The 144,179-nt window shown below is 32.7% G+C and overlaps 1 pseudogene across 1 annotated transcript; it reads left to right on the top strand.

Annotated features, from left to right (window-relative positions):
• Positions 1 to 46,113: 46,113 nt before the first annotated feature.
• On the top strand, positions 46,114 to 108,328 carry LOC143251642 (tachykinin-like peptides receptor 99D; annotated as a pseudogene). The gene is made up of 6 exons (XR_013028633.1): positions 46,114 to 47,080; positions 77,049 to 77,149; positions 88,910 to 89,000; positions 90,552 to 90,590; positions 105,641 to 105,787; positions 108,099 to 108,328. The product of XR_013028633.1 is annotated as a tachykinin-like peptides receptor 99D (transcript).
• Positions 108,329 to 144,179: the final 35,851 nt, after the last annotated feature.

Genomic DNA, 144,179 nt, shown 5'->3' with positions numbered 1-144,179 from the left:
ATCTTAAAGATTTAATAAGTCAAAGAACACTTTTATTTTATTAATTAAAATTATTATTTTTACGTTTTTCATTCTTGTATATTATCTGTTGTTACTGGAAACCTTAATGTTAATCTACAATGATTTCTGAGCTATCAATAACACGATAAAAATCTTAATTAAAATTGAAATGATAATTTTTACTATTGCTATTGTTTTAAAAGTACTTTTATAAGTTGAATGCAAGACAACACAGCTGTCTATTTGCACTGAGTCCTCTATGAGTATTGAACTCCGACTTTTAGTTAATAGGATCTCAAGCTTACCGCTATGCCACTGGAAGATTTTGAAAGTAATGTTTAAGCTGATTTGATTTTTCTTCACTTGTTTTTGCTATTTATTATTGTCATTAAAAATAATTGTGATTATGTTCGTTCTTATAATCACTCATAGATTCCCACAATTTTTTTCTTTATTTGATATTTGAAGCCTGGCATGGCCTAGCGCGTTAAGGCGTGCGCTTCGCAATCCGAGGGTCGCGGGTTCGCGCCCGAGTCGCGCCAAACATGCTCGCCCTCCCAGCCGTGGGGGCGTTATAATGTGACGGTCAATCCCACTATTCGTTGGTAAAAAAGTAGCCCAAGAGTTGGCGGTGGGTGGTGATGACTAGCTGCCTTTCTTCTAGTCTTACACTGCTAAATTAGGGACGGCTAGCACAGATAGCCCTCGAGTAGCTTTGTGCGAAATTCCAAAAACAAACAAACAAAACTTGACATTTGAAAATAATATTATAATAAACTTGTTTCGTTATAGCAATTATCTTTCAAATTCAATAACGAAACAAGTTTTATATTTTACTTAAGTGTAAAGCTACAAAATCTATTATCTGTGCTGTGCTTATCCCAGGCACAGTGTCCTGAAGTTTGACATTATAACATTATAAGCTCTTAAGTTTACCGTTGAGCTACCATGGGGAAATTGAAAAAAAAAAAGGTCACGAGTTCTTATACGACCAATTATTGCTTATTTTTTTAGATGTTAATTAATTATTTTTGTAGGCTTTCATTTACAGTTAGAAATATGCAATAATAGTTGAACTATTTACTTTATTAAAACAATAATTTTGAAACCTTTTGGACAATTTATGAAGGTTTAAGCTTTAACCTTCTAGGCTGTTTTTAAAATTATCATCTTGAATTAAACTAAATTGAAAATTCATAATAATAATTTTCTAAACCACAACCAATGTAACTTGATGTGCAATGATTTTAGATTTTGTTTAAGCTGATAGTCTATTCAAACTGATAATTTCAGGATGTCTGTTGGTATTATCATTCTTGTTATTATCTTAGCCTCTGAAACATATCTGTTATTCCTTTGCTAATTTTAATTTCATGATATACCACTGGTATTTCATCAATGATTATGAATATATTTTCTCCTAACTTACTTCAAATTTCTTTGTAGTATTTTACGTTTCTTGAATTATTTGATTTTCAATTCATTGAAAACGTAAGGATTGTTGTTCTCTGCGTATTTTATGATATTGTTCACCAGTTATATCACAGTTCGATTCCCAATTACACATGTATTGTTTTTCTCGTAATTTTGGTCTATTATTACATATTAAATTTGTAAAAGTTTACTCTTTTTCTTACTTTAAAATTATTTAGGCGATTCTTGATTTTATGTTACTTATGCTTTGGTTTTCTGTCTTACCTTTTCTCATATTATTCTTATTTTTTTTTCTAAATTATTTTACTTTAGGCACATCTGTTTCATTTATAATATACTCTGTCGTCGCAGGAATTGTTACTTGAGTTGTTGTTTACTTATATTTATATTTACTTATTCAAAGTTCGGAAGCTTCAATATACACATATTTGAAGTAGAATAAATATTTAGCAATTATGTTTTAAGAATACGGCAGCATGATTTAACGTTTTAATTACATAAAAAAAGTCCAGCTACAAGAAGATACAGTATTATAGTACTCTTTTTAATTATCTTTCTGGTATTCACAAAAAACAACGAAATAAAGAGTATATCTGTGCCATCACGGTTTTAGATTGGCAAAAGTTAATCATAGTTGACAAAAACCTATCGAGGAAAGAATAATTTGTTGATCTTGGATTGGAAAACTCGTGTAAACCAGATCAAAGACCTGATAGTTGATAATAAATATTTTTATACAATTCTGGCTCAAAATTTGAAACTTTTATTGTGCGAAAGATCTTTGCTTTACAATATTCAATCAATTTACAATTCATCAATTATTGCGTAATTGCACTTAAGTGATTTAAGAGCTTCGAGCAACGAATATGTTAAATGTATGTATTCACAAGCTGTTTTTCATAAAATATAAATATTTCCAACATGAAATAAGATTTTCAGTCTTTTCTCATATGTTTGTTTGTTTTTAAATTTCGCGCAAAGCTAGCCGTCCCTAATTTAGCAGTGTAAGATTAGAGGAAAGACAGTTAGTCATTATCACCCACTGCCAACTCTTGGGCTACTCTTTTACCAACGAACAGTGGGATTGACCGTCCCGTTATGACGCCCCCACGGCTAAAAGGGAGAGCATGTTTGGTGTGACGGGGATTTTAACCCAAGCCCCTCAAATTGCGAGTCGAGTGCCTTAACCACCTGACCATGCCTGGCCGTTTTCTGATATGTGTTTGAAGCTTGTGAAAATCAAAGAATCTTCGCGCATACAGATCTGTCTCGCTGTCATCACAACCTTTCATTTGTCAATAACTAATAAAAACAAACAAGAACCAAATTGTTTTGTTTGTGTATCTTTCTTATGAATTAGTAACAACTGTCATAAACTTATAGAAAATAAAGAAAAGATCATCATGAATATCTTTCAGTATCATTGAAACGTTAGTTAAATATTGTTTGTAAAACAGAGATGATAAGAAAAACTAAGAGAAAGTTTATATATTAAATAAATAAATGTACAGATACAGAAAAAACAAGATATACAACAATTAAGTAGTTTAAGTTAATCTATAAATTTCAGTAACCGGTACTACTTTACCACCAAGGCTTGACATGGCCAAGTGTGTTGTAGCGTTCTCTCAGGGTCGCGGGTTCGAATCCCGTCGCATCTAACATGCTCACCCTTTCAGCCGTGAGGTCGTTATAATGTTACGGTCAATCTCACTATTCGTTGGTAAAAGAGTAGCCCAAGAGTTGGCGGTGGGTGGTGATGACTATCTGACTTCCATCTACTCTTACATGGCTAAATTATGGACGGCTAGCGCAGATAGTCCTCGAGTAGCTTTGCGCGAAATTCAAAAACAAACAAACATTAGCAACATGTTTAAAACAAACGTTTTGCGCCTATTTTTACCTTTCATAACCAGATCAGTATAAGCCAACCAAAAATAAAATTATTTAATATGAGCACAGGGTCAAAAACTAAAAAACAAGCAAACTCCAAATTGTATGAAAATAGAATGCAGTAACAATAATCACTTTCATCTAAATTAGATTAAATTACATGAAAGATAAATAATAATACATCAAGAAAACAAGTTCTACAGTAGTTACAAAATTAGGGTTTTTGCACATTAAGAATCGAAGCATATTAGAATACTGAGTATTATTACAAGAAAAAATAATATTTAAATAAGATATAATATTTCTCATAAAAACTATTTAACCCGCAAATAGTTTTCTACAGATCCTTCTCAATTTGTACATGTCGAATTTGATAGATTAATTTATAAATTAAGAAGAATATAAAAACATAATTGCAATCTAAGTTATTTTTAGCACAAATATTAAGCCTATTGGATTTTAATGCTTTACTAGATTTCAGCGTTTAAATCCTAATTTTAAAATTTAGTAAATAGTCAAGAATAAATTGATAACTGCTAATACTCGTGTAAGTAATTTATATTATATGATATTGAATATATAATATTTGAATATCTCCTCATAGCCATCCATGATCGTTTGAGAGTACTCGATTGGTATTTTCTTTCATTCTTGTTTACAGAAGGCCTCCAACTCTTGCAAGTTTTTCGGATGACGCTGATGAACCCTGGTCTTTTAACTCATGCCAAACGTTTTCAATTTGTTTGAAATCGGGTGACTGCGATGGCCACTCCAGAACGCTTACATGGTTCCTCTGCAACCAGGATTGCACATATTTCGATGTGTGCTTCGGGTCATTGTCGTGCTGGAAGATCCAACAACGCCCAAGCCGCAAGTTCCAACCATCATTCTTGATATAAGTGCCTAATATATCAACGTACTCTTCTTTTTTCATGATTCCGTTGACGCGGTGAAGGCTGCCTACACCAGAAGAGCTGAAGGAACCCCATAGCATGATCGAGTCACCTTTGTGTTTAACTGTAGGGACGGTGTTTTTTGAGAGATTTCGTTCCCCCTTTATACGGAAAATATAGCGAACATAATTGTGGCCGAAAAGCTTGATTTTAGTCACGTCTGACCAAAGAATACTCTTCCAATAGGTAAAGAGTTTATCCACATGCTTTCTTGCATACCTCAATCGTGCTTCTAAATGAACAGGCTTTAAATATGGAGTTCTACGAGGAAGGCATGCTTTGAACCCAAAAGAGGGTAACATGTTCGTAACTGTAGAGGTGTTTACTTCAACCCCAGTTTCCCTTACCAGTTTCTGTATGTCATTACGTGTTAAACGAGGGTTCCTACTAACTTCTCTGAGAACCTTCCTCTTGGTTCTCTCTGGAATTTTGGTGGGCGTTCGGAACGAGGGAGGTTAGCAGTTGATCCTGTTAGCTTAAACTTGGCAATTATGCTTTGAACAGTAGATTTCGGCACACGAGACTTGTATTTTACAATAATTCGGTATTTTTAAATCACTGAACAGTTGTTTCCTGTTCGCCATGATGACCAAGCAGATAATGACGGAGACGGTGCTAAATTGCCGGAAGTACATTTTTGCTGACTAAATTACAATAATTATGAACCCAGTGTCTAGTTATGGAATGGTATAATGTAGTCTATTCGCCAAACTAAACAAAATATTTACGGGAATAACACTTTTTTCACACGTTCTGAAGTGTACAAACACTTTCTGCTCCTTCTATTTTTGGTTATTTGTTTATAAACAGTTTAGTTGTCATTTAATTTACATAAAACTTTATATAGATGTGTGTTAGTATAATATTTATAGTATAACATACTTCTATTAGCCTAATCGTGATACTTTTTAAGTTATGAACAAAAAATCACTCGGGACGCAGGGGTACGAACACTTTCTGTTGCAACTGTATATATTAGATGCACTTTCGCAGGGTCCCCGAAAGAGTTCTGTTTCAAAAATAAATAAAGCGAAAATTAAGAGTAATAAATATTCTTATTTATTGCTTTTGAAGATAATATACCATGCTGTGTCGTAGCCTACGAAATGTATAATTCTTCTCGGGATTCATGGTATGCACACGTCTTTCTGGTGTCACGATAGTACAGATTTGCAACGTTAATCGTTCTCTATGTGACGTCATTTACATGTGACTGATAGATAACAAACTACTGCTCTTGTATATTAATACGAAGTGTTAAAACAGGTGATCCCTCGAGGCAGCCTACCGCTTCATTTCGGAGAAAGTATCGATATATAAATAAGATAGCTACATTTTTGGCATATCGTTATTCAAAAATTGTGTATAAGTAATCTCTGGGCAAGAGATACCTGGTATGATTGAACGTCATTAAGCATCTTCATACTCAAACGAATCAGTGCCAATCTTAAAAGATATAATAGCTGCGCATTATTATTTTCAAATTACGATATTAACGAGATGATATTTTTACGTATAATTCTCAATGATTTTTGATTCTGAAAAAGATTAACCCTAAATTTTCGAAAAATTGCAAGATAAACAGAAGTTACAAAAATAGTTCATAAAATGTTTGTGCTATTTATCCACCTCTATAAATGGCCTCGCATGGCCAGGTGGTTAAGGAACACGTCTAGTAATCCGAGGGTGGCGGGATTGAATCCTCGTCCCACCAAGTATGCTCGTAATTTTAGCCGTGAGGGCGTTATAATGTGACGGTCAATCCCACTATTCATTGGTACAAGAGTAGCCCAACAGTTGGCAGTGGATAATAACGACTAGCTGCCTTTCCTCTAATCTTATACTGTTAAATTAGGGACGACTAGCGCAGATAGTCCTCGTGTAGGAAACAAACAAACATACTCTATACCTACCTCTCTCCCTTCACCCTAAGTGGTACAACTTTGGAATAATATCGCTGGAATCAATATTTCGATAACTGTTGTGGGAAGAGCACAGATAGCCCTTTTTGTAATTTTGTGCTTAACTACGTAGATGCAAACATACTTTTTGGATAATATATAATTTAAAAAGATTTTTTTACTGTATTATAATAGCATGTAAATCAAAAGATAAAAAATGTCTTTTCTTTTCAAATTCTTATATATGATCAATTTTTGTAATATATTTTTCCTTATCTGACACAGAATTTTGGTGGTGATTAAACACACGATGCATGCTTATGTAAAAAGCATTTAAAACATTTCATTTTTATATTTATTCGTTTTCGTTCGCCGAATTCCTCTAAGTAGTTAGCTTATAGAATACTTTGTAAACACATCTAGAATGAAAAACAATTTCTTTTTTTTATAAAAATGTTAATCTAAGTTTATGTTAACTTATTACAAAAACAATACCTTTCATTTAAGTTATTTTCCTTTCCTGGACGAAACGCTATATTTGGATATTAATTTTTGTCTTTTAATTGTAATGTAATTCACTTTCAAAATATCTGTGTATGTAATTCATTAATACCACAAATATTATACAACTTTATTCTTATTCTAATTTTATAAGTATTATTTAATGTATGACAAAAGAAATGTCAACTTATTTTCTCAAAGACGTAAAAATGAAAATTTTATGTGATATTACCGAAAAATTTTAAAGTTTTATTATGAAATTGTATATTTGTTATTTCAGCGAGAAAGGTTTCTACCAATCCATGTTGTTAGTTAACAATAAAACGTGATAAATCCGTATATTTTAGGGTTTTCTGCATATAACAATTCAAAGTACATATAGTAGATAAAAGAAGTTTATTATTAGGCATTTATTACGCCATTCATTGTCTTAAATGTTTTAATAAATATTATTTTTGATGAAAATGTCAAATACATTCCATATTTGTTGCCCGTGATTTGAATTCCATGCTGGACAAATAATAAATAATCCATTGTGATTATCATTACGTCTGAAATATTTAATTTTGTAAACTCAAAAGAAACCGAAAAACGTTTGTATGTTTTCTTTCTGAAAGTCAAGTGGACTAGCCTTATTGATTTATTAAGTTTTCTGTAATACACTTATTATATGTAATTCCAATTATCTCTTGCAGGCTCGGCATGACCAGGTGGTTAGGGCACTTGACTCGTAATCTGAGGATCGAGGGTTCGAATCCCCGTCACGCCAAATATGCTTGCTCTTTCAGCTATAAGGGCGTTATAATGTTACGGTCAGTCCCACTATTCGTTGGTAAAAGAGTAGCCCAAGAGGTGGCGGTGGGTTGTGATGACTAGCTGCCTTCTCTCTAGCCTTACACTACTAAATTAGGGACGGCCAGTGTAGATAGCCCTTTAGTAGCTTTTCGCGAAATTATAAAACAAACAAACTTACTACTTCATTATATTATCATTTAATCAAATCATGTTACAGCTTAGTCATATAGAAATGTGATATCAAAAAGAGCTACAATATTTTTACGTCATTTGATAGGTACTGCACGTATTTATATGATACAATTTGTAAATATATATACAGTATTTAACATAAAACCTGTTCGACTCTCTGACTCATTTAAGGGTTTGTTTGTTTGTTTGAAATTAAACACAAAGCTACATAATGGATTATCTGTGCTCTGGTTTGTAGCGGTACGAGTCGGTAGACATACCTCTGTGCCACTGGGAGCGGAGGCTCATTTGAATGAAATTACAAGACAATCTAGAGACTGTTTAATTTACAGACTCAATTCCTCTTTATCCTGTAAAACTCACTACACAATTAAAGTCCGAAAAGGTTGAAACGAAAAGGGTAATATAATTAAACAGATTATGTTGAGATCTTTTAAAGCCTAATATTTTGTTAGATCCTTATACTTAGATATATCTGGCAGAGTCGCTAAATTATTAATTATTATGCATAAGCAAATAGGTTGTTTAAAAGTTTAACTTACTACAGACTACCAAACTTCGCCCTGCGATAGTACAGTGATAAATTTACGGATTTACAACGCTAAAATCAGGGGTTCAGCAGATGGCCTGATGTGGCTTTGCTATAAGAAAACATACACACACATCAAAGTGTATATATAGTCACGAAAGTCTGTAATAAGTCGTGTCATCAATAATAACAAAAACTTATCAAAATAACTTGAGAAGCCAATGGAAAAGTAATTCACTTCATTCGACAAGCCTATAGAGCCGTAAAATCTTCCAAAGAAACAGAAGCCCAAACAAAGGATCCAGGATCGCAATTACATGTATTTATAAAGTAATTCATGGCATCCAAATTTGTTTGTAATAATTTGGTATGCTAATCCGATTTACTCGCAGAGACATTTTAACCGAAAAAAATTGTTAATAGTGTCTGTGATGAGGTTCGTACATAAAAGTGCAAGTAAACACAGTCAGACACTCAGAATAATACCTCAATAAATGAATGAAAATACATTGTTCTTTTAATGAAATCCATCTCAAAAATTAAAATATTAAAGATTAAGGGATTAAAAAATGAGCACTCAAGAACAATAGAACCACCAGAGAAACAATTTTTGTAACCATACAAATAATTTCCTTTTACCACAATAGACTTAACGTCAACATACAGAAGTAAAATCACAGTTAGGCTCAGTTATTATAAAATACGCATGGTTAAAAAATTAGTTTATAAACAGGAATATACAATATAATGATCAAGGTTTACTTAAGTTATAGCAGAAAGATAATAGCAGAATAGGTTGAAAGTAAAAACTAAGTTAAAATTAATTTACTTATGATTTGTTTGTTTAACTGTGAGCTAAAGCTATTCGAGGGCTATCTGCGCTAGCCGTATCAAATTTAGAAGTGATAAACTAGTTAATAGAGCCAAAGGTAATTCATTTGCTTATGATGACCAAGTGTGTTGTTTTCTTATAGAAAGACAAAGCCACATCGGGCTATCTGGTGAGCCCATCAAGAGGAATTAAGCCCTTGATTCGAGCGTTGTAAATCCGTAGACATACCGCTGTACTAGCGGAAAGCATGACCATGTGTCTGGTTTGTATTTTTTATTATACATTATTTTAGGCTACTCAAACATTAAGGTTCACATTGGTTGACTGGAACACAGTGGCCGGTTAACTGTTGGATGGTAAATTTGGCAAGTGAGAGTAGAAAAATATTATTTATTTCTCACATACTTTATTTTTCAGAATTAATATGGTATTAAATGAAAAGTTATGATGAGATCATTATCATTTTATGGTGAAATCAATCAGAATAAACAATCTGACTCCAAATTTATAATATTCTTAATAATTTTTAGCTATATACCCACATAACTTTTGTATACCTCACAATATATATAGCTTAAAAATTTATATCTGTAAAGATATTCCTATGAAAATATATTCGCATCTACAGATTTAGTCAGTGTTTAGCTCAACTAAATGTTGCTATTTGTATGCATAAGGATACCACTGAGAGAGGAAGTAAACTATCATTTATTGTACTATATTTACCATGTTTGTTTCATGTTAAACAAACTCAACATTCAGGTTTGAAAAAAAAAATCATGCATTGTCTTTTTTCAATTCTGTTTCAGCTTTTAACCTATTACGCAAATATTCAGTAGATACTTCGATTCAAATGCTCGCTCTTTAAGCCGTGTGGGCGTTATAATGGTACGATCAATCCCTCTATTCGCTGGTAAAAAAGTTGGTGGTGGGTGGTGATGACTAGTTGCCTTCCCTCTAATCTTACACTGCAAAATTAGGGACGGCCATATAGACTATAAATTGTCAATAAGTTCCGTTTTTTGCTTGTATTTTGAAGTAAGATGAGCTGGTAATTGATTCCTTTATACCATAGAAGAGGCCCATATCACATTCAAGATATGTATGCTTTTATTAAATACAAGTATGAATTTGAAAATTTTTTCATTCAGTAAATTATTTATGTTAGAAGCATTTCATAGTTTCATGAATATATTATGTAACAAAAATGTTTTTAGTTAGAAATGAAGCATTTTCCTTCTGGAAAAGGCCCAACATAGTCAAGTGGTTAAGGTACTCGTGTCGTAATCCGAGAGTCGAGGGTTTGAATCCCCGTTACACCAAACATGCTCGCCCTTTCAGCCGTGGGGATGTTATAATGTGACAGTTAATCCTACTATTCGTTGGTAAAAGTGTATCCTAAGAGTTGACTGTTGGTGGTGATGACTAGCTGCTTTCCCTGTCGTCTTACACTATTAAATTAGGAACGAATAGCGCAGATAGCTCTTGTGTAGCTTTGCGAGAAATTCAAAAACAAACAAACAGTGCTTTCACCCGCACAAAGTCAAGGTGATGATTGATTATGTATGGTACAGTAAAATGCTTCCGTATTAATCAATTGGAAGCTCATAACGTCATATTTAGCTGATATTTAAAACTTATTTGTTTGAATATATATATATATATCGGAAAGCACTTTTTACATTACTTTCATGGACCACACGCCTTTGACATATATGCATTATTTATTTTCTGAACAGTAGTGATGCAAACAAAATATCATAAATGATAGTCGCTATTTCGAATAATTAAATAAACGTGGCTAAATTTTGTATGCTTTTAATAACTTGCTATGGGTAAGTAAACAAAATTGACTAAATGTTGCTTACTTTTTCCGAATTGTAGTAGGTATGTAAACAACAGTTGTTAAAGTTTGTTTACTTTTATAACGAACTATCAATATATATATATATATTTAAATAACACTTCAAATTAGAAAGGCTTTATAACAAAGCCATATCGGGCTATCTACTGAGTCCACTGAGGGGAATAGAACGGCTACTTTTAGCGTTGTAAAGCTGTAGACTTGCCACTATACAAGCGGAAGACAATTGGAAAGTATTCTATTTCTAAAACAAACAGCATATATCTGGTTGCTATGATTTTTATTACAGAGCTTTTATAAGTTCATATTCACAAAATGGAAAAGCGTATTATGAATAAATACAAGAGTTTTTATCTTAGAACATTACATTAAGATATTTTACTATTTTATGACTTTGAAGAAATTGGAGCAAAATTTAAAAAAACAAAAAACAACATAATGTACGAATATAACAAAGTGTTTAAATAAATCTTACAATATGTTCCAACTATTGACAACAATACTATTTACGTTAGCAACATGCATTGTCGAATTCATTTGAGGATCCTTTTAAAAATCCACAAATAGTTAATAAACTTTGTAAGTTTGTGGACCATTTCATCTAATAATTCAGAGTGTTGTCTTCTGTTTGATAAGCTGAATATGAACATTTTTAATACTTTGAAATGGCAGTAAAATATACCTCCTCGGTGATTCGTAAACATTGTAAAATTAGTTTATTCAACTGATTGATTCAATAAAGACAGGATTATTAGTTTAATTATTCTCTTGCTGTTAAACAGTAAATGCTAGATTATTAAAATTGTACATTTAAACATGTTATATAATAGATTTTTACTGTTTGTTGATAAGCCTAAAGCTACAAAATGTTTTTCTTTCCATTGCAGCTATCGTGATATGCCATCAGATATATTGATAAGCTACTTAAAAGTGGTGAAGGGGGTAGAGCATTATTAGCAATTCATCAAAACTGGGTTGGTTAATAGAATAACATTCTTTAAGTTCTTTAATTATTACGTTTTCTGTCCAGTCTTCTCAAGCGCGAATGATGAATAAGTTAAACAATGGTACTATTAACTGCCTATTTACAAATAGGAATACGTTATTCTAATGCAAATTATAAAGTAAATTAGTAATAAACAAGAACTTACAGTAGTATTTCTTATTAATTAGTACAGAAGTATTTTTGTGGTCTTTCAATCAAAATATTAACGAATGATTGTTCGTTTCCTGTCTTTATACAAGTTAGCGGCAAAAGAAATTGCACCTAACCACAAAACTGTCAATGCTAATATAAGAGCAAACGTTTTAAAATTAGGCAGGATGTTTACTTAAATAAATGAAAAGCAGCTTGTGGAATAACAATTTTTTTGTTAACATCACTCAACACAGCAGCCAAAATCAGTGCCTCATTCTAATTCTAGCAATAACGAGCAATTAGAGTAAATGAAGAACGAGACGGCTTAATGCAATGATGTTAAAAAATAAATTTCATTCTGTTTCACTCGTGTGTAAAATATGCACCGTTGCTTGACTTTGTCAAATCTGAGTTTTTAAACATTAAAAATATGATTTAAAAAAAGAAAGGAAGAACTTTCCTTTGAATTTGTAATTGAAATATTACTGAAATGCTCAAGTCAGCCGGTTTATGAAACACAATCACATTAGGAAGTATTTCAGATAGTATATATATGAATAAAAGAAGCTTGTTTCATTTGAAGTTGCTGATAGATATTTTAAAAAATGTGATTTAACAATAGACTACACACAATATCAAAAACAATCATAGTTTAGTTGTTTTTATATTATAAATACATATGTTTACCAATGTTAATGTAGAAACACAGTAATATAATTGGTAGAAATGTTTAGACTGCAAAATACAGTTACAAATTACTTAATCATTCTCCAACCTTGTAGTTGAGAAGAAATATCTTATGCAGTTTAACATACTAGAATAACTATACCAGATTAATAAAGAAAAATTAAATCAACTCAGAACTTCTGTAACATAGTACAGTTATACAGGCCAGTAAAAAAAAACAAACCCTGTAAGTTATGAAAAAAATTAAAAGAAGGAATGAAAATACATTACAGATGCGTGGAAATTTACTGGATACTTACTTCTGAAAGCTTTTTGTGGAAAAGTACAGCCATTATCATGAGAAATCTTGAAAGATTGATGTATTTTTGTTTGTATCCCCTCTATGAGGGTGGATTAATAAAGAAAAAAAAAGATAGTTTTTAGTTTGTTGAAGATGTTTCAAACCATGAGTTAATGGATCATGAAAAAGGACAGATGACGTTGGATGGACTTTTACCTCAGTTGAGTTCCAATCACTTCGGGTTGTTACATTTGTATACAGGTATAGCTAAGTTTGTGATTTATTCTGCCCATAATAATGCTATATCATGTGGTGTTGATGTTTATTTTGTGAATATCATTAAAGCACAATAAGCTAAATTTTATTTCGACTTCTTACGGTTTCTGTTACGATACAAAATGTCATATTTATATTGCATTTATTGCGACTCTGGGTATATGTTAAGTGAGGATGTACAGGGTTATATAATATGTAGAAATTTAGAAATATAGTTTCGTTTGCTTTTTAATGATTTTCAGTTTATTTTAGTTCATCGCATTATTAATTTGTTTGGTAATCATTTTAATATTTTGTTACTTCTAAGTATCTCAAATAATTACCCTTAACTAATATTTCTTTACTATTCAGATACGTACAGTCATTTCCATGAGATGTATTGAATCATTGATGTATTTTGTATATCCCCTTTATGAGGGAGGATTAATAAAGAAAAAAAGTAGAGTGGATGTATAGTCATTTTCAAGAGATGTTTTTCATTAATGATGTACAGAGTGTTCGGAAAGTCACTGTGCACTTATATATTTATTAACAAACAAAACTGCACAGTGACTTTCCGAACACCCTGTACATCATTAATTAAAAACATCTCTTGAAAATGACTATACATATATTACATCTCCTCTATGAGGATGGATTAATAAAGTGGTTTGGGGTGGTAAAAGCATCGGTGTAGAAGAGTGCGAACTTTCGTTGTTAGTGTATGTTATGAAATTAGTGCAAGTTATATCAGTGTTTGCAGTGTTGTTGGAGATTTGTTTTTAAACTTACGCCATAGAAATGTCGGGTTGGATCCCGATACGTCTATAAATTTACAGAACGTGTTCCAGTTGTGTTGCTGCTAGATTTTTAGTAGTCTTTTTACATGATTGTTTCTATTGGTTATAAGGTTTTTTAAGTGACATGTCATTGTTTCTGATGAATCGGAGGCGGAATTTTCTTCTTTCGTGGATTAATTTATTTATTTCTGCTCACAATCGCAGGTAGGTGTGATTATCTATTTTTTGGGCGTTTGAGGCTGATATTATAATTTTGGTTAGATTTTCTTCAGTTAAATATTGAGAAATCTAAATATGAGATATCCTGCGTTGTTTGAGTAGGATTGGAGGAGTTACAGAAATTGTGAAAAAAATGGGATCGAGCGCCCCTGTAGATGTTGTATATCTGAAAGTTACTGGCGTGAGGTATGAGGGAAAAGTTACTGTTGCCCAGTCTAATATATCTTGTGTCCTGGGCCCGGCATGGCCAAGTGTGTTAAGGCGTGCGACTTGTAATCTGAGGGTCGTATCCCCGTCGCGCCAAACATGCTCGCCCTTTCAGCCGCGAGGGCGTTATAACGTGACGGTCAATCCCACTGTTCGTTGGTAAAAGAGTAGCCCAAGAGTTGGCGGTGGGTGGTGATGACTAGCTGCCTTCCCTCTAGTCTTACACTACTAAATTAGGGACGGCTAGCACAGATAGCCTTCGAGTAGCTTTGTGCGAAATTCAAAAACAAACTTGTGTCCTGTTTGAGTTGGTGTGTGTCATGATATTATTATTAAAAGGTAATTGTTGTCTATTTATAGGTGATGCAATGCTCTTTCATTTCTGTTCGTGGAAATGCAGTTGAAATCAGTGTGTTTTGGATTAAAATAGCCTGTTATTATGACGTTCGGATAGTTATTAATATGCTGTCAGATAAAGATGTTGAGGAAACGCAGATGAGAACTAGCGATGTGGTAGCTCGGTTAGGTAAGTGTAATTGCCATAAAGTGGGCAACTTTAATCAGGATATTGTGGGAATGTTATATTTAAGTCTTTTCGTTTTTGTATAGTAAGGGGTCTCGCTCATAGAAATAGACGTCATCCTTAAAACACTCAATGGTTCGGCATGGCCAGAGAGTTAATACGCTCGACTCGCTGTCTGAGTGTCGCGTGCCCGAATCCGGTCACGCCAAACATCTCGCCTTTTCAGCAGTGGGGACGTTATAATTTGACGGTCAATCCCGCTATTCATTAGTAAAAGAAGAGATCAAAAGTTGGTTGTGAATGGTGATGACTAGCTGCCTTCCCTCTAGTCTTACACTGCTAAATTTGAGACGGCTAGCTCTTGTGTAGCTTCGCGCAAAATTCAAAACAAACAAAACACTTAAACGTACGGCTGTAGGTGAAGACGGTATCAGCAACACAATCATAAAAATTCTTGTATGATAACATACTACAACACCTTGACTACCTTACTACAATACTATCTTATTTTCTAGGTACTGTCCGTTTATTTTGAAGCCCAAGATTATAAAAAGTAATCTTCAAAAAAAGACACGAGCCCTACCTTAGCAAAGAGATATAGACGTATAAACTTACTGAACATATTAGGTAGCTTATGGAAGAAATCATATCCAACAAACTGCTAGATTACTAGATTAAATCTCCTGGACCTCATTGTTAGGTGTGACATGATGAGCTCCGTTTCTCAGTTCTTGGAGTATTACAAATATATTTATATGCCATTACATATGATGTGGGAGGAAAACGGAAGTTCCCTGAGAAAAACCCACTTTCACTACCAGGCCGCCATTAAGTGACATATCGCACCGCAGCTGACATATACCCTCTTGCCTCAAAATGCCAATGACACTGTCGTCTGCAGAACGTAACGCTATCCACCTATAGAATTCAGGGGCCAGGACCTATTAACTAAGTGGAGAGTATTTCTCAATTCAGTCAAGGCACAAGCAATATAATTTTACTGGAAAATATAAAGACAACGAAAACATTAGACAAATCGAACTTACGTGATACACTCCATCAATTTTAAAATAACAACAGTCACATTTTTAAAAATCACAATTAAATCTCGCCTCTCGTGACCAGCTCACTTCAACAATATTCTAAAAATGAAATGGACACTATAGTGACATTCCTCCTCCCAATCGGGATTTAAACATAGGTTGTGACAGCGACTCGATCATTACAATTTACCAAGCCTACATATTAATATGGATACCCCATTACATGTGATAACTCGACACATTATACAAAAAGATTCAGCAACAACAACTCACTGTTACCAAATTAGCTTTTCTTCTCCCAGAATAAATCCACACAGATACATGTCAAAAACATCACTGAATTACCTCTCATTATCATCACGTTAACACTGTAGCTCAATAACACCACAGCATAGTCCAAAATAGAAACAGTCAAACAAGTACCTTCCCAACGTAGCAGCTACACCTTCTACATGACAAACGTGTATTTCTCCTTTTAATTATATTAATAATGCTTAGTATACATGCATCAACTAACTGTTTCCTTTTCAGTTGCATATCTGGGGCATGGGTTAGGTAAATTTTTTTATGGATACTCCCTCTTCCCCAAATTTCTCAAGGTACAGAATTACTTTATCCCATCTCCTCTGAAAAGAGATGTTAATCTAACAAGTCCATGAGTTTCATGTTAATAACTTAACCATGATATCTCTTTAACTTAAGAAGGTTTTCTTTAAATTGATCAATCTCTCGGGAATCTATTGAAACAGGATCGTGCCGAGGCAGTCTGCATCTCTTTGCTCCAATCCTCGTCCAATTTTTCTTCGACTGACGTCATCGGCAAGTGAACAAACAACTCCACGTGTTCCGCTCCTACAATAGAACGACAGTCCCTTCACTGTTATTTTCGTGTGCTTGGGTTGGCATCTTACTCGTCTCTCAATAATCCAATATACGTGGCTCTGTGAAAACCTTTTTGGCGTTAACCATTTCACCGTGCAAAGTGATGAGAAATATAAACTTCTGACAACCTGCTGTTGTCTTTCAGGTACCAAAATATCTTTCGAGCCTTGAAAGATTTTTCAACCAAAATTCCTATCACGAACTTAGTTTTTAGTACTTTGTCTATTATGTCTCTTGTAACCAAATTTGCATGATGAGCCGTGGTTGAAAAATGATATAGAAGAATTAAAGTGGTTAACATATTCTCCCTTCTCCGATGTTATTACTCATAGGTTCTTAGAATTAGTATGGGTTATGTAGTTTGTAAGAAGGTCTCATCTTTAGCAAAGAAATGCGAATACACTAAATTAAAACTTAAGACTTCTAGCTATGTTTTCTTTGAAGTTAATAACACGTAAATATTACTAGACTGGTTGTCTAAGAAGCATTACAATAATGTTGTTTTCTCTTCAGTTTATTTGAATTTTATAACCGCCACCCGCTAGTACAGCGGTAAATCTAAGGATTTGCAACGCTAAACTCAGGCGTTCGATTCCCATCGGTTGGCTCGGCAGATAGCCCGATATGGCTTTGCTATGAGATAATACACACACACACACACACACACTTTTATAACTGAGTGAAAAGGAATTTACACAAAGCCTAATTTTGAAATTAAATGAAATACTTCAAATATACAAAGTCTGATAAAGGAAACACAATCACGCATATGTTGCTAACTGCTTTTTGCCTACTGTTACAAGAATCTCACTCACCACAGAGTTGATTGTCATATACAAATGATATACGTATATATATATATATATAGGCGTTTCGTATGTACGGCCACATCTTTCAAGCTACAGCCTTGAAACTTTCAAGGTATGGATAAAACTTTGAGCGGGAAATAACATAGGCTATGTGGCTGCATCTCAGAGGCCGTTTTGAGGACACAAACTGAGGCCAAATTGATCAATAAATCAATATTTGATAAAAACCAAAAACGTGTCTAATTGGTCTTAAACTGAAAATACCGGATTTTTAATTTTAATGTGTGATCAAGCGATCTATTATTTACGTTTCTTCTCTGTGTGAAAACTTCGTCAGTCTTTCATTTGCTTCTCTGCCCATAATATCTCCTTCTTTGCTCCTGACAGCAAGAAAAGAAATACTGTGCACAAAGAAGCTTTACAATAGATCAGTTTGTTTGTTTTTGAAATTTGCGCAAAACTACACGAGGGCTATCTGTGCTAGCCGTCCCTAATTTAGCAGTGTAAGGCTAGATGGAAGGCAGCTAGTCATCACCACCCACCACTAACTCTTTTACCAACGAATAGTGTGATTGACTGTTACATTATAATGCCCCCAAGTCTGAAACTGCGAGCATATTTGATATGACGGGGATTCAAACCTGCGACTCTCGGATTACGAGTCGAGTGCCTAAGCCACCTGGCCATGTCGGGTAAACAGATCAGTAAATGAGCGTATAAATAAAGAACTAAATCAGTTAAAACTATTGCATCCAAGCAACACTGGATACTTTGCTATTGTCAAATAAAACTAAATAAAATTAAATTCGAATTTGTCATCACTTCCGCTAGCGTATCTATTGTAACTAATTGTGTTTCTAATTATTATTCACGGCTTTTCTCCATCTTACACCGAAGCTCCATTACTTTCAAAATTTTCTTTTAAATCATTTTTTAAAATTTATTCTTTAATATACAACTTTCTAACTGTCTTTTGTAACATGTAATTCACTTCAATATCAACGAAATCCCATTTCAAAAACAATATAATTACTACTATGTTTCTGGATGAGTTTTGACGTACAAAATACAGCTCTTAAATAACTTTCACACTTCACACTTTCTGTTCATTTTCATCTCATCTCTAAAACATAAATTTACACTTTTTTATAGTACTCTTATTATCAGGTAACTTGAAAAAACATTAATTGTCTGACATATTAAATGTAAAGACACTTATATTAAACATATTTGTTGTATTGTGTTATGAATCGATTTTGACCTGAATAATTTCTCAGTTGTCATAAATAATAATCTTCCTAGAAAGTATGATTTCAGAGCTTTTATTTATTTTATGAACTCGGCATCTAGGTGATAATATCAATCCGATAATTGCTGTACCAACAAGTATTTTGTTTTTTAATTCTCTTTGGTAAAATTAACACATTATCGAGATGTCAAATTACCATGATTATTCTTCCTACAGTATACTTATTTGGTGATCAAATAGTTTTGCTTAAAGTGATATTAAATTTAATAAAAATATTCATATTCTTGCTTCCTTAACTAATATGCTACTGTGCTGCCCTCAGATACATTGTTTTCACTGATTGTAAATACGTAGGAGGTGCCTAATAACAAGAATTTGCCAAGAACTGTATTACTATAAAGACCTGACTTTCCTTGGCCTTGATTGAGTCTGGCACAAACTGCTAACAAATTTGCAAACTGTAACATTATTTATTTACACTGAACAATCGAAGACAAAGTGAAAAAATTAAGCGTTTGTCATAATTTTTCCTTTTTACTGGATAAAGCTGTACTTATCTTTTATTTACAGTTTCTCAGTTTCAGTTAAAGTTGAGTAAAGCTCAAAATGTATGGCCTAGCATGGCCAAGAGCGTAAGGCGTGCGACTCGTAATCTGAGGGTCGCGGGTTCGCGCCTGCGTCGCGATAAACATGCTCGCCCTACCAGCCGTGGGGGTGTATAATGTGACGGTCAATCCCACTATTCGTTGGTAAAAGAGTAGCCCAAGAGTTGGCGGTGGGTGGTGATGACTAGCTGCCTTCCCTCTAGTCTTACACTGCTAAATTAGGGACGGCTAGCACAGATAGCCCTCGAGTAGCTTTGTGCGAAATTCCAAAACAAACAAACAAACAAATCAAAATGTATAACTTAAGTTGGATAAATTGCATTTGTAATTAAGATGAATTGTTGAAATCTTTGTTAGTCTTAAGAAGTTCCCCCCAGTGGCACACATTGTTAAAACCGGGTTTCGATAGTTCATTGTGTAGCTTTGCGTTTAATTCCAAACAAACCAAATCTTAAGAAATTTGGCAAAATTTGGCCTTATAAAACAAACAAAATTACCAGACTGCTCACGGTTGGAACGTAAATCAAAGGACCCAGTTTCATTTGAATTTAGCCTAAAGGCAGATCACACCCATAGGGCATTGTTTGACTCGCTGGCAGGAAAGACTTTTGTATATTTTAATACAAGTAAAGATTCAATTTTCTTTCTTGTGAAAGAGTACTTTTGTAACCTACTACAGTGATCTCATTTCGCGGGTTGCTAGGATATAAATTATTTAGCTTTTCCGTTTTCCGAACAAAACTTGAAGTAAATAGAAATTGAAAACATTATCTAGTAAATTTTATTTATTAAATGATATCGTAGAAAACATATGGCAAACAATGCATACCACACTTCGGTTAGCAGTTGTGTTTCTTAAAATCACACATAACAAATATCTTCATATAATCCCCCAAATCATCAACTCTTCTATTAGAGTTCCTAGTGTCGGTGCGTTTCTTGAAACACAGAAATGTCCAGTGTCCCATATGTAGGCTTACCCAAGCCTCAGTCATAGAAGTAAAACTTATTTAGGTACTAATTGTAGGGTAATACATATATTGCTTTACGTATTTCACAGGTGATTGTAGAAAGTAAATTTTCAAAACGTGCTAGAACAATAACATTATATGAAAGAGAGATCAGTTATCAAGATTTCTATTGTATTTTGTTGTTGTACATTAACATTCTACGCAGAAAACGTTTAATACGTAGGCCAAAAATCTCAGCTATATAATAAAGGATTTTTTATATTTGTAAGTAATATAATTAGTTTTTCTTCGAAAGTATATATGATAATCATATATGTATTTGGCATTGAAGTAACTAAAGCTGGAATTAAAGGTTTCCATGAATTTTTAACATTGATTATGAAATGTTTTGTCTTGTATTCAATGCTTCTTGTCATTTAAAATCAAGTAAGTAAATTTTGCATTCGATGCATACTCAATTAAGTTAAAATTCTGTAAAGTAATATGACTTAAGAGTTTTTTTCTCTAACGCGTTTTATTAAAGAACTCAAATGTTTTTTTCTCTCACGTGTAGGCTGTATTCAGTGGCGTAGGTTGGACTGGAATGGGGACTAAAAGGCCTCACATACTTAAGGACGACTTCAAGTATTTAAGGTAAGTTTTTCATTTAATATTTTTTTGTGTTACAAACCCGTGTTGGTCAAAATCTTTCCCCATTTATTATAGATTTTTGAGTCAGTGGAATATTCTTAATCATATTTTTTTTACATATAAATATGCCTTCCCAGTTATTTATGGTGCTAACATGGTCAACATCTTGCATTAATTCTTTAAGCAAATTGCATTATGGGTAGCATAAAACGTATTTTATAAAATCTTTAAACTATTAGACAAATTTACATGAACTATCTCTAATTTTAAGTAAAAGTATTTATATGGTTAATTGTTTTCTGGGCTTGATTATTCCTTTGATATATTTCTTACAACACTTTAAATTAATTAATTAATTTAACTAGTAATTCAATGGACATTTTCTATCTTGATTTCTTGTCGTCTATAGCAGGTTATTATTTTTCTATACTATTTATGCTCGTGAAAATTTAATTTCAACATTCTAAATCACTATAATATTTTTATTTCTGTAGTCATCATATATAAACCACGAATTTGTTTATTAAAGTCGTTCTCTTAAGCATAATTTACCATCATTGGAGAATAAACAGTGTATGTTATTTTTCATTTGTTTTCTTCTTTGAAAGGCTGTCTTCTATAGAAACCATATTGTTCGCAATACTTGTTCAACGTTGTGAACAAGTGCCTTAACCACCTGGCCATGCCATGCCGTACGGAGAAGTAATCGCACTTTATAACGAACGATTTATGTATGCCAATACCGTAGCACCAAAAATAAGATTAGAACTTATAGATTAGATTAAGCTATAGGCTAGATTTTACAGAAATCTTGATCACTCGAAAGTGTAGTGTCGGTAATGATGATAGATTTATGACTGGACGAATATTTAGATAACAAAGTAACACAAGTATATGAAGCCAAAGCATGATAGTGTGAAAAAAATGATCATATATATATATATATATGGCTGTTGAATGGCTTCGTAAATAAAAACAGCACATCTGTACGAAGATCTATAAACCACTTAAACAGCGTCTCAACAAATACAGGATTGCCTATATGTTTGTCTCCCGTTGTCCGAAGATGTTTGCTGTTAAGTGCAAATATTACAATAAATTGTGGTACAATAAAGCAGATGTTACAGTTGCGATAAAGTACTTTGTAAAACCTTGAAAAGATACATAGCACTATATATCTCTTCCACTCTTTTTCAGATCGTATGTCTGTTTACGACGAAATGTATTGATGTACATAGATATAAAGTAATATATTTACTACAAATATGAATATTGTGTATCAATGTAAGTATATAAAATGTTCGATTTATTGTAGTGCGTTATATCATGTCCAAGAAAAAGGGTTTAGTGTTTTGACAGAATTGTAATAAATCGTTTTAAAAACGATAAAATTATAACGCTTTCGACAGATAGAATTGTCTTCTTCATGGGTAAAGAAAGGAGACATTTACCTGTAAAACGCGCTAGAATTCTATTGAATATTAAATATAATTTACAAAATAGAACCGAAGGAAGAGTATGACATACACAAAGATATAAAGTTAATACATTCTCAATGGAATAGAAAAACGCCACCATGTCTGGATTTGTTTTTTTATAGAAATTATGATTTTTATTTAGGAATTCGAAGCATTGTATAATAAGAAATGCCAGAACAAACGGGTGATGTTTGCATTTGTTAATGAACAAAATGTGGATAGTTCTAGTTTGTAAAATATTTACTTCCAATCAGCCGAACATGGTCTAAAGATAAGTGTGCTCGAATTGTGAATATATTGTTTGTTTGTTTCGAATTTCGAGTAAAGCTACATGAGGGCTATCTACGTTAGCAGTCTCTAATTTTGCAGTGAAAGACATTATCCAGCGCCAACTCTTGGGCTACTCTTTTACCAACAAATAGTGGTATTGGCTGAACGTTATAATTCTAATGTCCCCACAGCTGAAAGGGCGAGCATGTTTGGTGTGATGGGGATTCGAACCCGCCACCCACAGATTGCGAGACGAGCGCCCTAGCTACCTGACTATGTCGGGCCTGATATGAAACACATGGTTACAAAGTTTCTTTCTATATATTGCTGTTCAAAATATTGCTTGAACAAAGCTGTTCAAGTTTTAATGAATCTGTAAGTAGAATGTTTGTAACATGTTATTTCCAAATTGTAGGGCTGTGTATGTTCTGTGATAATGACAGTCAAATACCATTATTCGGTCAGACAAGGTGTTGGGTACCGCTGACTAACTGTCTTCAGCTAAAGATCAGGGATGGCTTTGCACAGATGGCCCTTTTCGCTAAAATTCTAAAACAAAAAGGAAATCTAATAGAATGTTAATACCTAAAATAAAATAAACTCATAATTTTCCAAAGCACAAAAAGGCAACAAAAGATTAGCATCGGAAAAAAAAACGTAATAACCTGAGTGGACTTTCCTTTATTGGTGGTGCATAGAAAATGCCATGGACTTTTCTTTATGGTGGTAAGAATAAAATGTCATTTCTAAAAGCGCCCTGGCTGTTGTTTATAATGTCTTAAGATAAATAAATGTAGCTAAATGTTGAGACAAAAAATATAGAGCAAGGAAGATAGGGAGCAAAATAAAATGTTAATGGTCTGACCGTTAGGGGTCGGCATGGCCAAGTGGTTAAGGCACTCGACTTGTTGTCTCGTTTGGTGGTCCTTTCAGTCGTGGGGTCGTTACAATGTGATGGCCAATCCCACTATTTGTTGGTACTAGCGCAGATAGCCCTCGAGTAGTTTTGCGCAAAATTCAAAACAAACAATCGTTCGTAAAAGAGTAGTCCAAGAGTTGGCGGTGGGTGGTATTGAATAACTGCCTTCCCTCTAGTCTTGCACTGCAAAATTAGGGATGGCTAGCGCAAATAGCCCTCGGGTAGCTTTGCGCGAAATTAAAAACAAACCAAACTGACCGTTAGAGAATTTACACTGACAATTACATGAAGTGTTTATAATTGTTCGTTTTTTATTTTGATTATAAATACAAATTTTACTGATTAGTTCAAACCGTTCAAAGCATATTTAAAGTGTCTTTCAAGACTTGTCACTCCGCTGAAAAATGTATACATTTTGTTGTCATCTGAGTTTAAAATTATGAATCGTTTCAATGGGACTTTATATTTTGAACCTACACAATCTACTTCAAACTGAGAAAGATAAAAAAATCATATTTTCAAAGTAGATTAGTATATTATCTGTTGCATAAGTAACCCTAAATCAGTTCCTGTGCAAAAGATTAGTTTCAAAGGTCACGACATTAGTGCAACGATCTTTGTTTGTGTGTAATTAAAGTGGCTTAACTTGACAACTTAACTTTAAAGCAAATGCATATGTTCAAGCCACAATTCATATAATAATACGACAAACCAATCATGGAGACCAAGGAACTTTCCAAACAAGTCAGGAATAAAGTGGTAAAGAAGCACAGATGATAAGGTTACAAGAACATTTTAAAGTTGATAAATGTCCCTTTGAGTACGATAAAGTGCATAATTAAGAAGAGTAGTGTTCTTTTTACCACCCAGTCACTACCCAGATCAAGTCGCACTTCCAAACTAAATAACCGCTTCAGCATAAAACTCGTTAAAGATACTACTGTTAAATCAAGAGTGACTCTGAAAGATTTGCAAAGTTCCATGTCTGAGATAGATGTCAATGTTCCCAAGTGGACAATATCCTGGTCTCTACAGCTGATCTGCATGGGCGAGCGGCAAGAAAGAAGCCATCACTTAAAAAGAATCATTTTAATTTTCGTATGAAGTTTGCGACAAAGCATGTAAATGATGCTGCAGACACGTAGTTTTGCATTCATAAGAAACAAAAATTGAATGTTTTGGTCTAAATGCAAAGCGTTGCGGCTGGTGCAAACCCAACACAGCACATCACCCTGTTAACACCATTCCAACTGTCAAGCATGGTGGTGGCAGTATCTCCAGCTTAGCTTATAATTCAAATTATATATACCGTTCTGTAAGAGTTATTCTGTTTTTGATCTCTTATTTCAAAGCTTCAAAGTCTATTTAATAAAAAAGGTTTACTATTACAGAATTCTGAATTTAAACACCATTACGAACTTTGATCTCTAGTTATGTAAAATTCCTCCATAAACTTTGATCCAGAATGGAATAGTAATTCCATGTAATACTATCTTCAGATAATCCTTCTGAAGCAGCTTTCCGCTTACTTCAAGTATGTAACTTAATGCAATGGTTTGAAAAGGGGTAAAACACAAAACAATAGTCTTGTAATACGTAGTTATTCCTTTTCAGTATCTTTGTATCTTTCATTTCTGTCATACATAAACGTACTTAGAATCAACTTTTTCCAAATTGAAACCAAATTATATTTCTGGAAATTACTTTTCCGCAATAATTCAGCAGTAAGTTTAGAAACTTTCAATGCAATATTCTAGGGATAGAATTTTCCTGGTTGATAGAGCGAAAAAACTGATTGTGTAGCTTTGCGCTCAAACAGAACAAATCCACTTTCTAAACAAACAAATTAAAGTCACTTTTCAACATCAATTATATCAAGGAAAGTTGTTTAGCAATTATACATTCTTATTCACTTTGGATCTGATCTGTGTGTCGTCGATTCAAATCTAATCACTGAACATGTTCGTCCTTTCAACCTTTGGAGCTTCATAATGTGACGGAAAATTCCACTATTCTTTCAGAAAAGCAATGGGTGGTGTTGACCAGCTGCCTTTCCCCTAGTCTATCACTTTTAAATTGGGAAGACCTAACGCAGATAACCCTCTGGTAATTTTGAACGAATTCAATATACTAACAAAATTTTGATCGAATTTCTGATCATGGTTTTTCGTCAACCGGACACGAATATCGAATCCCTGGATTTACAATCCGGCATGCTACTCATTAGGTCACGTCTGACATTAAAGGTGTATAAAAGGTTTCATTGCATTGATAAATTATGTTAATACCAACAGTTGTAATTATGCTCTGTTGTAAAACATTACTTGCATAAAATACATAAATAGATAACCTATTAGATGAACAGCAACTAAGAATAAGATAAATATATATTACTTTTGTTTGGAAGTATTATAATCTTAAGAAATGCTAATGGTTAAATTCGGAGTTTAATCCTTGTGGTGAGCACAGTACAATAAACCCAATTTTGCTGTTTTGAGTTGTAAGAGAATTAATAAAAGCTGAAACTGCAAACATGTTATGTGGTCAGAGTGTTATTAAAACTCACCACAATGTTCACGATAATAACTTGTTGTTATTAAACATAAAAAAATAAATAAAGTGTAATATGTGAGAAAGTACTAAATACTTGCAGATTATTCAAATTAATATAGTCAGAGATTATGTTATAAAACGTTCAATGACTACATTATACAAAATCTAAGTCCTATCCTATCTTCAACCACATTTTTCGTGTCTTTTGATCTATCTGCTTCAGGTATCTTTAAATGTTGTCTTTTGAAAAAGATTGCTGCAATTCCAGTTTCTTTAGCTACCTGTGTGATTAAAATATGTTAGTTATTAGTGCGGCATAAATAATTCGTTAAGCACAATGCGTCTTTAAGTGAGCACTTCATTTTCTTTAGTGACAAACTTATAAATTCAAAACCAACAGAAATTACATTACTTGTAGTTATTCAAGTCATCTTACCGGAATATTTACAATGAAGTGAGCTCACATTAAGAAACTCAGTTCATAATATTAGTGACACTCGTAGACATAAAGAAGCATCAAATAAGTAGAAATAAAATTAAAAGCAAGAATGCTAATTATTTGTACCTTTTGTGGATGTTGTAGCCCAAAGACAAATGAAGGCACTTTTAAACTATTATGTTCAGTCTTGGCCAAACTATCTGCATATTATAGTAACAAATAAAATCAACATTATTAAGATGGAATATAGATGCATTTATCGCTAATAAATTGAGATATATAATTTGTATAATGACTATTGAGACAGGTTTTATAGACATTGTGAACAACCCTATCAAACACCCGTAAAAAATATTTTAACTTATCGTTTCTCTTATCACAACAAAACACATATAATGGCAAAATATAAAATTATTATAATAGTGTCTGTAACCTTCTATCATTTCATATTAAACATTTATTATTTGGTTGGTCCTCCCCTTACTCCACAATGTGTCATTGCATGCTGTCGTTGAGGTTACTAATTTAATACACCGTGATTTTATTCCAGCCTGTCCCTAAAAGGCGCTACAACTCAGGTACAGTAGCGGGTTTAGAATCAGTTCTGCCCAACAAATCTTAGTAGAATTACAATCGGAAGAAGGTGCTAGTCATGTCAATCTTGTAAAGCCAGTATATAAGATTCAGACATTATACAACTTCAGTTGTGAAAAATTCACGTGTAATCAGCTAAAAGCTAGCTCGCTCCCTGTTAAGTGAATTGTGCTTATATGAATTCGAAATTCGCTTGTCGTAATCCCTCGATAGGATATCAAGGAAGTTCGGAATTGTTTGTAAAAGCTGTTATTATAAATTGTTTTACTATTTGTATTTCAAAATACATTTGTGTTAAGAAAGAAAGCTATGTGCATATGTCAATCTTGTGGGCAAATATTATACATTTGATATATATCGATATTTAATTAGTTTCTAAACCCAACTTACAATTTAACTCAGTTTTAAGCTACTTGAAATCGTAATACGTAACACCATATGTCATTTATAAATGCCTTATCCTGTTGCGACAAGTTTATATAATCAGCTGTTTGTTTAGCTGAAATTACTTTTTTGTTATGATACCATCTTCAATTAATATGAAAGACCGTACTGCATATCAACTGTTCTTTTATCTTAATTTGAATGCAAATGCATATGTTACTACATATATCATAAGATGACATAGCTCTGATACATAATTGCACCTCTATAAAGGTCTGGAGATTTTCTAGAGAAATGATTGTCTAGTATTATAATGTGGTAAGTTTGTCAATTTGTTTAATCTATTATTTTTAGTTGTAACGTGGATATCTTTTTTAACTATCAGTTTGTGCAGTTTTACATCAGCTTAAGATAAGTGTTACCTAAATATCTTAAGTTTCGTTCTACTATAATAAGGCAACAGAAAGGATAGTTGTATATTTCCTTGTAGTGATACAAAACCTGCGTAAGATCTATCTCTTTAAAATTCTGTATTAATGATAAACCAGCTAATACCCTACTTTAGGAAGTCACCATACCATCTTTCCAGTTTATTAGTTATACAAATGTAGGAAATTCTGTGTTACTGTGCTTTTCCTAACTGGCCGTTAATTGTGAAGCTAAATGTGTTTATTCAACCAGTCACAAGACGTAGGTATTAAATAATTGTAATGTATAACTGCTGTTATGTGAGTCATAAAACTAAACATATTATAACTGTGCAAAAAATGTCAATTATTCCAAAGCTGGAAAAGATCTACGATCACATTTCTGAAATGACAACGTCCTCAAACTTTAACATTCAGAGAGAAATACCACATTTTATTGTCGTTGATTTGTGTTTCTTGTGCATTAACAAGACTTTTTTTTTAATCAAAATAAATCACAACTATTTGTAATTTACTTTCATTTTTATATTCGGCCCGGCATGGCCAGGTGGTTAAGGCGCTCGACTCGTAATGTGAGGGTTACGGATTCGAATCCCCGTCACATCAAACATGCTCGCCTTGTCAGGTGTAGGGGCGTTATAATGTGACAGTCAATTCCACTATTCGTTGGTAAAAGAATAGCACAAGTGTTACAGTGGGTGGTTGTTGACTAGCTGCCTTCCCTCTGGTCTTCCACTGCAAAATTAGGGACGGCTAGCACAGATAGCCCTCGTGTAGCTTTGCGCGAAGTTCAAGAACAAACAAACCATTTTTACATTATTTTTCTTGTGAAAATATTTACAGTTTTGTAATTTGATGTTGAGCACAAAGCTTTACCATAAGCTAGCTGTTCTGTGCCCACTACATGTATCGAAATCAAATTTCTAGCGTTCAAAATCTGTAGACATAATGCTGTGCCACTGGGATGCAATATTTAAAATATAAGGATTTTAAAGACGTATGTCGTAACATCTCACAAAACATTGTAATATATATCACAGGGAATCAAACTATATATCTTTCTGCAAAAACAATAGGAGTAACAGCTCATATAGGATTTTTTATGGAAATTGGAAGACTGGTAGAAAACGACGTCAGATATCCAAACACCTGCGAATAGAACAGTCAGCAGACTCAAGCGTTCAATTAAAACTAATCTCGATTAACAGCCTCCATTCAAGTAGATCATTACGTTATTTATCTTAACGATTAAGTGACATGGTTACAACTTCAGGTGTTATAACAGATTTATCAAGCTCAGATAAAAAAACGATTTGTTTTAGTTGAGAATTTTAAGCAATTAAAGCATGTCCCACCCTTTTGGTGTTTTATGTTATAATTCGTTAGATATCCTGCTACATTTTCAGCGAGTTCTTGTTAACATACATCATATTCTCTGTTTCAGTGTTGTAACTATTACAATGTTCTTGTATGCCTGATTTTTTATAGTTACAGTTAGATAAAAAAATAAACATCACTATATTATTTATATCGCTAAATAAAACATGTACTTTAAGGTTCTGCATAAATATTTAGAACCATCTACAGTTTGTGCATACAAATACTTCTAACAATTAATTTGTAATAGTTTTTATTCATACTAGCAAAGTACATACCTGCTAATAGTACTTAATCAAAGCAAATAATTTAGTAACTTACTTTTTTATACCATTTAATGAAATTAGGCTTAAATTTGAATTAATAACTCAAACAAATGTATAAAGTGAAACAAATTTTGTTTTGTGGAAGTATATTTACAACGTTATAGCGTTTTTAAGTGCAGAGCAGACACAGTCTCAAGACCTTTGACGTTTATGTTTTGTATTTTTGTTTTCGGTTTCAAGTATTCAAAGTAATCATAAGTATGTTGTTTCGTAGCACTTTTTTCCTGCTGTAAGGGCCCCAACCAGTGGCACAGCGGTATGTCTGCGGACTTACACCATTAGAAACAGGGTTTCATTATCCGTGTTGGGCAGAACACAGATAGCCATTGTGTAGCTTTGTGCTTAACTACAAACAAACAAACTGTAGGGTGGCCAAGAGGCTAGAGCGCTTGCTTCGTACATAAATCATTCTATATATAGAAAACGTTCGATAAAGAAAAGAGCATGAAAACACTGTGTTCCTATCTTGAGGAGAAGACCAAAGGACCAGAAAATGTTGAATGAATTAAGGTTTTGTAAGAACAAATAGAAGGAACTAAATATGAGAAGACTGGGTGCATGTTTAAGAGCAAAGATCACATGGGTGGAAGAAAGTGAAAAGAGCTCTAAGTATTGTTTTAGAGTGGAAGATCAAAGACGGTGAAAAAAATATAAATGAGTTAGTAGATGAGGAATGTCATGTCTTCAATGAGCAACAAAATCTCCAGGAATATTACTATACAGATCTATACAAGACGGAATCATTGTCAGAAGATGATATGGATAATCTATCTCAGGTTCATCCACTAGGTTAACTGACCTACAAAGGTCACATTGTGATTGTCCTATTACTATCGTAAAGATACAGGAAACATTAACTTCCTTCAAGACAGATACATCCCCAGGAAGCGATGGTTTAACTGTTGAGTTTTAACAAACATTTATGACGAAGTTTATCAAAGAGTTTCACCTAGTCATATCTGAAATTCATAGAGCTGGTGTTTTAACAGAATGTATAAAACTAAAATTAATTACTATGTGTTCTAAAGATGGGGATCGTAACTGTTTAAAAAAAATGGCGTCCAATAATAGTGTTGAATGTTGATTATAAGATTGTTAGTAAAATATTGGCTAAACTGTTATCAAGCACAATGGATTAGATAGCCTCACCTCATCAGTTTGGTGGAGTAAAGAAGAGAGAAATATCAGATATCGCCATGGTTATCAGAGATGTAATTCGTTATGCTAAAGTAGTTGAAGATTGATCGGTCCAAGGCATTTGATCAGCCTAACCATAAATATTTATTCAATGTGTTACATATATATGGATATTTTATACATTTAGAATACGCTACTTTGACATAATTAGTCGCGTCAAATCTAATGGATTTCTCATGTTCAAAATACAAATTGGTAGAAGCTGTTCATTGCCAGCCCTGTGGTATATTTTGTCAGTGGAACGGTTACATGTTAACTTATTGTATCATAAATGTGTTCATGATATTCCTGTTACAAACAATGAGTTTTGCCTTCACTTACAGCATGTGGATGATCTTAGTTCATTAACGTATGCACGAAAGATGTTTGAACTTTATGGAAGAGCGTTAGGTTCAAAGGTTAATTGGGACAAATAAAAGGGATTATGGTTGGGTACCTTTGGCAATTGCGGTTCAACCGAGATGGCTGTGTTCTCAATTTCAAAGAGCCTGTTAACAGTGTTGTTAATTATTTTCAGTGATGTGAGAAAGACGGGACTGAGTTAAATTGTAATAAGTGTTTGAATAAACTTAGGTTGTCGATAGTTGGTTATGTATTAAATTATCTTTTAAAGGAAAGATATTAATTAGTAATTCATTAATATTGTCGATTCTATGGTACGTTCTTGTCGTTATACCTATGCCTGATAAATACATACAAAGATATAAAACGACAATATTACGACTGTTTTGGAAAACAGCATTTAGTCGATTCCTTATGATATGTTAATCAAAACTATAGCTAACAATGGGTTAAATTTAAACGATATTAAAATGAAGCGAAAAGCATTACAACTTAAAGGTATAAGTAGTTATCTAAATACTGACAACATGTTTGTAGTTTATCATTAATGAAATATTATCTAAATTTATAACTATAGACTTAAAACTAGAATGGATTGTATGTAAATGTCATATCCAACCAAAATATATGAAAAAATTGCCATTGTTTTACAGAGAGTTATTGTTGTATTGATAAGCTATTAGTAATTCAGTTTCTATTTTACCAGAAAGCTTGCAAGGCGTTATGGAAGAATCATTATTTTTAAACCCTCACATAAGAAACTGGTAACGTTAATTACTTCTATGGTATCCCTATTAAGTTGGTTAAGAGTGATATTACGTGTATTAAAGATTTGTGTTATGAGATAATGCTAGAGTGTTTTTAAGTCATTCATATTAACGAACTGTTTATGGGGAAAAAAAATTCCTACCTTGACAGCAATAACTATTAATAGCTTTTAACGATACTTTCAAGCACTGCAGGGTGCTATGGCAGAATGTTGGAGAGAAGCGATTCAGAATTCTACATATTCACTGTGGTAAAATCCCAAACCGTGTTCCACCACACAGAATTAATGTCCACCTTAACAATAAATTATTTGATGTTTATAGTATCTTTGTTAATTTATTTATGCGTCCCTTTAAAATAAACTGAGTAACAACAGAGTGGAAACTGATTGATATTTTCTTTTCAATCCTTTTGCTGCTTCACAGTGGCGACATGTGTGGCGAAATTTATTTTTAAAGCAAACATAATATCTGATGTAAATTATATGTTACTATATAACTCTGTAGTATCTGTTTGTTTTTAAATTTCGCGCAAAGCTACACGAGGGCTATCTGCGCTAGCCGTCCCTAATTTAGCAGTGTAAGACTAGAAGAAACGCAGCTAGTCATCACTACCTACCGCCAACTCTTGGGCTACTCTTTTTCAACTTATAATGGAATTGACTGTTACATTATAACGCCCCCACGGTTTAAAGAGTAAGCACATTTGGTGCGACGGGGATTTGAGCCCACAACCCTCAGATTATGAGTCCAGCGCCTTAACTACCCGGCCATGCCGGACCTAAATATTTAGTGACTAATACCAAGCTCAAAACTATGAATCTAACTGATAATCATGTCGGTTGTATTTGTGGTAAATTTAGTGAAACAATTGAACACCTTTATTTTGAATCTAAAGATACAACGATTTTTTTGGAATTACGTTAAGCATTTGTTTGAACTTCTAAAAAAGAACCCTGTCTGTATTACACAACACAAGTTAACCATAGCATCTGGATGTTTCAACATATAAAAATCACTACCACTGATTATGTTTTATGCCATTTTGCTGGTAAAATGTGGTGTTCATAACCAGAAAATTACTAAGAAATGGTAAAGCTAAGTCTAACGTTCTTGCCTATTATAGAGTTAAGCTTAAGAATAAAAATTATTTTGATTGGTTGCAACTTAAGTATAAGGACCAGATACAGACGTTTATTTAATGTTACGTTGAAATTGGCGTGGCTGAACAGCAAGGATATAAGCTACACATTAAATTACCTTAATTCAAAATAAAAGATTCATATATAATAGTATAATGTCTCTATAATCTGATAAGTTGATTGTGCTTGTTTCGTAATGTGAGGGTCGCGGGTTCAAATACCCCTTCCACCAAACATGCTCATCCTTTCTGCTGTGAGGGATGTAACGGATTTACTAATGTATATTTATTTTAATGTCAATGTTTGTTTTAGTTAAATGCACACAGCTTATATTGCTAAATGTGTAATGAGAAAGTACTGCTTTTTCTCTAAATTTGTAGAATATTCTCGAGCGTAAGAATGAACAATGTATTCTGTGTGTATGTAAAATACCAGTATTGTTGCCTTAGCTGAATTCTCTAGAAAAAACCCTCTGAAGCTTATTAAAGGTATCTAACGCAACATGCGGAGCGACAATTTAATATTGTTAGTTGCTACAGTCAGTAATCGGAAAAGTATAAATATTTGACCGGGAACGCTTATAGATTTCGAACATCACAAACCGTTTAACTTCAATGAGTTAACTTCGGACGCTAGTATTTCATTGGTACAAAAGCCGGCTTTGGTGGTGATGACTAGCTGCAGTCGTTCTAGTCTTACACCACTAAATTAGGGACGGCTAGTAGAAATAACCCTCATGTAACGCTGCGTAAAATTGTTACCTAACCTAAAAAATATAAGATTCGATACAACACTATACAGTTATGTTCTGAATTTTTTTCCTTTCAATTTGCTGATGATACTTATCGGCTCCTATCTTAGAGATGTTTTATATGTTGGTCGATTTGACTGATTATTTAAATTTCACACGAAGCTATTCGAGTGCTATATGCTCTAGTTGCTCCTAATTTTGAAACGATAGACTGCACCAACACTTGATCTATTCTTTAGCAACAAGCCCACCAATGACATAAGGAAATGTGTGTGGACTCACACCGCTAGAAAATGGTTTCGATACGCGTAACGGACAGAGCACGGGTAGTCCATTGTGTAGTTTTGTACTCAATTCCAAACAAACAAATTTTAGCAGGAAATAATAGGACTGACTGCCACATTATATGCCCACAAGGCTGAACGAGATAGCAATCCTGCGAAGGGTTTTGATCCCAAGACCCGAATATTACATGTCGTGAGTGTCGGATTAACTTGTATAGCTTCTTGTAATTTATCGTTTTGCCAGGAGATACTTATTAGAGACCTATTTCATCATTTATGTTTTCAAAACTATTCCTTGTAAAAAAACGACAAGAACAAACAAAAACGATGTAATATTCTGTGACACAGTAGTTGTGATGATAAAGTTGTATTTGTTTGACATTAGTATATCGTATACACGGACTTATCAAGTTGTTCAAACAGGAACGTATATTCCCTAGGTATAAACGACAATATTATTGAAGTTATTTCTTATAAAAAAATAAAACACTATCGAGTTGATTTATAAAACTTTAGTTATCAGATTAGATTGGCAATATATAAAAGATAATTATTTCCTAGAAAAAACAGTCATTGTTTGTTTTTAGTTAACCGTAAAGCTGTGCCAATGACTGGCATCAAAACCAAGTTTTATATTTTATGAGCCCACAGGATTATTGCTGAGCCATTTGGAGATGAAGCTGTAGAAGAATATATACTGAAGTAAAGAAATACAGTTAAAACAGGTGAGTCTACTATTAAAATATTTAATATGTTGATGAAACATATTTAAAACAACGAGACTCAAATTCAGAGAGTAAATAAGTGATCAATTTTTATATTTAACTGCTACTGAGAAACTAAAACATGTTTTCAGTAAGTGTTTCAGCTTCTTTCCAAATTTGAAAATATTTACAGTGCTATAAAAAGAATATGATGGGTTGCAAGATATTATCATTCACTATCTGTATGATACATACAGCAGTTATGACTTGAAACAACTGTTTTTTGAATAAATATTACTTCATCAGATTATCATTGTATCAATTTTTTGTTTTTTACCACTTTCATAATTTGACAGAAAATTCAAGGAAATGTATATTTACTCCATTGGGAAGTTATGAAGCGAAAACAACTCCTAAAAACATCAGGAGCACCAAACTGTGAACTTTCTGTATTATTTCTAAGGATATAAACAACTAAACCAGTATCGTTGGCAGCTGTATTTAACTCTCCTAATCTCATTCGCACAAATAAATTGAAAAGTTTGAAACTTGTATATTCTAAACTATGAATTCTAAGTAATCTGAATATTTCAGATACTCACAGTTTCAAATCTGAAAAATGGTCTTTCAGATATAAAACACTGAAAACATATAACACTACAGACGTAGGTAGTTTTTTTCTTATAGCAAAGTCATATCGGACTGTCAGCTGTGTCCACCGAGGGGAATCGAACACCTGATTTTAGCATTGTAAACCCGGGGACTTATCGCAGTTCCAGCAGAGGGCTATTCCATTATAAATCATGGCTTGATATGCATGGTGAGCACAACGTATGCAAACAAAAAGAAAACAAATAAAACTAACGTATGCTTGGTTTAAATAAACTTTTGAAGTAAGGATTTGTTGGTAACTTCAAACTGCTAAATTAACTTAACGAGTCGCCAATTACAAACGTGCGTTCACGTGACTAGAAAATCCCCGCACTCTAAAAAAAAACTCTGAGCTTAAAGGCTTATAATGCTACAATTTTGTATTATATGGAAAACAAATGGAAAATAAAGTAATGACCAACAAAAAGGAATTAAAACTGAAAATTTTAACCATCAGAATCACCGAAGTATAAATTATTGGTGACAGAAATTTATTATCTCAAAATAGCAACTAAAATGACATAGAATAACCTGCATTTTTAACTTTTGTTATGCTTTTATATATGTATATATATTACTTTTACAGAATTTTTGTATATTATTGTAAATTTTCATAGAACATGTTGGTGTCTTTTTGGTTTCTTAATATTTTTTGTATTTTATATTTGCATTTTATGTGTCTCTTGCATAATATTTAACCATTACTTAAATTTTGTGTATTTTTAATTTCCTGATTTGAAAAATGCCAGAGTGATCAGTCATATCGTTAAGTCATATTATCAACTTTTAAGAACAGGTACGTTTATTCTTTATTGCTTCTATTCCGTATTATAGTTTATCTTGGATGAACCTCCTATTTATTATGTTACATACCATGATTTAATAAGCGGAAATTTTAATTTTAATTTGAAAGTTAATTGAATATTGATGTGCATCAATTTTATGATATTTATAGACAAGATTGATAACCACAATTTTCTTTCTTAACACCAATATATTCTAATACACAAACTGGTATAAATCTACAATTTATAATAAAGATTATTACAAATAATGATTTATATACAAAAGTTTTACAAACTTACAAACAATACTGAGTTTTCTATCTAGTATTGAACTGAAAATTTTATCGACGGTTCATCATGGCGGAATTGATTCTATGTTGATACGCAGGTATAATATACTTAACAGGGAAGCTAGCTAGCTCTATTCTTACCTGGTCTCATACGGATTACAAGCTAACTTTTCAACGAGGAAGATATCTAATGTCCTCGCAGAAATACGAACGTCCGAAGTTAATTCTATGAAGTTGAATGGTTTGTGATGTTCGAAATCTATAAACGTTCCTCGTCAAATATCTGTAGTTTTCTGATTAACAAGCGTTTATCACAGTTATAGCTTCTAAGGTATATAGTATGTTAACTGTAGTAAACCAACAGTATTCTGAAAATTGTCTCTTTTCATGTCACTTTATAAAAATTTAGACAAGGTTCTCGAATATTAAGCTGGCAAAAATATTTTACTTACACACATAGTATATTGTTAATTCTTACACTCGAGAATCTTCTACAAGTTTAAAGAATAGGCGGGTGGGAATTTTGTATCATATGTTTAACACTATAAGTTATATTAATTTCGAAATATATATTAAACTTAAACAAATATAGATATTAAAATAAATACATAATATTAAATCAATTGCACTTCTGAATGGACTAAATTTCATTAATATCTTTTGTTTTAATAATGCACTTGATGTTTTTTATTCCTCTCCGGATACCAATATTTACCACAACTGATCGAAATAGAAGAACAAACAATAATGTGTGTGTTTAGTTTTTATCCAAGTTTAGAAATTCATTAATTTCTCTCTTATAAAATTATTCAAACATATCTTATTGATGCATCGGATAAATAAATAATTGAAACATAAAACTAAATGTTTCTATATGTTACAGGCGCTTTTTGCAATAAATCAATAACAGTTCATAAGGCTAGGAGCGGTTCGCGGATTATGAATGGGCCTTAATCATTGTACTACTCACTACACATCAAATTATTCATTCTACAGTTGTTTGATGTTGTTGTTGTATTTTAAGCGCAAAGTAATCCAACTTGCCATCCTTGCTCTGTTCGTCGAGGGAAATTGAGCCTCATATCTTACTGTTGTAAGTCCAGAGCGGCCTGGCATGGCCTAGCGCGTAAGGCGTGCGACTCGTAATCCGAAAGTCGCGGGTTCGCGCCCGCGTCGCGCCAAACATGCTCGCCCTCCCAGCCGTGGGGCGTTATAATGTGACGGTTAATCCCACTATTTGTTGGTAAAAGAGTAGCCCAAGAGTTGGCGGTGGGTGGTGATAACTAGCTACCTTCCCTCTAGTCTTACACTGCTTAATTAGGGACGGCTAGCACAGATAGCCCTCGAGTAGCTTTGTGCGAAATTCCAAAAAACAAACAAACAAACAAGTCCAGAGCCTTAAGGCTGAGCTACCAGAGAGTAATTGTTTAAAAACATAAATTCTGGCTATACCTTATTTTTAAGACTGTTCGTAAAGTCTTTTAAATTAACAAGTCTATTATGGTAATTTAGGTTGGACAAATACTTTAATATTATCCATCAATGCGAAATAGATGCGTTGTAATATATTTAGGTAATACGAATTAAAATATTAACAGAAATATGATTTTTCTCTGTCAACTCTTATGTAATTTTCCTCAGCTAGTACAGCGGTATGTCTACGGATCTACAACGCTAAAATCAGGGGCTCGATTTCCCTCGGTGGGCTCAGCAGATAGCCCGGTGTGGCTTTGCTATAAAAAAAAAAAAAAAACACACACACACACTTATGTAATTTCGGGTTTTTACTAACAGATGTAGAAAAAAATATAATAGATTACGTAGCTACCGAACTTACGTCCTGTATGTAGAATATTCACAATCAATTTATTATGTCCAGACTTTCGTTGCTTGCAACAATTTAAACTTGATCTTGATATTCGCATTGTTTGGAAACAACAGAATCTTGAAACTTATGATAAACCTACATTCTGCTTTAATGCTAAAACTAAATGCAAGGAATTTGGCTCGCAAACAGGCAACAATTAATTGCTAGTCAATTCTTTGTATTCGAATATAACAGTTTCATATAGCTATATATAACGCTACTATATATGATCATTTGTTAACAAGTTTCAATTCATTAATGCATATTATATTTAAACAAAAACTGAATATTTGTTATAATGGTGGAATGAATATTTGCTTTAAGCACGATGAAAATTAAAAATTGTTGAAAAGATAAAAAAAAGTTTCAAAGCGTTTCTCTCATGGTGTGAGTTTATAAACACATGTCTAATGTATGTATACTTGTTTGTTTATATTTATCGACAGTTTAATATGCCCGGCATGGCCAGGTGCTTATGGCACTCGATTTTTAATCTGAAGGTCGCGAGTTCAAATCCCCGTCACACCAAACATGCCGTGAGAGCGTTATAATGTCCCGGTCAATCCCACTATTCGTTGGTAAAAGTGTAGCCCAAGAGTTGGCAGTGGGTGGTGATGACTTTCTGCGTTCCCTCTAGTCTTACACTGCTAACGCAGATAGCTCTCATGTAGCTTTGTGCGAATTTCAACAACAAATAAACAGTTTCATTAATGAATTAGATTACCATTAATTTCAAATATTTCTCCTAGTGGCACAGTGGTATGTCTCCGGGTTTCCATACTCGTGATAGTCAAAGAATCGATAGCCTATGGTGGAGCTTTGTAATTAACTGCAAATACGTTTCCAGGTAATAGCATACAGTTTATTAACTTTCAAAACAGATTTCATCAATAGCCTAATAGACTAGAAGAAACTGTAGTTTTTATCTAAAATACTATATTTTATATCGATTACAACCAATTTTAGATATATTTATTATAAGTAACACTTAATTAATGTTAAAACACATATAATCTAATTATCTGAAATATCAAAAGAGTTACCTTTGTATTTAAATGTTTCTAGTAATTCCGAACCAGGAGTTAAATGTACGAAAGAGAACTATAATTTATTTTTCGAAAATTGCCAAGATATATTTCGAGAAAATTATAGAACGTGATTTGCTCTTTTATTGAATTACTTTGAATCAGAATGCACATAAATATCATACATGAGTCTCCATACTTGTTATTGCTTTGAAATAACTATTACGACACACTAAAAATATCTTTATGACTGAAAATTCTCAGGATATTTTGTTTATGTAGTTGAGTTAGCCTTATACTTATAGCCTTATATACATATAGAAACAGATAACAAAACTTCCTAGAAACATCAGATAGCAAGAGAAATTTAGGGTTAACGCTAACCAAGTCTTGAACGGGCATTCAAATATTACACATTTTATCTTTTGTCTTGTAGCGAATCTGCATAATTGGTTATCTCTAAGGTGTTTGTTGCGAGAATGGAAATGAGAATTCTAGCATTAAAAGCTTCAAGCTTACAGTCGAGTCATCTGATGACACATAATAGGCTTCAATAGTCATCAATGTTACGCTTCGCAGATGTAATAATTCGTAACTAATTAAAATGTAGATTCAAAACATTTGTACTGTAAACAAAGATACATTTTCTTAATTAAACTTTATGAGTAATACACTTACAGTTAGAAATAATTGTATAATTAAAGGTAAAAGACGTTGATATTAAAGTTACTTAGAAGTATTTTAAAAAGCCGTTGCAATGAAAGTTGATTAAGTTTACAAAGTTAGAAATAAAGACGTTATATTTTGTTTGTTTGTTTGAAGTTAAACACAAAGCAACACATTGGGTATCAAAACCCAGATTCCAGCGTTGGAAGTCTGCAGGTATGTTGTTGTGCTACCGAGGGTCACGTTATGTATTAACTGACCTTTTATATTCAGAAGTAAAAATTATTGGTAAATTTGCAGTTTTCAACCTGGACAGGAACTAAACTGCCACGTTTGTTTTAAAAAAAAAGTCTTAATATTACATCATATTTAAGTGTCTCGGTACATCATATTCTAAACTCAGTACTTTTTAAAGCTGGAACAGTATAATTATTTATTTAACAGTTATTCAAGACCAAACATAAGATGTGTTTATATTTGACTTTCGTAAAACTTTGGTTGTTGATATGATTTACATATTTTAATATATAAGCGTAAGCGCCAAAATAAAGGATTTAAGATTGTATATACAATTTAAAATAAACAAAAATGAAATAATGGAAACGTTTTTATTTTCATTAAAAGTGCTTAATGAAAATTAAAATTATGCCGTATAGTCTTATATCAGTCTATACTTCTAAGTACCACCTTTTAAAATAACAGAATTTTAATAATGCACAATACGATAAAATGGCATGGCCAGGTGGGTTACGGCTTTCGACTCGTAATCGGAGGGTCGCGGGTTCGAATCGCCGTCATATCATACGTGTTCGCCCTTTCAGCCGTAAGGGTGTTATAAAGTAACGGTCAATCCCACTATTCGTTGGTAAAAGAGTATCCCAAGAGTTAGCGGTGGGTGGTGATGACTAACTGCCTTCCCTCTAATCTTACACTGCAAAATTAGGACGACTAGCGCAAATATCCCTCATGTAGCTTTGCGCGAAATTCAAAATAAACCGAAACCAAACAAACCGTAACACCGTCTCATAATATTCAAGGACTCTCATTTATCATAATTTTAAAGTGTAGATAGGAGACATATCACATTCATATAATGTAGAAACAGCAGGAATTGTAATGTCCCCTGATGATTCAGCGGTAAGATAATGGACTTTCAACGCTAAAATTCAAGGATCGATCCGTGGCAGAAATAAGATAGCTCAATGGGGCTGAGTGCTAAACCTTAAACAGTTAAACAATAAAGTTTTCATATTTGAATTAAAGCACAACTAAATGTGTTGAATGCTCGCAGCCTACTGTAATTTTATAGAGTTTGGCATACTAATCATTAGAGCACGTTGGGTGCCGAGGGAATATATGGTAGAAAACTCGGACTAATCACACAGAAAGTAATTTCTCATTCATTATAGATCAGAAATTACTTTTAAAAGACATAAATCAGAAAATAATTCCAATAAACTGTTTGTCTGAAGCTAAGCACAAAGCTGCACAATAGACTATCTGTGCTATGCCCACCACAGGTATCGAAATCCGGTTTCTAGCAGTACAAGTCCGCAGACAAACCATTGTTTCACAGATGGGCTCGGGAGATTATAGAACAGCAGTCATTATCTGACTAGTCATACAACAAAGTCATGACTTTACTGACTATAAAACAAAACGATTATCTACTTATACAACAAAAACCCTGTTTGATTGACAGTGTCAGAATATGAGGTTACGAAACCCGTGCAGTTGCATGAGAACTTGAGCCCTAAAGAAGGGGGATTCAATTCAACACTAGGAATAGAGAATATTAATGGTAAAAATACGCAAGGACCAGCGATAAAACCACATGAAAGTTTAAGGTTTGCATATACATTAAAGCAAAGCTATTCATTTAAAGATAAAATAAGATAATCAAATATGATAGCAGCAACGTCTTCAATCAAAATTAACATTTCCCGCGCCCGGTGAAAACACTCAAATATTATAAGATCAATATTGGGACAACTGTTCTTATATCCCAAATGCAATTCAACCTTCTTATCTTTCAAACCGAAAAAAAGTAATTTTTTTATTACTTTTGAGAACTTAAGCCTATAAAATGCTCAGTTCAAGCCTTTCCGGCGTTAAAGGCAAGGATAGGGGGATAACAGACTGTGAAGTGGAGAGTGTGTTTTCTTGCTGCAAAGCCACATCAAACTATCTGCTATGTCCACCGAGGGGAATCGAACACCTAATTTTAGCGTTGTAAATCCGAAGACTTAGTGCTGTCCCAACAGGGGACAACGTGTAGAATAAGAGACGGAAGTGAAACTTTTCCCTGGTCTCGGCTGCTTGTGGTAACCAAAATTGATTTTTTTTTTTTGAAAATGTGATATATCAATCGCAGTATGCATTTCCTTTGTTAAAATTATGGACACACTTAGAAATAAGTATGCCTTTTGCCCATATTTGTGCTCACCAATTCAATTTATAACAAGCGTCATGGTAAATATAATATGATCACAAATATAACTGAATCTTTTATATATATCGGAAGTATGAAACCGATGAAAATACTTTCTATATTTCTCCAAACATCTCATGTGAAATTTCTTATTATGTTTATAAACTTCTAGAGCAATTACACTGGGTTATTACGGAAAATAAAATATAAATCTACTACTTATCAATGACATTCTCATTCTTTGTTATCCATATTAGGTATTAAATTTGACGTGGTATAAGGATAGCGATTTAAATTATTTTAATACTGTTATATAATTACTGAATAAGTTCATTATGTTACTGAAAAATAATTTAAATCTTTACATTTTAATTCTCTGACATTAAATTGCAATAGATTTTTTGATATTTTCATTCTTTTATATTCCTTTGAGATTAAGTGTCGTTTTAAATGTGAATGTTTATGTTTTGAAATCGTATTAAAATATGTAGCAAAATAAATTATTTTATGTACTAATACGAATATAATGAAATAATTCTAACAATAATTTCCTTAAGTAGCCTAGTTCCTGTTTTGCATATTTAATTTTTATAATAATGTGTGCATGGTTTTAAAATATAATCTTTTACATATAAGAATACGACTGAAAATATATTAAGGCATTATATTAGTCTTAGTTTTTTCAGTGGGAAATCGAAGCGAGTGGAAAGTGGTGCCCTGAAGTGGAAGAAATCAGCATAACAAAAAGATGAAACATTAAAATTACTCAAAATATTTTCAAACTACAGCAGGTGCACAACACTTTTTATGAGAAAATGTGACTAAAATCTTGAAGAGTTCAGATGTTTATGAAAGACAGTGTTAAATTTAAGATTTGAGATGATATTTGAACATTCTCGCCGAGTGCGTTTTAAAAGCATATAGTTTTGAATATTTTTTATGTTATCTAATAAAAGATATAACATATTAAAAACATTTTCAAGTGGGGGCTACATATTTTGTATACTTCCTGTTTAGAAGCATGACGTGCAATTAAAGCATTAACGTGCAGCGTTTCCTCACCACGAAAGAATGTTAACTGTATTATAAAGAAAATGCAGTAAAATTGTATCCAAATTTGACTGTTGTTTTGCGTTGATTATTGACTTTATCTGTAGCAGATGAAGCTAAAAGACAAACAATTTAACATCTAACATGTCCCAGATTTCCAACGAGCATAAGGTTGCGAAAAAGGTGTCATATATCGGCATTATCAACGACTTTCCATCCTCAAAATAGTGCAGAGTAAATTTATGAATTTGTCTTCTAGTAAGGTAAAGTTTCATTCATGGTGAGATGATATTTAATTGAGGGAAAGGCAATTGATTCAAATGTTGATATGTTCAAATGTTATGCTGGAATTTCTAACTTAATGGTTTTTGACCTAATACTTGCAAGAGCAACTTTTGGCGGAGTTCATCGCAATTTAACTGTTTATCAACTTCTATCAGGGGTTTAGATCACCATAGGAAGAGGGCCTTCACAATCATTGTATTGCATGGTTTTGTTTGTTTGTTTTTTAAATTTCGTACAAAACTATACGAAAACTGTTTATGCTAGCCATCCCTAATTTAGTAGTGGGAAGACTAGAGGGAAGACAGCTAAACATAAACCAACCACCACCAGTTCTTGAGTTACTCTTTTACCAACAAATAGTGGGATTGACCGAAACATTATAACATCTCTACGGATGAAAGAACGAGCATGTTTGGTGTTAAGGGGATTCAAACCCGCGAATCACGGATTCGCGTGTTATATCGGACCGTTATAACATTCGTCATAAGTTATTGAAAACAATAACTCGAGCGTCATAACCACCTGGTTCAGCTCTGACAGGCCGGGAATTTCAATGAGTTTAAATCTGCTTTTATCGTTTGATTGTACAAAAATATTATTTAACTGAATGTACAACAGAAAACATTATTTATCTGAGTAATAACATAAATTATTATTTAAGTGATAATAAAACTGAAAGAATTATCGAAACTGATTTTGCAGCTAAAAACTTTATATGATTTATTGCTTACTTTAGATATTTGCGCAGTGCTCCACAAGGGCTAACTGCGCTAGCTGCCTAAATTTTAAATTGATAGAATCAAGAAAAGATAGATAGTCAAGAGTACCTACTGCCTATTCTTCGGCTACTTTTATCGAATAATGAGAGTTGATTGTCACTCTTATAACGCACCTACGGACTAATTGCATAAATAGCGCAACTGTGTGCATCTGAACGCAAATTCTAGATCTTAGATTTTCAGTCCTGCGCATGAACCGCTAGGCCACGAGAAGCTGTAAGTGATTCTCTACCAGAAAACTTTATATAACTAATAACGTAACAGAAAATATGATCAAAAGTAATTTTTGCAGTTTGTTTCGAATGTTAACTCTAAGCTACAGAAGAGCAATCTGATCAAAGCTGGAATGTCTTTATACTGGAGGAAAGGTAGCTCTTCAACAGCGCAAACCACCAATTCTAGGACTAAACTGATGGAATAATAGGATTGGACCGTTACTGTTATAAAGGATCCATAATCACAAAGTACAGAGGTCGGTTATGTGACAGTGGATCACAGATAAAACATTATATTATTATAAAACAAAAACACCATATAACTTATTATACAGTAGAAAACATTACCTAACTAAAATAACACGTGCAATTTTATTTCGGATGTTGTATCGTCCCGGTTTAATATTCAGCTGTTTTTTAATACAACATTTTTGTAGAAATAGGTTCAGTTAGTTCTTCAGATCAATGTGATGTTAAGACACTAGACTGTTTTTAAAGCAAAGCTATACAATGGATTATCTCTATCTATTAACTGTAATATATCGAACCCGGGATTTTGCCGTCATAAGTACTTAAAAGTATGGGTTAAACGACCGACAGAGAGCAATGCGAGACAGATGGAACATTCTGCTTCATATTTATAAATGTAGCATTGTACATGTGTAGAAATACAGTAAATGCATACAATGCGTGTATAAGTACACAAAATATATATTTGTGCGTGCACTCTAGTGTATAATTTAAAACCCTTCAATATTTACAGCTACCTAAAAGAGATCGGTCATAAAAACTTTGAGCAATGATTCGTAGGTAAATAGATGTGTTTTAATTCAGTATTGATTTATTTTTAGCAGCTGTTTATTCCGAAAAACATCAACAACTACTGTGCTAGTCAACCAGCAAGCTCCATTGTATTCGCGTTACCTACTGCAACTTTCTACAGGCAGAGTGCATGCGTTAGTCACGGAAATTCCGGATATAAGAGAAGCAGATATTTGGGTTCAGTCACAGAGTACGTCATCTTTCGTGAGGAATCGCAACTAATTGAAATATTCTGAACCGGTCACTTCAGCATCCAGTCAAACTCAAACCATGAATTCAACCACGAACGAAGATTATTTTTCACTCGTTCAAACTTTTATAAACAGTAGCGAGATGTTTGTAGAACATTCCTCAAACTCTTCCATTCTGCCTGTAGTTCCAATAGAGATTTATGATGTTCCTTTTTCTATAATAATTGTACTATCTGTGTGCTATGGAACTGTATCATTCGTGGCTGTTGTAGGTAATTTTTATGTCTTGTGGATCGTCGCTACAAGTCGTCGAATGCAAACGGTCACGAACTTTTTTATTGCTAACTTAGCATGTGCTGATATTATTATTGGACTTTTCTCAATTCCTTTTCAATTCCAAGCTGCTTTACTTCAGCGATGGGACTTGCCTGATTTTATGTGTGCTTTCTGTCCATTTGTGCAGGTTGTATCGGTCAACGTTAGTGTATTTACCCTTACAGCGATTGCACTTGATCGCTATCGTGCTATTTTATTTCCACTGAAAGCTCGCACTTCGAAATTTCGAGCGAAACTAATTATTGCTGGCATATGGATATTTGGCGGAGTTGCTGGTATTCCTTATACCATTGCTCTACGTGTCAGAGAGGTGTACGATTCTACGACAGGAAACTAACCAAGCCTTTCTGTGATAACGTAGAGATTTCTTCTACAGTATGGCAGACTTACCAGCATATGCTGGTTTGTTTACAGTATTTTGTTCCCCTTTTCATTATCAGCTTTGCTTACGGCAGAATGGGCCTTAACCTGAAAGACGGGGAAAATCCGAGTACTTCTCAAGGTGATAGAGATGTTAGCATTATGAGAAATAAGAAAAAGGTAAGAAAGGTTGTCTTCTGAATTATTTGTCTATTAGTAATACAAATCTTTTATTATCTAGTGATGTTTTTTATCAATAATAAATACATGGATATATAAAGTATTTTTGCAAATATTACAAAGTCTTACAAATAAAGTACATGCATCGCAAAACAGTTCTTGCACTAGAGAGTTTGATGAAACCATATTTTACTGAAGTAAAACATTATTATTATACGGAACGTAAAGGTTGTTTTTTATCACAAATGATGTAAAGAAATACAATATTATGGATTTTTTATGTATTGTTATGTAGATGGGTTTATAATATAGTAATAAAAAAGAATTGTAAGGATTAAGAATTTGTGAATAATGTGGTGCATCATCTTGATTTTATATTTTCAACATAATATATAACTGTCTAGGGTAAGAAAATTTGTATATCTATAAAAGTGTTAAATGTCCTTTCTTATAAGTTACCCTTCCACTTTACTGTTTACATGTTTATGGCATTACCAATAAACACATAAATGTTTCCCGTCTTGTACATGAATTTCGTGTTCAGGAGTTTAAATTTTACATCAAACAATTGATGTTTATTTTAAAAGAAAAAAAATTGTAAGTAAGAGAAGATTATATACCCAAGCGTGAAAAATTGTAACGCTCTATCGTAATAACTTTTTAGAAAATGTAAACTTACTCGAATTACTTTCATTTTTTTATGTTTTGTAATAATACTATACAAAGCTCCAAGTGTGAGAAAATTATATTTAAAGTTAAGATGAAACAGTCTGATATAGTATTCTAAACTTAACCTTCACCAGTACACCTGTGGTCCATACGGATCCCGACAATAATTCAATATTTTTTCCTTGACCAGTTATATTTTTATAGAATTGTCACATTATCAACCTCCGACACAAAAATGGTAGAATATTCGATGTTTTGTTGTCGAATAATTTTTGTGAATAAAAAGTTACATGGGGTCTGTGAGGACCTTAAGTAATATACAAATTTGGAACTCTGTGTCTTCATCTGGCATTGTGTGTATGGACTAACAGAGGCTATCCATTGTGATAAACAGTGATTACGTATTTGTATCTCTCCTGAGTGTAATAATGCGCACAACCTACTTCATAGACGTCTTCAGAATCCCCGTGTATAAAGAAAGGCGTTAAATTTGTCTTTGTAAATCTAGAATTACTTGACAAAAGAAAGCGTGCTGGCCAAGGTGTTTCAGCAACAACAAGAAACGATGTTATTTTTGCCCAAGAATCGCGGACAGGAAAGTCTGTCAAATCTGTACAGCATGTGGAAACCATATCTGTGCTGATCACTCCACACCCAGTGTACGGTGTGATGAGTGTTTGTAAAATGACTGGTAAAAGATATGAGAAACACTTTATGTTCACTAGTTTAGCTTTGAAACAAAGTTTGATGAAGTTCGATCCCCTCGGGTTAATTCGGACCCCAAGCACATTTTCGTACAATTTAGTGTTTTTTGTTACATATTCGAGAAATCTGTTTCTTCATTCAGTATTTTATTACTTTTAATTTTAGATGTCAATTAGAGAAAAGTGGCCCTACATTATCGAAATATGTAAATGATTATAACTTTTTGTTTAAATATGAGAAAATGGATATAAATAAATTACATATTTTGTAACAATAAATCACATATTATATACTTATGATACTCAGTCTTTCTTACAGTTTATCTGCACAATGTTATGAGAAGCCAGTATGCTAACTTTTCAACATCTGAATCAAAGCTTCAACACTTTGATCATTAAATACATGCGGGGTCCGTAGAACCACAGATGTACTGTGAAGTTGATATTTTAACGTGTACTGATGAAGGTTAATCTTACCAAACTTGATATACTTGTTTATTTAAATTCCGTACATTACTATGTTTTGAAAAAGTTCTTATGTATTTTTCAATGACCAGATTTAAATATTTTTGGCTCAAGAAACCTATCGTTTCTGTTTACAGATAATCATACTTTATTCAAATATCATACTTTACATGGCTGAGGTTAATTTTATAAAATACATAGTCAAGGTTGATATTAAGATATATGCATGCCGTATTCTACTTTATACAATTTTAAGAGAACTGCTAGTGAGGAGACGACATGTGAACATTTTAACAGGTAATATACAGTAAAAATAACAGTCTTGATTTTACATGACTTTGGAACTGGCAAAACAAATAGAACCAGAATTTCCAATCGTTAAATATTACTCTTTTTTAAAATAGTCATATAAGTAGAATTTTAAGGTTAACTAAAGGAAGGGTACAAGGATGAAGCTGAAATTTTATTAAAACATTAAGCTTTTGATAGACAAAGTGGAGAAACTAGTAATGTAGAGTCCGCTATGTGGTCATCAGCTGATTAAGTGACGTATCTATTCCCTTCCATCTTCAACTTGTTCTGTTTTTTCTTCTTAAGCTCAGTAGCCAGTTCTATAAAGATTTTATATTTAAGTTCAGTAGCCAGTTCTATAAAGATTTTATATTTAAGTTCAGTAGCCAGTCCTATAAAGATTTTTATTTAAATTCAGTTAGTCAGTCCTATAAAGATTTTATATTTAAGTTCAGTAGCCAGTCCTGTAAAGATTTTATATTTAAGTTCAGTAGCCAGTCCTATAATGATTTTATATTTAAATTCAGTAGTCAGTCCTATAAAGATTTTATATTTAGTGATTGTTAGTCTTGTTCTTATACTGTTCGAATAACTAGTGGAGACCGGGGATGGTTGATCACAGAAAAACGTTGACAATAATGCCGATAAGTTTCACGTATACGGCTCGTAACAGTCAGGTGGTTAGGGCGCTTGACTTGTAATCTGAGGATTGCGGGTTCGCTTCCCCGTCACACTAAATATGCTCGCTCAGTCGTGGGGGCACTATAATGTGAAAGTCAACACCACTATTCGTTGGTAAAAGTATAGTCCAAGAATTGACGATGGGTGGTGATGACTGGGTGCTATCCCTCAAATTAGGGACGACTAGCGCTGATATCCCTCATGTAGCTTTGTGCGAAATTCGAAAAGAAACAAACTTTAAGGTGGTACTAATATCATGGCTACTAATACATCAAAACACGTGCCATTCGCTGTTGTAGTTTCATTGTGATCAGATGCCTCTCTCGTGTCAAGGTGTAAAGTGATGCTTTCTTATACTACGAATATATTTTGTACTGGAAATATTTATTTCATGTTATATTGCTAATTTTCTTAGTAATGAACATAACAGAAAAGTAAGTGTCGTGTATATTAACCTACACTGAGTATGGGCGAAATAGATATACCCTCTGGAGTATTTGGTTTGTTTCGAATTTCGCGTAAAGCTACACGAGAACAATATGCACTAGCCGTTCCTAAGTTAGCAGAGAAAGACTAGAGGGAAAGTAGCTAGTCATCACCGTCCATCGCCAACTCTTTGACTACTCTTTTACCAACAAATAATTGTTTTGATCGTGACATTATAACGCCCTCACGGCTGAAAGAGAAAGCATGTTTCATGGGACGGGAATTTGAGCTTGCGACCTTTAAATTGCGAGTCAAACGCTTTAACTATCTGGCCATGTCCGGTCCGCTCTCGAGTAAGATGATATAAATGAAATGAAATCAAAAACACTATTTATATTAATATATTTATTACACATTTAAGTGAAGGAAGGAAAAAAAATCTGACCATAAGACCTAGAAACATAGTTTAAACTTCAAGGGTAGCAACGCATAAAAAACAAAAATTAAAGCACGTTTCTCAACGTAGACGTGTTGGACACGTGTCTCAATCTCCCCCAAATGTTTGTTTGTTTTGTTGCTTTTTTTTAATTTCGCACAAAGCTACTCGAGGGCTATCTGTGCTAGCCGTCCATAATTTAGTAGTGTAAGTCTAGAGGGAAGGCAGCTAGTCATTACCACCCACCGCCAATTCTTGGGCTACACTTTTACCAACGAATAGTGGGATTGACCGTCACATTGTAATGCCCTCACGGCTGAAAGGGCGAGCATGTTTGGCGCGACGGGGATGCGAACCCGCGACCCTCAGATTACGAGTCGCACGCCTTAACACGCTTGGCCATGCCAGGCCCTGCCCCAAATGAATTTGTCAATGTGCCTCAAACTGCCATTTCCCTATAAATGCTCTCCATGTGCCATCCCAGTCACAACTATCAAAATATTATGTACATTATATAGCCGAAAGAATGCACCTTCAAATATTATGAAACTGAAATTCTTCTACTAAAGTATTTAATATAACGTAAAATCTTTGCATTAGAAACTATTTACCTTCGTTTGTGAAAAGATCAGTCTTCTCCTACGCACAACGAAGGCTTTCAATCACAATTAAGTTACAATAAGTGACGTTTGTTTGGGTGTGTTAGTGGTCATAATATCACGGCTACCAATTTCATCACAGAACAAATAGTCCGCTTCTGTAAATTTGTACTTAATAACAAATAAACAAACAAGCAGAAAACATAGTATTTGAAAAAAATACTTGTTTGTACACAGCTTAGGATTAGCAAGTATAGTTAATGTAACAATTTATCAAAGAAAGATTTGTCAATTCACATAATAACAATTAAAAAACAACAATAAAATTAAAGTAAAAAGTTACATTGTTGCTAGTATCTTTTTTTTTAAACCGCGGAAAGATCAATTCTTATAATAAATAGCTATCTGCTCTCTTAATAAAACGGAAGAATTAATTACACATTAATAAATGAACAGTAGATCGTTGATCATGTTTCACAGATTGGTCATAAAAGTATGTTAGAAGAATAACAAAATCTCATTTCTACAGAAATGTTTTCATTACGTAAACTAGAAAGTAATGTAAGAAAATAAAGTAAAAATTATTGATACAGAACCTAAGTTCAATAATGTTCAAAAAAAAGTATTACTATTAGTTTTCTATATACTTAACGTCAAACTATCTTGATTTCCGGCTTTAATCAAAAAGGAAAACGAAATAGCGTTCAACAATCTCTTAACCAGAGGAGAGTAGTTTTATTACGTCAAACTTTTCAATTTCACATAAAAAAGTCTTGCACAGATATTATATTAAAATGAAAATATTATAAGATATTATTAGGTTTCATTTGTAAAATAATACTCCTATATCTGAGAAGCTGGTATTGTGTTTACTTCAGTCTGTTTTCATTTTGTAAGAAGTGTACCATTTTAAATTCAACAAAGGGCCAGGCGTTTCCTAGCGTTTTCGTGCTGAACCGTGAAACATAATCTCACAGTTTGTGTACCATTGTCGCAATAACGCGCTCTTCATGTTGGGAGCAATTAGACTAGCCCAAGAATTGGGGGCATGATGTTTTGTAGATCCCTTAGTACCAGTGTATCATTTCAGAATTAATGAAGATTATCGTATGTAGCACTTAGAAACTTTGTGCACATTTCTAAAACAAACTGCCTTTTATAGCAGCAAAATACATTTTATTTCAATAACATTTAACTCCTCGACTTGTATATTACTTTAATTTCTTTAAATTTGATATCGATAAGTAATCCTAAGTTGGATAACCGGTTAAAAGTAATACCATTAAATGTTGATTAAAACATCAAATGGGAAATCGTAACGGAAAAGCTGTTTCATTCATCGTTAAATATGGAAAACTTTCAAAAATCTCTTATTTATTGGGTCACACGTATGTAATTTGTAGCGCTATAAATTAACCAAAAGTAACTTTGAACAACTAAGTTTCTGAAAATGAATAATTGTTAATCATCTTTAAAATATTTTACAGTATTATGAGACAGTTTATTGGGTTCTATATTTTTAGTACGCTCATTCCAGGCCTACTGGTTAGTTTAAAGTGAAGTTTCAGTGAAGAAGTGAGAAAAAGATTTGGTTGTTGTTAAAAGTTCAAACCTACACAATGGACTATCTGTGATTTGCCTCTATGGGTATCGAAATGCGATTTTAGCGACTTAAATCTGCGGGCTTACCTTTGAGCACAGTACATTGTGCCAACCTAAAGATTACTTTAGGTGGAGTGTTGTTCTAAGAAAATAACTAAAATACAAATAGTTAATAAGCTACCCAACATGTCTACATTTATGTAAAGAAATATTCTCGTAAACAAACAAAATACGTAAATATCTCGACATATGTCATGTTTTAAGACACAGTGAATATAAATGTTTTAATGTAACTTTTCAATACTGCTGATTACAATAAAAATCAATGTTTATCGTTGTTTTTAGATAAGCATAATTTAACATTTTCTATCTAGTTGTTGTTTCGAATTAAGCTCAAAGCTACATAACAGACTATCTGTCTGTCCTCCTTCCACTACAGGTATCGAAACCCGATTTCTATCGTTGTAAGTACTCAAACATACCGCTGTGGCGCTGGAGTGCCTCTATCTAGTTGCAAGGTCTGACGTTTTTCTGATAAGTTGTCTAGTTCCGGCAACTTTTGTTCGACACTTGGTTAGCAAACTACACCTCTTTCCTTCGCAATATTTGGAGGACATCAGAATAAACATGCACATAACCAGTTAGGTAACGAGCATTTTAAACTGAATAATTAATTGTAAACTACTTACCCAACCTCCAGTGGATCACTGATAATTCTACTGTCTTATGCCACTAAATATTGAGGTTAGATACAGAGTACAGAGAGCTTTGTGCTGAATATCAATCAAGCCGATCCAAATTTCCAAGCTGTACATTAAGGGTAAGAGAAAAATGAAAAGGAAAGTAGCTACAACTGTTTTCGGTTGGTTGTAAATTGTACAATAACAAAAGTCAGAGAAAATATATGACAATTTTTGAAAGGTGGATTTTCTGTTGGAGGCGTGCCATTTGACATTCACTTTATTGCTTATATTCCCTTAAAACAAAGCTTTCTTTCTACAAATCTATACTTTAACTGAGAGATATGTGTAGTATACCTGGGAAATTCCACGAACAGATACAAAATAGGCATAGCATGAAATGTGAAAATAAGCAGTTTGGATTGAAGATATTTCATGAGATAAAGCAAGTGGCGGATTTTGTATTGTTTTAGTTTTTATGTTTGTTTCAGTTTGATATACGTGTAGAAAGGTTGGTCACTTTTAATGTTAAATGTGTATTGCGCAAGTCCCACCTGTTCTCTCAATCTGTAGAAGGTTCTAGAGAGGAACGATCATCAGTATACGTTTTATGAAAGCACTAGCATATTTTTGAATGTTCAATAACTTTCGAGAATCTCGTCCAGTGAGTGTAAAAGCAAGTCATCGCAAGACGTGAAGAGGCAGTAATGGAATGTTGTTGGTTGGCTACAGTCAGCGTATTAGATGTCTCGGAAGCTATAATTCCGAGAAATGCTTATTAATCGGAAACCTACAGATACTTGGCCAGAGAGGTGTGTAGGTTTCGAACAATACGAACAGTCTAACTTTAATGAATTAACTATGAACATTAATATTTCTACGAGAACATTACATATCTATCTTTCTCTGTGAAAAGTAAGCTTGTGAACCACGTTAAGCTTAGAAGAACTGAGCTAGCTAGAACTACCGTCAAGTGAAGTGTATCTATGTATCAATATAAAATTACTTCCCTCGTCGTGGACCAGAAACGTCGATAAAATATTTAGTTTCTATGCCATTCTCAGTACGGTTTGTAAGTTTATAAAATATTTTAATATAAACTATTATTTGTAATAACCGTTACTATTAATTGTATTGTTGTTTGCATATTAAAATATATTTATGTTAAGAAAGAAAGTTGTTAATATCAATCTTGTTGGCAAATATCATAACTTTTACACATATCGACATTTAATTAACTTATAAATCAAATTTTCCGGCTATTTGAAATCGTTATACGTTACGTACGTAACATAATAAATCGGAGATTCGTCTGAGATAAACTATAATATGTAATATAAGTTATTTATATATTTTAATTTAAAAATTAAGGTTTTATAATATTAAAAATTGAATGATGAACTGTTTTTAATACCAAGTTTATTAATATGCATTGATTATAAAGTAATTTGATTAAGTTTTGAATGTAACTCTTTAAAAGATCGCTTCCACAATGTTTAAACCTTACGTTTCTTAGTTTTAATGGGAAATATTGAGTTTACACATAGTAATTGTCTTTATCTCATGTGACTGGTCACTCTCATACTACTCATCTTCGGTCGCTAACTGTCGTAAATATTCGTGGACACCATTCAGCTTTACAGCCATGCTTTCATAAGCCAAATATATATTATCTCCAGAGAATAATGGTGATAAAGGCAGCTAGAATTAAACCAAATTATTTAATTTCGGGACGAAATGTTTTGTAAGAACTGCATAGATCCAGAATAAATTAAACAAAAGTCTGGAAACGTTTACAGTGAAAGAAGGTAGAAAGAAGTATGCTATGCCTGTATATCACATGTGGTGACTGAATTTTAGTAACCTCTGAATTCTAAAGTTTTAACTAAACTTTAATGTTGATTGTTTCTAACAATCTTTTATTTTTAATGATGTTTCAGAAGTACCAACATAATAACTTTTATAAAGCACATTAATCATCATATGTTGGGTCCTATTCCACTGTGGCTTTTAAACGAATTGGCTTTTCGTAAATTAACTCGTAATTACTACAGAATTTTAAATACTAAATATAATAACTCCTGTGCTACCGTTAACTTCAGATAATGCTTTATAACGAAAAATTAATACAAACCATAACGTTTAATCCCTTTTGTAAACAACAGTAAAAACAAAGCATACCTCACGTTGGGGTGAGACAATTGTAACTTCTGCTAGACAGTTAACAAACTTTGAAAATGAATACTTTCTATGATAATCTACAAGCAAAAGTAATTTCGCTTAATGTAAAATTATACATAAATGTTAAAAATATTTGCACTTACGTGAGATTAACCTCGGTCACCGTACGGATAATTTTAGGGGCTTAGATGTATAATATGATATAAGTTAGGTAGTGCTTCATCCATCAGTTCTTATTGTTTATGTTATTAAGAACAAGTACCTTATGAAAAATATAAACATTAGTAATACAGTCAATTAGTACTCATAATCTTGCATTTATTGACTGCTAACAGTAAAGCACACTTGTATTTAAATATAAGAGGTAAATAAACAATGATTCATATAAACGCTCGTTGTACTAGACCTTATGATAGTGTAACTTAGTGACAATACCATACCAGACATCCAAGATTTAGAAGAAAACGAACTAAATATTATATTGTTGTGGAATGTTTGAAGTATTTTATTTTAAACATATTGTATTGTTTACTAGATGTATTTTTGACGTGACATTGTGATAATGCTTAGAAGATTTCTATTTTTGTAGATTTGAACTGACATCACGAATTTTATAGAGACGTAGAAATGTATATATTATATAGAAACATCAAAAACATTTTATTGATGAGTAAGTTAGTGAGTTAGACATCAAGTTAATTAGTCAGCTAGATAATTAAGGAATTATTGTGTTAGTAAGACAGTTTTGAATTTGTGTTGCAGATATAAGAAGAATTTAACAAGTGATTGTTTATATATATCTATTTATCAACACTTATGTATAATATTAAAATAATATATATATACAACGTTAAAATCAATATAAACTTAAACTCGTTTCAAAATAATGATTGCACATGCTTTAATATGTGATATGTCATTTTCAGGAATAAAGTTGCAAGCGATGAATTTCACGTTTTCTATTTTCTTAAATATCACGTGACCTGTCTGTAATTTTTGAATTTGCATATAAATATCAAAATAGGTGTCGGCACATTCTGAGACAGATATTTGCTGGACCTTCATCTCTGTTTCACAATTTATAATTATTTCTAAATTTCATTATTTCCAACAAGTCATGAGTATTAGTTGCTGTAATACCTTTAAATTGAGCCTGTATAATTGATTTTCCCATAATATGTTGAGTTTTAGTTATATGTTCTGCTATAGCCTAAATGTTTTTATTTTTTTTCAATTTTTATATAATTCTTATGTTTGGCTATATGATATTTTAGATTACATTTTCTTTGTCCAATACAAATACTTCTACACTCACATATCAATTTCATAATTTTAGATTTATTCATTAATTGTACATCACCTTTATCGTGGTGTAAAGTTTTTTTTTATCTTATTTATGGGTTTAAATATAGAGCAAAACACAATAGTTATCAAGCATTGGTGGCTACTTTATTGAACAGGTTTGGAGTCACACACCAGAAAATAGTTTCTAAAGCAAAATTTAAAAGAAGAGTACAGAAAAAAACGTGAGACCTTAGCATACTTATGGAATATGTAGAAAAGTTAGGTTATTAGGATGCTTCACGTGAAATCATAGTTTTGCTGGCATGTGACCAATTCATAGATGATATAGCGAGAGAGAAGATGTTAAGTCAGCTAAATCAAATTAGATGCACATTAAAAAAAAAAAAGGTGTCCAGTTAGTAATAAAACGTCCATTGATAAACGTTGCAGATAAACAAATAATTCACCATCCATGAATTAGAAACTTATTGGATATAAGTATCATATAAACACCATTTCTCTCTAATGAAGGTATGAGAAACTTAAGAGATTGATTAGGCTACTGTTAATTCAGAATGAAGGAAGGAAGTTATAAGAGAAAGGAGTAAAAAGGACACGTTGCAAGGAACTGAAGACAAAAAATACCAGAAAAAGGAAACTGTTGTAGATATGGGAAAATGTACACTCTATCTGATACTGTAATGCATCAGTCATTGTTAATAAACCAAGGAAACAAGGAGACAACATGTGAAAGATGAGAATACTCCATCTGTTACAAAAGAAATGAGGAACATATCCTTTAAATTTCATGTCAACAAATTAGCAGATATATTGACAAGAATAATTGTGGTAAGTTGTTGGTTCAATGCATACAATATATGACCTGATTTATTAATGAAGAATAGGAAATTACCTACAAATAGAGAACAAATAAGGAAAGATGGCTTGAAGAAAGCGATAAATGGACATAAATTTCCATAAAATGAAAAGAGATAAATCACTATCCCCACGGAAATCCTCTCTACACGACAAGTGGATAACTGACATTGAAGAAAAATTCACATTGAAACTTTTTTCTGTGTTTCATGGATATGCGATTAGGCTAGCTTTAAACAGCTTCACAGTCTATAACAAGAAAATCTCCGTGCATTATATGACAAGTACACCATTAGAGAATGATGTCAAGTATCGACAAAGATGGACATACACGTCAATAAAGACAATCTACCCAAAGTATATTAGGGCAGATTGCAGAATAACATATATCTGAGACCCAAACGTAATAGGTTTTAATATCTTTAAATAAATGTAATGAGAGAACACCTGTCTGCTTGATTTTAGTGTAGATCTCGTATGAATTAACTCAACTTGCTGTGGAGTAGGAGGTTTAGGTAAAAATGATTGCATAGTGTCAGCAGGGATAATCTGCTACTAGGTTTTCTTGATCGTCTATCTGAAGAGCACTCTCCCAGTCACAGAGTAGAAACTGACAATAACGGACAATAGATCATTCCATTTTTGTACATAAGCCAAAGAATGAATAATTTAGAAAGACTAAATAAGATGATGAAGAAATTGTACTGTTGATCATTATTTTTATTCTACTTTTTAACGTATTTTATTAATGATTTTTTTTACTGAAGTGATAATTCTAGATAGTAACATTATCAATAGTTATGCAAGTTTAATTTTAAATTTGTATTGGGTAACTTCCGTCAAGTCACGATGTGTGTATATAAATACTACTAATTGCCAGTATTGTTGTCTTGGCTGTATTTTCTAGACTCTTCTCTAAAGCTGTGAAGTGTAACCAACACACCTCGAAGAGCTAGAATAAATTATTGGTTTCCTACAGTTGGTATACTATAAACCTCGGAAACTATAACGTGATTAACACTTATTAATCGAGAACTTCAGATATTTGACTAGGAACGTTTACACACTTCGAACATTACAAACCATTTAACTTCAGCGGATTGACATCGGACGATAGTATTTTTACGATGACATTATATAACTAAAACATGGAAAAACTCATGTGCGATTAGCGAGGGGGTATCTAGCTCCCTGTTAAATGAGTTGTATCTATATCAACTCAGAACTAATTCGCTCATCGTGAGCCGTCGATAAAATGCTCAGTTACAGACCATCTTGAAGACCCAATAATGTTTATAAATTTGTAAAACGTTTCATATAAATCATTATTTGTAAAAACTATTTATAATAACTGTTATTATAAAATGTATTATTGTTTGTATATTAAAATAGATTTGTATTAAGAAAGAAAATTGTGTGTGTATCAATCTTGTTGGTAAATAAAATAAATTTAATACATCTCAACATTTAATTAACTTCTAAATTCAAATTGTAATTTAACTTAGTTTTAGGCTATTTCAAAGTATAATAGGTAACATAATAAATTGTTCAGGTGTGATCACACTACAGGGAGTGGTATTGGTTATGACTTTTCTGTTTTAATTTAGATGTTTTGCACCATTCGCTACAGGGAGAACAACATAATTTAGTGATAATATGTTATGCCAAGAAATGTTCTGAGTGTTTAGATTTGAAGTGATTTGAGGAACAGATTGTATAAAACTATTGGAACTGCTGTTGATGAGTTAATCAGTAAGTTAGTTAGATAGTGATTTAATTAGTCAGTTAGTTGATTAGTTAGATTGTGCCATAGATACGAAAGAAATGAAAAATGTGATTGTATAATTTAATCTATGAACTAAACCCATTGTTCTAGTTTTATTTAAAAGAGCATTATTTCTATGAAGTAACCATAAATAACCCACCAAAAAATAAAAACCATAAGAATAATATGTCGAACGACATAAATAAAACACATGTAAAGGTTCTTAATCTGATAAAACATTTCAATATTCTCAATGTGTATACCATATTGTATGATAAAAATATTTTATTATGTAACTGCGTTGGACCAACTATTCTGGCCAAAAAAACAACAACTCAGTCTGCGAACATTCCTTGATGTAATAATTCTATCTTTAGTGTTCTTGATTGTTAGGACTATACGGTATTTACTTAATTCTAAGTCTAGGGTAATATGAGTTAATAATACGAACCTATTTATAGGTATTTCTTTGCAAAAGTAGATTATTAAAATTCAATATTGGATTGAATCACATAAAATAAATTACAAAAAATGTCAAAATTCTAACTACAAGAGTGAAAATGAAAGTTTATGCTGGAAAGACGAGGAAAAAGGGCGTAAAAGACAAATACTACATAAATACTGCCTTCGCTAATACACTGGTAAGTCTACAGATTTGCAACGCTAAAATAAGGGGTTCGATACCCCTCGGTGGGCTCAAGAGATAGCCTGATGTGGCTTTGCTATAAGAAAACACACACATAAATGTGAACTGCAGATTATGTGAAAATAGAATGTAATAGTTGGTAGTTCTCAGAGTAAATAGTTGTTATCAGAATGTTCCACTCCCATGTAAAGCCAATAAAAATACAAGCAATCATATTACTGTAACTACTACTAGCATGAATCCAGGAATGTAATGTTTCAGCAGCAACTGTATACACGATACTGAAAAAGGATATATGAAACTATCACAGTTAAATATAGTAGCAGACGAGGTAGAAAACACAAATTCTCCAAAATCATTATTTAGTATCTCAAAGTATGTTTTAATGAGATATATAATGATGAACAAACTATCACGCGAACAATCTTGCTACAAGTAAAGGTGTTAATGTTTCTTCAAGAACAGTGAAATACATAGCAAAACAAACATATTGCAACGAACATGGCTGCTCTAAACAGTGGATTGAGCATCCTTTGAAGCATTTTTTCTATACAGATAAAATTTCAACTTGTTTGCTAACAATAAGTGTTACTTTGTTCAACAGCAAAAAGGAGAATAGTGTCATATTCACTGGATCACCCGCACATGTTTGGGTCTTAATTTGAACCAACAGTGGCAGTGACATGCTTAAAACCAGTGGTACCACGGATATTGAGAAAAATATGGGGAAATTCTGATCTATTATGTTTGTTTTTCCTTCAGGAGAACAAGTCATTGAATTGTAATTCATATTCTAGCAATATAATGATACCAGCAACGTAAGAACTTTGGTGAAAGGATACCTTGACTGCATTTAGACACACTTACGAAAATGTCCTGACCAACAAAACGTCCCGATATGAAAATTCTTGAATCTTGAATTGACTTACATAAAAATAATAGGTCTGAATTAAGGTGGTAATAAGTGATATTTTGAGTAACATTTGCCAATAATAGTGAAGCCAACTATTATCAAACCAAACAATCTCACAGGTGACGAATTGTTTGGAGGTGAGACTTACTGGAACTTTGCAGGAACGTAGGTTTGAATATGTTTTAATGTTTCTTTGGAACTTGCACTAAATACATGTTACAAAGTGACAAATGCCAATTCTTAAATACGTTTGAATTAAAAGTTGTTGAAATAAATTAATTATTTTTATTTAAATTTTGTAATTTGATATTTAGATATACAACTGACACATGAAAGGTGCTTGTTGGTCTGAATAATATTAACTAGTTCTTTCTAATGGATAGGGCAAAAAAGTGTTAAAGGGAAGTGATACGTGTAATACTATCTTAGTCAAAATTTTAGCATACTGTTCTCTATTAATGGTATTTGTCTACTTGCATGGAGTATTTATTAAGAAATGCCTGAGTAGTAATAGAGAAGGTATCTAATGATAAGATAAACGTGTATGAGTTGTTATTTTGGTCTGTATAAGTTCGTTTGAGCATTTGCTCATCAAAACACATTTTTTGTATAATCTTTTTCGAAGCAGCTCAGTGCTTTGTTCGGACAAATTTTCTGTATTTGGTGAAGTATCATGCCTCGTCATGTGCCAAAAGTTATAGAACGTTAATTTGCTCAACCAACAAGAAATGTTTTGAAGTAATTGGATATTGCTAGAACAGTAAGGTATCCCCAATGTACTGTACCTAGATTCCTGAAACATCATCAGACTAGACGAAACCTTTTCCAGGAGCCCCCGCTAGTACAGCGGTATGTCTCCGGATTTACAACGCTAAAATCAGGCGTTCGATTTCCCTCCGTGGGCTGAGCAGCTAGCCCTATGTGGCTTTGCTATAAGAAAAACACACACAAACACACCTTTTCCAGAAAATCGACTAAAAACGCCGAAAGATTACTGCCTGAGATGACTGTGTTTTGATAATTTTAACACGTCAAGTTAAAAAAAAAACTTTTGCAACACATTATAACAAGAGTGGTATAAGTACGCTCATTCTACGGTATGCAGAATAGTGAATAGAAAACTGAATTATTTTATGAGAAGGGGTATGTGAAAACTGACATCAGCTAGAGTTTACCGTCATCATTGTGTTACTGGGCAATGCAGCATACCAACTTACAGTTAGTACACTGGCAACATATATTTTCAGATAAAGCCTATTTCTGGCCTGTTCAAGTCAGTGTAATATTCATATGTTTCGTTTGCTGGGGAAAAGACAAAGGAAGATTTATTTTATGTAGAAAACACACAGGAGGAGATGCAGTACATGTTTGGGCAGCTATTCATCATGGTAAAAATACTATTCTTTATATATTCCAGGGAATGTCACACAAAGAAACATCAGCCATTTGCTAGTGCAATGTTTGAAAATAACTTTGATGTTGGAGACCTTATTCTTAATTTTTAATCAGATGAAAGTCTTCTACTAATACCACGACTATCTTTTCCAGCATCAAACTTATTTTACGAACATTAACAGAGCATCTCTGGGTTTAATAAATGAATTTGCCTCAATAATAATTGTCAAAATGTCTATCGTGATCGCATCCACAGCAATTGCACAAAACGAAAGTCGAACAGCTACATATGCAGTTAATCATGGGAATGGTAATGGTTAATGATGATGCAAGTTTTGCAAATTTTCAGTTATGGTCAACGTGACTTTAATCTATCTGCTAAGATCTATTGAACTCAGAATTAAAAATCAGATATCATAATTGGCGAAGAAGAAAAAGGCTTGGTCGAGATAATCCTAAAAATGTCATTGTCCATTGTGCACATGTTGTACAAAAGTATATCTACCAGGAAGATGCTAGCGATTGTCATGGCCAGCAAGCTCTAGATTGTAATTCCATTGAAAACTATTGGACACAACAACCAGAAAATTGCCAACCATATCCATAAAACAGTTACTGTAGGTGAGTTGCAGCACCTTCTTGTGACAAGTTGAGATAAAACCACGAGGATTTTATCACCATCATCGACAGCATACCATGTCACCTTGCAGATGTTATTAGAATACGAAGAGGGCCAGCCAAGTACTGAATATTGTCAATATGAGCTGATATAATAATTTGGTATTATATATGTTCTGGTAAGGTTTTGTTTTCATAAGTGAAATGTTGAAGTACATATCTTTCTTTAAGTGTCTAATAAAAATGTTTGCTATTCTAATAAATCATCCGTGATGTCTTTAGAGTCTGTCTCATTATACAAATTACCCATGCAGGTGTTTAATTTAATATACATATCTCTGTTTAACAGCATTAAGTTAATTTCCTCTGTGTATTCCATCTTATTTGTTTGTTTTGCATTTTGTGCAGACCTACACGAGCGCTACCTGCGCTAACTGTCCCTAATTTGGTAGTGTAAGACTAGAGAGAAGACATCTAGTCAACGCCACCCACAGCAAACTCTTTTATTAACGAAGAGTGGGATTGATCGTAACATAATAACACCTCCACGGCTGAAATAATGAGCAAGTTTGGTGTAACGGGGATTCGAACCCGCAACCCTCAGATTACGAATCGAGCGCTCCTAACAACTTGGTTATGCTGGTCCATATTCCATCTTAATGATAATGATCTCTTTTGTTACAAAGTATGCCAACCTTTTGGCTATGATTTTAGAATGTATGACAACATTAACTTTTTTTGAAAAAAGAATTGCAATTGATATGCCTCGTTAAATACTACTATATTTAACATAGAATCTCTCTTCAACAAAATGAGAAATAGTAGTCAGGATCGGATTTAAAACGTCTGTGGTTTATCATTTAACACGTTTTGGTGAAACGTATGTAAGAAATAGCATACAATACCTTATATTTATGTTTCTGAAACTGTGCATAGATTAATCTAGCAATAGCTGATATCATCATCAACAACATCCCTATAGTTTATAACAGTACTTTTTTACTGTGTAACCATTGGGTCCGCTACTTAGGAAATTTTATTCTTTGCTTGTATTGCATTTTTTTTAACCTTGCACAGAATTAAGTTAATTAACTATGATAGGAACTTTGCGACTCTTCTGCATGTCATCACTAATCATCGCTGCACCCTCAATTAATTGAATCTACAAGGAGCAGATATATATGAATTGTAATCTCTGCAGCCACTGTGGAACAACGATACATATTTTGACAGCTCACATCCAGTCAAATTCCTCAATTTCTCCTGTTAATCCCAAAATGTTTTGGCGATACTCACGAAATAGATTTAGTTCTGACAATGACAGTAGTAACCTTCCTCGCAGATCAGAAATTGACCTGGCATGGCCAAGCGTGTTAAGGCGTGCGACTCGTAATCCGAGGGTCGCGGGTTCGCATCCCCGTCGCGCCAAACATGCTTGCCTTTCAGCCGTGAGGGCGTTATAATATGACGGTCAATCCCACTATTCGTTGGCAAAAGAGTAGCCCAAGAGTTGGCGGTGAGTGGTGATGACTAGCTGCCTTCCCTCTAGTCTTGCACTGCTAAATTAGGGACGGCTAGCACAGATAGCCCTCGTGTAGCATTGCGCGAAATTCAAAAACAAAACAAAAACAAATCAAAGAGACAAAGAAGGCAGATAGCATAGTTTGATTTAAAAATATAAGGGAAAGAATCAATTGGTGTTTGTGGCTGTCGTTGGTAAAATGGTACAGCTACTTCAGAACCCTGTGTCTCTTTGGCTGTTCATAATTTTCCAGTGAAATATAGTATTATCACATGTATTGGATATTTGAATAGAGCATATTTTGAATTTTCAACGGTGTATGCAGTATCTCCAATAAATGTTTATCAGAAATTATTCTCTGTGAGACTGCATCGAAATACACTACTTTGAATCTCCCAATGGTATAGCGGTATATCTGTGGAGTTACAACACCAGAAACCAGGTTTCGATTTCCATGGCGGTCAGAGCACAGATACCCCATTGTCTAGCTTTGTGTTATTTTGCTTCTAGTTGAGGGACATATCCTGGATTATGTAATGATAATAAAAACAATTAGCATGATAAAAATATAAAATAACTACAATATGATTTCGAAATGTTAAGAGGTATATGAAAATCATATCTGCAGGATTTCTTTATGAGGTGTATGAAAGTAACATATTTTGCTTGTGACAAATAGCTTCCCAGGAAAAATTTCTTTCATTACTAGGACCAGTTCGCTGAGCAGGATTCTGCTAGTCAAATGAAACACCTAACTGCGACGCTATTTACATATTCAAAGTGTTAATTGAACCTATGAATTTGCATATTTTGACCTAAAGAGTGTATTGTTATTATTATTTTATCTAAACAACGTCATATCTCGTAAGGTGGTAAAATTGCCATACAGTTACGACAGAAAGTGTTCGTACCCCTGCGTCCCGAGTGTTTTTTTCCTCATAACTTAAAAAGTATCACGATTAGGCTAATAGAAGTACGTTATATTATAAATATTATACTAACACACATCTACATAAATATTTATATAAAGTAAAGACAAATAAACTGTTTATAAACAAATAACCAAAAATAGGAGGAGCAGAAAGTGTTCGTACATTTCAGAACGTTTGAAAAAACTGATATTCTCGTAAAAATTTTGTTTAATTTGGCGAATAAACTACATTATACCATTCCATAATCAGACACTTGGTTCATAATTATTGGAATTTAGCCAACAAAAAATGTACTTTCGGCAATTTAGCGCCGTCTCCGTCATTATCTGCTTGGTCATCATGGCGTACAGGAAACAACTGTCCAGTGATTCAAAAAAACAAATTATTGTAAAATACAAGTCTTGTGTGTCTCTTTGCGGTATTGCCACACAACTTAATGTGCCGAAATCTACTGTTCAAAGCATAATTGCCAAGTTTAAGCTTTCAGGATCAACTGCTAACTTCCCTCCTTCCGGACGCCCCACCGAAATTCCAGAGAGAACCAAGAGGAAGGTTCTCAGAGAAGTTAGTAGGAACCCTCGTTTAACACGTAATGACATACAGAAACTGGCAAGGGAAACTGGGGTTGAAGTAAACACCTCTACAGTTACGAATATGTTACGCTCTTCTGGGTTCAAAGCATGCCGTCCTCGTAGAACTCCATATTTAAAGCCTGTTCATTTAGAAGCACGATTGAGGTATGCAAGAAAGCATGTAGATAAACTCTTTACCTATTGGAAGAGTATTCTTTGGTCAGACGTGACTAAAATCAAGCTTTTCGGCCACAATTATGTTCGCTATATTTTCCGTAAGAAGGGGAAACGAAATCTTCCAAAAAACACCGTCCCTACAGTTAAACACGGAGGTGGCTCGATCATGCTATGGGGTTCTTTCAGCTCTTCTGGTGTAGGCAGCCTTCAACGCGTCAACGGAATCATGAAAAAAGAAGAGTACGTTGTTATATTAGGCACTTATATCAAGAATGATGCTCGGAACTTGCGGCTTGGGCGTCGATGGATCTTCCAGCACGAGAACGACCCAAAGCACACAACCGTTAGTTTGGGGAATATGGCTGGAAGCTTGTGAATGTTCAATTTGTGAGCCGTCATCATCATTTAATTCTTATTCGTTATGCTGCTAGTGTAGTGGTAACACTAACAAATAAAGATATATATATATATACAACTTCATTGCAATGGGTTTTTGATCGGAGGTTTTATGGGTGAGAGTGCTGCTATGAACTTCTTGTGGAGTTCATTTGTAGACTTCTGTCGTTCACTAAGCTTTGAGAGTTGTTCCTTTCCATGGAAAATACGGAGGACTTTTTTTTCATGGGTTGCACTTTGGCTCTTCAGTGTACGAATATTTTTTTCTCGAAAAGGATCATGACAGCCATTGCGCCATGTCAAACAATATAGCTCACTACGAATTAAATATATGTGTTGCCAGTGGAGTCACGGCGTGCTTCCAAAACGACCCACTAGTATATTAACATGTGCATTATTTTATCGGGTGTAGTTAACCATCATTGTTTTAAACATGAAATTGTCAGAGATAGACCAGTTTGCGATGAGCATGTATATAAATAAAATAAAATAAAATTACGGACAGATAGATAAGCGTTTCACAAATATTAGCATTTTCTTTTAAAAATATGTAGCTGCAGTAAGTGAAATATATTTTTCATCGTTATTCACATACGAAAAAAGTTAGTGTGTGAATTTATTCTACAATTTTTTTGCAGTACTTAAAGTTAAGAAAAGTACAGTTTGTTTTGAACGTTGCTCTAGCTATCCTTAATATATCAGTGATAAATTAGAAGAAAGGCACCTGACAGTCAACATCACCCACCACCAACTCTTAGACTATTCTTTTACGAACGAATAGTGGAATTGATCGTACTTTGTAACGCCCCTACAACTGAAAGGGCGAGATGCTCGAAGACAAGGCTTTATAAATCTAAGAAAAATCGTGAAACAATGAATTGAGCTAGCAATTAATATACTACTTGTTATTTTTATTATTTATGGCATGTTAATGTAAAGCCACAATAAGGTTATCCGCGTTCTATGGAACGCAGGAATTCGAAACCGTTTTCATTATTGTAGTCCAACGGACGAATATAACAGTATGGAATATTAAAATTACCAGTGTCTTCACTGTCGCTGCTATAGAACTTTTAGCTTTAATAATGTGTTCATTCATAGTCAAGAATGAGAAGATACTGCTAAAGACATGAATGGTTTAATTTTAAAGCTTGTTAAAGAATTATGCAATAAAATGGTAATTTTTTTTCACAAAAGTAAATAATATTTGAAAACTTTGTTTATGCATAATGTATGCTTTCATCAGTAAGTAAATAGGCTTCAAGATGGAGCTGAATATTCATAATAAATGATTATGTGTAAACAACAAAAGCATTTTACAGCAAAAGGTTTATCTACTCCAAAATATTATTTACAAATAAACGACTTTATTCATGTGAAATGACACAAGACTCGAAGACATATAAAAATGTTTTACGGTGACTTAATTTCAGCTGAGAGCCATTCATGGATTTTTCGTCTTAAATGTTTGTTTCTAAAATTTAACCAGACAAGTAGTATCTAGTACTGAAGTTCAGGTTTTATTCAACGTAATTTACTTCAACAAAATTTAGGCGACTCACTAAAGTCATGAGTTTCTCGTTATAAATATTTAATGATCTTGTTAGCATATCTGTCTATAAGACATAAAATTAATATCGTTACCTTGTATGGTATTACCTTCAGAAGTGTGACAAGATAACTTTAACCTTGTTAGCGGAGCATGATATATACATATAAGTGTAATGAAGTCGCAGTTGAATTCAGTATCCATATCACTTTCAGAACAAGATGTTTTTTCGTTTCTGTATCATGCCTGTTATTTGTTTGTTTGTGTTTGAATTTCGCACCAAGCTACTCGAGGGCTATCTGTGCTGGCCGTCCCTAATTTAGCAGTGTAGACTAGAGGGAAGGCAGCTAGTCATCACCACTGACCGCCAACTTTTGGGCTACTCTTTTACCAACGAATAGTGGGATTGACCGTAACATTATAACTCCTCCACGGCTGAAAGGGCGAGCATGTTTGGCATGACGGAGATGCGAACCCGCGAACCTCAGATTACGAGTCGCACGCCTTAACACGCTTGGCCATGCCAGGCCGTGCCTGTTATTCCTATAAAATAATGCATACATGTAGTAACGTTTTCTACCCATTATTTCGGACTTCATAAAAGAGTAACAGTTGATACTTAAAATTATTATTTTTTAAATAAATGACACATCTTTTCATAGAATTTCAAGCAGTTATAGTATCTCTGGATTATGAGTCTTCCGAGGCAGTAAGGTTACAGACTTACAACTCTAAAATCTGATGCTGTTTCCTCGCGTGGATATATCAGATAGACGAAAGTGGACTTGCTCTAAAAATAAATAAACAAACATTCGATTGAGAACAGTGACAAACATCTTTCTGAGTATCCATTTAATCATCAGTTCCTTACAGCAGAAACATGAAACTAACCAGTGGTAAAGGTTTTTGTTTATAATCTGAAATGCAAAAGTAATGATAAGAAAACAAGTGATACCATCAACTGTACACTTCAAGTTTTCAATATACATTGTAAACTAAGATTGTCTAGCAATTTTAAACATGATTTTGTTATATTATGAATAAAACTACGTATACCTTTTCTTTCCTATATGATTTGTTAATGTTTCTGTTTTATATTTAAACTTCTGATTGAACTTACGTTTATATCCGTAGCTCTGACAATTAGCTTAAAACATCGAAATTTGACAAATGTCTTTGTGGATTGTATTACATTTGACATTACTTGCGGGATAAATACGATTTTTCATTGCACCATGGACAGCAAAATTAAATGCAAATACTGCATCCAAGCAAAATATGTTTCATATTTTTATTACACGTAAAGATTCATATTTATGATTTTTTAATGGAATAATGCAATTTATCAATGGCATTATTTTAAACCGGAGAAATGTTGATAAAGACTGGAACGGCGTTTTTATATATTCCAGCTTATAAAACAACATTAACACCACCAAATGGAATTTGGTGATAGATAAATGCAGGCTGTTTTATTTCACTTCCTAGATGACTGAAAAGTATTCACGATTTCAATACTTATATATGTTACTTTATTATTTGTCTAGTGTAATAATTACTTTCACTATGTTAAATTAAACATATATGTTTTATGATAATGTAAATCAGTAAGTAAGCCCACCTGGTGTGGTTTGAATTTTGCACACGATCATATTGAATAACAAAAATAAAAAAGTATCAATCTTTTAAGCTTGAACAAGTAAACAATGTTGGCCACGAGATGGCGACAGTAAATTTAAAATTTGAAAATTTATGAGTTTCTGCATTAAAAAAACAAACAAAACATGACTCTATGAATAAATTTCTTTAGTCACAAAATAAACATTTTAACGATATTTGCAAAGATTCAGTTTACTTTAATGTAACTTACTTTTAATAAGAAAGAATTATTTGGAGGGTTTCTTTCCAATCGCTTTTCTCCAGAAGTTGATCCACATTCCTTTGTTTTGCAATTTAAGTAAAAGGAATGTCATGTTTTTGGGAATTATAGTTCTTCGATTTTAGTACATCTTTATTATCTCAGCGCATGAATACCATGACTTCATTGGTTGCAGTTGTCATATAACATGCTGGTTTCGATATAGAAAATTGCATAAAATATAACCTACTTAGCCTTCTGTATACTGTCAACCCCAACAATGTGTATTCATTCCTATGCTATGAGCTAGAGTGTGCGTATGTGTTTTCTTGTAGCAAAGCCACATCGGACTATCTGCTGTGTCCATACAGGGAATGTGAGCAAAAAACATTGCAGTTATAAACAAAAATATGTTTTTTGTGATCAAGAACATTTAAATTAAACTTCTGTTATTAAGTACAGTGCACAGACGCTTTATGAAAACTGAAGAGAAAATTAACAACAAAATAATAACATTGGATAATGTATATTTATTGGCTGTTAAAATTACAATCTGTTTTTCAATAAATTTTGATCTAATTTATTTTTCTGCGTTAATTTTAGTCATATTTAGATACTATGATATTTTACGTCAAATAAATATATCAAACAAAAGCCAAATTAAGCAAGATAAATTTGTTTTTGTTTTGAATTTCGTGCAAAGCTACTCGTGGGTTTATCTGCGCTAGCCGTCCTTAATTTAGCAGTATAAGACTAGAGTGAAGGGCACCACCCACCGCCAACTCTTGGGCTAATCTTTTACAAACGAACCTGGATTCAAATCCATACTCTTCTGATTATGAGTAGAACGCATTAACGCGCTTGGCCATTCCGGGCATTAAGCAAGAAATGCCTTAAAGGTGGTCTCACAGCTCATGAGTCGTCGTTGCAGGTAAAGTCCCTGTGCTATGGCAGCTGTAAACATCATCTTGGTTTGAAGTTGGTTCCATGTATATCGGTACTGATATCCGCACACAGCTGAGCTCTTATTCTCGGCTGTAAAAGTCAAAGGACTCGAAACGATCTTCCAAATTATTATCGATTTAAATTAGATCTTTTGGTAGATTCGCCCGAGTTTTGTTTGTTTGTTTGTAGTTAAGCACAAAGTTACACATGGGGCTACCTGTGCCGTGCCCATCACGGGAATCAAAACGGTCTACCGTTGTAAATCAGCAAACATACCGCTGTACTGCTATGGAACCTACCTGAATTCCTCCTCAAATTTAATCCAAGCAACTTCCTCGTGACAGCTGGTGACATCACACAGAAAACTATATAACTCTGCTTTATATACAATAGATTCATTCTGGGGTAAATGTTTAATATATTTCTTGTTGGATATCTCATTGTAACTAGATATATGTGTATTTGTTTTACTTCTCTTGTATTCAGCAAAACATTAACTAGTTTGTAGAAAAACACTCATAGGAACAGCTTTGCATAATGACTTAATCAATATTTTGTTTCTTATTTGATTATCATTTGAACAGAGAATTATTAAGTTTTTAATCTTTTTTTGAAAATATTGCTTTCCTATTATGCTTGTATTAGGTTTGTGTGTATGCTTTTCTTATGACACAGCCAAAACGGGCTGTCTACTATGTCCACGAAGGGAATCGAATTCCTGATTTTAACGATGCAAGTCCGAAGACTTACCGTTGTCTCACCGGGAAAACGCATTAAGCTCGTTAGAAATTTTTTGCTGCTTTGATTATACAAACTATTTTCCCGGCTCGAAAAGTAATTGGTTCGTATTATTACAGTTCAAAACCATAATACTATAATTAACAAGTCGTAACGCTTCAAACTGACTTCTTTATTATAATATATCAATAGTATACAATTTCGAAAATTACTTTGGTCAACTGAAAATGACAAAAAAGTATACGCAACAAATATAACCCAACGTTTGCTTTCGGGCTCATCGAGACGTCATTGGTCTTACAAAGCTATAAACCGGGTTTTGATGCCCATGGTGGGCAAAGAACAGATAGCCACTTGTGTAGCTTTGGTTTTAACTACAAACACACCTTCATGCTTTTGTTAACTACACAAATATTTCACCACTTATACAGATTTCTCCAAACCCGTTCCCTTGGCTGTGGTTTCGCTAGATAGTAGATAGGGACAGTGGGAATCTCGTTAATCCATTCATGCGCGTCACTAATTAGATGACGAGGCATTTGGCTACCTTAAGAGAGTCATAGTAACTTTGCGCGAAATTAAAAAAAACAAAGAAACATTTATTGATATTATAGAAATATGTTATTACTTTAGGTAACTTGCATTTATATTGTTGTGGAATGGGCTATCTGTGCTTTATTCACTGCGAAACAGTATTTTCACTCTTGCGGTTGGTTTGTTTTGAATTTCGCACAAAGCTACTCGACGGGCTGTCTGCGCTGGCCGTCCCTATCTTAGTACTGTAAAACTAGAGGGAGGGTAGCTTGTGATTACCACCCACTGCCAACTCTTGAGCTACTCTTTTACTAACGAAAAGTGAGATTAACCGTCACTTATAACGCCCCCACGGCTGAAAGAGCGAGCATGTTTGGTATGACGAGGATTTGAACACGCAACCCCCGAAGTATGAGTCGAATGCCTTAACCACCTGGCCAATTCGGGCCATTTGCATATGAGAAGTGGCATAAGAAACTGACATTTCAGCACTTCTACTCGAGCATACAGTTTTCCATTTACCCAGTAAAGCTTCAATGGACTTTTGTGCCTTCGATCTACGTATATTATGTCAAGATGTATGGTCTGAGACCGATCTACCAGCAGTAAACGTGATAGGTTATAACGCTAAAATCTGAGGTTTGACTCCAACTTCCATACAGTATAAGCTAACCTAAAGAAACTAAAACCTACCTTGTAATCCTAACCAGGGGCTTTTTACAATGAAAATATTAGTGCAGACCGAGCATGGTGTACAACAGAGAAAGTTGTTTTTTCTAAAGCTAGTATAATAAACAATTGAGTTTTAAATTCGAGGGAAACAACGATATTTTAGATTGTTCTTTTGAACTTTATTAGTTAGAATGGGGTAACGTTGAAATATTTTCTAGTGACATGTGATTTATTATGAAAGTTATATGTATGTGTATTAGTAGTGAAAATAATTACATTTTAATGAAGTTGAATAAGTACAATCATAAGGAAGACCTGCTGTGGTGTCAATTAGCACCTTCTTACCGTATTGGGGAATGGAATGATAACATCAACAGGTAAGTTTTATCTCACTCATCTCCACATGGTAGTACCTTACTTCTTTCTTTATTTTTTATTTGGGAGTGCAGTCACCTTTCCACATATATATCACCCTTCACTGCCTGCAAACAGTTGTGCATTCATACCTCGCACTCCTAATTTCTATTTCAATTATTATTTCTATTTCTTATTCTATATCTATTGCTATTCTTTACTTCTTAGGTGAGACTGGCGAATGGAGGTTAAGACTAAATAGACGGTGTATCCCTATGTGGGTCCTACCTCAGCAGTCGCCTTCAAAAGATAGGGTTCATTTTATTATCCCGCATTGTAGCTTGTACCCTGGGATCTTTTCAGTGAATGCGGCGTTTTTTCTTTCGGCTTGTTTTTGAGTTAAAATAACAAAGTATATATATACACGCACACACACCTGAATACTCTACTTTAATATTCTGTATGTTTCGAAACTAATACATTTCATATTTGATAAACGTTTAAATATCCAAGATACTATATGTATTATTTTCATTATGTGTTCTATGAGATTTAGCTTGAGTTTTCAGTTTTCTATGTGTTTCCTAGAAGAAGATTCGAACTTTTAGAGACCTGTATTAAGTGCGATTTATTATTTTAGGGCAATTTATTTGAAAATACAAATTTAAGTTTATCTGTTTCGTTTTCTGGACAACTATTACATAGATACCTTTCATCTTCTACCGTAGTGTAATTATAGCAATTTCTGTATCTTATCACTGATTTACTTATGTATTACTCATGTAAGTTTTATACATTTTTTTTATTACTGACACATTTTCCCCATTGTTTTAGATTTTTGTAGTTTAAAAAAAATCTATTTTTCTTAATTTCTAAATATTCTGACGGCTAATTTAGTTTTCACTGTATTCTTTAATTTATCATTGTCCATGATAAAAAACATATCCTTAATATTTAAAATCTAAAAAAGAAGAATGTTGAAGAAATGTGAACTATAAAATCCCAGCTAATAATTTTCAGTCTTTTGAAATTTCTAATTTAGTATGCGCTTACGAAAGTTTCGTCCTTGTAAATGTAGAACGCGTTTTCCAAATCATTCTCTTTAAATAAAGTACACAGAAGAAAATGTTTAATATTCCTGTTTGAGGAACTTTTATATACTCGTCGAATCAATTCATAAACATGAGTGATTTTGGTTCTATTCAGTGATCGATATGTATGAAACAACATTCTATTCAAATCTTCCGCATCCATCTTTTATGGTGTTTCTTGCAATTTCTTTCTGTGTAATGTTTTTTGTATTATTTCTATTATTTTTTAATATCGCATTTATTAAGTTTTTGCATTTAATACTTCTTATCTCTTATGGATATTGATGTATATATTTTCCTTCAATAAGATTATTATCTTCTCACAACTCATGGTTTAGCCAGACAAGTTTTTAAAAAAATATATTGTATTCAACTTTGGAGAATATCCTTTATGATTATTTAGAATGAATATACAAACCTATTTTTGGGTTATACAAAACTAGTTAAGATGGCCATTGGGATGCCGAAGTAGCCATAGCCTACTTTCAACAGTAACTATGAAGTATTTACCTATTTACCTTAAAAGAACGTGACTACGACAGTTGTAGGCTTGACCTAAATATAGTCTTAAAAATGTCTGAACCATGTAAGTTATGTGAACAGACTCAAAACAAACTGAATCAGAAACTATATTAATGAGTTTTTTTATTTTATCTGCAAGATTATTACGGTGTAAGAAGATTAATTTAAGTCACTCAGAACATTAAAAAAAAACCTTTGTTATTCTTAGTGCAATAAAGATTTTGATATTTAATATACGTAAAAGGGTATACCTATTAAAGACGTCCTTACACTAACTTGACCTACAACAAAATGATGAAGAATTATGTCATTAATATCTTTATAAGATCCTAATTTGAACAACAGTTTTAATTCGAATACCTGTCTGCATCTGTAATAATCATCATAAGTTTTGAAGGAATAAGCTATAGAATATGTAGCTAATAAACACTGACCACCGCCAGCTCTTGGGCTACTCTTTACCAATGAATAGTGGGATTGACTGTCACGTAATAACGTACTCACGGTTGAAAGAGCGAGTATGTTCGATGATGTGGTTTGGACCTCAACTAACAGATTGTGGGTCGAATGCTCTAGACATCAACCTATAACGAGCTCATTATACTTTAAATAATGTGTGTTTTTTCTTCTTGCTAAGATAAAACTTCTATCTGATATTGTTATTTTTTCTTTCTTGTGGTTTTACTGCTAAACACTGTAACGGCAAATTCACTCATTGGGCCATTTTTCTCTTTGTAATTCACTCTCATATAGTTAAGTAAAATGTGATTTTGTTCCTCAAAATGTATTAATCCTTCCTTTTTTTTTAGTTTTGACTTACGCATTTCTTAATAAAACATTCTAAAACTCTAGTTACTTACTCTTGGATAATCCCTTTGTTTTTAAACAGATCGAATTAGAACTTAGAATAGGACCAAACTAAGAAAAAATTAAAAACTCCATTCCTGTCTCTGAAAATAGAATATGTCTGTTAATTTATGATAGTACACCTGTATTGAAATATTCAGTGTGCTTTGTTAATTTATCTACTTCAAAGGGTAATCACCTGATTAATGCGAAATTTCATCGAAGGCAGGGAATATTAATGTACGAGATTTATGTATCACATTTAGAAAGATCGAGAAACGTATGTAAAAAATTTAAAAAATATATACAATATACAAAAAAATCAATAAATTTTGTGCTATCAAAACATATGAGGAAAGAACTTGTTAGAAACATTTACAAGTATTACAAAGTCAACAGTGAAAAACAATGTTTATGTTTAAACATTTATTATAAAAAAATGAAAATACACACATTCAAAATTTAACCAACATTGTTAGTGAAAACAGGATTAAAATAAAACTTCATATAAGAAATTTTGTTGAAACATATGTTCTACAGACATTTTGACTTATTAGTGCATCTACTTAGTTACTAAGCTGAATAATTAAAATAATTTATACAGCTAGTTAAAATAATGTATGCAGTCAGTCAAAATAATTAATTTTATCATAATAAAATGGAACATATATAAAACATACTGGATACTGGAGATTAGAAACATTGCTTTTTGTACGGCTGTATTGTATTTTTCTATCTGAACGAACATTGTTTATGTACAGTTTATATATATTGTATTATTACTTTTACAACATTTAGTTTTAGAAACAAACTTTGCTCTGAATTATTGCTCTCGAATGTGGTCTTTAATAAAAAGAGTTTTGTATGCACGCGCATTGCTTAGCTTCGATTAACAATATATTAATTCCACATTGAAAACAAATCTTTTTCTTAAAACAGTTTTTTTTTCCTTCATAGAAAACAAACTTCAAAAAGAAAGTTTAGAATATTCTACTTACTTCTATTATGTTTCTCCTTATATTTATTTAGGTAATCAAGATGCTATTTATCGTAGTGACCATCTTTGCATTCTGTTGGCTTCCATTCCAAACTTACAATCTTCTTCAAGAGATCATTCCAGAAATAAATGAGTAAGGATAATATCATTTGTTTTGATTTTTGTATGCATGAGTTGGCGAAAAATAAACCATTTAAAATGGTATGACCATTCTGTGATTTAATTTAATTGTATTTTCTTTTAAGACTATATGTTTAAGCAGGTAGATGGTCAGATCACTGAATAGATAAAATAATCGGCGGTTTTTATAAGATAAGCTTCAATATTCATTTTATTCTACAATTTAGTAACATCATAAAAGGAAATAAACAGTATAGTATTTTTGACGACTTCCAGTTTTATTTTCTTGATGCTTTTAAATTTACTGTTTTACTACTCATTTAGTGTTACTTGAGAAAAAGAAAGGCATTACCCGGAACGTTGTATCCACAATAGTATATACATATATATATATACATGTTATTTTTATTTTATTTTATTTATTTATTTTTCATGAAGGGTGATATAACTATTAGATGTTGTGGGCTTGAGTACCCACATCTCGCTCTCCTAATTTCTAAATTTCTAATCTTTTTATGTGACATTAGCGAATTGGAGGTTAAGACTGATAGACTGTGTATCCCCACCGCAACGTAGGCCCTACTTTCACAGTCACCTCCAAAACATAGAATACATTTTAAAATCTCACATTTTAGCTTGTACCCTAGGATCCTTTTAAAAATGTAGCGTATTTTGTTTAATTTTAATGTGTTTTGTTCATGGCTTAACATTGCTTGGTTATATATATATATTAATAATATATATCTCTGCAGTTAACTTTCTGGTTAGGCCCGGCAGGGCCAAGCGTGTTAAAGGGTGCGACTCGTAATCTGAAGGTCGTGGGTTCGCATCCCCGTCACACCAAACATGTTCGCCCTTTCAGCCGTGGAGGCGTTATAATATGACAGTCAATCCCACTATTCGTTGGTAAAAGAGCAGCCCAAGAGTTGGCGGTGGGTGGTGATGACTAGCTGCCTTCCCTCTAGTCTTACACTGCTAAATTAGGGACGGCTAGCACAGATAGCCCTCGAGTAGCTTTGTGCAAAATTCAAAAATAAATAAATAAACTCTTTGGTTGTTTTGACCTACAACATGTTTCTTTACTATCACGCGTAATTTCCTACACAGTTTTATGCTAACATTAAATGGTTGCTGCATTGGGTTGATGAATAAGACAGTTTGTCAACTGTGTTATATATATTATTTTGTAAAACAATGGCTCAGTTGTTAAAGATATCAGTTTATTCCTATGCTATTCTTCTAATGATAAATATAAAATATTTGAAACGCTGTATCGTTTTTGTTCACTTCTGTGTTTTGTGTGGTAAGAATACGCAGTTACTATTGGTTGTCCTGGGTATAGAACTGTTTCTGTATGTCAGTTAAAGATATTTATTACATATGCACGAATTACTAGAAGTATTTTCCTAGTGCACATTTGATGATAAAAACTATTTCTATATAAGTTTCTTTTCATTTATTTATCACCTGAGAGAATCTGTAAAAATCTGTACCAGACCTTTAAAGTTATTGAAGTTTATACGTGCAGAAAACAAAACAAAAAACATTCTAGAGAACCAAAATGAATATCAAAATTTCCAGCCCAGCATGGTCAAGCGATTAAAGCGTTTGACTTCGAGGGTCGCGAGATCGAATCCCCATCATACCTTTTCACCCTTTCAGTTGTGATGGCATAATAATGTGACGGTCAATTCCATTTTTCGTTGATAAAAGAGCAGCCCAAGTGTTGGCGGTGAGTGGTGATTACTAGCTACCTTCCCTCTAATCTTACAATGCTAAATTAGAGACTGCTAGCGCAAATAGTTTTCGCATAGTTTTCCGCGAAATTCAAAAACAAACAAACAAACAATCAAACTTACTTAAATTATGTGAAACTACCAAAGAAATAAAATTCCTGAACAACGACGTGTTGTCGCTAGTGCTCTCAAATTAGCTCAACAAAATACCTCATAGTGTGATTTCAAGCAGTGTGTCTTGTTCCATCACTTAACAGATGGTTGCAATGCAATCACATTTAATCCAGCGCTTTAATTTCATGCCTCTAACTGAATCATCACTCAATATTACTAATATTCGTGTGTAATTAGCAACCGAATTTGTATCAGCTGTATTACAACAAAATCCTTTTTCTCTTTCATAGCGTTTATAATTTTTTTATTTTGTTTGTTTGTAGTTAAGCACAAAGCTGTGCTATGTCCACCACGGGTATCAAAACCAGGGTTCTAACGTTGTACTTCCTCTGACATATCTTTTTGGCACTGGGGTTTGATAGATTCTTAATTGCATACGAGAAAGTTATCGCTGCTTATACTGGTTTTTGTATTTGTACGAAACGGCTGGCCTGTAAGTCTGTGTGATTTTAGGATGGTCAGAGTGCACTCAGTTGAGTACATTGTAAAAAAAAAAAAAGAACTTGAAAGGTATGTAAATTTAAAAATGTTCAGAGTAGGTGATGAAATCTATCACTTGTTTAATTATATATCCATATTTGTTTTTGTTTTGCTATTGCTGCAAGCAGGCGCTACCATATCTGAATATTTATTTATGATACAAATAGTGCCAGGTCTTAAAAAAACATTCTGATAGGGTATTCTCTCGCCACTCTTTCAGGTTCCAGAACAGGGGAGACAAACTTATATTTATCAACATTCTTTAACACAGTACAAATAGTCCGTTGTGTTGTAGTTTTGTGCCTGACAATAAACAAACAATGTTAAAGTTCTTACGAAATAACTGTTTGGGTATCTAATTGCTTCAGAAATGAATATTGGTATTGAATATAATACTAAACTTGTAAATGAGGGTCAATAATTAGATGAATCACAAAATAAGAAACCTAATAGACAGATACTTTCTTCTTCATTAGTGTTGAAATTGGTGAGGCAAGCTTCAATGTATGGTATCATGGGAATATGAAGCAACTCATATTGGAAGTACGGTAGTGTTTGGTTTGACTTTTATAAATCTACGCGCGTAACCGTTCATAATTCTGAAATGCTAGATCAAAGGTTAAGCAGCTAGTCAATGGGCATACTCTTGGGCTATTCTTGTCTGATCGAAAATTGAGACTTGACCGTGGTTATTTCAGTAATTAAGGATGACCCTTCAGGGATAAAAAATATTTTTAGTGGCAATGCAAAAACTTTTCTTTTCCTTCTATCTGCGTCTAGTTCGAAATACAGATTCAAAATTGGGAGAACAATCTCATTGACAGAACAGTAACAATGGTAGACATATAACGATATATAAAGGCTTTTGTAGGTGATTAAAGATATGCTGTTTCTCAAACATTCTTTCACATTATTTAGTAATTGTTCATCTTACTGAGGGCTATATTGTTTAACTTGTGCAATGTTACTATGTCTTGTGCAAGTAACCCAATTAGTAATTTTATTGCGTTTGTCAGCATACGGTCAACAGTTACATGAAGTTACATTTCTGTTTAAAGTAATTACAAGAATAATAACCATTCGGCACTGATATGTAATTACTTTAACATGACCTGAGTTCTTCGTTGAGTGGTATCAGTATATTTCATTTTGTTTGTCAGTCTCTTCGTATTTTAGTTTATTTTGGCGTATTTTACCAATTGCTTTTATCAATGCCAAATTTCTTTCTACCGCTTATTTGTTTATTATAAGAACAAGGTTACTGAGTAAGTTATCAGTGTTGTGTCCATCGCGTGTATCTAAATCTCCCTTTTTTTAAGTCTCCAGGCTTAACACTGAAGTCTCGACTATGCATGATTTCAGTTTAGTGATCCGGGTGGCTAATTAGTAAATAAATTGCCGTGTCTCATTTGTTTTAGTTTTAGCACAAGTCCGTATGTTTGTTTTTGTAATTAAACACAAAGGCACATAATAGGCTATCAGTGCTCTGTCCACCACAAATATCGAAACACGGTTTCTATAGTTATGAGTCTGCAGATATATCACTGTGTCAATGGTGGGTGGCACAAGTCAGTATGTAGTAAATTCGTCTTTTGTATTGGAAGTAACATGAACAACGTTTTTTTTTATTTCAGGAATAAACCTGATGTTTTTATAGAAGAATAAAAAAGGTTTCACCCTATCAAACATTGGCCGTTAGTTAATAAAAACACATTTCATTAAAGTAGTTCTTGAGTGAAACTTTACATAGCTTTTCAGTAAAAGTCGACCTACGACAGCCCTGTTAGTATGAATGCAAAACTCCTTTTTAAATTCGGCAACTCCAACATAAAAAAGACCTGCTAAGATAAAAAATATATTTATATTATTTTAAAATCCTGTGAATTGGAAACACTAAAACATCTTTTAGGATTTCTATCCTTTGTGTTGTGGAATACATTGTAGATGGAAGAATTGATTAGAAATGTGTATATAATAGAATGAGTTGTTGTGTCTTCACAACTCAAACAGTTATTGGAAAACAGGGGTTTGTTATATTCGATCTATGACAACAATTGAGATCCTTTTCCTGTGAAACAAGTGTCAGGTAATCATGTGAAGTGACAATTAAATACAATCAATGGATATTTTGTTCATATTAATTTCACAGTTGGCATCATGGAGCATAAATACCCTTACAAAATATATTAAGTGAAACAACTATTAGTTGATCATTTATGTCAATTGACAATTAAAGGCAATTAGCTGATATTTCGTATTCAGAGTTGGTATAATAGAGTGCAAATGTATTTTTAAATGGAACGAGATATGGAATACATATCAAAGCATGTCACTCATAACTAATTATCTTTATTATTGAAGATGTGTATAAATTCATCTAGTGGAAGTTATTACATAATATGAAGTTATGGTTTTTAAATATCTATGCTTTTAGGACAATATTTAAGTGTTTTTATTTTTATTCACCACATGTGTTAAAATTTATTTTAACTCTCAATGTAAAGTTAATTAGTGTGTAAGTTGATGTAGTGTGTGTGTGACATGCACGCACGTGTCTTTAGTGCTAATTGTAATTTAAATAAAATTTAATTGTAAATATTTAATGATTAAACCTTTTTTTCACGAAGCTAATTTGACACATAAACATTCCTGCACATTAAATTTGAGTATAGCGAAAATCTCGACAGAAGCTTCTATTTACAAAACGCATGTGTTTATCATAATATTGAAATCTAATGAAATCGCTAACTTCTCATTAAATATTTAATACCTGACTAGATAGGATAGAAAGGAAGATACCTTAAAAAAGGTTGTTCTATCTCCATCAGAAAAGAGTTTAATAGAAAGTTACACATCAAACTAAGAGATATTTATTAACGAATTTATTTTGCGTAGTTCCCTGCTGGTCTACGGAATTACAACGTTAAAATCAGGGACTCAATTTCTCTCGGTGGATTCAGCAGATAGCTTTAATGTGGCTCTGATATAAGAAAAACATACACACACATTTTGCGTGATTGCATATCTCAGATATGATATTAAAACATAACATCCCTATGTATTGTTGAAAACATTAGACTTTGATAAAAAAGAAACTAACTGATAGTACGATACAGAATAGATTAAAGAACACGTCTGTCTATCTGCTTTCCCACATTATATATATATATTACTATGTGTGTGTGTGATTTTCATTCAGCAAAGTTACATCGGGTTATTTGCTGTGTCCACCGAGGAAAATCAAACCCCTTATTTCAGTGTTGTAAATCCGTAGGCTTACCGCTGTACCAGCTGTACATATCAGTGATGACGAAAAACCCACTTGTGAAGAAAAACATATGTGTATACATATGTGTGTGCACTAGTGGACACTGTGTACACATATACAAACACACATACATACACACACATATATTTATATAAATTATTTCACCTACCTAAGGAAAAAGACACACTTAGCTATCTAAAAAAATGTATCAATGTAGCCTATCGAACTGTATGAAAAATAATATTTATTCTAAATAACAGGAAGACACAGTCATTAAGTTTCCAAACCTCATCAACTCGATGAAATTTACATAAGAAACAATGAGACAGAGACAAAATTCACAGAAGTAAACATACAACTTATTTTATTTTTAAAACAAATAACAAATATTACCAAAATTTGCAATACTGACATTTTAATACAAACCATACTAACCATTATTCATTTCAATATTAGATTTTCGTTTCTACAGCAACTAATATGATAAATGATTTCATCAAAAATTTACTTTGGTATTTATAATTGATATCTATAACGGCATTAATACTATACATAGGGTCAAATTTTCGTATTACATAAGCCTGCAATTGTTTTATTATTTTTTTTACACGTTCTACAGCAATTCCTGTACGCTGGATCCGAAAATATCGATTTTTCTCCATCACGTACAATTTTTTCACAAAACGTCATTGGTACTTTTTTTGTAATAAATTAAATATTATGTTAATATTTGTACTCGTTTCAGCTTATATATATTTGAAATATATGTAACTTATATTGTTAAATGTGAACTGCGCATGCCCAGTTGTTTTCTAAATTTGTAGAAGATTCTCGAGCGTAAGAATCAACATTGTACGATGTGTGTATGTAATACTAGTGACTGACAGTATTGTTGCGAAGAGAACTTTCGAGAACGTCTCCTAAAATCGCTTATAAATCAAAGTGCCAAGAGACAAAATAATAATGTTTTTCCGCTACAGTCAGTATATTATAGGTCTTGGATGCTATAATTGTGATTATAACTTATTAATCAGAAAACTACAGAATTTGACTAGAAACGTTTATAGATTTTGAGCATCATAAGCCTTTCAACTTTAGAGAATTAATTTAGGACGCTAGTAGTTCTCTGAGGACATTAGATATCTTCTTCAGTAATAAATGAGCTTATAAACAGCGTAAAGCCAGCCAAGAATAAAGCTAGTCAAGTATCCCGTCAAGAGAAGTTTAACAATATCAACTCAGAATTAATTCGTTTGTCGGGGAGCCGGACCGTCGATAAAATATTCAGTTTCAGACTAGATAGAAGTGTAAATATTGTTTGTGAGTTTGTAAAAAGAGTGCATATAAACCATTATTTGTTATAACCATTATTATAACTTGTATTGTTATTTGTATATTAAAATATATTTGTGTATCAATCTTATTGGCAAATATTTTAAATTTGATACACGTTGACACTCAATTAAAATTTTGACGACCACTGGCTATAGTGCATTTCTTTCGAGAAATGGCGACGTAAGGGTCTTATGGACCGTTCTAGAACACACGAGAAACACACTGCCAGTATATAAACGTTAAAAGGCCTCATGACATGTCATTTCTGGATAGTATGTATTTGTGCTTGCACCAAGATATTATTTTTTAAATATTACTTATTCATCTCTATGGCAACAGGAAGTTCTACAAACCACCGAAATATATTTAATATGTTTGTGGCAACTTTGTTGTATATTTGATCTAACTAAGGCTTTTTTCTTCGTAATTTATACGAAACCTTTAAGAGATAGAAAAAATTGAATATTGTTTTCAAAATCTCTGTAGGTGAGTTGTGGAAAAACTGTTATTAAAACCAATTGTTTTTTTGTTTTGAATTTCCCGCAAAGCTACTCGAGGGTTATCTGTGTTAGCCGTCCCTAATTTAGCAGTGTAAAACTAGAGGAAAGGCAGCAAGTCATCACTACTCTTGGGCTACTCTTTTACCAACGAATGGTGGGATTGACCGTCACATTATAACCTCCCCACAGCTGAAAGGGCGAACATGTTTGGTGCGACGGGGATTCCAACCCGCGACCATCAGATTACGAATCGAACGCCTTAACCCACCTGGTCATGACGGGCCGTATTAAAAACTATGGTAAAATCATTTACGTCACAACTGGACATTGATTCATAATGGAAAGTATTGCTCGCTCAGGAAGGATGCATAACACAATATTTTGGCCTCTCGATATCTCAAGCTAACTTATTAGATGTTAACTCATGGCTGGATAATTGATTAAGTGGGCTTGGCTACCTCTTTTATACGTTACCTTTCTAATGTAATAATTGTGGTTTATCGTATATTAACTCTTCGTTTCACTGTATTAAATCAGTTCTTTTGATATGAAATGATGTATAATATTTGCAGCTAGTAAGTTGCAATTGTAATATTTCACAACAACTCGTGATAGTTCCTATAGCTATAATGTTTCTACTGAGAACAGCAACATCCTGGATCACTTACTATTTAGACTGACATCCACTTGACGATTTGACATCTCAATGTATAAGTTATTTCAGTCCCTTTTATGTCAAAATACTTCTTAACTGTTTCTTTATGAGATGTCATTTTCCTCATGACATTATGCTGAGATGCTATATATTTTCCGCTGATCTTTGTACTCTAGTACGCCTTTAAATATGATTACTAATGATGGAATATTGATTTTAAAATTACTTTTCAGGTTTTAGCTGGCGAGAATTGTCGTTAAAATGTTATCTGAAATTAATAGTTGAATATTTGTTGTTTCAACCCGAGCTGTGTTTTGTATGAATAATTCTTCAGTTTATTAGTCTTTTCCTTGACACTTTTTTCTTATGCTTGACACACGAGTTCATAGTGAGAAAAGTGTTAAAACTTTTCACGTAAAGGACAGGAATACGAAACTAGATTACAAATTACAATGTAGATATATATACAAATTGTTACGATGCCACACGTAACTATCGGTTATTCGCACGCGCGCTCTTTTTAACAGTTTTTTCTTGTATTTTACATAAAAATTCTAAAGTTTCCGTTAGAAGGACAAAGACGTGTTTTTGAAAAGTTTGGTTTGAAGGACCATTTCAGTCAGAGGATTTCTTTACCGAGCTTGAAAGAGATTTTTATTAAGATATTAATTGTAAGTTTATCTATTAATAGTTTTTTTTTCGTTTACGACCCTAATGAGTTTGTAAGTTTAAAAGTTAGTCTTACCTTTTGCAAGCATTGTGGTGTTTGAAAACTCTAATAGTGGTATTGACTGCCACATTTTAACAGGGATTCGACCCCGCGATCCTTTGACTCTGTGTTGAGGGCCTTAACTACAAGTCCATACTGAGCCTGTTTTATGTTATACTATATAATATACCTATAAAACTGCAAAGTTTTCTTTTTATTTATTATACATAACAATAATATGGAATCCTAACAACGTCTTTGTATGTGACTGTGAAAGTAGTTCATAACACAACAACCACAAATAATTTAATTTATATTAAGTGATGTTTTGTATTATAATTTATCCAGGACGAGTTTCCAATTTATTACTTTACGTATGTTAATATATTACGATTTCAAATAGCCAGAAATTTGAATTTAGAAGCTAATATAATGTGGATATGTTTGAAATTTATAATATTTGCCAATAACATTGATACACAATTTTTTTCTCAATACAAATATATTTTAATATAGAAACAAAAATACAATTTATAATGGTTATTAAAAATAAAAATTTGTATGCAAAAGTTTAAGAAACTTGGAAACGATATTAAATCTTCTATATCGTCTGGAACTGCATATTTTATCGACAGTTCATGAGGAGAGAATAAATTATATGTTAATATCCCAGTACACTTGTTTTGACGGCTGAAAAGAAGCTTACTTATTCACAAGCGAGCTCTTTTTCCCGAAGAAAGTATCTAATATCCTCGAAGAAATACCTAAGTTCATTGAAGTTTGTAATGTTCGAATTCTATAAATTTTTCTTGTAAAATATCTGTAGTTTTCCGATTAATAAAACGAAACAAGACGCAGATCTATACAAAGATCTAATAACTCATAGTTAACAATACAAATAAAAATACTTCAATAACAAAATACAAAGCAATAAAATACAACGGTTAACTGACTGTCCGTACTTTCAAATTTTAAATAAAAACATGACTAGCAAAATATAATGAAATCTTCAGTAGAAAAAAAATAAAACCTTTTGGTCTGCGAGCTTCCCCTTGTAAGTTAGGCTGACTGAAACAAAAAAACTACTAAAAAATAACCCTAAGTCAATAAGACCAACAATCACAAAACCCCCACTTTACTAAATATGGTTCACAGAATAAAACTAACTCTACAACTCTGAATCACTGGTGTGAACTTTATGGCGTTCGTTCTCGGTAAAAGTTAAATTAAACAATAACCTAAATATTGTCTACGAAATTTGAACGTCTTATGCAGAAAGAAAATTTTAAAAGTGACCTCGAAATAAGATGAAAAGAAACTAGATGTAGAAAGTAGTTTAAGAGTTATTACCTAGTTAAACAAAAGGAAGATATTAGCTTCTGTTGAACATGTTAACGGAATAAAAATATACGAAAATCTTTATAAATTTGTGTTAGTTCTGTATCAAATAGCTCTGATTCTAGTGAAATATCTTATTTGCTGTCTTAAGCCTCAACACTGTTTTAAATATGCCAATAAACTCCCGAGTTCCTGACACGAGAAAACAGTGATTTGTGTTTGCAATATTAGCTTGTATTGAAGGTCGAGGGCGATTCCGTTTCCTACTGTTATTTGATTGGCCAACAAGAATAACACAGTTTTTTAATTAAAAACAACATTCTTATTTCTCCGAGATAATCAGGAAACCGGTTTTTAATATTCACAAACCTAATTCACCCCTTGATTAAGTAAAATGAAAATTAGTAATTCACTGGATCATTACTACACCCATATATTTAACTACGAAAAACCAAAAAAACCCTTGAAATGTTTACTTTTTAACTTAACGGGTGAGAACAACACTACACCTACATACTACATTATCATAAACCTACTGATAATGATTGAATTTTTGAGAAAAGTTGCCTTGCAGACAATTGATAATGATATTGTAATCCCATTGGCCTGTACAGTATGCATAGTTTAATAATCTATGGATAAAAATGCAACACTTTAGAATCAAAGCATTTTACGCTGAGTATGGAGAAATAAACAAGACATATGTACAACGGTTTTAAAACCACTTATATTTTTCTTGGTAAACCGTTCACATTTCTTATTAATGACAAATCAAAATAATTTTAACAGCACAATAATAGTTGTAACCTGTAAACTTTATTAATTACACAAGTGGATTTTTTTTTTGCATAATGCATTCATCACAAGAAAAGTAAAAAATTACATAAATTAAAAAGCCAGATAATTATGAGTTCAAATGGAAACTACCCTAATTACATTTCTGAAAAGTATTAGTTAATGCAGTTTTCATAAAAATTAATCACAATCTATACTTAATAACAACAATCACAATTAGGAAAAATAAATTTTTGATGTAAAATACGAGGTATGATTAATAAATAGATCTTGGAGACCCATAAGAAATAATGAAACGTAACAAAAATGTTCAGATTGATGGATGCGATAACTTATTTTGTTTTGCTTAATGTAATGGCCAGGGGAGTTAAGGCGTTCGACTCGTAATCTGAGGGTCGCAGGTTCGAATCCCCGTCACACCAAATATGCTCGCCCTTTCAGCGGTTGGAGTGTTGTAATGTGACGGTCACTCCCACCATTAGTTGGTAAAAGAGTAGCCCAAGAGTTGGCAGTGGGTGGTGATGACTAACTGGCTTTCCTCTAGTCTTACACTGCTAAATTAGGGACGGCTAGCGCAGATAGCCCTTGTGTAGCTTTGAGCGAAATTAAAAAAACAAACAAGCTTAATGTAAATTATCTCTGATATAAAACAATTATCATATAAAATATTGTCTGTAATAATATAATCGTAATATAGTTGGATGTGAATGAATAAATATGACTACAAAATTGTTTTCAGTTAATTTACATTTAACTGTTTTATGAATTACCGTGTTTCAACAGGTATAAATACATAAACGTCATATGGTTCTGTTGTCACTGGCTGGCCATGAGCAACTCCTCTTACAATCCCTTTATTTATGCTATATATAACGTGAGTATGTTTATTCCAGAAATTATCAAATTGAATGAAATACTTTTCCTCAGTCCCGATCGAACATTTTATAAGATTGTGTAATGGGTTAAGTTTTTTCTCATCTGAGAAATTTAGTTTAATTTCATTAAATGATTTTTATAAGTATTAAAGTGTATCTTATAAATAAGGCATAATTTTAGTTCTTGTTATAAAAATTTAAAATCTGGTAAATATTTATTGCTTGCTTAATTGGACTAATTCTTATCTATCCGCAAAACTCCTTCCATAGTTAATGTCTAATTTAGATGAAACTTCGCATGCTCCTTAACATCATAAAAGGAAGTTCCTAACAAAGTTTCTTTACAGTTGGATCTCTTATTTAAAAAAAAATGTAAATTGTAATTTTTTTCCATTTTAATAATTTTCATTAATTTTGTAAAATTATTATTGTCAACGAATTTTTTAATTATTTTTTAAAATAAATTTCTAAAATTGTTGTAAAGCGAGTTTAATTCAGAATTTCAAAGTGACTTCCTCTAGTGGAGAATCATTGTGACATTTCAGACGAAAATCGACTTTTTTTTCTGAGAAATGCAAACGTACGCTGCGTGATTAATTTGTAAATCACGATGCCAAAAATTATCAAACGGAAAAGTGACTTATCATGGAAAAAGTCTGAAATTTTAAAGAAAAAATGAAACTTCAGGGTGCAAGTTACAGAAAGAAAAAGATAGGCTTAATCACCAAGTTATGAAGTAAGATCCAATGAAAAGAAGCCAGTAATAAACACGAAATACTGAAGCACTCCGTTCAGCTCGCCAAGATCCTGGTCGAACAGTTGCACATACAGCGGCGTTTATACTAGTTTGATAATAATTGATAATTGTTTAGAGAAAATGTATACTTCTACTACTCGATACAGAAAGCTTTTGAACCAAAAAATAGAATGTAGGAAATATTTCGTCATTCTGTTGGGTTTTAAGATATATTAATTAGTTTTAATATTTATTAAACTACTTTTCTCTTTTACAATTTCAAATGTATTAAATTTGTTTTGTTTCCAATCTTTTAATGTGTCATGAAGCTTAATTTAGATGACGAAGTAACACAAGAAAGTAGTAATTATTTATTAAGATATATAGGAATAATTGGAATACTTAAATAAATGCAACTTTCTTAAGTTTTATCCGTTGTTTTGGTTGATTTTATTAAGAACACAAAAATGTTTTTATAAATGTTAAGTGATGTATCGGTATATTATTTAAGAACACAAAAAGGTTTTTATAAATGTTAGGTGATATATCGGTATATTATTTAACATTTTACCTCATTACCTTTCATACCAGTTCATATAAACTAAATGTGAGGTACAAAGTTTTGTTTACCCTTTTTATTGCCGAATTATGTATAAGCTGCAGAAGTTCAGTTTGATTTAATGTTTTTATTAATTTTAAAGTTTTCTTCCTAAACCGATGGTTTAGGGTACTGTAATTTATTTCATGTAATTTGTTCTGATAACCTTTTGTGTTAAAACATATATCTGATCAAATTCATTTATTCCATATATAGGTGGGCCCCATAAGAAGAACAACTAAATATAGACAGCCAGTATGTAAATTTTCTATTTCTTGATTTTTACATAAGGATTCCCAGAATTATTTACTGTTTTTTATCTCTTATTTAACATTACTTTTAAGTGAAAACAGTGCTTACTGACGATATCTAATAGTAAAATAGTGTCCAAAAATAAATATGATATTATTTGTAGCACCGATGAGTTTTTTCATTTTTATGATATATTTTTTCCCATTAATAAGGAACAGTTTTTCACCTATATATTTAATCATCAGAGGGATACGTTTCTTAGTTGAACATCATATTGCTATTAAATCAGTAATTGGATCAAATAAATAAAATTTTTAGCGTGATGTTTGAAATATAATATAGTTTTTTTATTTAATAATCCATCTTCAGTATCAGACATTCAGTTATTTCTACCGTCGAGAGCTAAAAGATTTATTTTATACATCTGTTTTAAAAAATACGTTTGTATTAATAAAGGTGATAGAGAACAGTTATGCCCGTATTTCACGAGAAATTGAGGACCGGCATGGTCAGGTGGGTTAAAGCGTTCGACTCGCAATCTGAAAGTCGTAGATTCGAATCCCCGTCGCACCAAACATGCTCGCTCTTTCAGCTGTGGGAGCGTTATAATATGTTTCCAATGAGTGTGTTTTCTTATAGTAAAACCACAAACAGCTATCTGCTGAGCCCACCGAGGGGAATCGAACCGCTGATTGAACATTGTAAATCCGAAGACACACCGCTGTACTAGGGGAGGGCCTTAAAATATAATTATCAAACATTAACTAAAATCACTAACTTTTGGTATTCTAGATTCAGTTTGTTTGTTTGTTTTTTGAATTTCGCGCAAAGCTACTCGAGGGCTATCTGCGCTAGCCGTCCATAATTAAGCAGTGTAAGACTAGAAGGAAGGCAACTAGTCATCACCACCCACCGCCAACTCTTGGGCTACTCTTCTACCAACGGATAGTGGGATTGACTGTTACAATATAACGCTCCAACGGCTGACAGGGCGAGTATGTTTGGTGTGACGGGGATTTAAACCCGTGACCCTCAGATTATGATTCGAGTGCTTTAACCACCTGGCCATGCCAGCCCCATATAGATAGGAGCTTATTTCCCCATATTATTCAATATAAAATATGCAGTGTTTAAATAACGTACATTATTCAGTTCTTGATCGGTTTATGTTTTTATCAAAATAATACTTTCCTTATAAACTTATAAATTAAAAGAAACTATGAAGGAAAGTATGAATGTAATTTCCTTCAAATGTTAAACACGTAATTAATGATTTCACCAAGATGCTAATAGATATAGTTAGGTATGTGAGTATATTTTTCTTCAGTTTTAGCTTTTTTGAAATATAAGATATCTCATGGTTTTAGTCTTGCAATGTTTGAGCTAGCAGATAACACTGCATGACTTCTCATTCAAAGTATTTACAAATTATTATCGGTGATTGGTGTGCAAGTTTGTTAGTTTTGTAACTTGAGCAAAGCTACTCGAGAACAACTATCTGTTTTAGCTGTTCCAAATATAGAAGTGATGGACTAGGAACAAGGCAGTTGGTTAATTCTGTTTTTGGGTTACTATTTTACCAACATAAATTAGGATTAGCCAGAACATATAACGCTCTTGCAGCTGAAAATGCGAAGGGATTTGGTCAAATAACTCATATATTAAGCATAATATCAAGCCGAACGAGGTCCACGAAGTCTAAGAAAAGTTTCGTACACAAAAGTACGCAATAATGTTTCTCAACGTAATATTTTTAACATAACTCATAATGCAAAGTAAATAACTCGGACACTGCATGAATACGTTCTATACATCATTCTGTTTTCACTCTTTAATGTTATTACTTGTGTCGAAAACTAATATAGATGCTCATTAATTACATCTGAGAAACTCATTTTATATATATTATCATGTTTTTTAAAAGTGCACCTGATCAACAACGTAGTTTAATTTTGTGATAGTATTAGTAACATGTAACTTTAATTTGGAACTTATAATGCTAAAGCAAAAACGTTTAAAATATTTTTAGTTAAAGCGCTATGATAATTTAACTTCATAGGAATGTTGGTGTAAGTAATCAAAGCAACGTTTTTTATTTTTGTGAAAATACTTTAGCATTCAAGCTGTGTTACTTTTGTTAGGATGTCTGTTTTGTTTGTATGTACTTTAAATGCATTACGTGACCCTGTATCTCTTTAAAACACCTCGATTAGTCAGATGCGTTATCCAAAGTGTACCTGCAGCAACTCACTGAAAAAATTAGCGTAAGACAAAACAGCTGTTAATATGAGCTATATTTCATAAAAATAATTATAATATTTTGTATGCAGATCTGTCTGATTTTACTGCATTATATAAGTTCGTGATTTTAATTTTAATCAACTCTATAAAATAGAAAATCAATGTGTTGCAATTGATTAATTTATTTATCTCTTTTATACCTATTTTGAAAATTAGAATTAATTTTCTCATTGATTACAAAGAAATAAAGAAAGTATTATTCTTGTACTTTTTGGTTTGCACAAGGCTCCACAGTGGGCTAGCTGTGTTATGCCCACCAAAGGTATCGAAACCCAATTTGTAGCGTTATAAGTCCGTAGATATATCGCTGAGCCACTATAGGCAATAGTTCTAAGATGTTGAGTCTTGATTCATAACATTTAGCATATTAAAAATAGTACTTTCTTTAACATCCAAAAACTGGTCCTTTAATTCTAATAACTGCATATTGTAGTGGGTATTTTTGTTTAAATTTTCTTCGCTGTGTCTACCTGCGCTCTTTTAGTTAAAATTTCATTTTTTTTAATTTTATGTAAATATCAAGTATGTGTTGTTTACGTAGAAAATCACTCAAGTGAGCCTTTTAGTTCCTCTCACATTAGTTACTCACGGAACTATATCAATCATCACCTGTACTTTCTTCTGGGAAATATTTCATAATGTTGAACTTACTGTACAGAAATCAAAAACAGTATTTTCCATCGGAAGTTAGGTGATTCCCTCTCAGTATAAGTTTAAAGTAAAAATTACTTTCAGACATTGTTATTAGTAGTATATAATACCATGTTTTCATAGCGTGGGACAAAGTTTAACAGTCTGTTTCCTTAACTAGAAAATACAGTTCAAGATAACTCATAATTTATATTTCTCTCCATTAAAGGTGTCAGGATTTATATTACGCTTAAAAGTGACTGCTGTTTAATTGTACGTTAAAATAAAGTCCTCGCAGACCGGATGGCAGATTGTATATATCCTTAAAGATACAAGATAGTCTGTGGTTGAAAATGGAGCTGTCAGAACTTTGGTTGACGTCACCAAGTATTAGACACTCTGCGAGAAGCGATTGCTATAAGCAGTTAATCCTGTAAGGACCACATGGATGACATTTTTTTTGTTCTCACATTTAAAATACTTAACTGAAATGCATGAAAATTGGAACATACTTTCTACGCATGTGTTTATGCTTTAATTTTATTTACTTTACTCTTATATTTGTATCAGTTTATGTTTCAAAATTGTTACTTATACGTAAAAGTTCGACAAAACTTACAAAATGTACAGTGTTCTTATGTAAAAGCCGTTTACGGCTACAATAAATATAAAATGTTACATTTAATTATTTATTCGATTTTACACAAAGACCTATTTACAAGTATGAAACAAATAAATAAAACTAGTTTTAAAAATATTAATTAGAAAGGTTTATTATGTTTATCTAATTAGGTTTGACATGCTTTATTTTATTCTATTATTTATATTTGTTACTTCTCTTCACCAACTGAGGCACTGATGTAGCCGCGAAAATAGCACAAAACCCAAGAACAGTGAACTTTTTGACTGGTATTAATAAAAAGTACACTTTTATTCTAAATTGACGCTGATATAGACGATATTTTTCCAACTATATTTTTGGTCAAGCTCAAGTTTTAGTTCATAGTCGTATTTTGTTTTCAATAACTGAGAAGTTGTTTGAAAGTTTCAAATGTTACTAATACACAAATTAGCAGGCTTTTCTGTCAAACATATTTTGGTGTGAATGTGCTTTGTAGTCACTATAAGAAAAACCTATGCACTGGATAGGTGAAGTGGCGAAACAGGTCCGTCGACATATTTGAATTCTCCACTTCCATCACTGAAGGCCTAGGCCTTCGCTTGCCTCGACGCCCTCCAGACATTTACTGAATCTTATCAAATCTCGCAATAAGTATTAACTGAACGTTCTACTGACTCTGTAAGAAGAAATTTCTTAGCTATTTCAAAAATTTATTTGCGAGCAGGGTGAAGGGAGATAACTTATATCCCTGAACACCCCAGTTGGGAAAGTCGAATACCTTTCCTCAAAACTAAATACCTGCCATAGTATGTATAAAAAAGCGTTATTAGCTATCATTCATTTTTTCACATTCTATAGCCACAAAATATCAGATACAATAAATAAACCCCAAAATTGTTTAATTTCCAAGTCTAATTTCAGGCGAGGTTCAATTCAATCTATAATTTGGTCAAGTGTGTTATTGAGTTATACTAGTTTCAAAAGAATTGTACTCCTTATGAATACCTCTGAACACAGGTTAACCAACTATATGTTAGTTAGGTGAAGTTAGTGAAAAGTATCAAACATACTGTTGATGTGAACGTTTACAGATAACTTACTTTGAACAATTTTCGAAATAATACATGTATTCATTATAAACTTTCTTTCATTTAAATAGTTTGCCAAATTATAAGTCCTAGTGGCTAACCCTAAATATCCTTACCATATGATATAACACCAAAAGGTTATCATGAATAAAACAGCGTTTAGCACTTTTGAGAAATCATTCATTACTGTGATAAATTAACTCACTCAGTGTTGTTTACTTTAAAATGACATGGAATGTTTTATATCAAATTTCGTCTTGGCAATTGGTTTTATCTTAACTGAAGTTTAGATATGCTGTCCAACCTTCTTGCTTTAGTATCATACATACCTCTCAAGATAGATTATTCTTGAATTAATTATTCAGAGAAAAGGAATATCAATTGATAAACAAAACCGTGAATAAATCTACACTTTGAAATAGGTAGGAAAATTCTAAAAATAATTTGTATATGACTTTTCTTACAGAAAAAATCCATTGAAACTGTACATATATCAAACTTCAAACACTTTTTAAATTTTTCTTTCCAAATTACACTAAATAGATTTCACAAAATTACAAACTATTTGCTCTTAGATTCTCTTGAGTAAAAGCTATAGAATTAAAGACAATCACAAAGTTAGATATCACTTACCTAGATATTCTTTGGATAGATTTACAACAGAAATTATCAGTAAAGTCTGCCTCTAAACAAATAAGCTATGTTTTCATGAGGCCAGTGTTCCTAGGAACAGTGGAATGTATGAATGTACATTGTGGATGGAAATACAGTAACTCTGTGAACACAAATTACCTTCAGTCGTTTACAATATATGTGGGCTAATGTGTTAGCCCTGTGTAATAAAGTCACAGAGCCAATTCGTGAGATACGCTGATTTCTGTTCGAAAATTAAGCATTATTAGTTTGGACAGTGATTTTTCATAAAGAGGAATAAAGTCGCGTGTTGATCTATAACTATGGCCATTAAGCTATCCAGCTTCCTTCTAGAGTGGACATTACAATGGTAAATAAAATGGAGATAACCAAGAGTAGAGTTATCACTAGTGTTACTTCTATTATACCATATCTGAAAGTAAGTACGTATATGATGGCACTTCGCTGTTTGAGGTTTGTATTAGCCATCTTGATTCAATACAGACTGATCTGTTGGTTAAGTTATACTGATAAATCTATGGGACCAGATAGCTATACTAAATTATCATCAAATATCTATAGGTGATGCTTATCTTACTAAATACTGTCATGCTGTCTTTCCTGAAGCACTAGAGATGTAACTAGTACTAAAGTGCAGTGATGATAAAAAAGATAATTATATAGCCTTCAGATAATGCTTAATCCTTTCTAGTAGTGGTTATCAGGAAGAAGGTTATGCCAAAATTTTATGTGGTTTTCATATAGATTAATGTATTACCTCCCATTGATTTATTTCATTCCTATAGATGGACAAATGTCTGGATGCATTGGAAAATGTTCAATGATTCAACATTTTAACACCGGAATTTAAATATTAGTACATTAAAGAAGATCATGATATTAGAAACTATTTTCAGTACTCAACAAACCATTGGCCTATATAATACTCCCAACACATTAAATAAATAAATGAGACTTATGGTGGAAGAGCTGTAATAGACAGAATGCTGGTTGTATATAAATGACATTTTGGTAGTTTTGCCACGCATTCATGTTTTCTTCCAAAACTCTTAGCTTAATAAAATGGAAAGTTTAAAGCAGAAACCAATAAAGTTTATATTTACCCATAAGTAGGTAGAAGTTCTTAATGACAGTGTGAAGAATTTTAGGATCTATGTTGACCTTGTAAAGATCTCAGCAGTTCTTGACAGGACCATGACTAAAGAAGGAATTTGTAATTTTCTGTTTTATGTCATATTGCTGACCATTTTAAGCCAACTTTTCAGGATTATTGCCTTATTACCTGGTCTCACTAGCGACAATATACATTTTAGATAGACCAAGGAGTGTAAACAATAATTCATGATCTTAAAATGTGCTTTGGTGGAAGATCCCAGGTTGGTTAGTCTGCACTGCTTCTCAATGTAGATCATGATTTGTCCATTGATCAATATTTCAACATAATTCATAGTTGATTTATTTGTGGATCACTGGATATCTCAATTCTGCAAACCAGAAAAAATCACGCAAATCTGTAGTTAGACTTGTACACAGCGTTAAGTGTGGTGAAACGGCACAATGAGCCTTATACCCCATTCTGATGCCGAGAAAAGACGTTGAGTTTAATAGTTTATAACTGACAGCAAGTAATTACATTATAAACATCAAGACGAAGCTAATAGTAGGAGCTAATTACTTTATCATGGTATATTTACATCTAGGAGTTTATGTGATGGTGTGTGAAATTTAAGATACAGATCCATACACGCGCTATATATATATGGGTGTTTGTGTATCAGTTTGTGGTGTTTGTGGCATCTTAAACAAAATCATCTATGTGTATTGTATGGCACATATAAATCAATTACTGATAATACAACTTTCAAGTAACATATAAATAAAAATAAGGGATTTGGTTTAGATGTTAAGAACCTGAGGTATAAAATTTACTGTGCCTACTGGACTGTAAAACATTGTTTTATGTTACAGTGTGTTCAACATTTTCATTCATTCTGGTGAAAGAATGGTTCAGTTTTGACAAAGAAATATTTGCCAAGTACTAGAATTTCAGGGAAGTGTTAAGAGTAGTGGCGAGACTTATACTAACCTTGGAAGAAAACACATTTCAACCCATTGTTTTTGTAAATAGTAGCAAATAAATTTTGATTGGATTGAAACATTTGTGAGTGTGAGAACTTACCTATTGAAAGTGAAATTCATAAGCGGTAGCTAAGTTGATACCAAATACAGTTATTTATATTGAAGAATATGAGAAGTATACAATTTTATTGAATATTTTCTCAACACTTTTTCAATATAAGGTGAAGTTCAAATCTATGAAATTACAAAATGTAAGTAGATAACCAGAGGTAAGATTTAACAGCCATGTGGTATTACTTCATAATCACCCTTAGCCAAGCTAAACATGTACCTGAATGGGGTTTCAAAAAAGATGTTGGTGTTAATGAAGTTCTATAAGCACAAAATAAGGGTCAGTATCTTCAATGACTAGCCTCTTTTGTTTACTTGTGTAGGAACCAGAGTCTACAGTTTTGACCACTATTTTTTTCCATTCTTCCTATGTTCTATAACAAACAGATGGTGATGAATTAAATGCAGCTGGGTTCTAAATCAGTTGTTTGGTGTTTTCATGGCACTATCAGTAGTGAAGAGCATAGATGTTGGTCAGTCAGAAGAAAAAATGACAAATGGGGAACCAGAACATCCTCAGGATAAAGGCATACATGTTGGAATAGCAAATCTACAGATGAGTGCATATAATCCCGTAGAAATGCCATCTGACCATGACAAAATGTTACCACTCTATTCCTAATGGAATTTATAGGACAAAGGATTGTCGAAACTGGGCCATTAAAAGTTTTACCATATTATCAAATTTTTATCTGATCTTGCATTTTAATCCTGATTTTGTCTATTTATCGTATTAAAGTCCCTGATTATTTTGTTTTCAACTAGTCAGTTGTGTTTATTTTCATTCTGCTCGTAGCATGATAACTTACTGTACTACAATAGAAGGATATTTTAGTGACAGTTTTCTCTTTGATTATCTTGAAAATGGTTTAACTATCCAGCCAATCTCTCAAAAATCCAGACTTGCTTACAACTCAGCAGAGCCAATGGATAAAAATGTATTGCTGAATGGTGCATCGGACATAAGAAGACTGGTCAAGACCACCAATGTAATGGTTTTGAAATCTTAAAGTTGCCCCACCTAGTTACTGACAAACTGATAACTATTGAGGAACTGGAAGAGGCTCCTGCTTTTTCAACAACATTATCAACAAGAGAACAGAAATTAACACTCAGTTTACTCACCACATAAACAGTAAATTGTAACACCGCCCAAGCCACAACCAATAAAAACATCAAAAAGCCAAGAAAAGATGATAAAGTATACTATTTACACTCCATCTTCTTGGGTATGTATTGAGACCTCCAGATTCTTAAGCCCAATAAAGCTTTCTAGATCTAAAGTCCTTGAAAAGATCTTTTGAGTAGCAGGACATTTTACTGAGACCTACCACTTCAGAAGTGCGAACCATTACTCTCCAAATATTGCGAAAGACCATCATAACAACTCTATGTATCATAGCGCATCAACAATGAATACTGTGTAAACATCCCTGTGAATTCCTACACTCTTGAACAAGATAAAAAAATATCACATGCTTTAGTGTTTAAAGCGCCATTGCCAGGATCAACTAGCCAATCGGACAGAAACATAGGCACTTTACAACCAGAAGAAAGACTATACGTTGAAAACATCAGAAGTCTACTTTGCAGTTGGAGGAAGAAGCGCACTGTCTCAGATGAACTAACTGGTTGAAACTCATAAAGCCCTTGTGAGGATCTGAAAGATTATCAGTCAGATTAGTATGGTTTACCATATATCAGCTGCAGCTGTAGAAAACCTACTTTCGGGGCTTTAGTGAGTAAATATTTCCTTACTGTATTAATTTATTCATTTTTGTTGTATTTTGTGGAATTCTGTATGTTTCGATTGACCTTGTAAATGTGATTTTATTGAGTATCTTGTAGATCCTGTATTTTGTGTATATGTATATTTTGATTTATGAAAGAATTTATTTTGCATTTTATATGTACATTTTAAATTCATAAGAGTTGTAGTATTAGTTAATTTTTCGAAAGGTTTTATTGAGTTTTTACTTTATGTATTTTAATTATCATTATGGTGTCACCGAATTTTTTCTTGCGTAAAGTTTCGGATTTTATGCTTACTGCTGGGTTTTGTGTTAGTGTTTCTTTTTTGTTGGCATAAAATATTTATTTTGTAAACTTTACTCAAAGAATGTTTAATTTTCATTTATTTTTGTTTGTTACAATACAGAGTTTATTTTATTTAATTATATTTAATGAAAAGATTTATCTTTGGTTATGTATTGTTATAATTGTAATATATAACCTTTTGTTTTGCTGTAATGTTTTATTATGCTATTTTACTTATATGAAGTGTGATGTAAGTGTTTTGAAGAGATGATTATAATCTACACTATTTATTGACTTATGCACGTGATGTTTTAATTAGTTTTTGAGGTTTAAAATCAGAGATGTTCACCCAATTAGAATGAATGTAATGAAGAGAAGAGACACGTAGTATGCAGGCATATACTCGTAATGTATATTTTACTCTCGTAGCTAATATACAAGTAACCTAAGAAATTGAGTCAATCATCTAAGATGACTCATGTACTTTCTTGTGGGTAAACTTGCTGTAATTTCAACTTACTATATAAATATTGACAATCATCCTTTTCATTTGAAAGTCAGTTGAAGCTCCCTACATGCAACTCTCTATTTTTGAAGTGAAAGTTACGATCTGTTATGTGAGTAATATCTGTAAATTGGCGTTGTTGTGAGACGAACATAAAGTCATAATTTTTTGGTCTCAAACAATCTTCTTTCTTACCTATAAAAACATAATTCAAGATAATAACCCACAACCCACGTGTTTCTCCACTAAAGATACTACAGTTTATACTTGTTTTTAATAACAATTGTTTCTTTAATTTTACAAATGGGTACCAGTCTATTCATTTGCTCCAAACTTAATCAAAGTCAGAAAAAGATCGAATTTCTGTTCCGTAAAAAATTTATATTAAGCTTTTGGTCATACTTCTATTAGTATCCAATTACTTCACAGAAAACCGATAAAACTGAGAGTCTGCATTGTCTCAAGATGATTGTTGGTTTAGTAATAGTCGATCATCAAAGAAAACAGAGGAGCAACCAGATTTTATTAGATTTTAATATGATAGGGAAGGTCTTTTTACAATCTTAGAATTTATTCTCAGCTCAGCCCTAAAACAGTTTCTAACTTGTTAGATAGAATATTTTCCAATTAAATAACTTTTCAAACTTTTCTGATGTCAAAGCCAAATGTTAATAACAGAAGTTATACATTTCTTTAGTGGATCGTTAGTAAATAGAAAATGTTGCTGTTAACGTCTTTTGTCAAATACATGACAAACTCGTATGTGGTTTGAACATACAACCTTCTATAAAGGTACGTAAAATTAAGAATAAGTAAATAAATACTAGTGAGTATTTTCAAAATTTAAGCATTCTTAGAGCGTATCGTATTTTTATTTTATGAAAGCATGGATTTCCAAAAAAACACCAACGTCGTATTTAATTTTAATTTAATAGCTTGTTAAATTTGCTGAGTTCACAAGTGTTTCTCAATATGCTTATAGAATATTACTTAGATCTCCATCTATTTATCTAGTGTTCTATAATTGAAATTCCACTTCAAAGATAGCATATAAATTTTCTCTTTTATTTCACTTACAAAATAAGTATAATTCACCAAATATTGCAGTAATTCAAATCCACCGTTAGTATTTAAAATACAAAATCTTTACGAAGATTAAATTATTTCTAATAAACTAATGAAATCCGTTGAAAAATTCAAAACGTAGAAATTTTAAACGAGCGGTTTTGATTACGAATCATCAGGATTGGAAAATTATTGAGCGATCAACAAAGTTAACTTTTTGTCTTATAACACATTTATACTCATAATGTTTTCAACTCGCTTTGTTAACCGAAAATTCTTTAATGGCTAACTGTAAGTCTGCAAACTTACGACTCTAAAAGCTTTGCACTTAACTAAAACCAAACTAACAAGAAATATAAACTAAAAATAACAAATTAAAGGTAATACATCTTAGTTATAAAAGGTTTAGTTTAAAAAAACAGTGAGAGATAAACTACAAAGAGTTTCTTCTTTAATATTAATATTTGTTTCTCCGTTCTGGAGAGCGTAACGTATATTTTTTGTAATTTTTAAGATAAATGAGAATTCTTTTAGTTAATAGATATGTGAACGGATGGACGGGTGGCTTCAACTGCGTTAATGAAAGATATAAATTTTACATAACTCTATCATTTCACTTTTATAGCGAATAGTTGTTACTTCTATATATTTCTATTTCGTCACATACAAATTTGAACATAGTATTTAATATATAACCCAAAGCTTCAAAGTCTTTGTTGACAATTTTTGGAACATACAATATTGGATCAATCTACATTTTATCTTTTTTCTCATAAAAATTTAAACTTATGTTTTATTATTAGAAACTGAAATATCTATATTAATCGCTAGTAAAATATGCTTCATAAATGTGCTGCTTTCTTTATGCGTACACTCAGTGGCCATTTTATTAGGCACACATGCTCAACGCAAATAGCCAAATAAAGAATCATGCTGCAACTCAATATATAAACCATCCTTACATGGTCAAGAGGTGATTGTTGTTCAACCAAGCATTAGAATGGGGAAAATGCACGATGTAAGCGACTTTGCCCGTGTAATGATTGTTGGTGCCAGACGTGGCCAATCCAGCATCTAAAACATTGCTGACCTCTTAGGATTTTCACGCATTACAATCTCTAGATTAGTACGGAAAACAAAAAAAAATCCAGTGAGCATCACTTCTATAGTCAAAAAACACCTTATTAGTGAAAAAGATCAAATGAGAATAGTCAGACTTGTTCAAACTGACAGGAAAACCATAAATACTCAAATAACCAATCTTCACGACAGTAGTATGCATAAGGGCATCTCTGAACGCACGTGTTGAGCCTAGAAGCACATGGGTTACAGCAGCTGGGTTCCGTTCCTATCAGCTAAAAACAGGAAGACGAGGCTGCAGTAGGCACGGAATCACCAAAACTGGATGATTCAAAATTGGAAAAACGTCTCCTTGTTTGACGAATCTCGATTTCTGCTGCGACATGCAGATGGTAGGGCCAGAATTTGGCGCAAATAGCATGAATCCATTGATCCATCCTTCCTTGTGTCAACTGTGCAGGTTTTTATTGGTGATGTAATGCTATGGAGAATGTTGTATTGGCACACTAACCCCTTAATACCAATTTAGCATCATCTGAATACCACAGCGTATCTAAACATTGTTGCTGACCACGTGCATCCCTTTATGGTCACAGTCTACCAGTTTCCCAATGGCCACTTCAAGCAGGATAATACGCCATCTCACAGAGCACTCATCATCTTAAGTTGGTTCTACGAACATGACAATAACTTCAGAGTACTCCAATGGCCCGCACACTCACCAGATCTCAATCCAATAGAGTACCTTTGGGATGAGGTAAAACAGGATTTTTGCAGCGTGAATGTGTAGCTGACAAATCTGCAGGAACTGCATGGTGCTGTAGAGTTAACATGGACCAAAATCCTTAAGGAATGTTTCCAGCATTTTGTTGAATCCATGCGGCGAAACATTCAAGCTGTTCTTGAGGCAAAAGGGGTCCTACCCGATACTAAGTAGGCGTACCTAATAAAACGGCCACTGATTTTATGTTTCTATTAAAAATGAATAGTTAAATTAAAATATTCTGGTCTTGTAAGATTATAATTTATTTGTTAACTTCAGAGGATTTTAAGGTGTTCGAATTACAAGTCAAAACCATCACTTACTGCTTTCCTCATTATAGATTCCACTTTTATTTTTTAATGTTTAATTAAAATTATTTCACAAAGAAATAATTTTTCATTGAGATCGATTTCATGTCTAATAATAATTAACCATAATAATGCTCGTTTTTTAAAATTTTATCAAGTAAAATATGTACATTGCAATAGTAGTAAAAATAAAATATTACTCTGTGCTCACACCAAGACTAAATTGAAAAAGATTTAATAGGATATAGCGTTTATATTATGAATATAAGGAAAGGCAGCGATGTAAGACAACTGTAAACTGAAAGATTTAAACGTTGAGCTATAAAAATGACATTTATGAATTCCTTTGGGTTATTTTTTGTTTCTTTGTTTTCTTATCTAGCTATTATTTGAACACTCATACTCTTTACTTTCATATTTGAGGTACCATTACATAAATAAATTAAATACCCCTTTCTTAACAAAATACTGAAATATATGTTTTTGAGCTATAAACTGAAACTTCTATTAACTAATAGAAGGTTAAAAGTTTTCCTTTAAAACTTTTGGTTTCAAAAATAAAATATAGAATCATTCACTGAGTACGATGGAATTAATAAAACATGATTTATTTGAAGGAAAGAAAGTTATGGAAATCAATTAATTAAAACATTTATATTTTTTGGTAAGCGTAAAACTATGTACTGTTCCAACTGTAGGGAAGGAATCATGACGTTTAGCCAACGCATTGAGACTGATAACTGGCTGAGGTAGAGTTCTTAGAATAAATAATGGGCCGTAACCATGGGTGATATAATAAAAGTTTAATGCTTTATGTCACGTTTAAACTAAGATTTACAATAATGTAATTCAGCCACCTTATGTACAGTTTTGAATTAAAAGCCTGCCTTCAACTCATTACTAATTTATTCTTACGTCTAATAACACGAGTAAGTTTAAAAGGAAGGACTTGTGGTAAAGATAATTTTCATTCCGCTGTTTTATTAGAGTAGACATGGAGTTAGAGTTTATTGTGGTTGGTGTTGACAAGTTACTTTCACCCTGATCTGTCACTTCCAAAGTATAAAGGTTATAGCACCCAGTCCTCGAGCAGCTTTGCGCGAAACTTGACAAAACAAACAGATTTTAACATCGTAGTTATTATCTTTTGTGTGTTCGTTGAATTTGTTTTCAAAAAGAATCTTACATAGATTGTTAAATATTTTAAATAATACATTGGAAAAAGTACTTAAAATGTCCAAATACGGTAGAAGGAGTCAAATTATAAAAGCATGATATTTAAACATATTCTGACATTAATTATGTTTCGTATAGTCTATTTCTTAAGTATATATTTATTTTTTAAAGTATAAACTGTTAACTGGCTAATTTTAAATGTACAAAAAATTACAACGTATTCATTAAAACAAAATTCTTGAGATAATTATTCTATATTCACGACTATTTGAAAGTAACGCCCCCAGTGGCTCAGCGGCATGTCTCTGGACTAAAAACCTGGTTTCGATACCCCTGGTGAGCAGAGCACAGATAGACCATCGTGTAGCTTTGTGCTTAATTCAAAACAAGAACAACAACAAATAAAAGCAGCGTATTCTTATAAGTTTTGCTTAGTTTTTGTTTTAGAACAAAAGAAAATAAGCTAGGTGCGCTCTGTCTGTCGGGGGAGTTGAATCCTGATCTTAACCTTGTAAGTCCAAAAATGCACCGCTAAATCAGAGGGAGATTCTTCTTTTTTTTTTACATAAATCCCATTAGGTGTAATGAAGCTGATAATATCATAATCATATGATTTTTTTTTTTTTATATGCAGGAAAGGTTCAAGAGAGAATTTCGAAATAGAGTTCAACGACGTAATCATCTCCGCAGGCGAGAAGAACAATTCTTTGAGATGAATAACTCGAACGTCGTGACGCTCCCAGCTAGGCAGGCTTTTCCTAAACCTGAAAGTGGACAAAGAGTTTGTCTTTTTAAATCACATTGATTCTTTTTTAATCAGTGTGTGACTTAATTGAATACTAATTTTTATTACTGTCGATCCTGCGAAACTATCATTGTCTGCAGTCACCAGTAAACTTGGAAACGTAAACTTAATAACCGTAATAAGGTTTGGTTTGTTTTGAATTTCGCGCAAAGCAACACGAGAGCTGTCTGCGCTAGACGTCCTTAATTCTGTCGTGTAAGACTAGAGGGAAAGTAGCTAGTCATCACCCCCCACTGCCAACTCTTGGGCGAACATGTATGGTGTGACGGCGATCCGAACCTGCGACCCTCATATTACGAGTCGAGTGACTCTTAACCACCTGGCTGTGCCGGGCTCCGTAATAAGGTGATATGCTAAGAAAATGTAAAGTACATCCAGATAATACGATGTTTAGTGAAATATTACTGTTCTTCGTAGTAATCGTAACCTCTAAATATAATTAGCGTAATTTTGATATTTGAGAGGTTTGTGCAATTTTACGCGATTGATTTCTTTTCACTGTTTATATTTTTACAACAATTTCATTTTTGACGTAACATTTCAAATATACCATACTATATCATTATCTTATCAAGTGACAGTTAACTAGGCCAAACCTAGACCACCGACATGATTAACTAAATAAAAATTAGGATTTACAAACTTCATTTGCCTATTTGCACTTTGAAGATACCTTGTCACGCGAATTAGAGAGTGAATGAAATATATACACACAAAAACACAAATAAAAAACACTTTTTCATTTTTTGGTGACTTGGTCGAAATTCATCCTGGTCTCTTTCCTATTCATAAGTGATACTGCTTTCATAATTCTGATTAATAGTTACGACTGCAGTTGGTTAAGGCGCTTGACTCGTAATCTGAAGGTCGCGAATTCGAATACTCCTCACACCAAACGTGTTCTCCCTTTCAGCTGTGAGGGTGTTATAATGTGACGCCAAATCCCACTATTCTTTGGTAAAAGAGTAGCCCATGAGTTGGCGGTTGGCGGTAATGACTATCTGTCTTCCCTCTAGTGTTATACTGCTAATTTAAGGTTGGCTAGCGCAGATAGTCTTCGTGTAGCTTTGCGCGAAATTCAAACCAAGCTATAGCTAAAATAAAAACAAATTTATTTCCGTCGGACGTGTATATATTTTGTATTCAGAATAAGACCAGATCATAAATGCTTATATTTTATGTGAAATGTCCATCCGATTTTACACTAGAGTTTTTGTTCTAAAAGCTCTTATAAAGCTGTTATTTAATACTATATACCTGGAAACTACCAACAAAAATCATCTGGAAACTAAATAAAGTTAAAAATTATTTATCTTCTTTTATTAATTGCTAGGGTTTGTTCGTTTGAAATTAGGCACGAAACTACACAATGGACTAACTATGCTCTGCCTACCATGGGTGTCGAAACCTGGTTTTTAGAGGTGTATGTCCGCAGATATACCGCTGTGCCACTGGGGGGCATTTTGGGTAGGAAATGGTCTAATAGTTAACCTCTTATATAAGTTTAAATTAATTTATTAGCATGCAGCACTGAATACAAGTTAAAAATATAATAACAGTTAAATAAATTATTCTAGTGGTTGAACCAGCGCGGATTAAAACTTTTAGGACCTATTTTTGAATTTGAGATTGAAAAACATTAGTTAAACCTAGTACAGTATCTCGATGTATTGCTCATTAGTTTACGTATGTTTAGCGCACGAAGGAGACATAGGGGCTCTTAGTAGTGGCGAAGGAGGTCAGATTTAAATGCACTTTTCTGATATTGCTCCCCAAGGGGCTATAAATGTACATAAAACGTTTGTGACAACCAGTTATTATATGACACACACAAAGACTTTTGTGAAATAATGATTTAGATTACACTTGTTAAAATCCGCTCTTTTGTCTGCAAGTATTACTGGTTATTAGTTCGTTTAATATGTCTTGCAACTTTTCCAAGTATTACTGATTAGTTCGTTCATGTTTCAAGTATTACTGGTTATTTACAACTTCTCTCTACTATTAATTAGTTCTTTTCAGTAATATATGCTCTGTCTTCAGATCATTTACAAAAATCAGTAAATTCGTGACTTTTTTATTTTATGCTATTGTTTGTTGAAAACTATCCTTTTAAATGGTTTATTTAAACGTTATTAAAATTATATATTCAGAAAAAGTGAATCAGCTATTTTCGTGTGTAAAATTGCTAAGACTTCATGTAGCTTAACTTGCCAGTACTTTATTCATCTCTGAATGTGTAGGCTTTATTGTTTTGTTCTAATACTCGCTATTAAACATATTATAGCATTCCTGTTCGACGGAAACTATCATGTGGCATACTTTCAACGAGTAGAAGCGGCATAAAATGTCTACGATCTGCACTAATGACACGTAATAATTTCATAACGGAATTGGGAAGGTTTCAGTGTTTATATATTTGTACTTAACTGTGTGTGTGGCCGCCTATATGTCATCGAGAGTAAGAGTTGGTATATCTAGTTGTAACTTGTACTAAGTATTAAAGTGAAAGTATTTGAATTAAAAACCCATAATTGTTTTATTTATTCTCCAGATCAAAATATAAACAGTTTATAAATAAACAGTAGAAATAATTATCTTATGTTACTAATTCACTACAGGAGATTGTTTTTGAATTTCGCGCAGAGCTACACGAGGGCTATCTGCGATAGCCGTTCCTAATTTAGTACTGTAAGACTAGAAGGACAGCAGCTAGTCATCACCACCCACCGTCAACTCTTGGGTTACTCCTTTCACCAAAGAATAACATGTCTTATAACTTTTCCAAGTATTACTGGTCATTAGTTCTTTTCACATGTCTGAAAGAGCGAGCATGTTTTGGTGCGATGGGGATTCGAACCCGCGACCCTCGAATTACGAGTCGAGCTCCTTAACCACTTGTCCATGCCAGGACCAATCTACTACACCTTCAAACAAATATTTCATTGTGTGACGAACTGTTCTAAAATATTTTGTTCAAATATTGTTTATAAAATTTAACGATTAAATTTAACAAAGTTTAGAAACAATACAACGCCCAGATATTTTATTATGTAAGATTGAGCAGAAACGCCAATAGTAAATTACAATAAAGTTTATTTTATCTTTGACGTTGCCAAATAAAGATTTTATATGAAAGAAATTGTTGTTGTTTTGAATCAAGCACAAAGCTACACAATGGGCTATCTGTGCTTTGCTCACTACGGGTATCAAAACTCGGTTTTTAGCGTGTAAGTCCCCAGGGGACTTGAGCCACTGGGGGACATGAAAGAAATATCTTTATAAAGTATTAATACCTAATCTATATTTATCTTGAAATGTAAGTTTAATAAATATATCAAGTGTTTATTTTACTCAAATTATCTTATATAAAAATTGATTATAAAGCGCCCTTGGAGACTGAGAATTTAACATTAAGGAAATTTAAGGTGGTTTATTTCTACTACCTTCCTACAAATGGTTGTATACAATGAAAGTCGATAGGAGTTGAGAGGTCATGGGCTCAAAAATAAAACTTCTAATCCTTAACTAATTTTTCTAGTTGCTAGAATGAGATCAGCGTCTGGATATTCTTTAAGAGATGGAATATTCTTAACGCGTTCAGGTGAGTTTTAATCATGACAACAAGGATAGATAATGAAAAAAAAAACAATTGTGATTTTGAGTATCTTGGGAAAGCCTATTTTACATATATATTTTGTTATTGTGCTGCTTATAAAATCGCCTGCTTACGATTAATATATTTGATAGCTTTAGGACTATTGTTTTATGAATTATAAATGTGGATGTAAGTCCTAAGTGTATGAAATTTAATATTACTGAACGATGTATCTGTGTTTTATAATTCCAAGCACATGAAATTATAATATCAATCATACGTGTAGTCTCTAAACCGCCTTGGAGAAACAGTATTGGTGTGATATCAGTTGTTGTCTCTTGGTGCAGCGCTACAAAATGATCTATCCTCACTCTGTTCTTCACAGTAAATAAAAACCCATATTTTAGTGTTGCAAAATTGTAAACGTACCTCTGATTCATCAGAGAGACCTGTAAAATAACTATGTTTTTCTAATACGGCCGTTTGAATAAACTTTAAAAAAGGAGAAATTAATTCCATAATAAACGTGTGTTTATTTTACACAATGACATATCACATGCAAGACTTCAAGTTTTACCTATGTGATGTATTAAAATAATTATTTCTATTTCTTCTCTTTGTATATGTTACTACAACGAATTTCAAATTCGTAAAATAAAATTATTTGTATCTGTTCAACTCATGCTACTTGCCGCTCGTATATTCTTAAACCTATTTCTGATCGTTTTTGTGGTACCTCTACCAGCTGAAACTTGTCTGTTTAAAAAACAAAACAAATCCAATAACTCCATAATTTATGTTACATTTTTCCACAGTTGTATTTCGATGGATTTTAAGCAAAACCTGACAGAACACTTGACGTGTTGAGATTTTTAAAACCTCCCTGGAGGTAAGTGTTCTGTAACAGGAAAAATATATTTTTATTCCACAAAACACAATGTAAAGACCAAGATTTGTGACATCTTTTCACAATTTCATATAAATTTCGTAAAAATATAAAATAACCTTTTCGTATACGTTTTGGTGCTCAAAATAACTGAATGACTCGATTTTATTTTCTTTAAAAGGTGTGCAAATTATAAACTTCACAAAGGACAAAAGATGACAAAAGACTATCATTGGAATATTATTGTAATTAAAACAGAAGATCGAAACAGGTTAATATAAGGTGAAAGTGTACTGAATTAAAAACACAAATAAGTGGCAAAATGTGAATTTTTGTGAATACAAAAGGTAGACGTAGGTAAGATATGTAAACTTGTGCATATTAAAAATATGCAAACAGTTACAAAAGTTGATCTTTCGAGAAACAAGTTGAAAGCCAAACGACAACAAAAGATGAATTCTTAGGGAATACTAGATGTAAACGGTAGAAAAAGGTCGACTGCATGTGTCTAAAAGATACAACTACGTAGCAAAGAGCCAACTGCAAATGTTCAAAAGACACAAACAAGTAACAAAAGCTCAATTGCAAATGCTCAAAAGACACAAACAAGTAACCAAAGGCTAACTGTAGATGCTCAAAAGACACAAATAAGTAACAAAAGGCCAACAAATGTTCAAAAGATACAAACAAGTAACAAAAGGCCAACTGCAAATGCTCAAAATATGCAAACAAATAACTAAAGGTCAACTGCAAATGCTCAAAAGACACAAAGAAGTAACAAAAGGCCAACTGCAAATGCTCAAAATATGCAAACAAGTAACTAAAGGTCAACTGCAAATGCTAAAAAGACATAAAGAAGTAACAAAAGGCCAACAAATGTTTAAAAGATATAAACAAGTAATAAAGGGCCAACTGCAAATACTTAAAAGAGACAAACAAGTAACAAAGGGTCAACAAATGTTTAAAAGATATAAACAAATAACAAAAGGCCAACTGCATATGCTCAAAAGAGACAAACAGGTAACAAAAGGCCAACTGTAAATGCTCAAAAGAGACAAACAAGTAACAAAAGGCCAACTACAAATGCTCAAAAGACACAAATAAGTAACAAAAGGCCAACTGCAAATGCTCAAGGATACAAACAAGTTACAAAAGGCCAACAAATGTTTAAAAGATATAAACAAGTAACAAAAGGCCAACTGCAAATGCTCAAAAGAGACAAACAAGTAACAAAAAGCCAAATGTAAGTGCTCAAAAGAGACAAACAAGTAATAAAAGGCCAGCTGTAAATGCTCAAAAGATACAAACAAGTAACAAAAGGCCAACTACAAATGCTCAAAAAGACACAAATAAGTAACAAAAGGACAAATTTTTAATTCATAAAATATTTTGGTCACTGAAGTATGGAAACAGTTAAGAAACACCAGCCTTCGTAATTAAAACAGTTCAGGCAAATTGTAAGAAGAGATTAACTGAACAAAATAAGTCTATCAGAATTTCTTCAGAAATCACAATAACGTACTCTATAAAATCATTCTGCAATGAGAGTAATATCGCCCTCCAGTAACACAGCAGTATGTCTGAGGACTTTCAATGCTAAAGACAGAGTTTTGATACCCGTGGTGGGCAGTGCACAGATGCCCACGGTGTAACTTTGTGCTCAAATAAAAACAACAACAGAGTAATATCGAAATATGTTTAGATAATTAAAATAAGAGATGAGATAGTGAATACGAGTTATGTCAAATTAAAAGGTTTAATTCACAAAAACTAATGGTTTGCAAAATTTACATGTTTTGGATTACGAATTGAAAAAAAAAAGTTGTCACATTGATTAAAGTGATATTATGAAGTCACATATTACTTTAAGCTGCTTGATATATGCAATATCAAACTATAAATTAAATCTCAAAATTATAAAAATAATACATGAAGATATAAATTAGTTCTACATGAAAAGGTATATTGCACTATATAAAAACATTCAGGAAAAATATGAATTCGCTGTATATTCGCATGAGTTAATACATTAGTAATTAAAATTGTAAGGGTGTTATGTGAAAGGCAAATTTCAAATAAATTGGAAACTGGAGTAAAACAAATTTAAATTTAAATAACGTTAAAATATTTTAATAAATTAGAAGAATACCAAAAGTAAAGAAATGTGTCCTTTAGAGATTAGCTGCGTACGCAAACTAAAGTTATTTAAAATCACTGAACGTAATTGAATAATTTAGTTTCGTATTTATTTTATGAAACTATAGCTATACGAACAAATAAGATAAAGTGTCACGTGCTGCCCGGCATGGCTAAGTAATGTGATAGTCCTAAGTTCGAATCCTCGTCTCAACAAACATGCTCGCTCTTTCAGGCGTGGAAGCGTTTTAATGTAATTGTCAGTTCAACTATTCTTTGCTAAAAGAATAGACCATATGTGGGTAACGCGTGTGGCTTTGACTAGCTGCCTTCCTTGTAGTCTTTCGTTGGTAAATTAAGGACGGCTAGCGCAAGGTAATAGTCGCGTATTTTTACGCAAAACTCAAACTAAATTTTGTTACGTACAATAAAATTACCTGTAGTCCCATTTACATGGGCAGGTATGTAAACAACATATTTTAATTTGTCAAATTTTCAACATATATCCTATTGAAAGAATTTATAGAACTCATATATATATATATATATGATATATATGTGGTATATATATATATATACCATAAAACATAACAGTACAAAAATGTTTAAAACAAAAATAGAGACGGTCTGGTATCTTAAACCACAGACATATATATTTTATTTGGCCTGAAACATGTTGAAATATTCCAGAAATATTACACAAGCAAAGGGGATTAATACTGTTGTATATTACTATTAAATTGTTTGTGGGTTGTTCGTACTTAATTGGAATATTTTATAAGTATTAGAAAATATTTAAAGACAATTTTATAATTGTTTTGTGTAAAAAAAAAGTCCTCTGTAGGCAACATCATTATTTTTGAAAGAGTTCCGATAAGTGGTCACTAAAGTGAAGTGTATTCAACGATTTTCTGGAACTTGAGGAGCTCCTTCACCTTCTGGTCACCAATAACAATTAACTAACTATATCGCTGCATCTCACATTTGATCCACTCATCCTGATTGAGATGAGCAAAAAGTGCAAAGTTCATCCAACAAGCGTCAATATCTACTGAAATTAAGAAAAAATAAAACTCTTATGGGATTTACGAATTACTTAATGTCTGAAGATGATCAAGATGTAATTGAAAGCTTGCAAGATAGTGACTGTCGAAATTGGGCCCGGCATGGCCAATGTGTTCGACTCGTAATGCGAGGGTCACGGGTTTGAATCCAAGTCGCACCAAACATGCTTGTCCTTTCAGCCGTGGGGGCGTTATAATGTAACGGTCAATCCCACTATTCGATGGTAAAAGAGTAGCCCAAGAGTTGGTGGTGGGTTGTGACGACTAGCTCCCTTCCTTCTAGCCTTACACTACTAAATTAGGGACGGCTGGCGCAGACAGCTCTCGTGTAGCTATGAGCAAAATTCAAAACATACAAACTGTCAAAATTTGAGTGCATAATATTATGTGTTTGCTTGTTTTTCCAAGACTCGCTTTTACTAGTGTCTTATTTTGTTATTATTTGTAATCCCATGTATTGTCGTTAATATAACATATATATATACTGTAGACTTGGTTTTTATTTACAAGAATTGCTACAGTTTCGTTTTTCTACCTGGTTCGTCATATTAATCACATTATTTACCGTTCATATAGTTTCAATAGTTTATGTGTAATAATATTAGCAGTGTGTTAAAAAATGGAGTAAATTGTATATTTACTGTGTAACTCCATATATTATGCTTATATATCTTGTAACCTAGTTCTTAAGTGTAATGATGATACGCATTCTCACCTTTGTTTTTACGTTCATTCTAAAAATCAAACAGATTTTCGAAACGCCTGTCTGCCATGACTATCACAATAAACAGTAATGGTATGCACATATTAATATTATATAGGAAGGCTAAAATGCGTACATTAAATTTGAAAAGTTACCCCTCATTGTGTTTCTAAAAGAATGCAATACTTTTGAATTATGTCCTAAATTCTTGTGCTTCCAAATATTCAACATCAACCTAAGGTTTAATAAACAATACCATGGTACCCAGAAAAAATTAAACAAAGAGCTACTGGACATATAAAACAAGTTAAAAACAAATTACTAGAGTCATTTGTTTTCAGCCTCTTAATGTTAAAACAAAATATTGGTCGCTTGAACTGCGTATATTTAAAACTAGTCTTTGACACTTAAAGTACGCAAAAATGATTGCAGTGTAAACTAATACAATTAAAGAAACTACACAAGCTAAAAAGAGAATGTTCCCTATGATGATGTTTACTGAAAACCCATCTGAAATGCTACACATTTTCATGTTTTAATCGACCCTTAAAATATGTTTTGTCTGTGTTTTAAACTTCGCTATTACTCTTTAAAAAAATCAACTATACTGATTTATTTGTAAATTTTGAAAAATTACTAACTAGTGTTAAACGTTACCCATTTGGTCTAAAAACGAGTACACCTTTGATAGCTTTGTCACAGTAATATCAGGGATAGCTTTATCTCTGTTCCATCCTTATCGGTTTAAAAACATAATAGTGACCTGTCTGACAATGAAACAGCTGCCTTGAATAATCTAAAACATTTAAATAATGTAGTGTTCTCAAAGCCGGACAAAGTAAATTGTGTCGTCATTCTAAACAAACAAGCTTACTTTGACAGAGTCCATGACATCTTAAATAAATCCAGCAAGTTTAAAGCTTTACATAAAGGTTCTACCCAACAAAGAGAAAATAAACTTTAAAGATTCCTATTAAAACTCAAGACTCTTTTCATTTATCTAATTGCGTCAAATCCATAGTATTTGATTTATCTGTGTACATAACAAGTATTGGTATTATACACTAAGATTCTGCTTGATGAAGTATTTACTTATAACACTAAAGTCAATAGCTTAACTAAATATCAGTTTACGAAACTATTTGAAATTAAGGTCGAAGAACCTAATTTTGTGTTTAATAATAAAACACATCATCAAACTGTTTGTGTGGTCATAGGCTTACCACTTCCTCCCATACTAACTAATTTGGTTACAGTCATGTACGTCGAATTTAAACCTCAGTTTACAAGCGACACATTGATAGACTTTTATTGTATTCAGAAATTAAAAACATGCCGAAAGGTTTCTAGATTATTCAAATTCAAAGCACAGAAATATCGAGTTCACAGTTGAAAATCAAAATGGATCTAAGCTGCCTTATTTAGATCTAGAGCTCATCAACTGGAACAATAGACTCGAAAGTAAGTACATGTCTGTACTATCATTTTAGTACATTTATACCTGAATGTTACAAAACTAATTTAATAAGTATCTTAGTTTATAGAACATATAAAATTACTAGCTCTTGTGGCTAGTTTCGTAATGAACATATCAATATTAAAATGTTTTGGTTAAAAATGCCTTCCCTCTAACACTCATCGACAAAAGTATTTTTTGAATGTATCAATAAAGTTTGCAGTCCCAAAATTCCTCTGACCTCAACATTCCTTAAGCCCTATTACTAAGGTGTTACCTTTTATTGGTTCTCAACACAACAAACTAAAAAGTAAAATCAAAAGCATTCTGCAATTTGCAATTAACTTATTCCCAAGTCAACCTAAGAGTAATCTTCAAACCGAACAAACAGATACACAATTTTTTCCTGTTTAAAAACAAAATACCTTCTTCAAAAATCCGCTGGTAGTATACAAATATTAGTGTTCTTACTTTAGACAAATCTATATTGAGTCAATAACTCGAACCTTAACTACCAGAATCAAGAAGCACGTGCATAACAGTCCTTTCAATAACTCTGCAATTTAGAACCACTTGAGCAAAGACTGTAGCGAAAAAAACAAGCAGTGATCACTTTAGAATAATAGACTAACCGAAAGATAAATGTATGCTAAGAAAACAAAACAAAACAGGTGCTTTAAATTCGTAACGTACAAGCTAAGGTGAATAATAAATTAACTACATCACTTCATCTCAAACTATGATCAATTCAAGCATATGAGATGGGCAAAAGGTGAAAAATTCATCCAACAAATCAATGTCAATGCATACTGAAATGAAAAAAACAACTCTCATATGAGTTACAAATCAGCCTACTACAGGCAGGTCAAAAAATAATCGGAAGTTTTATTTTTTAATGAGTTTTAAATATTTTTTATAAGCACCAAATGAAGTTGGTATTGAACAACTAGTACAAAGTGTATGCTCCAAACGAAATATAAATGATAAATTGATATGTCATATGGCTCTAAATTAAAGTCATCTAGAAAATTCTGCTTTACGACTTAAATAATGTTTAGTGACCTGGCGTTCTGTTGAAAATATTTGCAAAACAAAAAAACAAATAGGCATGATACACAAAGCATTAGTCCAATATATACTGATACATATTTGGGATATAAAATTTTAAAAATCACAACAAAACTGTAAGAAGAGTCGTATTAAAAACTCCCTGACAAACATTTTTTTTGTTCTAGTAAGTTTAAAGTTGTTTTGATTTTAAACTAGAATAATTGAGTCAATCTAGGTGAAACTGAAGGGTGGTGTTCACGTCAAATACATTAATATTTCCGTTACCATATATTTCATTGACACACACACACACACACACACACACATACATATACATATATATTATTGCTTTTTCTGGTGACGTTTGTTGGCAATATTAAAATAATAAAAACATACACAAAAAACAATAATTTATATTACACATATGATATTACGAAATCAGTTTGTAGTTTGCACTCTCATCTGGCCCGGCATGGCCAAGCGTGTTAAGGCGTGCAACTCGTAATCTGAGGGTCGCGGGTTCGCATCACGGTCGCGCCAAACATGCTCGCCCTTTCAGCCGTGGGGGCGTTATAATGTGACGGTCAATCCTACTATTCGTTGGTAAAAGAGTAGCCCAAGAATTGGCGGTGGGGTTATAATGTGACGGTCAATCCCACTATTCGTTGGTAAAGAGTAGCCCAAGAGTTGGCGGTGGGTGGTGATGACTAGCTGCCTTCCCTCTTGTCTTACATTGCTAAATTAGGGACGGCTAGCACAGATAGCCCTCGAGTAGCTTTGTGCGAAATTCCAAAACAAACAAACAAAGCACTCTTATCTTAAATCAAACTTACAGTCGTCAACGCCTCATCGAAGGTCACAAACTGAAATTCACAAAGCAATTTATGTAGATTTCTAATATACAATTTATAATGCAAAAACTAAATCGATCACTATAATAGAATGTCCAGAAATTACTACAACTTAACTGGGTTTCTAAGTAAGCTATGAATAGGTTAAACAAATTATTATTGCTGAATTGAATGACTTTACTTAACTTTGGCACTTCCATGACGTCAGAGTCGATCCATCGCTGACTGTCAATTTTAATGAATGTAATAAAACAAAATTTCTGTATAAACAGAATAGTTAAAATAAAAACAAATTCATTTTTATGGCATGTTTCAAACAAATGTTCTTCGTCAGGCTTAATTTAGTTTCCATGTTAAGGTTTTGGAAGAGTAATTGTTCTATGCGTTGCGCGTTAAAGCAAGTTTGTTACTATCATATCCTTGTGTTTTTGCAGTAATTTTACTTAAGAAAAAAAGCTGTCTATTTAAATTTACAGAAACTGTTAGTCACCTATCAGAAATGTCACATCCTTAATAAACTTTCGTGCAAATAAACACAAGGGTTATCTGCGCTAGTCATCCCTAATTTAACAGTGTGAGATTAGAGGTAAGGCAGATAGACATCACCATCCACCGTAACTCGTGGACTACTCTTATACCAACGAAGAGTAGGATTAACCGTTACATTATAACCCCTTCACAGTTGAAAAGGCGAGCATGTTTGGTGTGACGGGAATTTGAACCCGCGACCATCAGATTACGAATCAAACCCCTTAACTACCTGGCCATGCCGGGCCAGCATTAAGTATAGCAAGCCACACTAGAAATTATTAATCAAAAAATAAAATCGACCATTAGGATCTAAGCGCATCGAGACTGAATGTCAAAGTACAATTCTAAAATGTACCAAAACTTGATATAGAGGAGAGTCTGCTTTTTCTCTTAGTAATACCTTATAAACAGTTGTGCTTTAACGTCTGTATATTTTCACTGTTTCATTTATCTTTATGGCCTAGCGCGTTAAGGCGTGCGCTTCGTAATCTGAGGGTCGCGGGTTCGCGCCCGAGTCGCGCTAAACATGCTCACCCTCCCAGCCGTGGGGGCGTTATAATGTGACGATCAATCCCACTATTCGTTGGTAAAAGAGTAGCCCAAGAGTTGGCGGTGAGTGGTGATGACTAGCTGCCTTCCCTCTAGTCTTACACTGCTAAATTAGGGACAGATAGCTCTCGAGTAGCTTTGTGCGAAATTCCAAAAAAAAAAAAACAAACAAACTTTATTTATTTGTTATGGTATTTTTTATTATAAGGTACAGCTTTTCTTACAATAAAATTAAAAACAAAACATTGTTGTTGTTGTTGTTTTTTAATTAAGCACAAAGCTACACAATGGGCTATCTGTGCTCTGCCCACCACCTGTATCGAAACCTGGATTTTAGCGTTGTAAATCCGCAGACATACCGCTGAGCCACTGGGGGGCAAAACAAAACATATATGCATTCTGCTTTCTGGTATTGGAGTTAGAATGTGACTTTTGTTGTTTTAATATACAAAAATAAAAGATGACTTTTTGTGTTTTATAAAAAGTGACAGTGTAGAAGAATAAAAATAAGTCTACTTTTAATGCGTTGTCAAGCAATGGATAACACAAGCATCACAATCCAACGTACTATCTAGCTACTAAAAACACAATCACCCAAAATACGCTTTAGTTAAACAGTAAAAATATCCTGACTTGGTCCAGATATATGAAGTCATAGGGTTGAATCAGTTTAGGGGTATCCAAACTTCCAGCTTTAACTATCTATACCTAATATTGTAAGGATTCAATAGACGCATGATAAAAATTAGCCTGCACAAGATGATTGCCAATCGGAATTTTTGACCGTTTGTTTTCTATAAAAGTTTAAATAGCGTCTTTTTATACATAATTAAAAGGTGAAAAATGATCTTTTAATCCTTGTAAAATATTAAACCGTATTTGTTTGTTTGCAGCTAAATACAAAGCTACACAATGGGCTATCATCTATGCTCTGCCGACTACGGGTATAGGGACTTGATTTTAAGTGCTGTATCTCACAGAAATACTGCTGTGGCACTAGGGGCAAAATATTGAAGATGGCCGCTGTTTTTTTTTTCTCAAATGATGAGATAACGTTTTGTGATATTGTGTTTTATACAAAAGGTTGAAATTTACCTTTTGTTAAGAACTAAATAGATAACTTGGCAAGAGATAACGTTAAATTTGTACATTAAATATTTCATATATGTAAAGTAAAAACTACATAATTTTAATTTAATTTATAAGCAGTAAGCGCCAATATTGTCTCAATATTGCTTCTAATATACTAAATATATCATTATAAAACATGCTTTTTGACAAAAGATATCTTAAAACTAAGAAATATGTTGTGGCTAATTATGACAAACGCATTTTTACATTACAAAGGTGACGTTTTAGTTTAACAAAACTACTTTATTGACTTTTGTTACCCTACAATATATTTGAACTTGACATTTTAGCAAACAGTTATCAAAGTAAAACATAGCACAATAGTGTACCTGAGTTTTACAAATTAAACGACAAAATGTTAATAAATAATTTAAGGAAATCAGTAGTTTACTTTTGCTCATTTTGAAGTTCATGTTTTTGTTTAAGTCAAAATGTATTTTTTCACTGTGATTTGAAACTATTTACTGACGGTAAAATCAAAAGATTATAGTACTTAAAAATAAGAACAGAGATATTGAGACAATTACTGTTTGGAAAGTACAAGTCAAACAATCGTACTACTTACAAAAATAATTTTTGTTTAGAAATATTGCTTTATCCTTAATTAGTGTAATGGTTGGAATAAGCCCATTCGTGGACGATTTTGCGGTCTGTAAGTGTACCCCCTCCCTCCATCCATAGCAGTGACAAATTTACAAACAATAATACAAAGTAATATTGCCTGAAATATCGATTAAAAATAAATATATCATTTATTACTAACATTCACAAGATAAACAAAATGTAAAATAAAACCACCAAAGTTACACATAAATGGAACACTTCTTCAGACCACGACTTTAGCAAAATTTGTAGGCTTAACTTTCGATACAAAACTAACGTGGGAGAAACATACAAATAATATACTAATAAAAAAAACTGAGAACTTACAAATTACACAATAAGTCTGACCGGCAAAATCAAAGACAGACAATATAATAAAAATATACAAAATATACATTTGACCTATTACCGAATACGCATCCCCAGCATGTTTAAATACAGTACTCAAACACATAAATAAATAACAATCAATACTAAGCTCGTTCATAACCACAACATTCAAAGTCTCTCCTATTACATCATCAAAATGTATGCATAACTACGCAAATATACAAAACATAGCTGATAGACTCTTGGAAAATTCATTAAATTACTTTGAGAGAAACTGGCAAATACTTTACTGAAAGTTGGCCTTAGTACCTCTCTCTTGTTAGTATATATTTTAAGAAATAGATATTTAATAAGACCACCTATTACTAAACTATAAAAACCACACAAGTTTCGGACTGATATAATAACATTTAAAAAGGGTTTTATATATCAAATGTTCTTGTGTTAGTTACGAACTTGTGAAATGGGTTATTTGTATATATCGAACTGTTAGTTTCAGTATAAGACATTACATTGACTCAACATTAGCAACATTATACGACACAAAAGAATGTTAATAGGGATACGTACACAGACATTTACCCTTGAGAAGGTCGGAGAAATTGCAGTTTACTCCTACCTTCATGTCATATTATCATAAACATTCATCTCTAAGAAAAAACACATGTCAGACAGGAGGAAGAGATCCATAATGACATTTATCATCCCTAAAAGAGAAGAAGCGAACAACCAGTTCTCTTTTTACATACCGTGAGCTAAATCATTTATTGTTGTTGTACCTAATATACAAACTAAATCTTATAATTAATAGATATGTATTCTAGTATTATTTAAAAATAATAATACAGAATATTTAGAATCATACTGATATGTTTCTTCCAGTTCTAAATATTTGCTATTATTATATTATAAATAGTTAAACAGATAAAAATGTATTGTTTTCTGTTTTTGGTATTGCTTTTAGCTTATATCGATACAATCAGCTAGCTATGAGAAATTTTACCTAGAAACCATAACGTTACATGACTTTCTTCCCGTGGAAAGAGAATTTCAAATATGTCGATTGTTATTGGTACTAAGTGCTTTCCAGCATGATATTTACGGTACGCTTTCCGTGTGATTTATTCCATCACTTCCACACGATGCACACAATATATCACATGCATTTCTTTCATTTCTTCTGAACGATCAAAATCTAAGACTGCTTACATTAAACTTTCTTTCAGGTAATAAAAACGTTAAAGTAACAAACTTATTTCTAAAAATAACCGATTTTTTTCGTAAGTCTTCCAAGCTAAATATAATAGCGTCAAAAATTATTTTAGACATTTTTTTTTCTATTTAAATGAAATAGATTTGTATAAAATATTTCAAAGATGCTAATTGCTAACTTTAGTTTCTTACTCGGCTTAAAATATAAAGCTAATTACTTTGAGCATGGCTTTCTTGCTAAAATAGTAACCGATTTTTGAGATAAATTTTAGCCTGAAGAGCCAACATTGTGCGAGAAGACATGATGGTATGAAATATAATATTATGAGATGCTACTTACTTTAATAAGAATAAAGCTTTTTTTTAGCTTAACTACCGCAAAAAACAACAACACATAAAAGTAACTACCATCAAAGCATGAGAAACTTTATAACCTAAAATAATGTTTATGCTCATTGTGCTGGTACCCAAAATAAATAAATATTTTTCCATGATTGGTCTTCTTTCTGTAAAGATCAGAAGTCAGGAAGCTGAGAACAATACAAACAGGGTTTGTATAGCTGGTATAGCTATAGCTTGGTATAGCTGTTTGTTTAAAAACAACAACAGATAGTTTATGATTACTAGTTGATTTTTCATATAATTTCAACATAAAATGAATACATTTTGCTAAAATTTTGGCAAGGATCTTATATATATATACGCTGCTGGTCAAAATCTTAAAGTCAATGAACATAAAGAAAAAATGTGCATTTTGCGTTATTAGACTCAACCACTTATTTGAGTAGAGCTTCAAAAGATAAAAATAAGAAAAGGGAAAATAAAAAAAAAATTAGTATTTAACAGGGAAAATGTGAACATTGTGAAATGAGTCTAAATACTAGCTGGTCAAAAGTTTAAGACATACTGAAACGAAGCGTTAATCGGTAAACACGTAACAAATTTAGTCATTTGTGATGAAGCATTAGTGTTGTCAACATCTCCTGTGTTACATTGGGTAAAAACATGGCAAAGGCTAAAAAGTTGACAGAGTTTGAACGTGGCAAAATTGTTGAGCTGCAAAAGCAAGGTCTCTCTCAACGTACCATCGCTGGTGTGATTGGGCGCAGTAAAACTGCTGTTGTAAATTTCTTAAAAGACTCTGAGGATTACGGAACGAGAATTTCAAGTGGTCGGCCCAAGAAAGTTTTGCTGGAGTTGAGCAGGAGGATTCGACGGGTTGTCCGGCAAAACACCAGCCGATCGTCGATCCAGATTAAGGTCCTTACGGACGTAGAATGCAGCTCAAGAACAATAAGACGGCATGTACGAGAGAAAGGCTTTTAAAACCGTAAACGTCTTCAAAGGCCACACCTCTTTCCACAACACGAAACAGCTCGGTTAAACTTTGCTCAGAAGCACTAAACATGGGACGTAGAAAAGTAGACGAAGGTTTTGTTCTCTGATGAGAAACAATTTAACCTGGATTGTCCAGATGGCTTCCAACGTTAGTGGTACGATAAGGATACCCCACCGGAGGCATTCCCTATACGACACAGTGGAGGAGGTTTCGTCATGATCCGGGGTGCTTTTTCCTTCCATGGAACAATGGAGCTTCAGTTTATACAGGGGCGTCAAACAGCAGCTGGCTACATTGGCATGTTGGAGAAAGCATCCTTATTGACTGAAGGCCCTCGTTTGTGTGGAAATGACTGGGTCTTTCAGAAGGCCTCGCTGCAATCCACAATGCCTACAGGACAAAGGACTTTTTCATGGCGAATAACGTGATTCTTTTGGACCATCCAGCGTGTTCGTCCGAACTGAACCCCATTGAGAATGTTTGGGGTGGAAGGCAACGGAAGTCTATAGAAATTGACGTCAATTCCAAATAGTGCATGATCTTCGTGAAGCCATCTTCACCACTTGGGATAATATTCCACCCAGCCTTCTGCAAACGCTTATATCGACCATGCCAAAGCGAATGTTTTTCTGTTATTTGTAATGGCGGCCGTGCAACTCACTACTGAGACCTTTTGTTAAGCATTCCCTACCCTGTCTAGGACTTCTTTTTGGTATGGTCTTAAACTTTTGACCAGGTAGTATTTAGGATAATTTCATAGTGTTCAAAATTTCCCTATTAAATACTAAAAGGTTTTTTATTTTTATTTTCCCTTTTCTTATTTTCATCCTTCAAAGCTCTACTCAAATAAGTGGTTGAGTCGAACATTGCAAAATGCCTATTTTATCTTTATGTTCATTGGCCTTAAGATTTTGGCCAGCAGTGTATATTTGAATTATTTTTATGTGATGCTTTGGAACAAAAATGCATAGACGTGTAATACACAAAGAGTGAGACTGGAGGAAAACAAGGTACCCTAAACAAGATTCATAAAATATTGGGAATTTAAAAATCTACAAGTATGGATGGTAAATATAAGAAAACAAGACTGAAGATTTTGTAGACATTATTTACTAAGCCAACAAACATATAATAATATTTTCAGTAACTTCGGCTTTGTTGCTTTACTTTTTCGATCTCTATTTGCATGATTTTAAATTCTTAGTTGGTATTTATCCCACTTACTGGGTTTTGTATGCTCAAATATTGTCAAACGATTACTTGATAGGGTAGCTAACTCTGTACATTGTAATAATAATAAACAGATCTAGTAGATAACTGTTACGATTCATGATGATATAATGTAGCTATTGACTACTGATCGCATTGATTCGAGATGTAAAATGTTAACCTACAGCTGAAAATTATTCTCGAGATTTGCCTGCGAATATAGTGAGCATTTGTAGTTTCTGTGTAACTAGATTCTCTATATAGCAATAGGCAAATATATGCTTAGACTAAAACGTACACCCCACTGGGACAGAAAAACTTACCAGTAGAAAAACATCTTTTTCAGATAAAACCAATACTGTCTAAAATATCTCTTTAAAGAAATTTTTGAGCGATTTAAAGTAATTATTCTACAAATCTGTGAAATAAAATTTAGAATTATGTATATACGATTTTTTTTTTACTTTTTCACTTTATACATGATATATAGATGGCTTTTTTAAAGACACCAATTCTGTAGCGTTTAAAGCATTGAGTACTTACACGTTGCAGTCATCTAATGTTTATATGTTATTAGCTAGTAATTCCTGTCACACCCTGAACTGACGTTTTATAAATGAACACTGGGTATTTGTAAGAAAGCCAGTATCAAGAGGTAATTATAATATCGTTTACATTTGAATTATGATGTTTATAGCTTCATGTAAAACATATAAGAAATAAATCGAGCTTGCCCTACTTTATTTAGTACTCTACAAAAGGTTCGAGTGCAATATACCAAGCCATTTTTTTGTAGGTAGCCAAGAGAATACTAATAAGAATTACAAACAGGCCATTTTGCATGAATTTCCCTTTTCTTGTAAATCTAACATTTATCTTGTTTTTTGTACATTTTATATGTGTGCAGCCTTAGCAGTCAATATACTTTATGAGCTGAATTTTTAATGTTTAAGGTGCTTTTTGCCGGAAAGTTCTATTATAGTTTTGTACAATTCTTTGCAATCCATCCCTATTATAAATGATTATTGTGGTTCATGATATGTTGTAGCTACGTACACAAAAAGAAAGTATAAAGGCAAAAATGTAACAATAACAAAGACAAAGCTGATAATAATTTACTTGGAAAGGTATCAACATCATGGTCTAATTTATAAGGTTTCCCCGAGAGATAGCGATACGTTTGCGGACTTACAACATTAAGATCCGATGTTCGATTACCAGTGGTGGACACAGCGGATAGTCCAATGTAACTTTGCTGAAAAGTAAACATACAATAATTCATACTTGCTTCCAAGTTTTCTTTGCATCACATACGCGAGATTCGAAATTCAATGTAATAATTATTTTCTAAGAAATGTACCTTTTATGAAATTAGTTTGTATAATATGAGTTGTTTCAAAAGTAAAATTGAAAGAATTAATTGTAACAAAAGTATCACATATATCATACGATGATGCATTCACGCATGTTGAAAAATCATTTTAGCAGCCATGCAAAGGGTAAAGTAATCAAAAATACAATATAAAAACAAAATATTGTTCTCCTTTCTCATAGTTCTATCTAGTCCATGTAATTTCCTAATTTTTTTTTCGAACTTATATTTTATTCTAATATTTAGTATATGAAAACTACTGTTGACTCTACAATAATATCAATATGGTTTGATAAATATTGTGCCTTTAGGAAATAAAAGTTGTAAGGATCAGAAGGTAAATTATGCCTTTTAAAATGTCTGTGAAAATGAGAATGTTCACATTGCCTTGAAATTGTAAATAAAGACATGTCTATTGTAATCTTGAAGTCAATAAATAACTTTATAAATATAACATATATTAGGTGTGTCTCTTTTTATAAATCCATATATTATAAACAGAATGAAAATTATATTTCAGAAATAATAAAGAAACGTAAAGTAATTAATGTAAAAAATTGAGTAAAGTAATGAGAACAACCAATTAAGACAAGAAAAATATTTATACGATATTAGCAAGATGTTCAAGAATTAATTTCTATTTCCTGCTGTGTGAGGATCACTATATCATTTAACTTTTAGGGCCCGGCATGGCCAAGCGTGTTAAGGCGTGCGACTCGTAATCTGAGAGTCGCAATTTCGCATCCCCGTCGCGCCGAACATGCTCGCCCTTTCAGCCGTGGGGGCGTTATAATGTTACGGTCAATCTCACTATTCGTTGGTAAAAGAGTAGCCCAAGAGTTGGCGGTGGGTGGTGATGACTAGCTGCCTTCCCTCTAGTCTTACACTGCTAAATTAGGGAAGGCAAGCACAAATAACCCTCGAGTAGCTTTGTGTGAATTTAAAAAAACAAACATTTAACTTTTAATACAGAAAAATATATAGTTCACAAATAATTTTAAACTTTCAAAATTAAAACGACTAGATAACTTTTGTTCTTGCATTCAAATTGTGAACGAATTTCCACAAATTTTTTAAATGGATCTGGATCATAAATCGACAAAACACAAAATGTAAAATATGGTCACCCAATGATTATCATATGAACATATAGAAACAATTGCAAGACAATAAATAAAATTAGTCACATGAGTTATTGACAAGATCATACAGAAGTGGTATGAAACAACAATAACATTCAAATGTTAATTAATATAGTGTTTAATAACATAAAGAGGTAGAAAAACAAAATGACAATAAAATATTTAGACAAAGTTTGAAAAAATACAATCTATATTCTCCAAATAATAATGAATATTTTTGACATTAATATCTGGAGAGTAAATATCTTTTTTTCTAAATTTATCGCCAAAATATTTGGATCTCTTCAGGGTGCACTACAAATTTTGAAAAATCAAAATATAATAAAAATATTTAGAAAATTGTTACTGTTGTTAAAGTAAAATTTTCAATTTTTAGAACAATTTTCTTACCTGTTCTTTATTAATCTGTTTCAAATTATGTGGTATCATTTGAGGAGTTATATTTGCGTCAGAAATCTCTTCCTGATTTTCTTTGGAATTGATTGTGTAATTCAGTTGACAAATGACTTTTTTGTAAAATTTGTTGTTTGTGAGCACCCTTAATTTTTGAGGATACAAATAGAATTTTAATATTTCTAAGAAAATCATTTTTTATTTCTTGTAACAAAAATTAAAGTTATTCCATTGTTGCGAATAATTCCGGATTATAAAACAAATGTAAGCAAAGTATAGTTAGTATAAACAAACAGGACTTCATAAGTGATTTTGGTTTCTTTTTAAACAGAGCGAAGAATATGGTTTTGTTTTTTTTTATGTATTTTCTCATCAACATTTCTGTCTAATTTTGAAAATTATATATTGACATAAATTTGAATTTCGTAAATATTGATTTTTCATTGGATAACCATATAATAATATAAATTAATTTATGTTTCTGAATAATTTTGTGGAATTACATCTAAGTTATTATTTGGTATAATATGTTGGACCAACTATTTAACGAACGCATGCATATGTAATAGATATCTTTTCTTTTTCGCCAAAAGTAAAATTAAGATGTAGAGGCTTAACGCACATTTCTTTTATCTGAAAATATTTTTAAATAAAATGTTTTAACAATTGTAATTTATATTATTCAATAACAATTTTACGTACTTACACTTCATCCTTTATAAACTATCTTTTTCTCATTATTTGCTTGTTTCTATAGCAGTTTTTTTATAATTTCGGTTGTTTTACATTAATTTCTAATTTTTAATTACAAATAATCATTTCTTATCCAACATCCAAATTCTGTACCTCTTCTGCTTCTCAAGTTTATGACTGTATCTACATAATGACTCCCAGTGACATAGAGCAAGTCTGTGGAGTTACAGTGCTAGAAAACAAGTTTCGACACCTGTGGGGTGTAGAATACATATAACCCATTGTATAGCTTTGTGTTTATCTTCAAACAAAACAAATCATCTACAAAATATAAACCTATTTTCTTTTGTTCCTTTTGAATATTTTGTAGCTTAGGAATGGGTCACTGTCCAGTTTTCAGATTCTGCGATCTTGAATTTTGAGGTATGAAACCTCAGTATATGAGCACTTAACCTTTAATTTTGTATTAAAATAGTTATATTCTGTCAATATAGATTTATAGATTTCGAAAATTAGAAACCGATCAACTTCAGTAAATTACTTCAGACGTGATTATTTTTACGAGGACATTAAATATCTTTGCTGGAAGAAGGAGCTATCTTGTACCTGATGCGAGGTTAGCTCAGAAAAGATATCGTTAGCTTAGGCGAGGTGTAAAAAATCAACTCAGAATTAATTTGCTTGTCGTGGACCTGGATTGTCGATAAAGTATCCAATTATAATAAAACATAGTGTAATGTCTGTTGCTCAAATATGCAAGAATACACTTATGGTGATTTATTTGCCAAACGTTTTTTATAATTGCTTTTTAGTAATGTCAGTAAAATCTGGTGGTGCACCAGTTCGCATTAACATAGTGCATTGCTGAATGTCCCTCTTGTGCAAGACGTTATTGTAAATAACCAGGGACTACAAAAGTGAGTACACCATAAAATGTAGTCTCATCAAAACGAAAAGAAGACCCAACTGTAACAGAGATGATATGTACCTTTCCCTCAGATCGTGATAAAGCCTTTAAATGAATGCATGTTATTTATCTCACCTCAGGTTATGCAGTTGTGGGTGTTTACTTGGCCTTAGAGGTAAATTGGATTTAGAGGTCCACAAATGTTGGCATGCCAATTGTTGCACACTTGAATATAAGTGCAATTAATTTCAAGGCAAAATTCAATCTGGTCTCGCCCTCTGCTAGTACGGCGTTAAGTCTCCAGATTTACAACGCTAAAATCAGGGGTTCGATTTCCCTCGGAATTAGTCTCAGCAGATAGCTCGATGTGGCTTTGCTATAAGAAAAACACAATAATCTGGTGTATAGGTTGACAGTCTTTCTTCTACGAAAACAGCTTTTAGTTTTTGTGCATCACAGTTCACTGGGACCAACCAGCATTCTTCCTGGAGACTGCGTTGCTCGATGCCTAATTATACTAGTTAAATTTCTACAACTGCCACAGGTGTACTGGGCGTCTTAGATCATGTTTCCTGGGACAACATTGACCAGAGCGAATATTTTTGTCAAGACGAAAAGCACGTTAAGATGATCCAGAATTACAATCATTGTTATAAAAAATCACAAGTATTATGCGATGTCTGTTCTTAGATATCCTTAAAGGCAAAAATAGACCTGACAGTTTTATGGGTTTATATATGATAGTTAAATGTCAGCTATCACGTTACAGCGTAAGCTGGGATCTCAGTTGGAAGATTATCCAAATTCAAAAAAATGCGTTCCTCAATATTCAATGTAAATAATAATTGATTCTGTGAACATATATGCTATACTTCAAGAATTGTAAACAAATCTGACTTATCAACCATTTTGATGTACTATTCTAAACACGGTACCTTATGGCTTAAGAATGAAATCCTTAGCAAATTTCAAATAAAATGTTATGTTATTTTGTCACATCTATAAAACAACTTACATTTTTCATTTATATGGGTAAGCCGAATTTCTTGAAGTTAAGTTGTTACGTTTTTGTATTTTGAGCAGTGCTTAATTTTATTCGTAGCCTCTAATATAAAAAGAAGGCATCAAATTATCTCCAGAAATAAAATTCCCGTCATAGCATGACATTCAGTTATTATATATTTATGTACAACATTATTATTATAGATGTACTCGCAAACAAACACACAGAGATGTCACCAAAGTTGTATCAAAACAATGTAAAATTATATTATTTATACTTTTGCATAAATGGCATCATTTTAAAGTGAAAATATCTTCGGCATAACCATTGAGGATATTCTGTTTATCAGAAATTGTCAAAACAACCGATGCAAAAGAAGTTAGAAAGCTACAGATTCGATATGGAGTTAAGAGTCTATAGGCTAAATCACGCTATCACTCATTCACTGTCGCCAACTGTCGACACAAAGGTTAACCATAAAAATGTAAAAACAGAAATTTAATATAATTTATCACCCGTTATTATATTAAAAAAGTAATATGACTATTGAATAAAAGTTTGTATTTTATCAGCTCAACAGTATACGTAAATAAAATTATTCTCTTACGGACTGCTAAATATCAATTTATATGTGATGTCATTATACTTTTGTGACACTACACTAGTTGGAGAAAGCAGTACCAGGATGTGAAATGTAATATTTTTCATTCATGAAATAAATTGAATTGCACTTTATGTTCTAAAAAGTTATTATATGATTCTAAAAAAGTGCGCTTTGTAATTCAAATACAAGAAATTTTCAGAATGGTTAAATTCTGCATTATTAATTAATATTACATCATCGATATAATGGAGGGTAAACATTTATTTTATTAGTATTATTACGTTGTTGTTTTTGAATTAAGCACAAAGCTACACAACGAGCTATCGGTGCTCTGCCCACCACGGGAATCGAAAGCCGGTTTTTAGCGTTGTAAGTTCGCCGACATACTGCTGAGCCACTGAGGGCAGTATTATTATGAATAAGAAATATATATCAATTAAATCTAAATTTAATTAAATCCTAAATAAGATCTATAATATGTATAATTTTAAATTCAGAACATAAGACAATACTTGGTATTTTATTTTTTTATAATTTGAATCAAAAATATTTTTATAACATTCTCAATACCGTTATTACTATAAGTGTAAAAATAACCTAACTACGTACAAAAGCTTAAAAAATTTGTTCGTTTTTGAATTTCACGCAAAGATACTCGAAGGCTATCTGCGTTAGCCGTCCTTAATTTTGTAGCGACTAAAGGGAAGACAACTAGTCATCGCCACCCACGGCAAACTCTTGAGCTATCTTACCAACGAATAGTGGGATTGACCGTCACATTATAACGCCCCCAAGCCTGAAAAGGCGAGCATGTTTGGTGCGACGGGAATGCGAACCCGCGAATCTGAGATTATGAGTCGCACGCCTTTACCACCTGGCTATGCCGGACCGCTTCAAGAATTAATCCATCTTAAATATTGTTTAATTTTTCCGTATTTTCTTTTTTTTCTGATGATAGGAAACAATAAAAAAGAAACATCGAATGCAATTTTTACGTGAAAATTCAACTGTTTTACTTTGAAACTTCTAGTTTAAAACATAAGGATAAAGAGTTATTTCTTTTAATATGAAATACTCTTCTCTTTCGATTAGTAAATCAATGCTATAAACTTCTTCTGAGATAGTAATTTTTACACGAGAAAAATCAAGATGTTAAAATGTTTTGTTTTATTATAATAACATCTTGATTTTAATCAAGATGTTTAAAATGTTTAATGGAATACGACATATCCTTGTCACTTTACGACTTTTGGAAATTAGTTCTCAAATATAAAGGAATAATTGTAATTTGATCTACGTAGAGAAAACCGTACGTACCACATCTCAATATTATATTATTTACTCAAAGTGTAAAAGATGCAAACATAATTCTACATGTTAAGAACATAGGGTCGATGCTAGTGAAACATGATCTCTTTCTGTGTATCCATTACGATGAAACCATTTCGAAAGATTGGTAATGAGTTAAACGGCTTTAGTAAAGCCATCTGCCATTCAGTGTGTATAATGGAATTTCAAGTATTATTTCAACAGAGACTTTCATTCAGTATTAGAACTTATTTGCCTAAAATTTGTTTTATTATTTTCTTCATACAAAGATTTTCATTGTGACCTTTTATATACTCTAATACAGCCTGAAATTCTAAATCAAAGTGTAATTATGTTCCTTCGATTTTGTTTCAGAAAAATGCATTTTCAAATATCAAGTACAACAAGTACCAACTGGCACAGGTCAGTCTTCATCAGGGTAATACAGTAATTTCTTTCATAATAAATGTGTTATTTTCTCAACAGAGCTCCTGTTTAATCGAAGTGTTGCTAAACACACGTGAAAAGTTTTCAGTTACTGGAATTTGTGTTCGTAAATTTTTACCTGTTACAAGCCACCACACCCTATCTACAATAGTTATGATGCGAATATGGGCACCAGGTTGAATTTGTTTTCGAATAACATCAAGAACAAGGAATAATCTCACTTTGGAAATTCTAAATCTCCGATCTGAAAACATCTGTATGATCTGAGTGTATAAATATAATGCTATTAATAGTTGGTGACATTACACTAACAACAAACACTAAACGTTGCCAAAATGCAGATCTGATATACGAAGTTCCACCGCGACTTCCTTATTTGCATATTCATAATTTTTTTAATATAACATATTAAACCTTTTGCAAATCGCTTAGTAAGTTCTTCACACTGTGAAGAAATTGCTTTCTCTTAGCAAAAAGTTTTTTTTATTTATGTGATGTGTAAAATTACCATACGTTTTCTATCCCTTCAGTCACTAAATATGTTTTCCAAAATGTTAGTGAACTTTAACTTGGTCTTAAAGTACAAGCGGCGGTCAAGGAAAGCACTTAATTTCTCTTAAGTGAGTCACATAGAACATCACATGTGCTCACCTTTAGAAAGTACTACTGAAACTCAAAACAACTTACAATGTTCTAAGAACTTATGAATGAAAGTAAAGTAAAATGTATAAGAATATGCCATCCCCACTAAATATGTTATATTCAGTGAGAACAAGATCTTTCATCCAATAACAAGGATACTCGGGCTGACAGGAGTACAAAAGATACAGAAATGGTTGGGGCACAATTGCTATTATTCACTTCAATAAATAAAAATAGTGATAATTTTTGACTATAGACCCGTGGGTGGTGCTTGTGTCTAGAGAGGATGTGTTTTGTACATGTATAATAATACGATCTGTTCTTTGTTTTTGACAGTTTTTTTCAAGTAGATCTTTATATTCTCAATTTTTTTAAGTTTTAAGAGATACTGTATTCTGGCAGATATGTGAAGATAACTTCATTTTGTATCTTTAACATTAACGTTTGAAGGTCACATTACACCCGTCTTGTTGAGGAAGATTTAAAAAATTCTATATTTCTCTCCAGTTTAACAAATACACAAAAACCTTTTGTTTGTATCTTATTAGTTGAACCTTACTTAGATCAATATATATGGAAAAACAGCTTGTTTGGGTTGAGAAAATATTTTACGTAGAAGAGCAAACAACGTTTCGACCTTCTACCACTCTACAAATGGGTTTTCTCGACATCACTGCTTACTTAGATCAAATTATTATTATTTTACCACAATAAATATTTTTTATTGTTATGTTTGTTAACAAAAATACAAACAAACTGAAGAAGAGGGAAGAATATTAATATCAAACGAATATGTATCCTCATTCATCTTGATGATTTTTGTGAAAAATCTGTACGTGATGGAGAAAAATGGATGTCATTTTCGGATTCAACTTATAGGAGTTACCCTTAAAACACATAAGAATTTCAAGGCAATAAAAATCATTGCATGAAAATGTTTTTAATCGTTTTCGCCTGACAATTTAATATAGTCAGTACAAGATAATGAAAATATATTGTCGCATTTCCTATTTATCCTTATGTTCGAATGCCGAGTCAAGAGGGAGAGCCATGCATGATAAAAATTTGTTTTTAAGATCAGTTTTAAGTTCGCGCAAAGCCCAACCAGGGCTATCTGTGCTAGCCGTCCCTAATTTAGCAGTGAAAGACTAAAGGAAAGGCAGCTATTCATAAGAATTTCTATCATACATTTAATTCAATATCGATATTTGTTTTAGTTATATATATATTCAGAAATGCATGTAACTTGTATTGTTAAATGTGTATTGCAAAATTTCCGCGTATTTACTAACTTTGTAGAAGTTTCTCGACTGTAATAATCAACAATACATGTTGTACGAAAGCACTAGCATATCAGTAGTATTGTTTACTTATCTGAAATTTCTAGAAACTCTCTTCTCAAGCTTACAAAACGGAACCGCCGCGAGACGTTAACAGACTACATATATTATTGGATTGCTACGGTTTGTATACTATGAACCTCCGAAACTATAAATGTGATTAATGCGTATTAATCAGGAACTTTAGATATTGACCAGGAATGTTTATAGATTTCGAACATTACAAACGTTTAAACTTCAGCCCAGTATTAGCGGTGAAAAACTCACCTGTGATCAGTGAAGAGCGAGCTAGCTCCCCGTTAAATGAACTGTACCCATATCATCTCATACTTAATTCGCTTTTTGTGAACCGTTGGTAAGATATCAAGGAAGTTCGTGATCGGATAGAAGACTCAATGTTGTTTATAAGTTTGTGAAACCTTTATATATAAATCAGTATCTGCAATATATATTTCTAATACCTGTTATTATAAACTGCATTACAATTTGTATATTAAAATATATTTGTCTCTTTAAGAAAGATAATCGTGTATATCAATCAATCTGTTAGCAAATATCATAAATTCAAGGTTCAGATATAGCTTCCCCTAATATATAACTCTTATGCAGGAGGGAATGAAACCGTCAGCAGCATCTAGTAGCTATATGGCTATTCTTAACAAAATATAATGTGTATAAAGCAAAAACAATTGAAGAGTTTTCAATTACATAACTCAGACAATTCGAGCTTTGGACTTTTACATCCGACGGTCAACATGATAATCACTGGCATGTGTTCAGATTTTTACATTATAAAACAAAACCACGCTTTTGTATTTAATTTATTAATTATAATGACATTTCCTTTGATGTAGAATTTCACCTTATTTCAGAAAGTATGGCGTAACTGCTGGATATACAAGACTGTCTAATGTAAATACTATTACTTAGTTTATTTTGTGACTTAATATCTTATGATCGTTTAGTTTTTATGATATCCGCGTGTGAGATTGTTTTAAAGGGTTACATGTGATAATTTGTTGTTACGCAACTCTCTACAAGTCGTATCTTGTGTTTGCAATTACATTGTTGTCTAGGTTTTACTAATATTAGACGACACGTTACTCGAATTTTTGGTGTTTCACTCGTTACCTTAACTGAGCATTGTTACACTTTATTGTCGCTCGCGTAGTTTGAAGAGAACTCCAGGCATCTGTTGAACAAAGTAATAGAAAGCCCAACTTAAACAAAGTTCAGTCAGCAATGTTAGAAAACGTGAAGTTATCTGGCGTGTGAGTGATAAGTCATAACGGGTGACATCTTAATGCGAGTTTCACAGTTTATTAGAGGTAAGGAAAATAATTAGTCTTGACAAAGGCTGTTTTATGGTATGTGTGGACTTTTACAAAAAGGAGACAATTATATAAAGTTCGAGATAGAACTATGGTAACCCACAGAGTAACGTATATTAACTTATCGCAGTTCGTGCAGTGAGTTTGTTTTTGAATTTCGCGCAAAGCTACTCAAGGGCTATTTGCGCTAGCCGTCCCTAATTTAGCAATGTAAGACTAGAGGGAAGGCAGCTAGTCATCACCACCCACCGCCAACTCTTGGGCTACTCTTTTACCAACAAATAGTGGGATTGACCGTCACATTATAATGCCCCCACGGCTGGGAGGGCAAGCATGTTTGGTGCGACCGGGATTCGAACCCGAGACCCTCTGATTACGATTCGAACGCCTTAACACGCTTGGCCATGCCGGGCCCGTGCAGTGAGAAATGGAGCAGATAATAAATAATTCTTCTTGTGAATTGGATTCTAAAGTAACTGAATCAGACCGTGTGGACCTTTGATAGAGAAAGATAAATATTTAGTTTTAGATAAAACTTCGTTATCCCATATTTTTGTACATAAATTTCACTTGTTTCGAACATATTATTTTGAAACAAGTAAATTGTTTGATGTCCATTTATTGTTCAAATTTATCGCCAATAAGCTACAACTACTTACTATAAAGGACTTCTAACACACTTAAAACCCTGACATCCACGTTCTTCTACCTCTTATTTCAACGCAGACAAGGGTTTCATAAAAGGCAATATTCCACGAAATCGTGAAAGTTCTAAAAAATCGAGCATAATCTATAAACAATTACGTGTATTCAGTTACTTTTTCTTTTAATAAATTGGTGAAGAAAGTACTAGCATATTTTGATATTTTTTAATATTACTCAAGGTTACTTCGGAGTCCGTATACTGTACAGTAACATGGGCATATCTTTCAAAAAAACTTAATTTGACAAGATATTTCACTGACTAATATCTGTTAATTTGTATGAAGCTTTATCTTTGTATTTCGAATTCATTATTGCAGAATTACTAAATATGTCACTCCCCTAAAACGACAATGACACAAAAAATAACCAAAATGAAACCAAAACTGACGTTAGAGCAATTTCATCTTATATAAGTTTAATGATAAAGTTAATTAATATTTACATAAAATAAAAGAATGTCGGAGTGTTAGAAGATATTTTATTTGGTTTCTATTATACAGACATAAAGCAGTGTTTTCGAAAACGTGCTTTCAAGAAAATGCAAATGTTAGAACGATTTCAAACTTTAAAAGTAAGTATAAACACTGATTACGATTTTCTGCAATCCATATAAATATGAAATTCTTATCACCATATTTTTTTTTGTATTTCGTTATCAGTAATTTTAAAACATGGTTGTTATATGTGACCCGATCACTTTTCATGGAAGTGAAGTTGGTTATTAAAGCTTAATACGCTGAGAAACTCAAGTGCACCAGTAATTTAAATGCTGTAATTATGTAACACTAATAGAACTCTTTATAATAATATTAAGATATATATATATATACTTCTCAAAATACTAAGAGATAATTCAGGTTTTCTATATTCGAGTCATAACAAAGCACAACTAATATTAGAAAACGATATCAGTGACATCTCTAAGTTCATTTTTACACAGAATCAGTGTCAACTGCCAATTATTGTGATCTAATATTCAAGTGCTTATTATTAGAGTTCATGTTCTTAAACTATATATTTTAACTACAAAATATGCAACCCAATATGTTAGCATTTGTTTAATAAGTCGTGTGAACGCCTTGAAAACTAATGAGTCTTGCACTCACTTAAAATGATTAAAACGAGTGGGATTTTCTTTGGTTTTGATGTATGGTCCATTACTCACAATTAACTACCCAAATACTTCAGTTGTTTGTCTAACATGTGACATACAGTCGCAAGTAATGATTCGTTATTATTCAACGTTATTACTCACGATTTTAGATTATTAGTTGTGAGGGAAGAACAATACATCAAAACTGAACAAACTGTTTATGTTACACCACTATACGAAACCAACATTTTTCATTTTCCTTACACTTCCAAGCAACACTGATAGACTGTGAATTTATTTAATCTGTTGCACTGTAAGTAACGAATAGAAGAATAGATTAAACCTCTACATCATCATTTATTCAGCGAAATTCATGTTTTGGTGAGGAAAAGGAATTCACAAGTAAGCTGTTGGAATAATATATCTCACTCTTCCGTCAAAATTGCTTGGAGGTGATTTCCATCTTCCTAGAGCTTTTCATAGTTGTTTACTCATTTTCAAGTCCCATTAGCGTGTTTAGGGTGCTTGTCAGCCTATACGCTCTGGAATCGTTCCTAACTCTGCTAACGAGTTGAGAATAGGTTGAACATGCGTTATTATCCATTTGATGAAAACCCTAACCAACTGCACATGCGTATGACATTCTTAAATAGCGCTATGTTGTAGTGCATAAAGGTAAATAGGTCAATGTAACTATCAGTAATGATTCCTGTACATTCCAGTATGCGTGTTTTTTTCTTCCATAAAATTGGTCTTTGTCACTCTCCATATGTGTATCTGTGAAACTGTGAAACTTCAGAGTCACCCAATATTTCTGACTAATCTACGTATTAATGACAGAATGTTTTGTGGCAATGGGTTAATGAACTTATCACCCAAGAAATACAAGTTGGTGTGAGTGCTTACAGTAAATATTGTAACAGAATTAGTATAACAAAAGAGTGAATAAGTTGAGCGTACATCAGTGGAAGTTGCAAATATCTAATCTTATAGATTAACCCTGTTTATAGATTATTAGTGAGTTTCTTTCAATAATCTCGATAAAATCCAGTGTTAAAAAGGGAATCATATAAAGTGATTAGAATTTACAAGAATCGTTCTGGAACAAGCCAGAGATGAATGTATGTTAAAAAATCTGGATCATGAGAAATTTGCCTATCCTTAACTATTAAGTGAATATCATTAGTCATAAAGGTAATATACAGAGGACATTATATAAAAGAACGCCCTTGATTGGGAATGACGTCCGAAAATATGGAATCAGTCTGAAGAAATATTTCTAAAATCTTGTGATCCAGAGAGTAGTTGTTGATCAGTAGCGTAAAAGTAGGATTCTAGAAATGAGGTAACGCATTAATTTTTGTGGATGAAGTAAGTAGGCGCTACTCATATGCTAGAATTGGGAAGGAGTGAGTAGAAAGTTACTATCACAGGAGTTTTAATTATTTTCGGTATTATAGCCAGAGTGTATTACAAATCTTATGTCACAAGTTTACTTAACTCGACCACAATATTATAGGCAGTGCCACGAAAATAGTTCAGAACAAAAGGATTATGAGAATGGTGATAATTCCATACAAACGATGAAGAATATGTACATTCTAACAAGACACTACAGTTTAATGTGGTGTATAATATGAAAAAAGGGATATTTAGAGGCCTAGTAGAGATGAAAAGAGATTTCGGAGTAGAGACAAGAGTGTTAACCTGAAAAGGAAAGGTAAGATACACAATGATGTCCCTAACTGTTTCATCAACACGAAAGCAATATGCAGGCTGACAGTTCTTAGGAAAATTTAAAACGATCTCACAACATGACTGGACTGAAATAAGATTCTGATTGTAAGATGATTACTTCTAACTGGAAATAAGAAATGTAACAATTATAGAAACTAATCAACACCTAATGACGAATTCGATTCAGGATGGCTAAGCGACAAAGAGGTAGTTAAAAAACATGAAAGGTCACGAAGGAGCTTCGATACAGATCAATATGAGGGTTGATGTAACTTCGAAAACATGTGATCTAATTAGCAGGAAATGCTACATGGCAGTGGGTATCCAGGTTAGGTGCATAGTGTAATCAAAGTCAGTATCCAATCATTGAAGTAGACAATGATCAGAAGAAGCTCATTGCATCATTTCAAAGAGAATAAATATGGAAATGATGGCATACACTACTATCTGTAGCAACCCTGTCTCTGCTAATATCTAAAGGATTATCACAGCAAAGAAAATGGTATTGGGACAACTTCACTACCTCTGTGGGTTTAAGAAAATTTTCATAAGTCGAAAATTAGTGTTATATCCAGTATAAGTGATCTTCATATTTAACTTGAAAATTGCCAATAGAAGCATAATTTATGCTGTCAAGGCGAAGTTGCTACTCAGAAGGCTCATACTTTGAAGATTGATTGTAATAAATGAAAAATGTCCTTAACATTAAGGGGAGGAAACTAAAATTGAAGGAAGGATAATTATGTCGGGTATACTGATAGAAACTAATATGGAACAATTGTCTAGCTTAAAGAAAGACTTCCCACGATAGAGTTGGGAATAAGTAAGATGATACAGATGGCAGGCCTCACACACACAGAATGCAATTCTACATGAGCACACTTACGATAAAATTTAGTATGGTACAATATGGGCAGGCAGAATACTATGACATTTTGCTATTGTGTGAGAATTGTGTCATAAGCCTTTTTTACATCTTCAGGTAGCCTTGACCTGATAATCTTGTCATAGGACGGAGGCTTTCTAGTGCAGAAGATGTTCAATTAAATTATTATTTTTAACGATAATGTGTATCTGATAGGTCTTACCTCGGTCATTTGTAAGCTCGATGAACCACAATTTTATTCTCCAGTAATTCAGAAATAATATCCAGTGTAGTAATAAAAGAATCTATATCATGGATAACACTCAAACACAATGAATGCTTTTTATGTGATCGTTATTGTTTTTGTTTGGTTTGAATTTTGCACAAAGAAGGTTATATACGCAGGTCGTTCCTGTTTTAGCAGTTATAGATTAGAAGGAAGGCAGCAAGTCAACACCACCTGCCGTTAACGAAAAGTAAGATTAAGCCTCACGTTATAGTGCTCCCACAGCTGAAAGAGCGAGCATGTGCAGCAACGTTGATTCGAATTTGTGATCTTGAGGGTGGAAGTCAAGCGCCTTAACCACCAGGCCAGTTTAACAGGCCCATTTTCTGGATCAATGTCAACTATCGAAAGTATTGATAATGACTTCATTGAAGATTGGGATAAGTTGATTCATATCGGCTTGTAGACACATAATCAGAAAGAGAAGAAATTTTAATTCCATATCATTATTTTGAGGATGAAGTAAATGGGAATTTTTTGGAGAGGGTGGACTAGGTCTGTCATACAGCTTAACACAACGACGACTAGGGAAAAGAACACCTAACTCAAACCTCTCTGGGCATGCCATAATGATGAAAAGCCGAGAGAGTACGTGTATTAACAAGTGGTACAATCAAAGTACACTAATACCAACAGGCTTCAAGAATCGTCTGATTTCTTCGAGACTTCAATTCCATTTAGAAAGGAACAACACCCAGACTTCTTCAAGAGTTCAATTTTATTTTTAAAGTCATGACAGTGTTACTACCCTTCATAACTAGGCAAGAATCACCACCGCGTCTCTGCATGTAAAGCAGTTTGACGGACAATCTGGCCGGAAAGTACCATGAACTTACTAATTTCAGTTATCTTATTGTGAAGTGTTAATTTGGTAAAATAAATGTAATGAAGTTTCTTATTCCATGTTACTATATTTGGGCAATTTTGAGATTATCAAATATACATTCAGGATTCACATCAACGGAGCGGAAAGATTTTTTAATAAGTTTTAAAAAACAGCAACAACAAGCTAATCAAGGCCTCAACGTTTATTGCATCTTTAGTCTGAATGAATGACGTATTTCCTGTAATTAATGTTTCTTATCATTTGCTTAGTATTTATCTTGAGTGACACTAATTAAAATTATCAACCAACTTAATTGGATATTGACTTTAATCTTTTCTCTGTGATACTTCTGAAACAGGTTAAACGTTTTCATGAAGATGAAAACGCCCATAGCAACAAGATCAATTAAAGCCAGTTTCTGTTTCGTGAGTTAAAAGTTGGTTTGCACAATGATGAATCACTGAAGTAATCAAAGTTGAATAAGACAATATTTGCATTATTCATAAAAATAATATAAACTCTAATATTTCTTGTTCAAAGTATACTACATAATTCCAGTTATTGTGTGCTCTGTTATCCATTTTACACATTTCTATCAGTTTTCAATTTTAATGGGTCTTGCTAGCTGCTTAGTAGTGATTAGATATAAACTGTTTTTATCAGTACAACAACAACAGAATACAAACGTAATGGTGACCACTTACCAAAATATTTAGCTTCACATATTTATTTGTTAGCAAACGATTTGAATATTCAAATCCGAAAGTCACATGACAACCCAGCCGATATAAAATCTCACTGGGACGGTTGTATCAGAACTACATTTTGACATCGTTTGACATTCTTCAAGGTAACATGACCCATCTAAAATGTATTGTTTTGGGGGGAATGCTATATATAACAGCCCTTTCTGAACCGAAATACTCATATACTCAATTCACAAAGATGTGTTCAGACAGGGAATTTAGAACTGCCAAGATGGGGATATCCTTCGTACTTTATGACAATGTTTGTGTTTGAATTTCGCGCAAAGTTACACGAGGGCTATCTACTCTAGCCATCCCTAATTTAGCAGTGTAAGACTAGAGGGAAGGCAGCTAGTTATCACCACCAATCACCAGGTCTTGGGCTACTCTTTTACCAACAAATAGTGTGATTGACTGTCACATTATAACGCCTTCACGGCTGATAGGGCGAGCATATTTGGTGTGACAGTGATTCGAACCCGTGACCCTCAAATTACGAATCGACGAATCGAGCGCCTTAACCACCTGGCGATGCCAAGCCTTATTTATAACAGTGAAGAACAGGGGATTAGCAGCAAGAAATATTGTTGCATTTAGCACAAAACCGAATTTGTTGATTTTAAAAACGATGAATTAGTAAAAGAAGATTCATATTAATAAATATGTAATCTGTAATACACGAAGTGCAAAATACTGCTTAGAGAAGAAAAGCAGAAAAAGCTTAAACTCGTAATTCGGATAATAATAGCAAAGTATGTGTTGTGAAGTTTGATATCTCTCATTTATATTTAGTAGAATGGAATAATCTTATAGTTTTCTGTTTTCAGTAATATCAAAAGAACAGTTCATCGAATGTTGAGATCAAATTTTAGTATATTTAGGAATATCTAGAACACAGTGTATAAAATAAATCGAATAAAAAATACTTTTTATTTATAATGCATTTTAATTCTGGAAGAAAGTATTTAAACTGTGGAAAATATAAACAAGTTTGCACAACAAAATTATCGTATTTTACCTTATTCAACTTTTGAAATGGGTTTCTTTTTATATGCTTCAGCCATACTAATATTTTAACTACAAATATCTCTGTGATAATTTTCTGAAAATTGTGTTATGATAAACAGTTTGAAGCGCTGCTTATCTCATTGATTTTGTTTGTTCGGAATTAAGCACAAAGCTACACAATAGTCTATCTGTGCTTTGCCCATCATGGATATCGAAATCCGGTTTCTAGCGGTGTAAGTCTGCAAACATACCGCTGTGCCACTGTGGGGCTTATCTGTTTGAAAAGAATCATTAAAGCTTTCAGCTCACAATCTGAGGATGAAAGAATAAAATTCCTGTTATACCGAACATCCTCGCTCTCTCTGCCATGGAAAGGTGTAATGTTACGGTCAATCCCACGAGTAGTTAATAAAAGAGCATCCTTAGAGTCGATGATGTTGACTATAATTCCACTTTAGTAAGGATTGTTCTCAAAACGTCTAGCAGTGAGAAAGACAAAACAAATAGTATTTTGTTTCAATTACATGCGAATTCGAATGATTATTTAGCATGCCAACAAATTCTACACTACTTGTTCTATATTTCGCATTAAGATGTTCTGTCCGTGCATATGGTGAAGCACATACTACCTGCTTATAATGCAGCTTTATGCCATCTAAGTCTCTCTTCACTTGATCCTGTCAATACCGTTTTCCTCTGCCTTCATCACTATCTCTTAGTATTATATTTTAAAAATAAATTTTTAAATATGTTTAAGAGAGATTCATACATGTTATAAGTGATATTTTTAAAAGTTTGGTTTGTTTAGTTTGTTTTGAATTTCGCGCAAAGCTACACGAGGGCTATCTGCGCCAACCGTTCCTAATTTAGCAGTGTAAGACTAGAGGGAAGGCAACTTGTCATCACCACCCACGGTCAATACTTGGATTACTCTTTTACCAACGAATAGTGGGATTGACCATCACATTATAACGCATCCACGGCTGAAAGGGCGAGCATGTTTGGGGCGACAAGAATTCGAACCCGCGACCCTCGGATTAGAGTCGAGTGCTTTAACCACCTGGCCATGTCGGGCCTTTTGAAATGGATTTTTTTAATGTTTGTTTGTTTGTTTTTGGAATTTCGCACAAAGCTACTCGAGGGCAATCTGTGCTAGCCGTCCCTAATTTAGCAGTGTTAGACTAGAGGGAAGGCAGCTAGTCATCACCACTCACCGCCAACTCTTGGGCTACTCTTTTACCAACGAATAGTGGGATTGACCGTCACATTATA

The sequence above is a fragment of the Tachypleus tridentatus genome, chromosome 6 (assembly GCF_004210375.1).
Source record: "Tachypleus tridentatus isolate NWPU-2018 chromosome 6, ASM421037v1, whole genome shotgun sequence".
Taxonomy (NCBI): domain Eukaryota; kingdom Metazoa; phylum Arthropoda; class Merostomata; order Xiphosura; family Limulidae; genus Tachypleus; species Tachypleus tridentatus.
This window is presented reverse-complemented; position numbering and strand designations above follow the sequence as displayed.